Source organism: Myripristis murdjan, chromosome 5 (genome assembly GCF_902150065.1).
Source record: "Myripristis murdjan chromosome 5, fMyrMur1.1, whole genome shotgun sequence".
In the NCBI taxonomy this organism is placed as follows: Eukaryota; Metazoa; Chordata; class Actinopteri; order Holocentriformes; family Holocentridae; genus Myripristis; species Myripristis murdjan.
This window is the reverse complement of record NC_043984.1, coordinates 11807173-11943280: the sequence shown is the minus strand read 5'-3', so window position 1 is coordinate 11943280 and position 136108 is coordinate 11807173. Positions and strand designations below refer to the sequence as shown.

Genomic DNA, 136108 nt, shown 5'->3' with positions numbered 1-136108 from the left:
TCACTCAGATAAAATATCCAAGTACAACGCCTCAGGCTGAAAATAATGACCTGCTGTCATCTCTGTCCTCCCTTAATCACTTTATACAAGTTAGTGAGCTGCCTACCAGCGTTATTATTAACTATAATCACAACATCTAAAACTCAGACGGCTATGGAGGGATGTGTAACATTACTGTCATTTGAAAATCACGCAAAATAGGGCTCTTTGTGTCATTTATTTTTGGTCCAGCTAGTAGCTTTGGTGTGAATTCATCTTCAGTTTGATCATTTTCAGGTGTTGATTTTCTGCAAAATTCAAAAAGTGTTCAGCTTTAAGTGATTCAGTGTCATTTGGACATGAAGAGCAATAGAACAATCTTTCTCAGTTCCTGGAAACATGAAAACCTTCTGGAGATGAGAGCTTTTCACCCAGCAACAATGATTACATTCAGAGAGGAAGAACTTAATGGTATTTCAGAGTCAAGTCATTATCATGGCTGCTGTGGCATAACTGGTATCCAGAATCAACAAAGTGGGGGGTCTCTTAACCATGTCAGCCCAACGATGAGACTCCTGGCTCTGCATCCCACTCGGAGCTAAATAACCTCCATATTTCCCCCCTTGGCTGACAGTAATGGGAACCACGCTGTGTCGCACAACTCACCGGCCTGCCTGTGTGCACTCACTGATGCTCAGCCCGCTGATTGGGTTGGTGACTGGGGTCATCTTTTACTGCGCTGACCACAAGTTATGGAGCAAAACTTCAATAACCCGCTGGGCTAATGCAATTAGCAGCCAACAACCTTATCACTTACACAAGCAGCGAGAGCCGTCTAGAGGGAATGAATGCTGCTGCACAATAAACAATGAGGTGTTCAGCAAAAGGGGAGTAGGGGAGGGAGTGTGTGTGTGTGTGTGTGTGTGTAAGGTGGGTGGGGGGTAAAGTCATGATACAGCCTTGTTGTAATGTGTTATCAAGTCATCAGTGTAGTGCAGGGTGTGAAGAAATGGAGGGATAGAGGCAGAGAGCGAGAGCAACGGGAAGGTGTGAGCAGTGTGTTATCAACATGGGATAGGGTGCTATCTCTCGGGATTGTCATCAGTGTCGCCTTCACTATCAGCGCTCTCTATCTGTTGAACACTTCATAGCTACTGAGTGTTTACATTGCCAGAGATATGGTGCCAGTAAAAGTGGTTTCTCTTCACGCAAAGCATGACAGGACCATACTGGAGAGAGCAGAGAGACCACGTGGCGTCCGTGCTTCAACAGGAGTTTCGACCTTTCATGTACAGCACACTTCACTAAAAGTTGGATTATATACTAAGTGATACAAATGGCAGAATGAAAGAAAGAAATATCCAAAATAAATCCCAAAATAAAAAAGCAATAATGATTACATGGTTCTCATCCTCACACCAAGTCACTGACAGATGACATGCTTATTCCTCAGTCAGTGTAAAACTGCATATTGCAGCTTGTGGGGTATGACATAAACACATTGTACAAACGCTGAATTCCCCCTCAGTCTCAAACCACTGGCACATATAACCCTGTTTTGAGCTGTAACTGTAGTTATCAGTGTAATTCTATAATGCAGTGATGAAATGTCCTCAAGTTTAGTTAACAGGAAATTTGTGGTGTCTACATGTCTGCATGTGATACCTGTCTGAATGAACAAATGACACACTTCCGCGCCCTTGTGTTGGTCAGTGTAAGAGATGCATTATCTCGCCAGTTTTCTGCAAAATCAAACATTTAAACAAACATTGTTATGTCCCTTTACGGCCCATCATTGCAGTTTAAACAATGTGAGAATGGAGTAATGAGCTTTTCTCTGAAGTCTCATCAAAATCTGACCAGCAGTATCCAAAAAATGTGGGGAACAGTGCACACATTGTGCCTTTCAGTGTTCTTATGGATTGTAAACATCCTTTTTGACAATGCATTATGCATGCATGGAGCAATCTCAGAGCAATCTGAAGTAGTTTTCCACCTCCTAGTGTATTTCCTGGTGTTTTCATTTGTGTAGCACCACGGAAGTGATTGATTGATTGATTGATTGACTGATTGATTGACTGATTGATTGATTGATTGATTGATTGATTGAAGTCTTTAATGTCCCCGAGGGGCAATTTGATTGAATGAAACCACATGCTCTAAATGAACCCATTGAATGTGCAATTATATAGACTGAAAATAAATTAGTACGGAGGTGAAGGAATCACCTCCATACTAAATTCATTTTTAGGCCTACATGGGGACCACATCAGCTTCAGTCTGCTTTACTCAGCAAACTGTCTATTTAGGTAACTTTCCCCAAGTCCTATCATATGATCACAAGTCTTACTGTACAGATTCAGATGCAGTTCTGACTCTAAAGTGATCAGTCCAACCTCACTCTCCTTTCCTGTTATCTCCTCACCTACAGTTTAAGCAGACAGGCCAAAAAAAAAAAAAAAAAAAAAAAAAAAAAAAACTGAGACGCTTGTGGTTTGAGGAGTATCAATCTGGGGACCTTGACACAAAACGTGCGGGAGCCCACACTGTAGCAGAGCCATTTAGAGCGTATATTGTCTTGTCTCTCACTCAGGTTTGACCTTCAACCTGATCACAATCAGCACTTGATGTAATTAATGAGGTGATTAATTGCTAGATTGATCCAAAGATCGATTGAATGTTTGCACCATCAAAAGGCCCCTGGACGGAAATTGGAATCCTAAGCTCAGTGTAATTACCTGGGATATCAGGAGCATAATTGGATCCTGATGCTCACTTATGGTGAAAAATATTTGAATGTGTTGCCTGTATACATGAACATTTTTGGTATAACCAAGAAATAGTTCCAAAGAAAATAACTATAAAGTGTGGGAAATAGTAAAACTTTTGAAAAACAGTCGAAACCCATCCTCACACAGCTGACCCAGCAAAAAATACCTTAGCACAACCAGGATACAATTAATTATGGTCAATTTCCACAAGCATTATTTAGTATCTTTCACCTGTTATGATCATTACCTAAAATTAGGTAATATGTCCAGTTGATTCATGATGTTATTGTTGAAAATTATGGTTTTGCTTGCTCACATCCAAACCAAGTCCTTACTAAGCAAAATTTTTGCAGTTCATCGTCACCTCAGATAAATGGCAAATGACTGTTTGCCATAGTTTCTGTGCACACCTCATGCACAGGTGATGGAGTGCTTGCGGTGGTGAGAGATGAATACCACGGCCTTTTCTCAGGCATTAATCTGTGGCTTGTCTGGCTTTTCTTTTGCTTGAGGTTGGGAGGTGTGTCTCAGTTGTATTAATTTAATCCTCTTCTCCCCATCTTGACATCTTTACGCAGTAATCAAACCAGGGTCACATCCACCAGTAACTTGGTATAAATCCTCTCGGTAAAGATCGCTTAATTCCAAACATAAGTGTGCAATCACACCCAGGTGCTTGGTTGGTTGGTCCATAGTGGAAAACTTTACTTTGTTGCATTTTTGTATTTGGTTAATTTAGGTTCACACTGACTAATTAAACACTGCAAACCAGGGCTTGTAAATGAGTCCCACAGCTTGTTTATTTGATAAAGCATCAAGTTAGTTTTTTGAGATCTGATTCGGGCCCCTGTAACTTAAACTAAAGTTGATGGACTTGAAAATGTATAAAGAAATATCTGAATACATACATACAAATGTTGTAGTGGCATCCCTGCAAGACCTTTATATGGTTGAACCAATACAGACTAATTATGGTAACATGCACCGCGGTCAGAAAGGAAAACCATTTCTGTGTGAAGAGTGAAAGGATGAACATGAGGGAGAGAGAGTGTAACAGTCGATAGAGGAGGACACAGAGAAGGGAAGGTGGCGGTAGTGAGAGGCCCGGGGCTGGGGAAGGTGACCCTGAGATATGTGCAGGGGTTTTCATTTAGGCAGGCAGGGAGCAGGGCAGTGACAGCCCGCCCCAGACCTCTGCTGGACCCCCTGGAGAGAGGCGCTGCAGCAGATGGAATAAGAGAATTTAGATTAAACAATCCCACACAGGGCAATGTGGCCATGTTGATGCTGTGCTCTGATTAGGGGTGCTTCTGGACTCGGGCATCTGAAGGTTTGGGAGAGAGGAATGCAGTTGAATTCACTGCTGATGTATCAAGTAAGTGTGATATCTAATGTAGTCACTAGAAATGTGCAATATTATGTTTTAGAAAAAATGTAATATCACTGTAGTGGAGTGGATTGGCTACTCTTGAAGGCTACAGCCAGTATGATTTTTTGTGTGCCTTTTGACGTTTTTTCTGATTCTTAATGTTGAATATTTTTTTTATATGGATGCCTCACCAGATCTCACTACAGTCAAGTCCACCAGCCACTGAGGTCCCAGCTCCTGAGAGACAAAAAGGAGATGATGACAATTCTTCTGTCAACCTGCAGCTTATATGGCTCCACTGCCGCCGGCCCACTGCCTCCACTTCATGTAGTCTTCAGAGAAGATGTAAACATAAACTCTGAAACTGTATATTTCCCTTCATTGGATGATGACACTTCCGATGTAAATCCACAGCCTCTCAGCACACTACCTCAGGACTCAGGACAAATGGACAGATTCATGAAAAAATGAACCCAGACTCCTACAGAATCTGCATTATGTCTCTGGATGATGAGACATAATAAAAACTGAGTATAAATTGAATGTACTTCTATATTTGCTACATCAGTAACAAAAATAACATCAACAGGCTGTTGATCTGGCTACAGCACTGCAAGTGATCCAAGTGGCACATACCAGTTGGCAGGTGAAATCCCTCAACTTTGCACAGACTCGTGACCTGTCCAGTCAAAATCAGGTAAGCTGTATTTAGATTAGTGGATTATTTTGTTGCTTATCCATGTGTACCGGGACAGATACAAAAGGCAGATTTACCAGTTTCAGTGATTATCTCAGCGCAAACTACTGGGTCTATCAGTCTAAAGTTTTTTGGGCATAATTATGACTCTGTGATTAAAAACGGCCCATTGCAGTGATTCAAAACTTTGAATTTTTTTTTTTTTCGCTACTTCTGCTGCCTCTCTTCATTCAGTCTCTAGCTTGCTCGACCACTGCTGCTATCACTCTCTCTCTTTTGAACTACTGGGACTATCAGCCTAGTATTTTTTTTTTTTTTTATCCTATTGTAGCCGTGTTCGCTCCAACTGCAAGTGAAAAAATTCAGGACATAAATGTAACCTTGTGATGGAGGACAAGCAAATTCTCGGGTTCAGACACAAAAAAAAGAATGCCTATTGGGTTCGGGTCGGGCTCACTCACTATGCTCCCGTCTCCAGTGTGGTCCGGGCAAAAATATGCAGCCCAATCCACAATCCAGCAGACACATGTAAAAACACTGTAAAAAAGGTCAGATGCTGATGTAATCTGTCAACATGCGGATCTTAAAAAAATGACAAAAAATAAATAAATAAATAAATACATGTAAAGCTGCTACTGTTTCATATGTTAGCAGACAAATTTGCCTAATCTTCACAGGTCTTTAGAGTGCAGTGAAAATGCAGGCAACAATAGGCTGAAGGAACTTTTTAGTTCCTTCAGAAGTCCCTGAGAGTGAACGCATTGGCCAATTTGGCTAGAAAACTGCCAAAACCATGTGGAACTGGGGAAAAAAAGCACCCCATATTGGCAGTGTGGGGGGCAGTAACTGAAAGTTTACTTAGGGATACCTGAGCTTTGGGCCATCTCTGATGTTTGGCAGGAGAGTTACACCAGCCGTACAGTCGATAATGACCACATGTGGAACCCAATCTGATCCTGAGAGACAGAAAGCCAGAGACAGAGAAAGCAAGCGAGGGTGATCAGATTGAGCGTTGACAGGGTTCACTAAACTCATCACTATTTCGTGCTGGACTTCTAATTTTTCCACCTCACTCTCATTCCCCATTTCAAGGGCACATCGGCTTCTGCGAGTGTGATGGCACTGGAGCTGGAGCGACCGGTGCTCATTGTGGTCGGCCGGCTAGCTGCTTGATGCATTTATATCTTCTGATTACCGCCCACCACACACACCAATAAGATCCCAGCTGGAATAGGACAGGGGCTGGTGTGTCAGCGCTCAGAGTGTGTATGTCTGTGTAAGCCAGTATCAGCATGCCAGAGCATATGTGCATGTTTGTGCATGTGTGTGCTTAAACATCAGCACGCCTCAATGTGTCGGTGAGTACCACCAGACGTCAGCACTTTACATTTGGGCAGTGTGAAAACACAAAGATATGAGGGAAAACACAAAGATATGAGGCTGGAGTGATGTCTTTGTGTGTTCCCTTTACGCACGCACACACACACACACACACACACACACACACACACACACACACACACACAGGTACACACATGAATACACACACAGGGATAGACAAAACAGATGTACTGTACCTGTTTTTCATCTAACGGATCGCAAGAAATTACAAAATACTGGTGTATACTGCAAGATGTATTTCATTAAAATATATGTAATTTACCTTTAAAAATACAAAAACTGTCAATCATTCATCAATAACAGCTTTTAACTTTGTGGGGGGTCCTTGATATAAAGAAGTCTGAGAAGCCCTAACACAGAATGTCACTGCAGTATGTTGCATGTGTAATTGACACTTTTTTGTTTTTTGTAATAAATCATTTTTCTAAATTGTTTTTGTAGCATTTAATAGCAATCTTCCTCCCAGTCAACCCCAAAAGAACAAAGGTCCTGTGTGCCCAGAGGTATGATTCGGCAAGCTGAATTTCAATTGGCAAAACCTCATTTGGAATTATAATCCCCTCTTGTAGAATATTTAGTATTATTCTATATGTTGCTTGCCGTGTGTGTAGTCAGTGTGTCCCCAGGTTAGGTTGGACATATGCGGCTGTGACTGACAGCATGAGGGAGAAGCCTCCAACAAAACAGGAGGAGGACTGCCTCTACTTTCTTGCAGCATGGACATATTACATTATCAGCCATCAAATGAATTGACAAGTACAGATGTTGTCCAGCCCTGCAGTGTCTTGTTAGGTGTGCAACATCAGCTGCTGGCTGCTGTTGTACCACAGGCCTGGAATAATCAACATAACCACATCATTGATGTAAAGTCAAGAAAAATAGATCCAGCCTACGTTCTGGTATCCAACAGAAACATAATGACAATAATCAATATTATCTTTACATGGATGTCACACAGCGTGCTTAGTCATGGTGCACATGTGTGGCTCTTGTCAAATTTTGTAGACAGTAATCTCAAACAAAGACTTTCAGCAAAATACGAGTTTATTCTTGTAAGACTGGGTTCTCTACTTAAAAACACTGTTTCCAAACTGCAAAATAAACATTTATTTATCTTACTCTAAATTGGTGAAACTCAATTCTCAGGGGAGTCAAGCATCACAAGACTCAGCCGCTCAGATCTGAAAAAGCAGGGGTCTCAGGGGATGTGTGTGAGATGGGAAAAGACAGTTTATCTTTTGAGTGCAACACCGGTTGGTGATGGTTGGATGTTTTGATGGTTAACTCCACCGAGGGCTGGAGATCTCTGTGGAAAATGACACAGAGTTCTACAAAACAGCTGAGTATTAGCAAAAGCAAGGAGAGAAGCTGCGGCAGTATCCAGCAGGCTGTGACAGGAGGAAAGTTATAATGTGAAGATGATTTTAAATACTACGTAGGGATGGGAAGTGTTGGGAAGGTTACTTTTGAAATGTAATACATTACAGATTACTAGTTACCCTGTTAAAAATGTAATAAGTGATATAACTATTTTAATTACTTCATGAAAGTAAACCAACTTATTACATTTGATTACTTTATGCTATCACTTTAAAAAAAAAAAATGTGTTAAACTGCACAATTAAGCAAAAAGACCTAAAAATGTAAGTTAAACTAGCACTCAACACTGACTGTCAAAAGTTTATTAAAAGTTCTTCAATATAACTTGAATTAAGATCAGAATGTTTTGATTTTTAAGCACAAACATGAAAAAAAAAAAAAAAATCACAAGTCTGTAGATCCCAAGCACACCACCTTGGCATAGTCAGTTGGTTGTGAGCCAATCAAAACCATCAGTTTGAAGTTGAGCGTACGCTGCCAGGTGAGTGGAGCCTGTCTGTTCTTTATTCCTCATGAGTCTAGAGGCAGCAGCTTGTAGGCCATCCTACCTTTGATGCTGTTGCACTCAAATTTGTCTCAGCAGCTTCGTTGTCTGGAAATCTGCCAAAAGAAGACATTCCCACACAGTGAAAAGATGCAAAGCAACAGAATGAATGTGATATTCTACATATGAGCTTCATACCAGAAAGAATATATTCAGATGTCACCCCTTTGTAATCACCAACATTTTGATTGGTAACTGTAATTTAATTTAAACATATTTTTTTCTCATTAACTGTAAATGATTACAATTACATTTATTTTTTAATTGATGTACATGTAACTGCCTGCAAGTGTGTAAAAATGCCTTTATTTAATTGGTGTGCACTAAAAGTAAAGCTACAGCACATGCAGCTTCCACGGTGTTTGTTTTATAGATACATGTGTGCTAAATAAACTAAGAATGCACTTGTCACCCTCTCACAGATTACCATGAGTTTCTATGATGCTTGCCATGTTCAAGCATCCCGACTGGCAGCCTCACTGGCCAGTTCACGGCTTACAGGTAGCTGGATGGTATGTCTGCATGTACAATGTTTTGTGTTGTTGTTGTTCCTGCGTCTACCCAAGCTGCTGTGAAGATCATTTCACTTTATTATCACCATCCTTGTGCCTTTTCTTTATGACAGAGCCATTTCTCACCAAGGCACCCTCCTCTAACTAATTCATTTTCCCCAAACAGGATTTATCTTCCATTAGTCCCCACATACATAAAGATACACACTCACTTTCCTTCTCCATTGGAAAAAGAAAGAAAGAAAGAACCAGAGAATGTCTCATCCTTCTTCGATCGTGGCCGTGTTTCCTGATGATCACCTCCGCATGTAAACTGTCTGAATCTGGATTGTGGCGCTGACTGGCTATTAATTTTCTGGACACTCGTCAGATTTAATGTAATGTATTTATCTGAGAGCGCTGCCTCCTCTTCTCACAACTAGTGCTGCAAATCTCATTTACCGTTGACAGGGAAGGGGGATTCTCCTCAGAAAACTAATTACCCTCCAAAACCCACCTCAGGAAATTTCAAATGATAACTGAAAATAGCAATAAACAGATGTTAGCATATGGTTTGGCGTCTCTCCTTTCAGTCTAATGTTGATGTGACACTTGTCTGTCTTGCACTCCAACGTGTTCCTCTCTCCCGCGGGAGCAGGTGTGTGTCTGTGTGTGTGTGAGATCGCTGCTCTGCCGCTGACTAGTGCTGACTTGAGGAAGACCCACACTCACACACACAGCCATGCACATGCACACAGACGAAGACCAAAACACACTTAGGGAATGACAAAATGCAAAAAAATAGCACACACACGAATGATATTGCATACACATACAGACACTATGTAACCCCTCCATACACACACACACACACACACACCTTTCCCTTTTATTTCCCTCCGCATCGTCTCCCTCCATTGTTGCCTTGTCCTTCTTTCCGTCTCTCCCCTCGTCTCCTAACCCTCCAGAGGTTTCCTCCTGATTCATTATTTCCTGTCAGTGTGTGTCTCCCGAGGCCTCCCGTGCGTTCTGACTCCACTTGAGCTGTTAAACGGGCACGCATCCACTCTTCCTCAACTTTCAGAGCCGAAAACTACATATCCAAGGCCCCAGTTCAGTTTTTAGACAGGTAATAGGCAAGTTTTAAAGAGTCGCTCTTTCTTAGGCGTACACACGATCTAATCCCTCTGCTTTGTTCAGGACCATCTCCCTCAACATGAGCAGCTACACAGAGACGTCACCTTCTGCTTAATCCAAGTACATAGAGGCAAGTCATTTATCAGGTATAAAATCTGATAACAAAGATGAGAGGGAAGAGAAAGGCAACAGAAAAAAGTTTTGCTAAAACGTCAGAGGGGTTGCACATCAAAAAAATAAAAAAATAAAATAAAATCTGGCTTTGAAAAATCACATTTGGATTTGGTTGGCTAAATAGATACATCACCCTCTGCCTTGTCTGTAAGTGAATCCATTTTACGCTCGAGCCCATTTACTCCAAATGTTAATCAGATCCAAATGTCCCAGCAAAGGGCAGCTAGCTTGCTCGATGGATTTCCACTGCCTGTGACAGAAGACAAGAGGATTAAGTTAAAAATCAAGCAGCAGTTTCTGAGCTGGAATCTTCCAGCTCAGAAACTGAGCTGTGTAAAAGCTCAGTTTCTGTGTAAAAGCGTAGCTTTTACACAGCGGCCACGTTGACGTAAAACAGCAGGTAAATACAGCTGTTACTGATGACATTCATTCAGGTTCTGTCTTCATGCCAAAATGGCTGCTGTAAAAAAGCTCTGCTGCCAAAGACGTATTGTCCATATTGTATATGGTAATGCACTGAATATGAATGGATCTGCGAGACGTGTTTGTGTAGAGAGGGCCACATTAATAAAGCTGCCTTAATTAAGCATTCCTTTGTGTGTTATGTGCACAAAATACCAAATAAAACTAGAAAAGTGCAGTTTCTGGCAAACTGCGTGGGCAAGCTGGAAGAGTGACCGTGGTGCTTGGGAGAGAATCTCCTGAAAGTAGTGGTCAAACAAATGCTTTTTCCTCAATGACAGTGAGTCTGAGCAGAAAATGAAATGTATCATGAGAAAGGTAAGGCTTTGGGCTTTCAAACTGTGTCAAACTTATTTTTCAACTCCCAAAAATGCCTGCCCTAGAGCGAGTTAAAAAAGTGTGTGTTTCTCCTGCTCTCCCCAGATTTTGGGTTCCAGATATAATGGGAGTCTATGGGGAGAAGAGCTGGCACTCCTGCCTCGTTAAGTGTCACCGTTTAAAAAGTTTAAGCTACTTTGCTTTTGAATTTACATCTTTCAAAGCAAAACTAGTTTTCCTACTACTTTACCCGAATTTATGCATGAGGAGTGAAAATTTTGGCCAGGAGAGCAAGTTAAAGAGAAAATTGTCAGACGATTTTTCAGTGCTGCTGTGATGTCACTCACTCTGGCACTCCGAACATTCCACCATTAGTGTGTGTTGCATCCAACTTCCGCTTCAAACTGGAATTGCGGAAAAATGGAAAGTCGGAGCGCCTTGAAAATGGACGCACCACTTCTTCTCCACAAGACGCACATTTTTCGTATTTGGTGCGTGGACGCAGGTCAAAAGCTCTGCACCCCAGGGCCTTGGGAATTTTGGCTATTCATTTTGGATGGCCCAAATTTTCCATAAAATTGGAATTGTGAACATTCTGTAAGTTGGATCAAATCATTGTGTGGGCCTAAAACGAAAGCTGTGGAAATAGTTACGTGCCAATGTGCAAGCTTCCAGCTTGCACATTCATGCTCATTTTCCCCATGGCTTTTTATCTATCTAGTTATTTACATACACATACACACACACACACACACACACACACACTTTTTGCTGTGTGATTCACAAAGGTAAAGTCATATCAGTGGTGCTGAGCCGAGGGCCCTCGTGTCAATGCACAGATCATGTCAGTGGATGGCTTTCATTGGGGCAGCAGGTTCTGCAGTAGCTATCCAATCAATCATCATGTGCTACTTAATGATGACACAATGGTGCCTCCGACGAGAAAATATTCCCCTGAGCGGTAAAAGAAAATTTCACAGGGTCAGGCTTGAATGCAGAGATCATGATTTAGGTATAGTCGTGGAATTATCAGCTGTAAATAAAGCAATGGTGATGAGACAAATATTCCTCAGCCATTTTTTAGCCATTCTTTACATTATCTCGAGGCGGTCGCTGTGGTCAGAGTTGAAGCGAGTTGTTTGAATGAGCAGGAAGCGAAACAGATAGGAGTCGGTAGAGTTAGCTAAAGGCTGACATTTTAAGCCACATAACATAAACAAACAAACAAAAAAAATCACTAAAATTGTTTACACAATCCACGGCAAAAAGCAACAAGAATAATGTACTCCAATGACGTTACATTGTGGAACTATTTTGCAAGAGGAACATTACGCCTGTTAACCGACTGTATCACTCCGCTCATTAGTATTTCTAGCAGAAGAAGTTCCAACAGGGAAAACTGGCTTAGTAATACACATGTTACTCAATAAAGAAAATAGTCACAGGATATATGCTCAGCCAAATGGGAACTGTAAGTGTCGTTGCACTAAACTTGAATGAATAATATTTTAAGCAACATTTTTTTTTTTTCTGGGTAGGCAACAGAAATGTGTCCGTAATTATATTTCATCCAAGCAGTCTCCTCTCAGGATAGTGACATCAGCTTACATTAGGTTAACAAAATGAAAACTGAGCTTCTGTTACATTTTTTTGCAAAGCACTTTGATGTTGGCTATATCCAATTCAAAGCCACTTTTCAGACTTTTTATGCAGCAAGCTCACGCAATTAATAACTGATGACCAGTACATTTATATTCATCTGACAAAAACAAAGTCAATATTGTGCTTAGAAAAAATATTAGATTTCAACAATCTTCGGAAAAATTAACATTGTCTGATTTGCACTTCATATCACTATTATTTTATTATTTCCCTTCCCTGCACTATCCTTAACTGTTCTCTAGAGGTTTAACAAACCTCAAAATGTAGAAATGATGTTGAGTTTTGACAGTGTAAACAGCCGAGTCATGAAAGCAACAGAAATTTGTTCTGACACACAACTGGAAGCATCTGTCTCCACCACCAACATCGGTGTGGCATCTCCGTTTGCTGCGTCGCCTGTCGCAGGTAGAGGACCACGTGCAGCACAGATGGCGAGCTGTCGTTGTTTAGCCAGCGTCACAAACGTTACGTTCCTGACAGTTTGAGGGGAAAGTAAAGATGCTGCCACACCGCTGGCTTTAAGGAAACTGGGGGATCCACAGCTGCACTTCTTCACTCTCTGCAGCAGCCGCTTCATTAGCTTAGCTGTTTGCTTTAGCCACAGCCCCTCTCCTTGCTCTCTCAGCCTCGATCACACACACACACACCTGCTGACACACATGGTGCGAGAGAGAAAGAAGGATGGAGAGAAAGAGAGAATGGTCCAGCTTTTAATTTTGGCATGCGTTTTGTTCTGACATTTTTTTGATTTTGTTGTAAAATTGTTACACCACTTTTATTCCTCTTTTTCTACTTTGCACGTTTGTCCAGCTCAGCCCTTTCCTCCAGTGTGTCCTTGTGTTTAATGTTATTGTCATATTCATGTTCCATCACACTACATGTACACGACACCCTCAATCTTTCTGCACTATTTTGTTCCTGTATGCTTTTTTTCATGCCATAGACCACCATGTTGAATATTAATGTTACTGTTTGAAATTTTACAATTTTTTTTTTTTTTTTTCATTTGGAGCCTTTATAACAACACAGTGGGGCCCTCAATGCAAAATTTGCCTGGGGGCCCTTTATATCACTGAGCCAGCCCTGCCTCTGAGGGGATTACAGAGCCTATTTTAGTTAAGCTCTCTTGGTCTGGAATATGTGGCCCCTGCTCTCATGCATGCCCTCTGTCACACACACACACACACACACACACACACACAGAGGAAGGACACTGTAAAAAAAAAAAAAAAAAAAAAAACATTGTAGAAATTAAAGTAAAAAAACTGTCAAATAGCAACAGTAAGACCATAGAAGACCATAAATTCAAAATGGTGTATCACTATAATACATATATTAAACTTCTCTAACCAATAAACAGTACATCACTTTAATTTTTATTGTCATAATATGTAGAAAATACACAATTTTACTGGGAAAATAAACATCCCAGGTAAAATTATTGGGAAAATACCATAATTTCAAAAGCATGTCATTACATTAAAATTAATGGTGTCATTCTGTTTAGATTGCAGATTTTGCTCAAGTGTACATTTGAATTTAGTATAAAACCTTTAATCATTCAACAAAAACATACCTTAAAGCATAAATATATATCATAATATACAGTAAACAAGTTTATATTGCAGCTGCTATTTTTAAAGAAAGTTACTGTAAACAGGTTTACAGCATATCTGTTTTTGTCATAGTAATTTATCATAAAGGAACAAGAAATTTTCTCAAAACGGCATACCGTAATGTCATGCACATTGTCACAGTGAAATTCTGGCAACCACAGCTGCCATTAGGTATATTTTACCGTAAATTTTGCAGGATGTTTTTTTTTTTTTTTTTTTTACAGTGTGCACATACGGACGCACACACACACCAGCGCTTTGCTCTGCGTCTTGTCCCCCGGCCTCCTTGCAGGAGCCATTGATCCTGGCTTGACGTGGTATTCCCCTGTCCCTCTGAAGACACGACAAGAGACAAGAGAGGGAGAACATATCAGGTTTGATTTATCTGATGTCGGACCGCCAGCCAGTAAACTATATAAGCTGAAGAGGATCAGAGGGGTTACAGAGGGGAAGGTCACAACTGCATAAACACCACAAGGCAGCTACTGGGCCATGATTGGTGTGTGAAGAACTATAGAGGCGCTGGTGTGTGTGGGAGGCGCTGCAGATTCTTCTCTACATGAGGGGAAATTAGAGTCTGAAGTATTTTAACCTCGCAGAAAATTTTCAGACTATGCATTTGATCTGCTTTGAATGGATGAATTATGTTTTCATGAATAAATGCCTCGGTGTGAGGGTTTATAAGAGACTTTCAATCAAACAAAATCAAAATGTTTGAATGTGTGGGAAAAAAAGAAAAAAAAGACTGGAAATGATCCATGCACATTTTCCCACAAAATAACATGGGTGAAAAGTTCAAATGTTTTAAGGAATGTAAAGTATCAAAATAGTTTTTGCACACTATTCTATGGCTTTAAAACGACTGTAATTCACCCTCGTAACTCTACATATTTGTATGTGTGCCTGTGAAAATGGGTGAAGACTGTGTGAGATGATGAGCAACAAACACATTTCACGTCTTACAGTGCATATCTTATTCATACAGTACATCCCCATTGCCAACTGTACTTCTGGCATATGATCGCAGGTTTCTGCTGCTCTATCATTATCACAAGGACTTGATATGAGGATGCACACCTGTCAGTTTGCGCCAAGGTTGTCATAATGGGCTCGGTGAGTTACAGGGCGCTGCAAAGCATTCTGACACCGGGTCAGCCAGGTTAGACTTGCTGCCCTGATCTGAGACCTTGGAGTGTCATGTTTGGACTGTAGTAAAAACATAATGGTGTTGCCGGTGCAAACACAGCCAGTGCTGCTCAGCAGATCACACAGGAGGCCCAAGTGCATGTGCATTTGGGCAATAATACTTTGAGGTTGTGGGTCATTATTGCAATTACTGGGATGTAAAATCTCTATCAGGTTGAAAGTAGACTGTCTGTTTCCCTCTGCAGGTATTCAAGCAGCTGAAAAGTTAAAGCTACTGTGTGTAACTTTTACATGTAAATATGTACAGACCAGTCTCATGGCAGTTCCAGATACAGTCACAAAATTTAATCTATAGGCTTGTGTTAACAGATAAGAATTGTGACAGTCAGCATGACTTTTAATGTATTTCTGAGGGAAGTATATGTTGTGCCTGTATCACGTATTGCAAGGTGGTATAATGAGTCCCAAAGTCCACCTCATGAGGCAGGTGGGGCGCTGGACTCAGGTTTGAATCGGATGTGCAACTAGTGTTTGCTTTCATACGCCAAGACCATGATCTGTGTCCTAGCCAGCTAGCTAGCTAGCTAGATAGATAGAACTGGTGGTGTGTGGGCCCCTGGTGGTCTGTGAAGGTATTGCAGGTGGTCCCTGATCATGCATTCAATAATGGAGTTTGAATGCTGGTCGCAGTGTTTTTAGACACATTTCCATTGATTACCTCTTATTAATCAAATAATCAATTTCATTTAAATATGTAAAATTTTGAAAAGTCAAGGTGGCTTCTCAGGGTGATGATTACAAATATCCAGCCCCATCAAGGCCTTAGTAATCCCCGTGGAGCTAACTGCAAAACCACAAAATCCAGAAAAAAAAAAAGTGTCAGTAACATATTAGGAGTCTGCTTGTCTTTATGGGTTTGGGCTCAGACGTCTAGTCATTTCACATTTGTACAAAACGATCAAACTTCTTAAATGACTGTAACACTGATAACATTTTTGCATGTATGGGCAGTAAATATGGTGACATTAGCACGTGACTGGCTGCTTGCCAGTTACATTGCTGCCAACCTTTCCTTGCCAACTGCAAATGGGAAACTGCTGTCACAACATGCCAACCTGCCTCAGTTGTTCAGTTTGTAGAAAACAAACATGGTTGTAAGATTCTCGAGTCAAAAAAAAAAAAAAAAATCTTGCTGCACACCAAAGAAGCTCTAGACCCACTTGATCAATATACTATTTATTTCTACATCTTTTGCAGGTAAAAAACATGGCAAGCACCGTGTTTCGCTGTTGTGTTGCTTCACCAGGCTTGCTTGGCTGTAAGCTACTCCATCTTTAAATCTAATGTTCAAGACTCCCTTTTACATCTGGCATCCCAGCTCTATTGTGTCCCTCTCTCCTGGCTCCTGCTGTGTCCTAGCAGCCCTGTGGTGGTGAAGGTCAGCCTGCCTCTCCCCACATGAAGCCCCGATTGATTGTGCTGCCTCTGGGGTAAGAGCCCATCAGGAGCACAAGTTCGTGTGTGTGCGTATGCGGGGGGGGGCTCACATGCATGCGCCCAGACATTCACATACCTCTCGGACAGAGGTAGGCGCTGAATGCAGCGGTCAAGCAGAATAACAACATGCACATCCCAAACTCATCCCGGTGCCAAACACAACACAAACCATGAAGCAAAAGCAAAATCTGCTGGAGATTGTTGGAGACCTTGTTACTGCACCTGCTTCTCAGTGTTTATTTTTAAAATCGGAACAAGTCACCTACCGCACTTAAGTCTGTCTTTCCAACTTTGTGTTTCTGCAAACAGCCCTAGGGATTTGAATAAAGCAAATCATTAAGTATGCAAATCTCTGTGGAAAAGTCAAAATAGGTGTATGAAAGAGCAAATGCAAATGACATTATCAGTATGTTTCCTGTACAGCAGTCACACTTATGTTGTCTTGCACGCTCCTTATTACTTGCATACTTTCATACTTAATATTATTCCACATGTTTCTTTACTTGTCTGTAACTTTAAAAGATACAGATAGAAAAATAGATTACATGCATTTTCTTCCAATAATGCTCCTTTTATAGGTGAATTTCATTGAGAAATGTACACATTCAAGTGGCCAATTTAAATCCAAGTGTAGGGTTACATTGCCATTTTACATATTCCAATTCCTTTTCTATTGTGCATGTGATGTGCATCCATTGGAAGGATGAATGGAAGTGAATGAACATGTGTTTAGCCATACCTTCTAATTTTTTTTTTTTTTTTTTTTAATTTATCTAAAGTATTTCCTTTAGGAGTAATTATCAAGGGACTGCTTGATCACTAAATCTGGCATTGTGAAGGCAACTTGAAAGCTTATCAATTCAGTCATGTATGCTGGGGAGGTTTCTGAGAGTTTATTAGTTTCTGGCCAAGCTGCAAAAACAAACTGCCACCGACTGCAGACTATATCAAAGTCAAAGTGATTTTTACTGACACACAGCAATGTTGGTGGAATTTTTCTTGACAGGTACATAAAAGACAACACAGCATGACTCTAACATCACAGAGAGCATAGATCATCATATGCCTAACTTTAAGCCACCATTCAAAATAAACCTAAATATATTGTTTGCAAAATATAAACCTATCTATCTGTCTATCTATGTATCTATGCACCTGGCCCATTAATTATTATCATACTTGGTAGTAATTATACACAGTTCCGTTTCCTCAATGCTGCGGGCAATGAAATGGCAAATGAAGACTTCTGCAGGGCATTTCTGAATCATCCAGACGCTTGCAGGCCTATCTCGTGTTTCACTGGTTTGAACGACTCCATGTTTCTCAAAGTAGCGAGGTTTTCCAGCGCTGTGGGTTTCCTGAACTTTTCTCAGGTGGGAAAAAACTGCTTACTTTCTATTGATTTCTCTTTTTTTTATTATTTTCCCTCCCCATTCTGCAGACTCTTCACTTTTTCTGCCCATCTGTACATCCTGCATTCCCCCCCCCAGTAGATAGCGGCTATCACCGCAATTATTTGTAGTGAAGTGACGATCAATAGAGCTAATATAAAATGGTTAAAGAACAAGCAGCTTGATATCCAGGCGTGCATTAGCATAACTGGGTTTGAATGCAGGAGCCGCCAGGATGACTATTAAGTGAGATGGGGAGGAGGGGGAGGGGGAGATGAGAGACAGGGGAAATGTATTCCGTGTGTGTGGCTGGTAGCACTGCCACCTCCGTCACCACCTGTCAACACACACTTGTACATCCACACACAAAGACACACACATACACACACACATATATTACACAGAGAGAAAGAAAGACAGCAAAAGGAGGGAAAAAGAAAAAAAAATGCCATGTGGCCTTACCTAAAATGCACACACACACACACACACACACACCAATCCAACCCTGCTGCCTCGCTACCATTTACTTTTCACTCTGAGCCATCAATGTGTGTCCGGCCCATCTGTTGAAAGAGGACAGCAAAATAACTGCATGCAAAACAACTGAGAGGAGAGAAGAAGAGTGTGGAGGAGAGGAGAGGAGAGGTGGATGGGTGAGAGGAGAGAATGGCAGTCAGATGCCAGGCCGGTAGCACTGACTACTGAGAGAGAATCGCGCAGGCTAAAAGAATGACAGACAGACAGATGCAGAACATGAACATATAATCACCCGTGCACGCAGGCGCATGGTTATGCACACAGATATGCATCATGACAACCGACACACTACAGAAGCATGCATATGTACACATCCATGGTACATGTATGTTGTGCACAATTGGCACAAATACATGCTATAGACGAAAACACCCAAATTATGATTAATATTTGAATGGAAACAACAGGTAGCGTCAGCAATATGCATGAGACTGTACAGAGGCGTCCGTCGTCCTTGAAAGAAGGCATGCACTAACAAACGAGTGAGAGGACAAAAATCACGGAAAATGTCTTGCCTAGAAAAAAAAAAAAGCACATTTTTCCCTCCAGAAAATTAAGAGAAAAATATGATAGTTCCTGTCCATGCAAGGCTTATACAGTGTTACCTTCACATAGTGCCAGTGATTAATTCAACTTATGCTGGGAAATGAAAATGGAAACAGGGGTGGGTGAGAGTGGGTGAGTGATGGGTATTTTATTGGCCATTACTTTCACAGATTATTTTCCCTTTTTTGTGTGTCTGTTTGTCTCTACTTTGGAGCACGTGTGCTCCCTCAGAAAAAAAAAATGTCAGAATAGAGTGCTGGATACATGGGAAATGCTCGCGCAGAGAGTCTGGCAGAGGGGGTCGGGGTGGGGTGCAGAGTGAGAGGGAGAGGTGGAAGAGAGACAGAAATAGAGAGAGTTGTTTGTGAGTTTATTTTGAGCTCCATTACCCCTATTATAGATGAGTATCTGCTCTCCACCCTCTTCTAAACCCGGAGGATGCAGGTGGCCCAGCGAGAAAAAAAACACCTATCAATCTCTCTCTCACTCTGGCCATCCACTTATCTAGCTGCCCATTTATTCATCAGCTCATCTGATGACAATCCACCCATTCCATTCGACTATTCTTCTGCCTCTCCTCCATCTTTCAGATAATCAGGCCATCTACACATCCATCTGTGCACCCATCCAGCAATTCATCTACCCATCTACTTATCTCCCCATCATTCATTCATTTGTCTACCATCTATCCATCCGTCCATACACCCTTGCTTCCATCAATCTCTGGTGGCTCCATCAAGTCTGCACCTCAGTTGTTTAAAGTGTGTCATAAGACAAACAGGCTGTTCGCCGGGCTTCCAACAGGCATCACAATCGATAGGCGGAGCGAGATGTGACTCCTGTAACTCAGCAGTGCGGGGATACTGCAAAATAACACAACGGGGGAAACAATCGAGTGCATTGATAGAAAACAATGTACAGTCGCTGTTAGGAGGCGCAAGTGATACCACTGATTACCCGCAGAGTCTCTAGTCTCTGGAACTAATTACAAACTCAAAGAGAGGCCTATAAGCTGTAATTGAAATGGATTAGTGTTCAAGGATTATTCCCCTATCCCGTGTACAGTAAGCCAGCGTTTGTCTAAAACTGGGTTTGGACCCAAAACCAGTGCTAATTAAATTGAATCCACAAAATAGTCCCCAAATAATTAGTGGATGCAACAGATGAGGGCTTTTTTACTGGACGTTTCTTTAATTCTGTGTAACTCTCTCTTAATAACATGTTGGCTGGTGAATGAACAGGCCTACCTTCGAGGTTAGCAGAGCCAGCCCGCTCTCGTGGCAGTTTGTGATATAGTGATGAAATTTAATCTATAGATTCATGTACATGGATACAATTGTCCATTTTTTTTTCATGACAGCATGACTTTCAAAGTAATATAATTCAGCTGAAAGTGTGTTTTGTGCTTGTACCGTGTGCCGTGAGGTAGTAAAAAGGGCAAAAACATCCGTGTGAGGAGGAGAGTGGCGTGTTGGATGGATCAGTCAATACAGTGGGAAATTAAAGTTCGATTCCTGAGTCAGTTGTTCGCTTCCTGTTACGTAATCTTAACATAAACCATGACTATTTCATAACCATAACCATGACAATTGACTTTTTCCAACCTTAACCAGTTTGTTTTGTTGGCTAAAGCTGCTGAAATTCAGCCACTTCCGTAAACAGAAATTTGTGTTCATCAGCATGCATAAAAAAAAAAAATGACAATTTGTTTACTATCAAAAGAAATCTATAGATTAAATTGCATGACCATGGCACAAAGTGCCGAGAGACTGAGTGTAGTTGTGATTCAGAGTTTGCCAGGTCAAACTCTGAATCACAAGTCTGCTCTTGGGGCAAAGTGAATGAATAACACCTGAGTCTCCTTTACCAGTGCAGTCAAAGGGCTGTGGTTGTGTTGGGCAGCTCCCATGTGTGAATGTGTGAAGCGCATTGAATGTGTGGCAGGACGCTGCTGAAAAAAGCAAGCGCGCTCCGTCTATTTGCACTAAAACAATTATCAGTCTTCTAAAGGTGGCTTTGGTCTTTAGATTCCTGTTTTCATTCTAAATGGGGGTCCCTAGAGACACAGGAAACGAAAATTGATATTGAAAATACCTGCTTTGAATCAGCTAAGTAAGCTGTAGCACTGTGCATTATGAAATTATCCTCACAGCAATAAACACAGGAATATTTGACTTGCATACGTGATGTTTGCTATTTTAGACAATTAGTCAATTATTGGCAGTAGGTCACTGATTTGTCCTTCTTCCTCAGTGGAACTGCTGCAACTGCCTGGCATGTCAAACCTCACTGGTAATATTCATATTAAGGAGAGGAATGCAGGGGGAAGAGCTTAGCTGTGGATGTCATTCACAGAGACTCCTCCAGGCCAACCATTAGCAAGCAAGAGGCAATCACCATTTCATCAGCGTTCTCTGCACGGCCTTTCTGCCTCTCTCTTTTATTCATTTCTCCTCTCTTTTTGTTTTGCTCTTCCTGCTTGATTTCTCATTTTTATTCTCGTTCCGTCACTCTCCTCTGTCTCTGTGGTCTTTTCCCCCTCCCCTGGTTTACTCTGGTACTGGATACATCCATTGCTCCACCTCCGTCTGCACTGATGAATGTTGATTCGAGTGAGGAATGTCATCCTGCCTGAGTGTGTGTGTGTGTGTGTGAGTGTGTGTTGATGTTTGTGTGCATGTATGCAGTGCCACCTCAGGGCGACCTAGTGCAGCCTGATGGCAATGGAGAGGAGTAGAGGCACCCAGCAGGGCAGCTGATATGGGATAATGGAGGATGTATCACTCAGTCTTACTCTCTTTCCCCGCTCTCTCTCTCATTATAGGTCTCAATCTCTGTCTCTTTCTCTCTCTCTCTCTCTCACACGCACACACACATGCATACACACCTCACTCCCTTCTCACATGTGAGCAGACCTCTTCTTGTATCTCTCTGTCTGAGAAGCTTCACTCACTACCTTATCGGCCTAAACCAGCTCTGACAGTGCTGGCCCCGCTCTCACACACCTTGTCCCGAGGGCACACCACATTATGAAACAATTACTCCCTTAATTGACAGTTAATTAATCTAAAGTCAATTTGACCTTGCCAGCCTAACCTTGAGATTGAGAGCTGCGGTAGCCGTGACACAGAGCCGGAGGAAGGGGCTGATGGTGGGATGGAGGGAGCAGTAGGAGGAGGGGAGGGGGGGGAAGTGGTAGACTAATATCTACTTATCTCTACACTTGTGGAGAAATCACCTGTGGTATCCTCTTGTCTGAGGAAAAATGGACTGCGGTTGCATGAGATACGTTTCTCTGCCTTCTCAGTGGGTTTGTGGCTTGGCGTGTGTGTGTGTGTGTGTGTGTGTGTGTGTGTGTGTGTGTGTGTGAGTGCGTCTGCTACATTAGCCCTTATCACACAACGTGGTGATTGCCAGCTCATTTTGCTGAGCTGGTCATTTAGGTGTTAATTACACCTCTCACCTGAAAATGCTGCAAACTTTGTGTTCTCTCAGCTAAACATTTTGGCTGCATGCTTGTGTGTGTGTGTGTGTGTGCGTGTGAAGTTCCAAAAGTGTGTACAGCTCTCTCAGCACAGTTACCAGGACATTTCTTCCCTGTCTAGGCGAGGGTGGAAGCTTGGAAGCGTTAGAAGGATGGAGTTAAAATTATGATATAAATGGGTGATGAAGTTATGAAGTTACAGCTATAAAGATTATGGTCGGAGAAAAAGAGAATGAATGTAGATAAATAAAACGTCTTTGCAAGTGGAGTTGCACCAACTTGTGGGTGGGTGTTTGTGTGTGCTCAGCATACCAATAGCATTAGCACAGTAATGCATTTGCAAGGCAACAGCGATAAAATGTGCTCAATGTCAGACACACTAATGTCGGATGATTTCATAATCACAGTGACGACAGAGATTGTTTTGACTGTTTCCAGCGCGACACTTTGCATTGTCACAGCTGTCAAATTAAAAGTTCAACTTCTTGCCTCCCAACAAACAACTCACTCAACACTTGTCAAAATAATATTGGAGCCGACCTCGACACAAAGACCTCTATTTACATTTAGCCCCTTTTCTTCCTGAGTGCCTCTGCGTTTTTCTGCAACAAAATCTATGGCGCAGTGGATAAATTTGTCTCCAGTTTGTGTTGCTTTGACAAGACAGAGCTCCGGCGTCATGGCCGACTGAATTTGTGTGATTAAAGAGACGACAAGCAAAACCATCTGCTTGTCACATCCATCTGTCATCGCCCAGCATTCGCCATCAGCCGCACATCACTCAAAAACAACAGCAAGTCATGGAGAGAGGGCCCATACGCTGCGGCGCCTCGGAGGGAGGTGAAGAGGGAGAGAGTGGGGACGCGAGAGAGAGAGGCGGGGGGGGAGCCGGGGAGAGCGGGAAGTGTAAGAATGAGAGACAGAGGGTGTGAGTGAAAGTAAATGAGAGACAGAGAGGGTGAAATGAAAGAGCACCGGGGTGAGAGATGGGGAGAGGCAAAGGCGGCAAGAGAGGGATGAGACACACGCAGAAGAAAGAAGAAAGATCACTCCCTGTTTTGTGTTGAGGAGCCAACCTGTTGATATCATCCTGATGTGCCCAGAGATTATCAAGCAGCTACGTTCCCTGTGTTTGGGGGCGATGCCAGCCACCGCCTCATCGTCCCACCTAGGGTTTCTTTCCCTCTGCCTCCCCTAGTCGGGAGTCCCTACACTGCTATTTTTGTGAAAAAAAAAAAAAAATGCTGAAGGTGAGTGGACTGCCCACTCTCTTTAATGTGTGCGGGTCAAAATCTCACAGGAGCAGGTATGAAATTACTTGCTTTCCTGAGTAAGCTCTGTCAAGACAATACAAAATGAAGTCTGGCAAAAACTCCAAAGGTGCTTCATTTTTGTGTGGAGGACGTCTTGTTTTTTCAGCATATCTCTACTCGCTCTGTCCCTCTCCCTTTCCCCGTGATTTTTCTGTTTCGGTTGCTCTCCTTTCTCTCCCTCTCTCTCTCCTCTTTCACCTCAACAATGTCCTCTCACCCACAGATAAAAACACAGTCAGCAAAGGGGCCTTTGGGATATTGTGGGAAAACCAGACCTCATCTTTCATCTTCCCATCCTGAGCCCTCTCCTCCCTTTGCCTTCCCCCTCCTCCTCCTCCTCCTCCTCCTCCTCCAGACTCTCAGTCTCTCTTCCTCCTCCCCTCAGCCGGTCTCTATCTGTCTCTCTCTCCCTCCCACCACCTATCTCCAGGATTATCGATTTAGCGTAGGCTGTGATTGAGTCTCCCTGAGTGTAATGTGGGCCCTAAGGTGTCTTCTGAATGAAGAGCATCATGAGTTATGGACTAACTATAGTCACTCCTCCACAACACCTGAGTCGCACACACAGACAGACACAACATCCACACACACACACACGCACGCACATGCACAAACAACTGCATACCACCATGCAAACCGGTGTGTGAGCGTGCAATGAAACACAAGAACTGCAACGGACACACTCACACTCGGTGGCACACACACACACACACAGATGCTACAGGGACGATCTGATCATCACTGTAGGCATTGTAACTGAAGCTCAATGAAACCACAGACCACAGAGTGAATCAGAGCTTGCAGTTGCATTGCAATAGCAGAAAAATGGGAAAACAAATGCACCACGGTGCAAAACTACTGCACACTAACTACTACTTTTAAATTTAGTGTGGGTGTCTTTATTTTGATACACACTATGGCCTGTCTAATGTCATGGTTTAACATATTTAAAGGATGAAATAATTGATGAAAGGTACTACAGTGGAAACCCTGTTCATTTTCACCGGTGATAATAAATAAAGGAAACAATTCAACAAACAACTGCTTTGGTGGTTTTTAGCTTGAGGGCCTCTCGCGCTGATGCAAAGGCCATGATTTGCATTCTGGGAGATTTCATCCTCTGATGACCTTTGACACTTTTTTTTCCCACTTTCATTCCATTGTGGTTAAGCGAGGAAAGGTTTATAAAGTATAAATTGCTGGACTTCCTTTAAGTATGAATGTGTATGAATTAAACAACGCGCATTATAAAAACAAAAGGAGTTCTTTGACACCTATGTGAAAACAGCAGATGAGGCAGCAAGGAAAAAGCTGCACAAATCAGTAAGCATATTCTATTTTATATTATTTTATTTTTCTCCCTCATCTTATTGCTATTATTATTCTACTTAGGCACTTCTGGTGTTGGCATTTACTCTGCTACTTTGTTTGACTTGCTGTAATTATCTGGGCAATCTCTGGCACAAGAATTTCCTTTGGGATTAATAAAGTCCTATCTTATTTTATCTTATCCAAGTGAAGGCTTGGGGTGTAACTTTTCAATAAAGTAGAGAACATGAATCCTCCAAAGGAGTAAGGCTAATATATTATGATGAATGGGATTCAAGCTAACATGGACTTCCTCTCAGTGTTGAGACCCTGCTGCCCTGTAGCTGACGGTGTAACAGACAGCTTTCTCAAGCAAATTCAGCAGCACAAGGCATCATTTCAGTGTAAGCCAAAACAGGACTGAGACGGCTTCCAAGTGTCTTGTTGAAAGTGTACTGCTACAATATGAATGTCTGCTTTGGTAACTGAAACTGTAAAGCAGGGCCAAAATGATTAGTGTGGTCAAATATGGCTGGTGAAATGGTGGAGAGGAACCAACGCTTGTATAAGTCCCACACTTTGAGAGAGGCAGATAAAATGGTACAAAATAAATCTCAACCCCCTGTCCAAACAGTCTGAACAGCTCCCATCAGGTAGGTGCTTCCGGATGCCAAGAGCCACAAAATATCTCCACAGAAAGTCCTTTAATGCAGTTTGATTCATTAAGCAGTGAAATGTAGCGCCTGACTGACATGATTGGTCTCTGATTTTATTTTATTTGATATGTGAGTTCCTTATGTATGTATTTAGTGCATTTAATAATATTTATTGCACTTGTGGATAAGAAACTTTTTATATCCTTTTCTATTCTAGCCGCCTGTTGTCTCGATGTGGCTTTGCAGCTGATGTTCTAAAATGTGTGACTGCTTTAATCCATGTTTTAGTCTGCCCCCCCCCCTTCCCCCCCCCCCCCCCCCCCCCTTCCCCAAGCCGTCCCACCTCCCCCAAAAGCAAGATGCTCATTGTAATTCGTGAATCCTATTACGAGTGGCCCCAGAGTCGGCCTCTGCTTAGCAAATAAATAATGGTAATGATGATGATCCCTCATCTTGTCACCGGGCCTCTCCCCCGGGGGCCTCACAGTGCAGGTGGAGGGAGCTTCTCCCGGCCTAATTGGTTCTAACCCTGCAGTCTTCTCTCCAGCCTCCTCTGCCTCTCTCTCTTTCTCTTTCTCTCTCTCTCTCTCTCTCTCTCTCTCTCAGGCTCAATCTCTCTCTCTCTCCGTAGGCCTCAGGACTCACACTGTAAACTTGTCTTTCTCTTCGCGTGTGTCATCAGCATCTTTAATTTCTTCTTGCACAAAACACGCATGTGCACCGGCATTGGGTCTTGTCCCTGTTGTCTGTCTCTTATCTTTTTGCAGGTCTGTGCACAAACACCTTGAGTTGTGCCGTGATACCAGAGAGGCAACTGTTCCCATCTGTCTATCCTGCCATCAATCCATCTTTCTGTCTGTGTGTCTCGTCCATGACTCCTCACCCTGCCCCGTGCCAAGCCTCCAGTCTCCAGCCGTCTTCCAGAGCCAATTACATTTCCACTTAAAGAAGACATTTTTTTTTTTAACTCATGAGTTTTGCAAAATCGTTTTGAATGTATGAGTAATGGAGATTAATAATCATACAAATCAGATTAGATAATTGAATTTTGGTGCCTCAATGAAAAATGGAAGGAAATAAAAGGGGTGCTATTCTGCAACAGTTATTAAAAGAATCATGTCAGGGCTTTAATCTAACGCTTCAGAGGTTCTGTCAGGAAAATATGGGATTTGATGCACACACATGGTATCACTCACACACGTGCGCAGATACACACACATTTGTACGACACATCACAAAAAAAAGTAGCCTAAAAAAACTGTCTAAAAATAAAGCCAGTCCCCAAGCCTTGTGAGAAGCCTAAATGTTGTTTTGTTGCTTTGAGGGCTGGGAGAAGAAGCAGCATTAGCATTGGCCCGTGGAAGATACTTTCTGAAACATTGCTCTAAAAATCAATACCTTCTCTGCCAGACAAAGAGGAACTCTAATATAGTTTTATGTTATTATTTTTCCTCACACATTGCTACATTTCTCAGAGGCTGGTGGAGGGAAGATGGATTTTCTCTTCGACTGGATGCTAAATGCAATTCTGAATGTGGTGGGTCAATGAGATGATGCAGAGCCTGCGCTCTTAAAAGGGATTTGTCATTTTCTGTACATCTATGGGGGGAGTTTGACACCTCATGTCATTCGCATCATGTGTTGGCACAGCATCTCGCATGGATGTATCGAGGCATGTGGCAGGAAACGAGCGGTGTGTTTGGTCTCAGACTATACTCTGGGGAGTGTTTTTTTTTTTTTAATACACCTGAGAATAACTGCACAGAGCAGGGAGTGGTACGAAAACAGCTATTTTCAATTTTCAGCAACTGAGCAATCCACCTATGTTACATTTAGATAACTGCACCAGATTAAGCTAATGTTGCTGGAGGAGCACAACCCATTGAATGCAAATATATTTGTATGAAATATGGGGTTTGCCACTAGAAAGTTTAAGACTCACTGCAGCAGGTGTGCACAATTATTACAGACAATATGGTCATTATCATCAGCGAAGACATTTCTTTCCGCCTGTCAGACTGGTATTCATAGGTTTAAGTCTGGATGGAGTCAGTGCTTTTTGCTTTATCTAAATCAGGCACTGGCCTCGCTACTCAAAACGCAGAATACACACTTGTTCTGGCTGTGATGTGTGTGAAGATTACTTTGATGAGGATGATACTTTGGCTTATATCAGGTGCAACGGGGACCTCTACTGGTCAAAGTCATCATCACAGCCATCGGCATCACAGTGTCTCAAAACACCACACAGAATGCAAATGACCACTTTATGCTGCTTTGAGCAGCTAAATATCAAACAATTGGATGATCTTCAAAGATTTTAGAGGATGTTTGGAAACGCTGGGTGCATGCTGCTCTGGGGATTGGATTTAGTTCAAAGTAGCTGAAAACGTCAACGCATTTTCTGTCCAAATTAACAAAGGTATCACCTTTGTTTGATGTGCGACTGCCAATTCACTCCAGTTTTGCTCAGTGGAAACTTGTGACAGTATTAAGCAACAACTGAAGTGTCCTGCACAAACAGAGAAGATTGTTGAAAATCCTTTTCTGAAAGCTTCTATATTGAAAGTTTGTCTTGGACTCCAAGTTTGTCTCTCGGCAAAAATGCAATTCCCTTGAATTGCACATATTTTGTGGCACAGCATCGTTCTGACCCTCCTCTTTGCCCTTGTCCTCTCACCACTGCACTCACATCCATATAGGAACACACAGAGAAAATCCCCCACCCACACATTTCACCAGCCCTCCACCACCCTGCCTGTCTAGAGTGGCAGGGTCAGGGTGTCGGGGATGACAACATGGCAGCTGTGATATCCTTCTCCACCCGGTGCCTTGGTCCGCAGCGGCGTGCGGCAGAGGCTGTTTCCTGGGAGGAAGTGACCCGTGTCTGAAGGGGTGGTCTGTCGTCCAATCAGGGGACTGCTGAAGCCTAGCGGCGCTACCTGCTCAGGCCACCCTGTTTCTTTACTGTGACAGACAACAGAGGAAAGGAGGCGTGACCATTCAACTCATCATCTGCATCTGGACGTGGCTGTGTGTGTGAGAGAGAAGAACGAAGAGAATCAATATGGAAAAACAAACAATGAAATGGAAAGAGCAAAAGTACAAGAAAGAGAGAAAGAAAGAAAGAAAGAAAGAAAAAAGAAAGAAAGAAAGAAAGAAAGAAAGAAAGAAAGAAAGAAAGAAAGAAAGAATGAAAGAAAGAAAGAAAGAAAGAAAGAGGAAAGAAAGCATCTATTAGTAGGAACAAACAGAAGGAGAATGCTGTCACAAGTAAACAGTAGAGCTTAAGAATTTAATTAAGAAGGGTAGGAGAATGCCTGGGGATGAAAAGACGGAAGAGTCAGAAAAAAAAAAAAAAAAAAAAACATACCAGCCCAAAGTGAACCTGTGCCTGTCTGTCTAGGTGTGGTGTTTTCAGGCCAGCAGTTACCACCGGAATGTCTCTCGGGGACACACAGATGCCATTCCAAGCATTCCCAATCTCTGAGCCGTCCCTTTACATAGCGTCTCCGACTATCCTCACACACTTTCCTTTCCTAATTACACTGCACTTGGAGCAGCAACCGAGAAGCCAAAAATGGCTCTATCCTCCTGTCATGTGTGAAGAAATTAATGTGTTTCTCCCTTCACCGTGAATGACCTCTTGCCTCCACCAGCCAACTGATGACAACAACAAACATCAACAAATCCTGCAGGTTTCAAAAAGTTCATCTTTTTCTTCCTGTTTCCGCGAGTCTCCTGCACACATTCACACGCAGGCATTACATCTTAACTAGATCAGTGTGTGCACTGCAAATACACCACTCATCAAACACAGGCAGACGTGTCCAAATACTGTATCGAGATGCCAACTTACGGAAAGAGGCACATGCGTCCCAGTAGGCATAATCAAGCTAATTATATTTCTAACTTTGGAAAGATGTGAGCGGCTTATGAGTCGCTGGGTGTGGTACAGCACATTTGCAACTCCAAGAGCATCATTGCAAAGGTGATTTGTTCACATTTGACAAGAAGGACAGTGGGAAGGTGTTCCTCCAGTTCCCTGAAGTCCATACCTAAAAATGGACCTAGATGTCAGACTTTGTGCTAACAAGAGGGCATGCCAGCCTCCCTCAAACAGCTCCCAAACTCCAGCTAATGTAGCTTTGCTGCAAACTAAGACAAAAGTTAACTTTATAGGGCAAATGAAAATGTTTTTTCTGTTTATGGCAATGTATCAAATGCTTTCCTTGGCAGTCAATTTCAGGAAAATGATGTTTTGGAAGAGTCATAGGACTTAAATCTTATTTTGCCTTTTGAATGACACAAATGGTGTTTTAAGGACAAGAGCAGCCCAGAAATATCATATTTGATGAAAAGACCACTGAAGGGCTGCTGTGCTTAAACTCAACATGCACAGAGAAGGAAGAAGACACAATTTGCAGCACAACAGAGCAATTTTTCAGCATAGAGTGACGTAAAAATGCACTGAAATGCCTTTATAGAGTTCATAGTGTTGTTCATATTGTAAATCAACATAAAGTAGCTACAAGTGCAGTTATTTATAGAAAACCGAGTGAAGGCTAACTTTAAAACCAAGGCTAAAATGACACAGCAGAGAAGCTTTATCATCTATAGCAGGTCTATATTAGAGATAATAGTGTATAATGTGCTCAGTGCTAGACCATGATCAGTGGAGCTACCCTGTCTACAGTTTTGGCGCTGATATCAAATAAACACTTGCAAGAACACACAAAAAAGACGAGGAAAAAAGTCAACATTGCAGACAAAGAACAGTAATAATGAATAACAACTGTCCTGTGCCCTGACATACTGTTTCACCCTGGATCAGATCAACCTCAAACTGTGTCTGCATCTGTCCACTCTACAAAAACAATGGCACACGCAGACCTTGATACACTTACATTTACAACAAGCCTTTGCTTATAGATATTATTTTAACTTTTCTGTTATTTATCTTACATTCCAAACCTACTTCTGCATAATGAGCGAACCTCCACACTGTATGTAGCACGCATGCAAAGGTGTGTGTGAGGCGGACAGGATATCATGATCTGTAGATTAAAATTCAAGTATGAGATGTTACTGGAGTTCTGAACTTGGAGGCACCAAGAGGGATGATGGGGCGGTGACGGGCAGATCAGAGGCGTGCCAGGTGGGTGGCGAGGCGGCAGCTGGCCAGCGTCGGTGCTCCTCCTCAGATCTCCTGGAGCAGGTTGGCGGGGAAGAAGCCGAGCTTCCGTCCTGTGCTGACCTTCAGGTAGCCGTTCACCTCCTCACCCTTCTTCACCACGATCTGAGGAGACGCAGGACACACTCAGGCCGGGGCGGGGGGAAGTTAGGGGTGAATGTGTGCGTGCAAATGCATGTGTGTCTGGGTTGCAAATATTTGTACATGAGTGTATGTATGGTAAGTTATCCTCTATTGAGCCCCATGGGGATATTTGTCCTCTGCATTCAACCCATCCTTGCTACTATGTTAGTGTGTGAGTGTGAAAATATGCACACCTGTGTTTGCATGTGTGAGTACTTGTCTGTGCATTTCTTGATGTGTGTGTGCATATTTGTGTTTGTAATTTTACTTCCTCCACATCTGTAATTTAAATTGACTCCTTTCAACTATTGTTGTACCGTGGGCTTTTATTGTGTTCAGATGCAATGTCTTATTATTTCCTGTTTTTACCATGTATTTTTTGTTTTTTATCTAATGATTTTGCTGTTTTGTAATTTTATTATTAAGTAGTTTGTACGCATGATTTCCCTTTGGACAAAAAAAAGTATATCTAATCGTTTCTTATCTCTGTGCATGTCTGTTTGCTACAAGTGTATACTGTGTATCTGTTGCGTGTCTGTGTTTGTGTGTGTGTGTGTGGTCAGTGTATCAGGTTTAACTTGGCTTGCAAAGTCCAGAGGTTCTTGCAAGATTACTGAGGTTAGCGGAAAATAATTTGTGAAGATATTTTTGCTGGTCTTCAAACGGAAAGCAGTTTGGTTCATGTCGAGAGGTTGATGTTCATGTTGGGGTTAATTTGAGGCGAGGGCTCTATTTAGGTTTAGGTAGAGGCATGAAGCTGTGAGGGTTACCACTGGGGTTGGAGGTCAGCGAGAGACCATAAATCTGTGGAATGCCCTCAAGTATGATAACTGCCACATTTGTGTGTGCTTGTCAACATGATGCTTGTGTACTGCCTGTATAAGCACACTTGCTTGTGACTGTGTAATGTTTAATTTGGTGAAAATGAATGACTCTACTGGATCAGTGTCTCCTAAAGCCACAAGAAAACAAAAAGCAACTTGGTCAACATGTTGGCACATGCATTCTTCAGAGTTGCCATGCCATGAGGAACTAGCTAAAGCAGTGGTGCCCAACCCAGTCCTCAAGGGCCCCCTGTCCCGCAGGTTTATATTTCAGCTCTGCTCTTTCACACCTGATCAAATTAAGGTTTTCATGCTGATTGGTTGAAACAGATCTACCTGAACAGGTTGTGCATGAAGGTGCATGGGCCTTGAGGACTGTGTTGGGCACCACTGAGCTAAAGCCTAAACAAAAATTTCAACCCAAAAAAAACCCAAATTTTTGAATAATCACACATCCTCAACAGATCGCAGGTGGCTGTGCATATCAATTTTTTGTATCTGTACTTACAGTTGGAGGACCAAAGTTCCCCACAGTGGTAAAAAATTTTTAATTAATTAATTAATTTAAAATTAAAAAATAATGCTCCAAAGTGGGAATTTTCCAGTCTTCGCTTCTTTAGGGGCCTATAGAGGGGTCTGTACAGTCAGAATTATCTTTAAATTAGATCAGGGTTAAGCCTGGAGGGGTCAGGGAATAAATTTAATGATCATTGGTTTTCCAAAGTGTGTGTGTGTTTGTTTTTCTGTGTGTAAGAGAGAGAGTGTGCATTGTATGCAGGCTAACCTGGTCTTTCTTGAGAGTGATTTGGCCCATCTCTCTGTTGCCAACAAAGGAGCGCGTCACTTTGTAGACTCTCTCTCCTGCTCGCACTCGGATGATGTAGTTGGCAGGGAGGAAGCCTGTCCTCTCTCCAATCTTGCCCTGGTGGAGCACGGTGACGTGTCAGCTCAGGTTGCCCTTGACTCATAAACGTCTTAGTTGATTGATAGCCCTTGGTGTTTACTGAGTAGTTGAATATTGAAATCTGCAAAGTTATCCCTTGAAAATACATGCAGTCGTGCTCAGTGACATTTAAACTGGGTAGCAGACTGAGCCATCGCCAAAAAAAAAAAAAAAATCAGTATATATTTCGGAATATTATACTGTTATCCTAGATTTGTCTGCAGTTTTTAGAGGAACCCAGCTGTAACCCGTCCAGGACCAAATGACTGATCTCTTCTCTTGATCTGGGACTCCATCCTGCTAAAAAGATTCACTGTGGACCAGATGGCGCGGTCTAGAGCACAAACCTCCAACAACCCTCCACCTTACAAAGCTGCTGCCTCTGTAATGGCTTGTTTCATCTTACAGACTGAATTTCATGACAAATGAGGATGTAATGCTGTTTAGTGGCCAACATGGAAGTCTTGGATGTCAGACCCTCCCACCAGCATGTGAATGCAGCTTGATAGCCACAGTGAAAAAAGCAATAATCAGTGGCAGGAAAAACAGATCTGGATTTTCACCAAAGCCGAATTTTAATTAACAGATTCATGGGGCAAGGACTATCTGTCCACAAAATTTCAGCCAAAACTGTTCATAACAGACAACTAGGGGTGAAAACATAACCTCCGTCCAATAGTGTTGGCGGAGGTTATGAGTACAGAGGCATATGCTGCCTGAAAAGAAATCAGAAGTAGGACTCACCCTCCACCACTCCTCATTGGAATCATCAATCACTGTGATGCGGTCTCCAGCACTTAGGAGCAAGCAGAAGAAGGTCAAGGAGACAGAGAATATTGAGATGCAGAGAGAAAGAAAGACAGAAAGAAAGAAAGAAAGAAACAAACAAACAAACAGAGACAGCGCTTACTGTAAGTCCAAGTCATCTTTCTCTATGGCCTTGAAGCGGTAGAGAGCCAGGTAGTAGTGAGACTGACTGAACACACCGATCTTCCCTGGCTGAGGCTTCTTACTCTGAAGAAACACACACATACACACACACACACACACACACAGTGAGACTGTGACTGAGACATTTCTTTCATCATCATCATCATCGTCTTCAATAAAGCTATCATCATCACGACCTCTACCTCACACTTTCTTGATTTCCATCATCGTCCTTCACATTCAACACTAGTGTTCCGATCACCATCATGACATCATCATCATCATCATCATCACTGGCATTGACATCATTGTTGTCAAAACTCAGATTGTAATCCAACTAATTTTTAAAATTTGCATTTTCATTATCATCATTTTGTCATCATTATTGTTACCAGCACTGTCAGTGTCATCATCATCATCATCATCATCATCATCATCATCACCATGGCGATCTTCATTTCCATTTTCTGACCTTGTCATCTGCAGGAGCTTTGTCTCCCTTCTTGTCTCCCTCTGTGTTTGCTGGCACACAACACGACACCAAGTGTGACAAAGAGAAAAAAAAAAAAAAGGCATGAATTTGCACTTCTCATATCTCCGCTCAGTAGCTCTCTCCTGTGTCATCTGTCTGCTCAGAAGAGCTGACAAACTGTTAGTCATGAAGCCAGCTCTGCAAACACACCGACACAAAGTCCCTAACATCTGAGCTCACCTCCTTCACTTCCTTCCTCCTCCTGTTTGGGCTGGGACTCATCTTCCTCCATCATCATCATCATCATCTGGACCATTCAAGAATGTGCATTTAATGAACAATTCAAAGCCATTTAATACAACAATAAAGAAAAAGAAAAAAAAAAACACCATGTAGCACCCAAGAGTGTAACAATTTCCTGACTATAATAACATTTGCACTTAACTTGATCAAACATGTATTAAATTCCCACACTTTATTATATTAAAGTGTTATACTGTGAGCAAAAATGTTATTACAATATCAGTCAGGACATTTTATTACATTATCGGTCTAGTTACACATTATTTAGTTTTGTTAGATTTCCGATCAAATTAAGTGCAAATTTTATTCCATTGTCAGGCATTATCACATTATTGGATGCTACACACTGTAAAATAATTTTAAACAAGAATACGGTGTCATAAGACAAAAAGAAGAAAAGGCAATAAGAACAATATAATGAAGTTAAAGACCAGGACATCAGACAAGACATGAATGTAACTCTATAGAGAAATAATCCAGCGGCCTACAGGTGCCTCAGGTTGCTCCAGAGCCGCGATGCTCTGATGGGGAAAAAGGCCACATCAGCTGCAGCATCACACCTGGAACCAGAAAGGACAGCAGGCACCTGCCATTTCGCTCACACTCACATTTTTCTTGTCTTCTGATCCTTTCTTGCGCTCCTTGTTGGCCATGATCACACCGATGCGGAGCGTCTCGAACACAGGATCGGTGCGGTTTGACTGTGCTGCCAGTGAAAGGTCATCGATAAACAACCAGAGGTGAGACTGAGGCAGTGGCAATTTTCAATCAATACATTCGACTGATGCTAACTGCAGAAATACAGTATTCATGACTGAACAGGCAGCTTTACATGAACGTGAACATGGATGGCTGTATTGACTGTCAGATACATCAGTTTTACTTGGAAGTTGAGTTTTTCCTCATGTATGACTTACATCAAATTCAGGTCCAGCCCAAGAAGAAAGCGTATTAAAGTGTGCATCCCATACACTGCCAATAGAGTAGACCATGTTGCTTGTTTTGAAAACTTGTTGGAGACAGAGCCATCCATGCCCAAGAATAATTCCCTGTCTAAGATCATATGAATAAATGACTGTTTTGGTTTTAGAATCAAATTTCTTTTATGTGGCATGAGCAGCAGAAAGATGCGTGGGAGTTGGACTCACAAAACGGCAGCAGCTGTGAGACTGTGGCATTCTGCTGACTGCTGTACAGAGGAGAGCTGTAGGCCCTTCTGAAACCTGGAGGCTGGTGGAGAGAGAGGAGGAGGGGGGCACATTTCAGAGGGAAAAAAATATGCTTTGTAGTGTAGTGTTTAATTAAATCTCAAGCGCAATAGAATATGAGAGGAAGCTCACAATTTTGCCAAAACACCTTTGGAACTCCACATAGGACTGACACTGGTGGTGGATGTTGGTTTTGCAGTTCTTACATCGCAGGGCAAACTTGTTGTTCACTGAGGAGAAAATGAGCAAAATATAGAATGAAATCATCTCATTAGAAACTGAGGGAGACTCAATACAAGATTGTTCTTCAAGCTGCAAATCACCCCCATTACCTTGCACAAAATAAATTGATCACTTTCCCCTCGATGCATTAAGTGCCATTCTGAAAGGGAGACATACTTCCATTGCTTCTGGGAGGGCAAATTGACTTGATTCATGGGCATGTATTTCCTAGGTATTTAGTGGGGTATTTAAAATAAAAATCCAAAAAGACCCTGGTGTTTTCCTCTTGGGACTTCCATGTCCCTGCATCATACTACCAACTTCTTGAGAAGGTCCTTTTAATTGAGACATTTTTTTTAACACCTTCCCCATGAAAGACTACAGGCTGTCTTAAAAGGCAAAGATGAGCTGTTTCTGAATGTTTGGTCACCTTTTCTAGATTATTGACCCTAAACTCACATATACATATAGTGGACAAAACAAGTATTTGATTTAAATTCCTAAGATTAGTTAACATACTTGTTTTTATTTTTTTATTTTAGTCAAATACTTCTCTGTGGTTTTGTTGCATGTGCTGTACAGCTGTCTGGGGTGGGGGATTTTGTGCACTGTTCTCTATGTAGTGCTGCTCCCTGTTTAAACTCAATAAAAAAGTATTTTAAAAAAGGGGGAAAAAATAATGATGGACTGAAGTGCACCTTTCTGTCATGCAGGAAAGAACGAGGGGGGAAAAAAAACAACCTACGGACTATCATGCGAGCGCAGACGTCACAAAACTTGGGTTTCTTGCAGTAGTGGTCCTTGAACTTGTGAGGCTTGTCGTTGATCGGTTTCACTGGTTCTGGAGGAGGGGGCTCCTCTTTCTCCTCCTCCTCTACCTCCTCCTCATACACAAAATAGACCTAGACAGTGATATACAGCGGGGAAGAAAATTAATGTTTATAATCAACGTCCAGTATAAGAATGGCCCGTGTGTTCCCTATCAGTGGACATGTTTTATTGTAGGTCCAACACAAATCACAAAACATGCTTTTAAGATAATCGGAGTACATCTAGACTGTACTGAGGTCATCACTAAATGTAACACAATAAAACATGTCATTTAACAGTGCATGGTTTACTGTACAACAGGGTTCACTTCAGCTTCAAACAGTTGGTCTTAGAGGTTTATAGGGATCCTGTCTATTAAAAGCTTCTTTGTAGCTGGGTGGTAGTGGAAGAACGCCAACAACACTGTAAGATATCACTGATCCTTTTGACAGTCTATCTTTTTCTTTACTTTCATGGTTTTAATATTAGGAATCAAACAACCAACCCACTAAAGTTAATGAAAAAACTGACTGACAGCAGCTCTTCATTTAACCGAAACCATCCCAGTATCCCAGTACTGTACCTCCCACAGCATGCCAGATTTTCTAAGAGAAAGTTTCTATTAATACTGAATCACCCCGGGGTCTGAGTCATATGGAGTCTGGCTGTCTGGTCTGTGCGGAGGGCTTCAGTGAACATGGTATCAACTGAATCCATACCAGCCAGATCCACACACACACTCCATCATAACAAATGACCTGCATGACTTTGCCTTTATGGAAATTTCCTTTTTTTTCTTGTGAACATTTCCATGCCTTTACCAGTCATGGAAAAGTGGCTATACATGCTACACACACACACACATACACACACACACACCACAGGTAGAGTGGATCGAATGGGCTTAGATCTTAAAATAGCGTTCGACAGGGACTGAGAGAATCCCCGAGTGCACATAATAAAGACTTTGACATTGCTTCTCCTAAATATACTGCAGTCCAGTCAAAGTCATAGCGTACATGCACACATACACACACATACACATAGGTTTGACAGGCTGAATTGGTTCCAGGCTCTCCATCAGTGGCAGGATTAGAAGCGTCCCGTGGCAAGCAGGCTGTGGATTTACACTAGAATAGCTGACTAATACCAGAGACAGTTCACACATTACACGACCATCACTCTGCAACTTTGTTTAGCTGCCAGTCTTCCAAAGCAAACCCGCTACGACGCCAAGATACGGCTGTCAGCTTAGACTTAACCCATTCATGCTCACTGACGTGCAGCAATCCCTCACAAATCAAGATACCACAATAACAAATGATGCTTAACTATTTCCAAGTAGGAATACTAATCTAGAGAGAGGGATTTAGTGAGAAATAAGCATTCCTTACATTTTTACAGAGCTACATGACATTGGTACATCAGCTGTCTGGGGTTTTCTGGCCAATAAATCCCCCCTTGATGTATGCGCCACATTGTCACTGGTGGATGCAAGATCCCTTACCGTGTTGTCCTCCTCTTTCACCACATTATCAGGCAGGGGTGGGTTGTCATGAATATCCACGGAGTCCTTGTCATCCAACCTGTCATCCGCGCCAAAGGACAATTGTTTAGGCAAAAAATAAACTATGACTAAGGTTTCTTGTGCTCGGCTGGGCCTACCACTGCTTTCCTTGCTGTTTATACTCATAGGTGACTCTTAGGTGTAAAAACTCAACAAAACATAAATCTAAACTTTTTATTTGTTTGTTTTTTGTTCATATATATATATATATATATATATATATATATATATATATGTGTGTGTGTGTGTGTGTGTGTGTGTGTGTGTGTGTGTGTGTGTGTGTGTGTTAATTAATTTCCACCAGTGCCTATTCTTTATTCTTCTCTTATTACATGGTCTTAAGAGATTCTTCAGCCTCCTAACCCAATGAAATTCCTCCTCCCACGAGGGCAATTTTACCACCTAGGCCCATCAAAAAGTCAGAAAAGCCATTGTTGGTAATTTGAACATCAGTGTTTCACTCATACATTTAGGTGGACATTCCAAGTTAGTAAAATAACTTGGAAAGAGAACTAAAAAAGCATAAATGAATAAAACGAATGAACAAATTAAAAAAAAAAAAAGTCCCATTCTCATCTTCATTTAAGAGACTGAACTCACGAGTCATAATGAGCCATAATGCTGTGATGTCAGAGTTTAGGTCCTCCAGGTAGCGGGGCTTCAGACCAGTAGACGTCACTGTAAACAAAACAAAACAAAACAAATGACACCAGTCTCAGTGCTGTCACTGCATGCCGCACTGGGATTCCCACAAAGTGAGCTCCTGTCACTTTCAATAAATCAAGCAGCTCCATTCGATCTGTCAGATACGTCTACAAGCTGGCAGGAAAACATGATTACTTATCTACTCACGGTGACAAAAACTTATATTACAGCAGGTACATGTTTTGTGAGTCAAAAATATAGTTAATCTCAAACTACAGTGAACAGTGAAGACTGTTATGAAGAAGCAACTTTCAACCTGGCAGAGGTTATGACTGGCAATTAGAACACCCCCTCCTCTACTCTCATGCTGCTCTATATGAAAAGAAAAAAAAAAAATGCATGCTCGGTACACACACAAGAAAACAATAATCTACAGGTACCACCAAACTAGTGCACAGAGTATTAGTAATTCATAAAGAATGATAAAAGTGATGAGCTCCCATGAAAGCCAAACATCAACTAACCGTGCAGCTCTTCGCTGACAGTTGGGGTTCTCACACACACACACACACACACACACACACACACACATTCAGTGTTGTCCTCTGGAGCTTATTACCACAAGAAACTGCACGGGGTTCTTTCCAGCCGCTTCTGCCGCCCCTTTGTTTGGTCCTTTAGGTGGTCAACTTTCCAAATGAGGCTCCAACAGGTGGGAGATTGGGATGAGTAATGCCAGCTGCCCGGCCCAGCCCTGACTCTGTATGTGTGTGTGTGTGTGTGTGTGTAGGGTCGATGTGACTGTTCGGGACAGCTGAGCACTTTAAAAGCCGACAAACCCCCCTGCTGAGTGAGAAAAACTAGAGCACCCTGCTTCAGGTTCCTCAGGCAGTAATGAGCGTTTTAAGTTACTTATCATGTTAACACACTTCACGTTCGACAATTGCCCGTTTCATAGCTTTACAAAATGAACCACCACAGGACACCAGATAAATCTCCTCTCAGATGCAATGGACGTATAGGAAACAGGAAAATTCATTTAAACCAAATTACAGCTTGATGAGTTAGCCTTATCTAAATACCAAAATTGAGCTTAGAATTGGTTAGGGCTGCACATGTATCAGTAAATGCTGTGCGATAGTTCTGTTCTGCGACTAAGTTAGAGTGATGACTGTCAAATCATACAGCCAAGCACATTTTGACTTAACCCCCTCAAAATAATAGGGATGAGTCTTGACTCAGACGGGATGTGGGCTGAAAATTTTAAATTAAAACCTGTACAAGTTTGCTGATTATTGTGTGCCACAAACATGCAGCCGGCTGGATTAAGGCAACACTGGTGTGAAGTTGGATTTGACCATCAACATTTTCCTATCCCCTGTGTGTGTGTGTGTGTGTGTGTGTGTATGTGTGTGTGTGTGTTTCAGATTTAATCAAATAACAAGCCACACAACGCCAAGGATGTTTTGATAGATTTTTTTTCTTGACTTTTATATTTTTAAAAACAAACAAAAAAATAACATTAAATAAAATTTACAGTAGACATATGCAATCATTGTGCATTTTAACTACGTCTTCTGATACGTTCTGCACAGCTGTCAAAAAAAAAGGAAAAAAATGCAAACACAATGGGGCGGGGGCAATGGTGGGAGAGAAGAGAGGACAGAAGAAGAGAGGTAGAGGGCAGTAAGGAGGGGGAAGAGGAAGGAAGGATAAAGGAAGGCCTAAACTTATTCACTGGGGGAAAAGAAAAAAAATCATCACTGAATATATAGATTTCTTTTATTCCTTACATCACTTATATAAATATATCGAACCCCAAAAAGAAAGAACAATACTCTTCTGCGAAAAAACAGCGCAATACAGAAACCCACAACAGCAGTAAGGCAAACAGAAAGCAAGAGATGAGAGAGCAGTGAGAGAGTACATGAGAGGAACGGAGAGGGAAGAAGGAGCAGGGGAGGCCGAATGAGACGTCGCGAGGAAGAGAAGGAGGTATGGGGGGGAAAAGGCAGAGAGCGCGCAACTGTGCGTATGAAAGTTTATAAATATGTGGGATTAGGAGAGGACGGGGCAATGGAAGAGTGTAAGGGAGGGGAAGGGAGGAAAGAAAGCATAGACAGAAAAAATAAGGAAAAGGAGGAAGGCTGGAGAACGGAGGGACGAGGAAGAGGAGGGGAAGGCTTGACTGAGGTTGACTGTCCAGTGTGTTCTTGTTATGTGCTACGTGACCCTGTTGCCTGCGTTTGTGTGACTGTGTGTTTGTGTATATCCTGATGTGTTTTATTATCTGTGTGTGTGTGTGTGTGTAAGTGAGTGTGTGTGAGTGAGAGAGAGAGAGAGAGAGAGAGAGAGAGAGAGAGAGAGAGGGAGAGAGAGAGAGAGAGAACTGCATGTGTATTTTTGTATAATGGCAGCACACATTCCACGGCAACAGTGAAACACATGCTCACGTGTCTTGTGTGCTCTTCTGGTATATAAATTCAAAACAAAAACAAAGAATAAAAACAAACAAAAGAATCATATTTGCAAACAAATACTAGCCACCTCAGGATTTCACACCTTCTTCCCTTTTGTACATTTGACACATCTTGATCATCGTCCAAGTTTCCTTTTTTTTTTTTTTTTTTTAAAAATGTTATACTGAGAGCAGTCCCCCTCAGTCCTCCATCCTTTTCCACCCGACCAAGAGTCTCTTTCTTTCCGTCTTTGTTCCCCTCTCTCTTTCCTCCCCCTTTCTTTTCTTTTCACTGAGAACTGGCCCTCTCTAGCACACGCAGGTCATAGTTCTTTTTGGCGGCCCTCAGTTTGAAGAGGCTGGCCGCGCTGTTGTTGAGTTTGAAGGAAGCACTCTGTGCAGCCATGGTGCTGGGGAACACTGCCACCACTGTGTAGAGGTGAGCCGGATCGTGGCCGTCGCCCTTCCCCACCCCGGGCCCCACGCCAGCCCCAGGCCCAGCACCGGCTCCCATTCCAGCGGGCCCTGCACCAGGGCAGGGGCCACAGCCTCCTGCTCCTCCTCGGCCTCCCTGGGGGTCCTTCAGCCACTGGATCTTGGCACCACACAGCGACAGCTGGTTGAAGAGCTTCTCAGCCTCGGGCCGTGAAATCCCCTCCGGAAGGTCTGTTACCTCGAGTACTCGACTTACCACTGGGCAAAGAAGAAACAGGGCAATCAGAGCCACGGGTAAAATGTGAGCAGACATCATAGCTTAAGCTGAACTGTGAGATGAAAAGAAGCACATTTACAAAAGTAACAAATTGAAATTAATTATTACATAAAGCTTAACTGTGTTTAGATATGTATTTATGGTATATTCAACAGGTCTTTACCTCTTTAGGTTAATCAGAAAGATTAAGTACAGGATGTCTTGTTTTATGCCATTTAGAAGAAGAAGGTCTAATGAGGAAAATTAACCTAGAGACCTAAAATATAGTCTTCAATTTAAAACTTAAAATTTTGCTGGTTGTCAAAGGCCTTCACTAGTCACATCTCTGAGTGAACCTTAGCTAATTTGTGACTATAGGGAAGTTAAACTGAAGGGCTGAAATAACACAGTACTAGACTGGTGGAGGCAGAGAGATCACTTCTGTCAATTTCAGCCCATCTCTCTCTTCTACAGGTATAAACTGCTGGATCTCATTGCCACTGACCACAGGACATCTATTACTCATGTTGAGTTTAAGAAACATTAACACAAGGTTACTTTGCTCTCAGGTGTGTCACTCTCCATTACACTTGCCTGATTGACTGACTTGAGACTTGAGTGAAGCAATCTTGAAGAGTAATGAGAAAAACCATGTGTGTGTGGCACAGCACTGCTGGCCGCCTGACTCTCAGTTCTGACTGCACAGTTACAGCACAAATGTTTTGATAATACTTTTGGCATGGCGGGTCTTGGTCTTACTGAAGCACTGCCACCACAGGATTATTTATAAGACTTTTGCAAACTTTTTCACGACTCATGGGTAACCTTTTTATTCTCTGAAAAGCCCTCTATACAACATACAGTGTGCCCCCATACACCTGATGGAACAGTGGAAGTCAAACAAGCATGAGCCAGGTCTATGTTCACATGCCACATTAAAGCAGTTTGGTGGTTTGAGTCAATAAATTAAATCATGAACTTCACTAAGTCATGAATTAAATGAATTAAATATGGTCAGCCAATCTCCTAAAATCAACAACACTGTGCTATCCCAGTACTTTGGTGTTACCAGTTAAAAGTTTCCTCACAATCATTTACTCCACTCCTCTACCTGAGCACCAAGAAAGGGCCAGTGCAGTTGTTAATTAAGAGCAAGGAATTGTGGCTTTGATGGAGAGCTTTTTAAAAAACAGAAAAACTCATGGGAGTGTTTATAGTTTATAATTAAAGGAAAACCCCAATCATATAACATATGGTAGACGATGGTCTACTGATCTGTAAAGTTAAATCTATATCTTACCCATGTCAGTGGTGCCGAGATCTGTTGATGCAGATTTGAGGGTTTGTTTTTTCCCCCGTGCTCCATGTTTCATTACTCCTTGGCCCTTTAATAAAACACCACAGAGATTACACAGCTAATTATTAACATGCAGTAATACATCAGGACAGCAGATGGGGGTGTACGCAGTAAGTAGGAAGCTTAGACTGAACTGTGAGGTAACTCAAGGCACAAACAAGCGTAACATACAGTAGAGGGCAGAAGAGACATGAGGGAGGCTGCAGCAGAAAAGGAGCGAATAGTAATCCGGTACCAGTCAGAATAGTATGACCTTAAGCTGGATTGCCTAACTTAAAAAGCAACTTTTACCTTTTCATATGTTTTCCATTCATATCAAGTTGCATAGTTGCATTGTTCTCACAAAATATGTGAGAATGATGAAAAGGCTAATGTTTATAAATGCTAAGAACTGAGGCATGCTTAATTTTTAGTTACTGCTCTATATGTAAACAAAAATCTGGGTAATGTGGAGGAAATGTATTTATTTTAGGAGAACATAATGCTAACTGGTCTACCTCTACATCTGGTGGAAAAAAAGAAACACTGTTCACATCTGTGATGGATTTTTGACCCTAATTCATTGAAAGTTGGTCTCTTAAAATGCTTATGTACAATAAAAAAAAAAAAAAAAATCAGAAAAAGGAAGGAAAACTGATATTTCAGTGTTTACACAGTATAAACACACCAGTTACCATAAGCTATATAGCCACATCTGATGAGCTTAACCTGTTTTGTACCAACATTTGTACTCGGTTTCAAAGCATTGCTATAGATCAATATGAGAGGGAAAATGATAAAAATGGATGGATAAAAAAATGGATAAGAACACACTGAGACATACTTCATGAATATCAAAGTGAGACCAGTGGTAACATGGTATTATATTGCATTTTTGGGTATTGAGTCCTACATAAATGCTGTCTCCTTCTCCTAGCACACCAATGAAGTGGCTCAGGTGGCTGGAATATATTCATTTTCAAGAAACTGTAATTTGTATTGATTCAAAATTACACCAAATACATTTTGAACAGTTGTTCTCTGGGTTTATTAAGCACAACATCAATTGAGATTTTGGATACTAAAAACATTTTAGAACCTGCTAGTGCTCAATGTTTCCTGAGATTCTTTATCAAGTCAGTTGATGCTGCCAGTCACCTAATTCTGAATAACTGGAGATTTAAGTAAATAAGTAAAACAAAAATTAAAAAGTTCAAATCCTTCAATGTCACAACCTATATGTGTAGAGTGGCTGAGTATGGAGACAATCCAGTACAAATGCCAGCTAATACTGACCTGATGGGAGCTGTAGGAGGACTGGCCGTGCATGAGGGGAGGAGGACATAAGCTATACTGGAGAGGCTGGCCCAGCAGAGAGTAGCGCCCATCACCTAAACAACATAAATCACATGTTAAAGTTGTAATCATGAATGTTGTAATACTTAATTTGGTATTATACTGTCCTAGCAGAGAACAAATGAATCTAAACTAACCCATCTAACCCTAAAGGAACATGAAGGATAAAAACAAGTGATGACAGGTTTCACAATAAGGCCCTTCTATTTTCATGTCCAATAGTGTATAACTTGTAGAACAATGTAGAAAAAAAACTGCAAAGTAATCAAAGCTATTCAAATTTGTGCCAAAGGGCTTGAATCTAGATCACTATTTGAGAATTTTTGTCTTGTGAAGACAGTGTTATGAGGACTTGCGTCACTATAGTGCTAAGTGCTGGTGGACTGACGCAAGTTTGTGTTTGTATGTGTTCTCATGCATTCACAAGTGTGTGTTTTTGGTTGTTAAGGTAATGTGGCTCTGAGTGTGAATACAGGCCAGAGGGCAGGGTAAAGCATGTATCATGTGAATCTGTTGAGGTGAGGTGTACTAAGGTCCTTTGGTTTGGGGCCAACAGCAACATGACAAGATCTAGAGATTTAGAGGTTCACTGTGGAAGTGGGTGAAAGAGCAAGAGTTGGAGCAGGGGTTAAAACACACAGCTGTAACTGCTGTGGACTAAATGGTAACGGTCAATGCAGACGTGCAGCTCAGAACGTCCATATTATGTGTACTACGAATGTGTGTGGGTGTGTGCATGTGCAACATGTATGTGTACACCTGTGACCACACACCCAAATACAAGAAGTGCAATCTAGTGTATGCAGTCCAACACAGTGAGGAATGCACAAACTTATATATTGGTCAAACTTAAGAGCCATTAAACAAACACATAGGAACTCTGTGTACTACCACACACAAGGTTTTTTAAACAATACTGCTCATTAAAAATAAAGATAGACAGACAGCCAGAGACAGATAGACAGATAGATAGATAGATAGATAAAAGTTATGCAGTGCCTTTAGTAATTGGGCGTTTTGAAAAAAGAAAATTTCTGTTCAGTTGAAATTAAAATAAATTACATGTATTCTAAATAAAATACAGAGAATGTCCTACATAAATAATAATGTAAATAATAAGATACATTAAAAAATAATAATAAAAGGCTGACAACTGACGTTTGTCTATACAATTTGCAGACAAAATTTCAGACAAAATGCATTATTGACTTTTCCCCCATGCTAACAGTACACATACATACATATGCATGCTGCATACATCATATTTGTGTTATAAAGCTGTAATTTTGAACATCTGTCCCAGTGTACCTTGCGTTGGTCCTCCAGGCCGGGGAAACTGGGAGATGAGGGGTAAGGGTCCAAGGCCTGGACAGACGCTGTTGACGCTGCCGGAGGGAGACGGGGTGGGAGACTGGGTGGGGGAAGCCAGAGGACTGGTCAGCTGTGTGCTGGCCTGGACACAAAAGGAGACATGCAGAGGAAAACAAATTATCACACAGCTGATTGTGTGCCACTGATTACATTATACTCACCCTCGTGGCACTACACCACCCAACTTAAACTCAAAGACATAAACACATAGGCACTCCACTCAGTAAACAAAACATGAGCGATGCCACAGATATTACACTACCTGTACATTAATTCAGAATTATCTCACTCTACGTTACATTGCTGAGTTTGTGCCTTTTAGATAAAAAAAAAGAACTAAGCCTTCAGATAAGACAGACTTAAAATCCTATGTTATACATGTGATTTGCAGTACTGCTTGGAATGTAGGAAGTGTCTTATAGTAGAATAATTAATGTTTCAGCAATGTAAGTACTGGATAAGGACTGCTGCCAGTATTAACCCAATCGTTTTGTTTTGTTTTGTTTTTTTTAAATAGGAAACCATTATGTACTCATGTAGGGGACATTTGTGTGTGTGTACCTGTGGAGTGTTGTCAGGTTTGTAGAGCTCTCCTGGCTTGCTGGGTCTCTGCTCTATGCTGTAGTATTTGCATGGGTTCCACTGGACCAGAGGAGGATTCTGGGAAGGCTGTGGTCCATTAGGAACACTGAGCTGCATGACCATCACTCCAGTTCCTGGGGGCGGTACTCCTGAAACACACATGGACACAAACACACACAGTTAAAGGGCCATTATATCATGCATGACTTTATAATCAACTTCTGATAGCAACCAGGAAAAATACACTGAAGGGTCTCCATAGATCAACACATATATCAAAGCACTGTATATGAATAATTGTACATAAGAAGTCAGATGATGTTATTTTTTGATTCCTGCTCTGTCTCAGTACTGTCCAAGGAACACTGCCCATCAAAACATGTGTGTGTTTGTGTGCCATCTAGGCTGTATACTTTGTGTCACTCCTTCACATTGAAATTTCAAAAATGGAAATTTGGGTATAAATTTAGGCTAATAAAACTAATAAGCTTAACTTAAAAAACTTAATAAATGTTAATAAATTTTAACTTGGAAAAAAACAAATACTACATTTCAGGAAATACTGACAACCATTTTTAAATAAACAATAAAAAGAATAATAAAAAGAATAACTTATTAACTTAAAATTACATTCAGATTAAGATTATAATTATTATCATCATCATCATGAATATACCGTATTGATCTGAATATAAGACGATATTTTTTCCATTGAAAATGCCCGGAAAAAACGCCCTCGTCTTATATTGGGGGTCTAAGCAAATACACATGTATTGTACTTGCATATGTTCCGTGCTTGAATACAGTACACTTCCCCCGCTCTGGCACGGTTGGAAGGGGTGTGCTCCAGCACGGTACGGGCGTTCATGCATGAGCACATGCATGGTCACGCACGCGGCGCGCGAACGTGGATACAACGTAAATCATGCAACTTTCCTCCTGCCTCCGCAAAATCGATTAATGCGCAGCGCGATTACCGGCGAATGGCCGCATCGCGCAATCAATAATCAACCATGTTGTCTGTGTCGCTGTCCATGGTGCTGCTGCAACCGCGTATAAACAAAAGTTGATTTATGATGAAAGGTATATATGGCAGTCTGTGTGCACCGCACACCTGTCAGATCCGGCAGACCTGACCGGGTGGGCGCGGTGCCGACTGAGGCACCAGCCGGTATCAGGTGGGCCGGCCGGTGTGCGCCGCCACCCGCTTGAATGTAGCAGCCAGTTGGACGCTTTCTGAAGTTACCTCCGAAACTGTCAAGGTAAATAAACATCCCTTAACCCTGGCCATGAGTGCAATGTGAGACGGTGGCGGTCTCAGAAAGAAGAGCTAAAAAAAAAAAAAAAAATGCCCACAGCCAGAGAAGGGCTTTTCGTGGTCCAAAAACTGGTTGATTCAACGAGACTGACAGGAGGGTGTGCGATTTTGTGAATGAGAAACGTAGTGAAGGACTGCCCGTTACGAGGGCTGTGATGCAGCAGAAAGCACTTGAAGCTGCCACAGAGCTCAACATAGCCCGCACTGAGTTTAAAGCTAGCATGGGCTGGTGTTGCAGAATGCAGTGGCGGATTTAAGAAATTTGGGGCCCAAGGCAAAGGCAGGCATGGGGCCCTCTGAGATGAGAGGACAACACACAAAACAGGGCCCCCGAGACACACATTATACGATAAGCATTCTGCTGACATTTTAGCGAAAGTATTTTAATCAAAAACATAATTAATGTGCGCAAATAAGTAATAACTGTATTAACCATAAGTGTATGAGGAGTTTTATGGGGCCCTCAGGAACTTGGGGCCCTAGGCAACCGCCTAGTTTTGCCTAATGGTAAGTCCGCTCCTGGCAGAATGTCCATATAAAAAGTATTTTTCCAAAAAAGGGTCTTGAAAAAGAGGGGTCGTCTTAAAATCAGGGTTGTCTTTTATTCGGGTCAATACAGTATAAAGTTAGCAATAAAAAGGCAGTCACAGTCTTAGACATCTTGTTTTACAAAATATCCCTCAGCACAAAAGTCAGCCAATGAATCCCAAAGGTCAGATGGAAAACTTGGCAAGTTGCCTTTGGCAACACGCTAGTGTGTACTAATGATTCACACCTGAGCACACAGCACAAAACAAAACCAATGATGAAAGGTTAGAGGGTAAAGAACTATTTTGTTCAACATCAAGGCCTCTGCAAAGTTTAGGTTCTTTAAACATTACCTTTTCTAAGGGCATCAATTTTAAGGTTCAACATATGAACTCGGTGTACCTCTGTCTAACCTTTACCCTGGAAACCTTATACCTGGTTTTTGCAAGAGTGGGAAGCCCACTAGTCAGTGTACAGTTTGCGGGTGCATAACAGGCTGGGATTTTATAGTTTGGTGCTAGTTTATGTACATCCCTCCAGTCTCATCATAAGTTTTGATAAGTTTTCATTCAGCTGCTGCCCTTGAGAAACAAACTGAGCTAGCAGAGGGAGAGGAATTCCCAATGAAGAGGGCAAGAAAGAGTTTAATTTCAGACAAGCAGGAATACCTTGTTTTTTAGACATGTTTTGAGAATGTCACTTCTGGGGTGGATTTTGCTTTATTTTTTACAAATCAAGCATAAGGCTAATGCCACCCATTTTGGAAATCAAATAAATGAAAAACACTGGCATTGAGTTTCATGTGTTATGCCTACAGATATCTATATCTATCTATCTATCTATCTATCTATCTATCTATATCTATATCTATATAGATATAGATATAGATATCTAGATAGATAGATAGATAGATATCTACCTCTTGAAGCTCATCGAGAGAATGCCAAGAGTGTGCAAAGCAGTAATCAGAGCAAAGGGTGGCTATTTTGAAGAAACTAGAATATAAAACATGTTTTCAGTTATTTCACCTTTTTTTGTTAAGTACATAACTCCACATGTGTTCATTCATAGTTTTGATGCCTTCAGTGAGAATCTACAATGTAAATAGTCATGAAAATAAAGAAAACGCATTGAATGAGGTGTGTCCAAACTTTTGGCCTGTACTGTGTATATATATATATATATATATATATATATATATATATACACACACATACACACATACTCAAAATAGTTGGCGACTAATTATTTAGTAATCGACGTAATCGTTTTTTTTTTTTTTTTTTTTTTTTAAAGCTTTGTTTTTGTTTGCCTTTGTTTGCAGTAGCGTTCATCGGAGTCTGCGGCGACTATGGCGAGCTGGCAGCAGAGCTCCACAGTTGGGGAGCATTTTACCCAAAATATTAATGGGAAGACTGTGAAATGCAAAATCTGCAAGGCAGTTCTATCTATCTATAGATAGATAGAACTGATCGATCGATAGATAGATAGATGTAAGTACTGGATAGATGTAAGAACTGGATAAGGATAAGGACAGCTAGATAGATAGATAGATAGATAGATTTTATTTATTTATTTTAAAAAGAGAAATTCTACATCTAAGTTCCCAGAGAGAGCCAGCACTGCCACTATGCCACTCAATTCACTGGCTGCCCAGCCCTACTGGCATCAAAATTAGGACAGTGGTATTCGCCTACAGGGCAGTGAATCAAATTGCCCTTCCATATCTACAACCTCTGGTCAGCTTCCAAACTTCAGCTCATTTACTCTGGTCTTCCAACCTTGCAGGTCATTTCACCCCTCTGTCGCCACATGGTCTCAGAGGTCACTGATACCAGCTGCGACTCTTGCATTCTTCGCATCTCAAAAGTGGAATGAGCTTCCCCCATATGTCAGTGCGGCTGAATCACTACTCATCCTTTGCCGGAGACTGAAGACCCAACTCTTCAGCTTACACTTGGACCACACTTGCATTACCCTATCACATCAGAACCTATTCCCCACAAACATAAATTCTCATATGTGTGTGTGTGTGTATATCTATATCTCTATCTCTATCTAACCCATCTATACCTATATCTATCTATATGTGTATATAGATAGAAATAGATATATCTATCTCTATCTCTATCTATCTCTCTATCTATAATTTCTATCTATAGATAGATAGAGAGATAGATAGAGAGATAGATAGAGAGATAGATAGATAGATAGATAGATAGATAAACAAAACAAAAAACAAGTGTGACTGATATACGGTTGGTTTGATGTTGACAAACTGTACTTACTACAAGTTGCTGTGGACAAAAGCATTAAATGCTACAAGATGTAATATAATGTAAAGTTATATGCCACCTCTGAGCACAAAGTCTCACCTGAATATTGCTGCTGCAACTGCTGAGGGTTGCAGGGGGACGGGGACTGAGTGATCTGATACTGCTCAGTGTTGGGGGGCTGCAGGTAACCTACTGATGGACTGGAAGACAGACACAGACAGGAAACAGAGAAGCACACGCACACACATGCACACGCACACGCAAGCACAAACATGCACAGAAAATGGAGAAAGTGATGTTGCTGGTAGAATGAGAAATTAGATTCATACAGAGATATATCAAGGAATCACACAGATTAACACATCAACATGAAAAAAGAGAAAAACACTCCCAAAAAATAGAGTTTCATCATTTGGCAGTAATCTATAAGCATTTCATATCAATACACACCTATGCTCTGCTGAAGTTAAATTACATTGTTAACAGTTTTCTCTACATTGACTGCTCTGATTTCATTGCAAAGACAATGAAATCTGAGCATTTAACACAGCGAAAGTAACTTCCTCACTACGTGGTGAAACTCCAATAACTAATTAGCTGTGACTGCTGTTTAAGCTGTTGCAACATCTTCATATGTCAAATGTCACATTAATGATAGTATAGTTTGAGTACCATTTAAATATGCTATAGCTATGCTCTAGGGTCATTCAGTCATTATGAGTGGAGGGCAAATGTTTGTCTGACCCTCTAATTTCTGTTATACCAATGTACAGCTCTACAAGTAATGAGGCTGAAATGGTAAAATACAAAACGTACATCAAAGTAAAGTTCTAACAAACATTTCTAACAAGTTTTTTTTTTTTTACATTAACTTTAGTCTTTTATTGATTAAGCAATTCAGGGATATGGGTATGGAATGAAAGACTAGGCGATGGTTCCCTTGTTTCTAGCTTTATAAGAGTTTGCTTCACTTTAACAAATAACTGATATGAACTGTGCTACACCTCATCCCAAGTGATGCACTTAGTTCCAATATGGACTACCACAACTGTGCTTTGTGACATACCTTGTGCTGTTCTGCTGTGTGGGGGTGATGACACTGTAATAGACAGGCATGGGCCCCTGGACAGACTGGCTGACTGGCACCATCACCTGCTGCTGGTACTGCTGCTGCACCACCTGCTGAGACTCATTTCCCACTGGCACCTGGACAAGGGGAAAGGGGAAAGAAAAATGACACCCTATTTATAATAAATTAAAATTAATAGGTGATAATAACTGCCTATTGCTGAGGCTTACAAGTCAAAGACTAACAGGGGAGGTTAAAGCAGAGAAATGTTTGTTGAGCTACAAAACCCAATGGTAAATCAATCACTGATTATGATGCCAGCATGAGAAATGGATGAGCTGAAGTGAGTGTGAAACTGCTTTCAGTGGGAATATCTCCTTTAAGCTCATTTATCAATCTGAGAAAATGTACTTGCGTGTGGTCAAAGAGTCAAAGAAAACTGCTATTGTATTTACCATTTGCTACATATATAACTGACTGAACACCTGTACCTGATATGAAGGCATCTGTGGGTACTGGACCATCATGCTCTGCATCTGTCCTCCCATGCCTGCCCTCTGGGAACTGAGCAGACCAGGGTTTTGTGGCTGCTGCACCCCCATCATGCCCTGGTAGCTAGGCTGCTGGCTGGGCATCATGGTCTGGAGACCTGCTAGAATGAGCGAAAAAACAATTCAGGTCAGATGGGACAGAGAAGTCACAGTTTAACTGCATAGTTGTTATATCCTAATTAAATGCTAGTAGTGTAAATACTGACTGGGTATCATCTGGAAAACTAAAAAGGATAAGGATAGGACACAAGTTAAGTTCACTGAATTTTTCCAAGTTTTCAAAGTCAAGAAGCTTTCAAAATGGCAATGTTGTACAACAGTATTTATTTAAAAATGAATGAAACTTCATAAACTATTTTTTTTATGAAACACGCCAAGAAAATATGTAAATGTTACATAACATGCAATGTGTAGTCCTTGTTCATCACCTAAAATTAAAAATACTGAGGTGACAGATGAATGGACTCGCTCATACTGCTTGCTTTTCTCCTGCCAAGAAAAACACTAATGTAATAACTGGCAAGTATGAGCAATTCTTTAAGTTTATATAAAATAAATCTTATCACAGCTTTTTTTTTTTTTTTTTTACATTTTTACAACAAACAGCATTTTTAATTATTTTGTAGGTGCACAAAATCAATGCTTCCATAATATAAAAATATTGCGATTCAGTGGACTTCACACCAGTGCTATATATAACCAAAAAAATTCATTTCAGTCACTTTGGTCCAACCCAAAAGGGCCTTAGTTCACATACTGCCGTTTTCCTGCCTGTATAAAACATGACCATCACAAAGCTTAGGTTTCGGTACAAGTGACACCCATGGACTGATACGAGATCTCAGTAACCACCAGGTGGTTCATAATCTATGCTGATTTGGCAGGCCTTCACAATGAGCCAGAGTCCATTCAGTTAGTAAACAATGTCTGTCAGCTACTGTATAAACACACGCACAGTCAACCTTCACAAGTCCCTAATGAAAAGAGGCTGAAGGATAACGCTGCCAGGGGTTTCCAGGTAATTTTTGTCTATTTTGGTCCAGGTATATTTGACTTGGCAGAACAATGCTGGGCCAAGGTTATTTAAAATCCACCTTTCACCTGGTATACTTAAAAACATAGTATGTTTTAGCCTTTTCTTTTCCTTGGTACACAAAAACATAATTCTAAAACACACTGTGTTGTAAATTATAAAAACTGTAAGAGCACATGTAATAAAAAAATGCTACTAGTGGTGTAATTCTGCACACGTTAGCTGTATGTGAATGTCTGTTTTTGTCCTCTTTTGCTTATAGTTGTGGATGTGACTTTCAAGCACAAGAATAAGCTGTACAGACTATACGTATTCACCTATCTAAAATTGTGATACTGTCTTCTTCAGTACACTTCATCATGAAAAATGTTGTCAGCTGGAGGTTATAAATAGACGCCTAAAACAAGTGAGTGACACATATGCCCTGAAGAGGGCTTGCAGTCGAAACGTCAATTTTTCAGCGCAGCTATGCTGTTTTGGAGAAATAAATTTCAACTCATGGTTTGAAAGAAAATATATCTGAGCGATCCTTTCCTTATGTTTTGGTATTTGTCATTTTTGCTCACAGAATCAGCATCAGTCATTGACTAACCCTAACCCTAACCCACACTGACTTGAGTACTGTTTTGTTTTTCTTTCTACTATAGCGGGGCACAGTGTGCCTCAATACTAACCTGACTGCTGTGTGGGCTGAGGCATGGGTTGCGTGCGCTGGGCAGTGTAAGACACCTGGTGGGACATGGGCTGGGGCACACGATACTGCTGGCCCGAACTGGGGTACTGACCAGGAGGATAGTACGACACCTGTATCTGGAGAGAAAAAATAAGATTAAGAGGGAGAGACCGTGCAGAGTTACTGCAGGAAACAAGACATTTTGATCAAATAGAAATAAACTGGACAATTAAGAGGAGAAAAGAATGGCTGTTGGTAAATGACAAAGGATTTCAGGATAAGTAAAGTATCGAGCCATCTGGACATCATGGAAAATCACAGTGATATGGATTTACTTCTGTTAAGCAAAATAGTTGTTGAACACTGCAGTTACAGGTTTGCATAAAATGTTCAAAGTTCTGAATGCGAGTCAGCCAGTCATAACTGAGGACCAGATCTACCCATACTACCCATTTTATAAAAGAGTGGTCAGTTTTACTAACCAGCTGGCATAAAGAGAGCTTTTTCAGTAAATTGTTACAGATCAGTTGAACACATTGGTGGTTTAACACTCCACCAAAATAATTTCAGCTTCTGCTTCCTCATTAGGGTGCAACAGCAACAATGAGGTATGCAGTGATGTTGTGGAGGGGAAAAAGTATTGACTGAACACAGTGCACAGTGGTTAGGAGGTACAAATGCTGAAGCATGTTACCTTTACTGTTATCAGTCTGGATTTCAGCGCAGTAAGGGTTATACAACTGGGCTAGATGTAGCTACCACCCCACGCCCACTTTCCCATAAGAGATAATGAAGGACGCACAGAGGACATGAAAATTGATCGATACCTGCTGCATCCAGCTTAATCTGCATACATGACAGCATTCAGCCCGTCTAGAGGCTTGCACTCATGTTACACCGTCAACCACCCACACACCAAGCAACACCATGCATCTTTCTTTCCCGGGCAGCTCTCTTTATACAATATGAATTTCACTGGACAGGAAAGATAAACAGAGTTGCGTAGGGTGATAAAAGCCATATAGAGACAGTATCTATATGGGTCTGACCTTGGAACTACAGTATAAAAATTGTGAGCAACAGAGTGCAGGATGGAAATGTGTAAAAATAAACTGTAGCAAACTGGGAGAGAGATAGAACAGCAGCAGAATATTCTGGGGATTTGGTAACAGTCACATGCTAAACCAAAACTATTTGCAAGTTCTAAAGCTGCAAATACTGGCCACAAACAGGTACCTGTATAATATTTGACGATTCAAAGTCACATAGGTTACTAAAAAGGATACAGTCTTTCTGCTGCAGTGTAGTAATAGGCCAATCCTCTATTCTCTGTTAGGTTTACTGTGGAAGAGGTAGACTGTGGCTCTGGCCAAATAACTAGTAAATTAGGCTAGAATGCCTAATTTGCTAGTTATTTGAAGGGCATGTTTTAGTGAACCAGCCACTTTAAAGGGATGTCACTGACATCACATTTTCCTTCTCAGCAATGCAGCAGTATTACTAAGTCTAGATGAAAATGCATGTCTAAATATACTACTAAAACCACCAAACTCCAGACCTTGCCTCAACAACTTGACGCCAAAAGCTACATTACAGGGCCTTATTTCCCCTACAGGATGCAAAACAGTTAATTCAGTTTAGTCTTCTCTCTGTGAATGAATTTTAATAAATACTTTATGGTTTCAAGCCAAAGGGATGGAGGGATGGAAGAGAGTGTGAGCGAGAGAATGAGTGAGAGAACTCATTAATGTCACCGCCTCTGCATTCAGAAGAGTGTGACAAGCTAGCTGGCTGGCTGGCTGTCTGAAACCATGCTTGTGAAGGTGACGCACAGCGTCCTGAGTGAGAAGACAAGACTCCCCACTGGCTGAACCCTGTTACTTCACAGGAATCATACCATTGACGGGTCACACTTCCCAGCAGTCTGAGAGCTGGTTCTCTGGTTATAAGTTTAAGGAATAAAGTTACTGTCAAGTTTGACTGTCTCCACCTTTTTGAGGCATTTGTGCATTATTAGTTCATTTTCCAGTAGAGTAAGGAATGATGTGGGGAAGGGAAGGATCTTTTTTTGTTTGTTTGTTTTTGTTTTGTTTTGTTTTTTTGGAACTCTAAACAGTTGGGCCATGTTTACTTCAACTGTTATGAACTTCAAAGGGGTGGGTACATAATGATAGAAATTTCATTTTACAGGTAAATGTTTAATTAATTTAATGACAAATAAAAACTAACCACAAGGTTAGAAATGTATTATGATTCTACTCATTTACATGTATAGTGAAAAAAGTTTTGCAAGTTGAGCACTGTCTGAAAAAGCAAATCCAACCCCGTTCCTAACAAAGACAGAACATGGTGGACTCATATTAGTCATATTACCAAGCTTTACCTACATCCAAGTGATGTGGTAAAACAGTGATTAAATTTAATCTCTGTGGATCTGGCCCTGTGTGTTAACAAGGTGATAATCATACTGTGTTGCCTTTTCCCTTTCTTCACAAATCTCAACATTAACATTAATTGAAATTAGCTGTAAGGAACAAGATCCTTAACAACAGTGCCCATCTGAAGTGAGCAGGAACACTCTGGTATGAACCAAGATGGTGTGTCTGAAATTAATGAATAAACAATGAAAAATGAATGAATGAAAAATACACTGTATAACACTTGAAGACTATTTAAAAACTATTATCAATGTATGTTGCATTTCTGGTCCATTTTGTTGTATTTTCATAATTCCTCTGGAAAACTGAACAAAACATAGATGACATGATGTCCCTTTGAGATATTTCCAAAGCAAAAACAACAGACCTCAATAAGAAAAAACCTCAAAATCAAAAAGCAACCATTCCTCTTTAGACTCAACATTCTGCAGGACACCTTAACACAACATAACTATAAAACATGTTGGCTTTTGTGTGAGGGGTCTGACTCACTTTTTTAAAACCTGAAACTACTGAAACTTGCACTTTACATGGCAGGTGCTCACCGCCTACACCAAAAACACAGCTGAATACAGTAAGTCAAGAAAGTTCTCAAGGGATGTTTGAAAGTCATTTTAGGAAACGTAGTTTAAAAAAAAAAAAAAAACACTAACTAATGTGGAAGTAAAAAAGGCAGGATGACACAAAGCCAAAATAACACAAAGGTTAACTGCAACAGTTTATCACACAAAATAACTCCTTAGAACACACTGAACACCACAGCTTGATTTTATGTAACAGTGTAGAATTATCTCAAAGTGAAACTTTCATTTAGGCTACAGCAGTCATGTAATCTAATCTAAGGAGCTGAACACACTGCAAATCTGTAGTATTCTATATTGAAAATACATTTCAATATGGTGAGAAAAGTTGTTTTTTTTTTTGTTTTTTTTGCTTCTTAGGATTCACAGCAGATTCATTTTGAAAAACACATACATTATTTGCATTGTCTTGAAAACTAAAAAATAATGAATTAGACCTAGTTTACTGGTTTAGTCTTTTACTTCTTTTCTATATTTGGAAACAATTTAAACCATAGATATATTAATGAGCAAACAGAACAATTAATCACACTAAATGACTTCTGACAACTCAGACAGACAGCCCTGTCATGACTGTAAGACACACTGATGAGTAAAGCAATGAGGGAACACTGTAACTTTTTTTGGACACAATTACATAAGCTTTTTAAATTGCACAGTAATTGATGGATTCTGCAGTACTTGTGCTCTACTGGCACTGTTCTAAGTTACTTTGAAGCCTACTTCTTAACTCACCAAAACTTCAATGACTGTAAGAGGCAATTTTTAATTTAACCCCGTGTTAGCTTTAGATTTGAGGAGACCTGCTACCAAGCCATTTGCTACCAGACATTTCAACTCTTATTAGCATGTCTCTTTTATTACACTGACTTACACAAGGATGAATGCTGATCTTGAAAAGGCTGGGGCATACTGGATGTCCTTGAGCCACAGGCAGACACTTTTTGTAGGAACTTTTTGCTAATCAGATATCCATCTTCTTCACCAACACCCTGGTCATTTTTGAGGTCAAAAAGCTCCCAACATTGCTGATATCAGGTTCTTTTTGGTGGCTATTATAATGATGTCTCCTCTCAAGCAAACAAAGTATTTAACCATCTAATACAAGCTACATTTTTAGTAAAACCTTGTTGGGTACTACACCAAACATGTTAAACAAAACAGATTTTGAATCACAATTTGACCAATATCTGATCTATTTTAATGTTGTGACATGCGAAGAATGCCATACCTGCTGGGGTGGAGGGGGCTGCATGTAGCCCTGTGGTGGCGGTGGGGCCTGCATGACGGGCTGGGATGGAGGAGGTGGTGGGGGTGGAGGATGGGGGTGTCCAGTGGTAGGCTGGTAGCTGGATGGTGGGGCCATAGGCTGACCCGTGGTGGCCATGATATAGCTTGTCTGGGGTGGAGGGTGCTGGGAAAGCACAGTGGGAGGGGGCTGATACATAGTGGGAGGCTCGGGGTTCTCACTGGAGCCCTGCCGACTCAGCGTCATCTGGCTGAACTGAGGCGCCAGGTCTTCTCCCTGGAAGGAATGGAAATAATGTTATTAGGTGGGTTTTGACCACCACTACACTGTAAAAACATTATGATGAAATCTGGATTACACACTACTTTATATAAAATGTGCTGTCCATATAACATTTAACATAAATTGTTGTGCAGAGATTAATATTGTTTATACTGAGCGATAGTACGACAGTATAGTTATGGTAGCAACTGACACTTTGATTGCAGATGTCTAAAACATCAGCAGGCACTGTCAGCTATTAAGCACAAAATGTAAAGCATCATTCTTAGCTAAGAAACAGAAAAGATTAGTAGGAATCGGTGTACAAGATGGGCATGCTGAGTTGTTGACACTATTCACATCATCATGTACGACAATATTAATCTACAGATCATGACCCCAAATGGACTGCAGGTCTATTTGTGGCTGATCCCTACATATCAGCAGCTCTTGTATGTTTTCATATTGTAGAGTGAAGTCTGAGGGGTGAGTGTACAGTGAGCGATGGTCACTGTACACTGAGCATATAATTGACAATGAATCATTAACCATTAACTAGTAGTTATTCATTTAGAATTGACAGAATAGAAAGCGGCTTGCCCTTAAATGTGGTGAACACCACACTCAACTGTTAATTTAAGTCAAGTGCAAGTCCATCAGAATTGTTAGTGCCCAAATGCATTACCTCAATAAACTACACACTTAATCAATAGCAGACTACAGGTGTTTAATACAGAACAATTCAATGGCGCCTTATACACTGGTGAGGTTGTAAATGGCACCTAGGCCATAATGTACATCCTACCAAAAGGGGTTTTAGCTTCATTATAAAATCTTAAACTAAATAAATTAGTGAGGTGAGAAGCTAGAAGAGGTACAAGTACCATTGTGTACTGCTGGGGAGGAGAGACAGGCAGGAGGACCTGGGGGCAGGAAGGGCTGGAGTAGGAGACAGGCTGAGAGGGCTGCAGAGATGCCACCGGCTACACACGCCAGCAGAAAGAGGAAGGAAATAAAGAGATGCAGAAAAGAAAGAAGAAGGGGAGCAGGCCAGTGAGAAACATAGTTGGAAAGCCAGATGGATAGACAGGAATCAAGAGACAGGAAAACATAGGAAAGATGTGGGTTAGAACACAGAGGAGAAGTTGTTAATGAAATAATGGGTAGTTAAAAATGGGAAAATGTGTTTAGTTCAACAATATTTTAAAATGAAACCATATCTACAAAAATAAATTGACAGAGCTACTACGAAAGAGAGATGAAGAGGAAATATCTGCCATCAGATGTCTTTTATTAATTATTCCTATCAGCGAAACATTGATGTGGACCCACATAATGCACTGGCCACACTTTGAGAGAAAAAGACATGCCATTTCAGCTCATACAGGAATGAGGACTGGCAACGCAGACTAAATTGCTGTGGCTATCACTGCAGCCTACAATCCTGAAAATAAATAATTAGTCTGTAAATTTACCTGTCTACTTTGTCACAAAATTTTGCCAAAACTTCAACAAACTACAGATATCGGAGGTGCTTACCTGAGCCATCATATGGTTGCCCATGGGGTGCTGCTGTGGGGTGGGCAACAGGGCGGTCTGGGGCGGGGGCTGGGGCTGAGGCTGCTGTGGCTGGGGCTGCTGAGATGGACAGGGAAGAAGGCTACGGCTGGACTGGGGTGCAGGGGCCGAGGGACACACATCAGGACTGACCAGGGGCAGGCCTGGATATAAAGTAAAAAGACACTTTAGATACAGGAAAACTGGTTTCTCTTTTTTTCATTTTTGATCTGAGCAAAATGAGAAACCCATGACCCAAGTTTCCTATTAAAACAATTTTATGACAACTGTATCACACCCTGTGCTACAACAGCCACTAGAGGGCAAACTCAAGTTAACATTTATGCAACAGGATGGAGTCTTTCAAGTTCAATTCTCTTAGATCTGGGACAAATAGTACTTGTAAACAACCCCTATTTGTTTAAACCAACATGGAGACATTTTCAATCTATACTAAGTATAGATTGTATTTGTAATTTATTTGTATACAAAGTATACAAATACATTTATGAATACTTTCCTGTTGTCTTAACTTTTTATTGATAAAGTGTTTTCACCTCTGTGGCAAACTCTACTTTTATGACACCTGTGTGGATATGCTGGCACCAAAGCTCACTTTGATTTGAATAAAAGCTATTTTAAAATACTGTTGATTCCTTGCAAGGACGAAGCCAGCATTCATACAATGTACTTGAAATGTCACCTTTGCATGATTATGAGATAACCTGTTTGCAATTAAATGCATGATGCACTTGCTTCACTAAAGTAGCGCTTATCAGAGAGAGGTAATTAAGGCAGTTTATGTTGCAATATTAAGTTAGTTAACAGCAGCCTAAATAACCCCACCCCCCCACTCAATTCAATCCCAGCTCCTACCAGAACGAGAGCCTCTGCAGCTGCCCTGTGAGCCTTTGCTGCTGCCCAAGCTATCCCCTCTCGTGAGGATGGAGATGCCAGAGAAGCTGCTGGCCTTCGTGACCGGTGGCCTCAGTGTGCGGTTGGAGCTGTCTGAGTCAGTGCTGCTCCAGGGCCGTGGCTCCAGACACTTCATGTCGCTGTCTGTGCTGCTTTGACGGCTGCTGGATGCCCGGCTGGAGCTCTCACGGTTCCCCCTGAGAGAAGAGAGAGCGGGGAGGAGAGGAAGGAAATGAGGAGGTGAAGTGAAGAGGATTAAAGGGGGGAGAGAAACCGGAAAAAGAAAAAGGCGAAGTAAAGCAACAATAAAGTAGTGGTAAAAGAGAGTTAAGAGGTAGGAAGGGAGGGAAATGTGCAAATAAGAGAGGAGTTTAAGGGCGTTCAGTAATAGAGGTCAGAGGAGGAGAGAGGACACATTGTGCATACAGGGTAGGAAAGAAACAGTGAGGGGGAAAGGAAAGATGTGTACAGAAAAGAGAAGTGGAAATAAATAAGGATGTAGGTAGAAGCAGAAATAGCAGGAAGGACAGGATAGAGGGGGGAGAGTGGAGGCAGAGGAGCACAGTAAGGTCATCAACAGGTAGGGAGGATGCACACTGTGACAGGCTTCAGAATGGGGCATATAACATAGATGCATGTTGGCTGGTTGAGTGAAACCACGATACCAATCAGGCAACAAACCACTACACGCAATTATCCCCCACCATACAAAAACAGCCACACGCCCACACAAACTCGTCCACAGAGGAAAACACACATGCAGGTAGAATAGATGCCCCAGACAATCAACATCGGGGTGAAATAAGACATCAGTGTGACAACGAGTGAGACAGAAGTCCATGAGGCCGATACACAAACCATTCAAGACTGAAGACACATTCAAACAGGGGACTTGACAGAATGTGGTCTTAAATACATATTTATACACTCAATACAGAGATACAAAAAAACACATGCACACAGAATATATTGACCAAAGTGTAGTATAGACATAATAAACCGGCACAGAAACACATAGAAACATATACACCTTTACACTGAGATCACACATACTGTACATAAACACTCAAGACATTAAGACCAATATGTACATTAATACTCAGAGTCACAAACACTATCTACAAAATAACCACTTGTTAGCACTGGTTCACCACTATGGTTTTGTCAGCTATACTGCTGTATACACACTCATTGGCTTTGTGGCGTGTTGTTGTGATGCTGTCACCCTGGATAAGGGCAGCTGCCAAGAAAACCAATGATCAGACTGTGAGCATAACCACCACTGCAGGAAACCCCTCCATCACAGGTCACAGTTGGGTTTCCCAATGACATGTTAGCATTAAGATTAATATTATCCCAATAAAGATGACAGGATCGTGATGGTGTTGGTGCCTTCCTGCTCAAAGAGCCAGAACCCCTCTATTAATGAAAATTACAATAACCATTAAAGTCAACAAAAAAAAAATATGCATGTATATTTATAATACATACTGTGCTGTGGAATTTTATATAGATAACATTGTAGACCAACAGAGAGCTACAACTCTGTGTTCAAGGCAGCAGAGACAAAACAGCCAGGTCAGCTATAAACACTGTTTTGCATCCTTTGAGAAACTGGGTGGAGGAGGGAGATGAACACAGTAGGTTCAGGTAGAGAGTAAGAGTGAAAATGAGTTAAAAACATGTATCGATGACTCTAGGTAATCTGAATGAGAACATCAGTGAGATGGTAAGGGCGGTATAAGTCTAGTGGTAGTGAGCAGTGTTTGAAGGTGGCAGCAGTTGATAAATATTTCAAAGAGACTGTAATTAATGGAGGACCTATTTTAAGCAGTCTCTGCACAGCCTATTTTAAGGAAGGGAGGGTGCTTTGCTGCTTTCTCACACAGCGCGCACTGGTTCGCTCTGCAGACAAAGATGAGAGCACGGCGAGGGGGAGGAGGAGGGATTCTGCTGTTCATCACATGATATTCCATCTCCCCTGTATTCTCACGACAGCATCTCTCCATCACTCTCACGCACGCACGCACGCACGCACACACACACACACACACACACACACACACACACACACACACACACACACACACACACACACACACACACACACACAACAGGGAAGCCAGGCTGTTGTTCTTCTGCACTTAAATCACTCTCAAGCTTTATTAGACAGAGCAATTAGGCCTTTCTCACTAACGTCTTATTGTTCCCATGTGTTTAAAAAGCTCTGTGTTTTCACTCTGTGGTTTCTTACAGTCCACTCTCTAAACTATGGTTAGCATCTGTATCATCTGTACTTTGTATCATGTATATTTTTATATGACTGAAATGTTACAAGGCAAACAAAAGAGCCAAAACTTAAAACATGCATCATTATAAAAAATAAAATATATTCAAAAACTGCTACAGAATTGAGTGATAAAGAAGAAGGCAACCATACTGATCAGTTGTGCATTCAATTAAATTTGTTTTCAATGAGAGCTGTCCATTGTCTGGGCAGGGTTGATGCATCTGACTCCATGAAATTTCCATCCATTCAGACAAAGCTGAAACCAGCTGAAGTGCTTATGGGAGGATGGATTTGTCACCATCTGTTTAGCCAATTAGAAGCATTTGTTTTGAGAAAAACAGCAGCAAACAGTGAAGACAATTAAGTATACACCATCCTGTTGTTGTGGAATCAAAGGATTGCAAAAACAATGAAAAATGAAAAAAGTTTAGGGAGTGGCCACCCTTATCATGTACAACAGACTCTAATTTGTTAAGTTGCAGGTGACACTATGCACACGTCTCTAATTACATACATATCCTTATCCATCCATATCCTACAAATCCTTACATGTTTGTATGTCTTAATAAATGGGGGGGGGGCACTGTTAAGTACATTAGCTGTTCAGAACAGCATTATAAAGCCTATGCTGTTAACATGCTATACCTTGCAAAGAGAACAATATTTAAGTAATCAGCTTTAAGAGCTGAGGAACACAGGTTTGGACTGGATTAAATCCTAGATCTCAAGAGCAGTCCCTCTGATGAAACGGAAAGCAATGCAAAAAGCACAAAAAAAGGGAATTACAAGGAATGGTAGAGCAGTTATCAGTTCAGTAGTTAATTTTATTTGTCTCAGATTAAGAAAAAATAGTCAACCGGACTGCATAAAGAAGACAAATATATCCAAAAAGCATAACCAAGTACATACAATGGCCTGCAACAAAAAGTATATAACAAGAGGTTCAAAAGTCCACTACCAAGAACCAACTGTTGCTATCAAACACTATTTGATACTTTAAGGACACATTATTTAGAAATGATACACAACTAATTCTGCAACTTTGATATATGCTTGTATAAACCTGACAAAACTGAAACTGAAAACTGTTATCATGCCACATACTGTACTGCACATACTGTCCCAAAAATATTAAATGTATGCTCTTGTTACATAGTTTAAGGATTTTAACAACTAATTCCACATATAGACTATACAGCCCTGTGCGTTATTATCACCAATGCTTGTGCTTTAACTTTGGCAGGGAAAAAAAAAACTTTCCATTATCTCCAGTTGTTCATCATGATATCACAAGAGCTTAGTGAAGCAACAGCCAAATTATACTCCTGGGCACTGGGGAAAAATCCAGCACCAAATTAGAGCTAAATTGAATGTTTCATGGGGGGCAGTACAACGCATACTGCAGAGATTTTCACAAACATTTTCTTCCAAAACAAGACTACACATTCCTAAAGTGATCACACAAACTTAAGACCAGTATTAAGTGTCTTTACACCACAGAACATCTACATCCAAGATATAAGGCCAGCTGAACAAAGAACCCCCTAATCCAGTTAATTAAATTTACAGTCAAAAGACAACTTGTAAACTGCAACTTTAATGACAGCACCCACTTCTTTGGTGATAGAACAAGTATAAATGTTTAGCATCGGCCAAACAGCGAGAAATCTTTACTACTGAACATTGGAATAATGGCTTGTTCAATCATGTGTGAATTTAACTGTTGCAACCAAAGAGCTTATGCAGGGAGACGGCCACATGACAGGTTAATGCCAACAATCCATGAAACCTATACTCAAACATACTGATGGAAATATGCAGGAATGAAGATCTTTAACAGTATGTCATCCAGAGCTGAGCTGATGACAGGATGATGGCCAAAAGTACCATTTTATTCTGAAGAGACATGCTGTCCCTTCTGGTATTAAGTTGTGTGAAGAGGACTTATTTTCAGCAGGACAATGATCATCAATTTGACATCAAAGACTAAGGTGCCAGGCACCCCGGTAGCTCACCGGGTAAGAACACGTACAAACTTGTTAAAGCTGAGTCCTACCGCATCTTGGGTTCAAATCCGACCTCAGGCCATTTGCTGCATGTCGTCCCCCCTCTCTCCCCTGCCTTTCCTGTCTCTCTCTACTGTGACTGTTAAATAAAGCAGAAATGCCAAAAAATAATCTTAAAAAAAGACTAAGATGACAGGAGTATTTGGAGTTTCAGGAAGTTAAGGAGTTCTGACCTGCATGACATTCCATCCATTGTGCAATAGTCTCACTGCAAGCTGTGATTACGGTAAAATGTGGACATATCAAATATTGACAAATTCTGACTTTCAGTAAATACTTGTACTCATTTTGAACACAAATGTGTAATACTGACGAGAAACATAATTTGACAAAAAAGTATTGGTATTTTGGATAAGTGATGAAACCATTTTTGTGATAGTTTTTGGTAGCGGACTCAGACTTTTGGACCCAACTGTGCCTTTATACAAAAGACAGAGAGGAGGAAGGGAAACATAAAGGAAAAAAAACAAAAACAAAACAAATTATGCACTATGAATGACAAGGGTTAACATGAATATCATAAGGCTACAAAGAAGAAAAGAATCCTGCACATAATGTAGTACTTGACTGATCCATTATATTTGCTGGGATTTGGTACTTTTTTAGCTTAATTTTAAAAGCACTAAAGGTAATTCTTACTATTTTATGTGCTACTATGCAACAGGTGACATATTTACATAAACTATAAGACCAAATAAACCACAAAACAAACACCTTACTGTGGAAGTAATGCAGTTACTGCATATAAAATGTATGTGATGTGGACAGGGTGGAAGGGTAAGTAGGTCAATCAGTCCCCAGTGAAACCACAAAGCAGCCATGCATGGGCCATGGGAAGCCCCACGGTGCAATGCTGGAATAGCCATCAATCAGCCGACTACGCCAAGCAAAGATATAACACCACCACAAGTCAAGTCACCACTACCACCACCAAACCACTTTCAGAGATGGGCATGGCAACACACAAGTCAAAGTCAGCAGCACCCCAGTACCTAAAGATCTGCCTCCTCTTTTGAGAGCTAGAGGAGTAGCCCTCAGTGGAAAGTCTGTTGGGGTTAACATTGGGAGAAAAATGCTAGGGTTACAGGACTGGATTTGAGAAGAGGGGAGGGTGTTTGGGGAGGGTGGGGTAGGTGGATCAGAAAAAAGGAGGGGTTGGGGATTGATGTAGGCATAGTGTAGAACTTATAACCTTGGTAGAAAACGCACACAAAGCATAAACTTTGACTACTGAAAAGCCCACGCTCTATTTTTCTCTCCCTCTCAGCATATTATCTCGTAATCGTTCATCCTGGGTGCCTGGGTGGGAGGCTAACTGTGACTGCCCTTGTTAGCTCACTTTTATTCCACTACCTACACATCTTTGTAACAGTTATGACCCCCAATGTCAATGTCTGGAGAAGAAAATGATCCATAAATATTGACCATTTGCCTGAAACTTAAAGTGATCATTGAAATTTTGTGTGAGGAGCTAGTCTAATGTAACAGGAATGATATATTCTATTAACACTGCTAACTCTATGAGTGGATAGCCCCGTACCTGTTATAATTGGAAATGAATAAGCAGACTGTAACCTTAGGGGAGCAGGAGGGCAGGGACATCTCAGTCTTATTAAGTGCACACACTATAGTCTCCAATAGGATGCATCATCTTACCTGTTGTCGTTGATGTATCCATTTTGAGAGGACTGTAAAGAAAAAGACACCTGCACATTACGAATAGCTTCATTCATCCATCTATCCAGATGCACTTAGGCCCAAAACTCAACCATCACAGATCAACATTTTAAAGCTTCACAAATCGCAGGGATTTACTGCGGAATGATATATGTGACTCAACAAATATATGACTCAAGATTATAATAATAATACTACTGACAATAATGATGATAAATTCCACTCATTTCAGGGGCAAATCTGGAAGTGCTAAATGAGGAAAGTCATCATCTGTCTAAGAATTCTCATTTTGCACTCCTAGCTTTCCTTAGACCCATACAGAGTTATGTGTCGTTAGTCAAGGTGGCAGGGGGAAATAATAAATGGATCAGAGCATGGATTGTGAATTGAGTGTTAATCTGGCTTTCCCCGTGCTTCACCTGTCCAGGTCCCTCACTTACTTCTCGGGCAAAGATCCGGTCTCGTACCCGCTGATATTCTTCCTCTCGCTCCTCAATGGACTTGCTACGCCGCCCGTCCTGCAGCGGCACACGGATCTGCCAATCAGAACATCAAAGAAAATGACAATACACAAGAGACTATAACTTCAGTGATTATCCAAAAGCGTTAACCCTAATGGTGGCAAACAGCAGTATATCAACAATTAATACAATGACAAAAGTACTCAAATGTAATTCCAATGCAGAATAGCCGGGGAAATATGTCTGCTACTAATGGTCATTTATCTGGCAGAATTCTCTAAATTAATTTCATTTAATTTTACTTACTGAATCATGGCATTGATTCATATTGTTGATTTTGTTGTGCTAATTTTACTCCTCACAGCTTGGTTTTAAAGGATGTTAGTTAACTAGAGATCGACCGATAAATCGTCCGGCCGATATATCGGCTGATATTTGCGTTTTATACTGGGTATCGGTATCAGCATTGGCCGATGCGCGGGTGCGTTTGCTGATATATTTTCCCCGGCATGATTTACTGACGGGCAGCCCTGTGATGCTGGAGACGCTGCAGCCCACATGTAGTCCATGCTTTGCCCCTCCCCCACAAGCACAGTGTGTGCAGCAGCTGTTTTGGAAGCCTGCCAACAGCATCAACTCCTTTGAAAGAACAGTAAGTATTAAACTTTCAAAGAATTTTTTTAACTGTTTAACTTTGCTGAATTATTGCCTTACACTTTGAAAGTGGAAACACGAATACCAAATACACGCTCTATAAAAGTGCTTGCAACTGTATTTAGCGAGTTTGTGGGTCAGAAATGGAAAACGGGAATGTCGAATGCCTCGTCTATAAAACTGCTTGTCATTGTTTTTAGGGAGCTACAGACGAAGTTTCAAGCCAGTAGTTGTATGCATAGCTATTACGAACACCGGTCACAGGATTAAGTAATGCCAATGTTATCAAATCAGTTCAGTGGTGTTTGTTTGTGTTTAAGTCAGCAACCAAGCAGAGGTTTTGGCACGTACGTGTGCGCGTGTGCGTGTGTGTGTGCGTGTGCGTGTGTGTGTGTGTCTCTCCCCCTCTCTCACTCACTCTAACTGAGAGCGGAGTGAAGCAGCCATCACAGCGATGTATGTGAGAGCACTGCTCCACCTTAAGAGGACCTTTTAAAAGTATGATGAGAGAAATGTTTTATACGTGGTAGGAATATTTATTCGTGTTAACATTGATAAGGCACCAGACATAGGTGCAACGTGTTGCTTGTACAATTTGTTGCTTAATGTGCTGCTGACATCACTGTTATTTTATAATCTGATTTATGTTCTGGGGTTGGCTACATCTGACCGCTTCTTTTACAGTTTCGTTTAGGCCTAGCCTACTAGTGTGTGGTCTTTGCATAATAGGCAGCATAGTAAAACATTTTATTTTATGTAGAAAAAATTAAAACCATGGCAGGCCTATTGTACAAATTAAGCATTTTATTTCAATGGCTACTTTTCAGGGTTTGTTGTTTTCTTAAATTATTAAAATGTGTTGACAAGGAGGATTTTGTGATGACGAGATTATGTCTATTTGTCTTATATGTCACCAAGCAATGCATCATCAGGGCTGTGTTGCAGATGATTGATGAAAGCCTTTTACCCTTCCACACTACTGTTATTCCTGTGCACCCCACCCATCAGATGAGCACATAATACCAGGGTGATATGAATATAAGATGATGGCACAAGATTGAAACTGATACTTAATGTGTTTTTGTTTATTCTTTTGAAAGAAATGGCTGAACAGAAATCAAACCCAGTGTGGCAGCAATTAAGGGAGAATTAAGTGCACTGAACCCTTTTTATCTGAATGTGTATTGTGTTTCTATTACATTGTTGTTTATTTAAATGTTCTACATTTTCTGCAAACCGAAAACAAAGAGGATGCAGCTTGTTACTACTGTTTAGACCACCACTTTAATTATTTATTTCATATATGCCTCCAATATTTAGCACTGAAGCATTTAGCATTAGCACTAAACCCTTTTTTCATCTAGCCTAATTGTTTGACAGTTTCCATTACTTGTGTTCTACATCTTTTTACCTGTTGATTATTTTGTATGCATAAGAGTGTTAAACATTCTTTGAGTTCAATAAATGTTTCTTTTTTTAAAATTAAGACTCATAACATTTGTTATCATTGTGTCATATTTATCATGTAAACTGAGGGAGTAAAAGCAGTATCGGCTCCAAATACCAGCTTAAAAAAAAAAATCGGCAGCACATGTCGGCCATCAGCTAAGGCTGATGTTAAAAAAAAAAAAAAAAAAAAAAAAAAAAAAAAAATGGTATCAGCATCAGTCCTAAAAAAAATCCCTATCAGTCGATCTCTAATGTTAACTGCCCCTGATCATATCATCAAGTTATTCTTCCCACTTCCACATGTTCATTTTATACACGAACACAAGGTGTCAACAGAAGAAATGCAAACAAGCCAAATGAAAATGGGCAGCCAACAACTGATGACTATTACCCGAATTCTGAGATCCTTTTTAACATAAGATTGGTTCAGGTTGCTTTCAAAGTCACAATGCAACACAAATAGACACTGAGAGCCCTCTGTAATCTGGTTATTATTAAAACCATTATTTTCATTAAACCTCAGAAAACATGTCAGAAACTTGCATTCCGAGCATATGATGACAGGTATGACATAGTACGCTTATTTATGAATCAAAAATGTGGATAGTGAAGGTGATATACTTAATAAGTCTCACTGAACACAGTGCAGTGTACCTGATTATCATCTTTGTCCATGCTGGCATCATCTCTCTTGAGGATGAACTTCTTCTGGAAGTCCATGTTGCGCTCATCCTTGATGTGTTCAGAGAACCTTTGTTCTGGGCTGCAAAAAGTAACACAGGAGAAAAGGTGTGACTATCAACATACTTACTAACACACTGTGTCATATCCACACGCCAAACAGCCTGCACAAACAAGCAAACATAGGTCCTTCTTGGCACAGACTTCTCCAACATGGATTCAGTTGTAAAAAAGTATAAATAATTGCTTCACTTTCTTACAGATTTTGTCAAGAGATTTTAAACTGTGTCATTTTTAACTGTTGCTTAAAAATGATTTGGCAGCGACGCCTCAATTCTTAAAAAAATTAAGCAGTAAAATAAGTACTACTGTGCCTGTTGTTTGCTGATGTTGCACCTACCACGTCCACATCTTCAGACTGTGAACTATGCTTAACTCATATTACACCTTGCCCAGTGAGCCACTCACATGCGCGTGTTGCCTGTCTTGTTGATGATGACGGCCTTGCCTGTCTGGTCCACATTGTGGTCCATGCCAAAGTAGGCAGCCACACGGTGCAGCAGCATGCGGTGATATGAGGTCATCTGAGGAAACTTCTTATACTGGTTACTGCAGGTGGGATATGAGATAAAGCTTGGAGTGTATATAGTAGTAAGAAACATGTCATACAGGCTACTGAAGGAATGCTACAATGAAATGGCATAAAACAATGTTGCGTTGTGATTGACAAATTCAGAGCCACTTAGAATGGTTCAGACTGAACCATCTTACCTCAAAAGACTGCATGGCACAGAAATACTACCACTAATTACTGGTATTAATAATAATATATTAAGTAAAAAAAGATAATAATAAACTATTGCTACTTCTTGATTTCTTGCAAAATGTTACAATGTCAACTGTTGATTGAATGCCCAACTGATAATGTGAGAGAAAAGACACAAGAGTCCTATTTGGGAATTGTTTCAGCCAGTGGACTAAAAATTGATTTCTAGTCCTGGGATTCTGCACAAGATTAAAATAGATGTTTTAGCAGGCTGTCTGATATACCTTTCCTTCTCATACAAAACTGCATTATATTGGGATTTACAAAGTACAATGCAGTGGGGTAAGCACTCCAATAATAATAATAATGTTTTTCTCTAATACCGTTTAACTCTTATTTTCATGATCTGAGCTTGGGACTGGGACTTGGATAATTTGGCCCCACTGTGCACAAGGGAATTTCAAATAGTCTTTCTATACAGTAACACTAGCAATATTCAGCCACAAGGGGAAACAAAGTCTCAGCCAAAACTACACTATAGTTGAAATAAAAGAGGAAACTGTCAACAACTTGCCATAATTATTTCATTACCACGGCATTCTATAAATAAAATGGGATGGACACAGAAGAGCTAAATTTAAATACAAGTGAGTGAGTGGTTGTAAAGAATGTGGCTCACTTGTCGTCATTAATGAACTCCAGGATATCTTGTTCTAGTTTCAGCAGCATCATTCGATCCCTGTAGAGGCAAGGGGGGTGGGGGGGTTGAGCCAGTGACAGAGGGAGTCATTGGGTGCAGACAGAGTGGTAAGCAAAGATCAAAACAAGAGTTACTACAATAAATATTTTTTTAATCTGTGTAAAGTGAGGATAGTCAGCTATACAACAGCCATACATAGCTTATAGCAGGGGCTGCATTCAATGAGAACACAGCAAAAACATCAAAATAGAAAAGATGCCTTAGCCGTAACAATATATATGTAGTTAGCGGATCAAAGACGATGTAAGGTCAACTATTGAAATATCAAACTTGGTGCCCGATGTTTCAACACACTTCAGTTGTTGGTGCCAAAAAAGCACCAACTGTTGGTGTCCTGTCCTGTCCCTAACAATTCCTTTATATGTGAACACTGGGCGGTACTGTGTTCTCCTTGATGAAGCAGAGAAGCCGCTACTACAAAGGCTGGATCCATCTTGGGAGGTGGATTCATACCTGGGATTGTTTTTCAGTGTGTTGACCAGAAACTCATGAACATCGATGCCCGTGGAGTCAGTGTACTCTTGACTGGAGTCTGATGGAGAGAGGATATATATATTTATTTTTTATAGAAAACAGCCAGGGAAGAGAAAGAAAAAGTTCCAATTTGTGAAACTGCATGGGATGAGAAAGCTAGTGATTAATACATTATCAGAGTGCAAGAGAGATAAAAAGAGTCAAGTCAGAATGCTAAATATAGCTGCTACAATGATACCTCACGACCCCAGCAATGACACGCCACGTTGCTCAGGAAAAAATAAACACCTGAAGCAGATACACTGAGACACCAACTAGCTTCATGTTGCTTTTACATGCACGTACATGTGCATGCATGCGCAACACACACGCACGCGCAACACACACACACACACCAGAGGGATCATTTTCTACTATTTTCCGCCACACTAGACAGTCAGGCTAGCCGTTTCATCTCTGCTGTTCTCAGATTCTAATGAGGCCTGAAGGCCTGAGTGGAGGAAGGAAGGGTGGGAGGGAGAGGGAGGGAGAATGAAGAAAGAGGGATCCTCTTGCCTTTCTAAGAAATTACCTTGACATCATTGCATCTTGGTTTTTAATATTAAGTGCATGCTGAATTAAATGTGTTTCTCACGGTAACAGCAATTTAGAAATAACTAAGGATGTTTTCACTTTCATTTAAGTAGTGATACAGCAGTCATCATGTTTGTATGAGCAAAACCGATAAACTTACTCTTGTCTACCATTAGATATGTAGATTATGTCAAAACTGATGTTATTAGAGGTTGGATTCAACAGGAATATACAACTACCACTGCACAACGACAGTCTTACCACGTGACAACATCTTGCGTGGAGTCTTGTCCTTCTTCTCCTTCTCTTCATTTTCATACTCATCTTTGGAGGACTTCTCCTCCTCCTTGTCTGACGGACAGCTGATGTGAAGTTGGATGATATCCTGGAAAAGCACAATCATTTGCCATAATTCATGACTGTACAATTTTGTATTTGAATTCTACTTCAATTGCTGTCTATCAAGCATTATTGGTCATTAATCCCTCAGACACCACAGCTGCATCCAAAACAATGCAAGCAAGACTAACTGTAGTGATTACAGTATCAAAATCCATATGAGATATAGGAATGTTACCGATTCTGGAGGTCCATCATTGGAAAATGGACCAGAGGACTCCTCACACACTGCCAGACTCCGCACTAGCTTCAGCTTGGCATTAGACTGAAACACAATCACATACACTTTCTTTGTAGAATCCACTGTTCATTTTTCAATGTTAGAGTTTACAACTTGAAATAATAATAAATGCAGATACTGTAAAGTCCTATGGTACCAGGCTGCATAGGCAGCATCAACTGTGGCTGTAGCTGAAATTACTACAGTCCTGGGATCATTAAGAAAAGCACATCATTCACCAATGATGAAGAGAACGTCTGTACTATACAGCTTTGCAGCTCCAGTAGGTTCTCTGTCTTTCTGTGTCCTAATATGGTGGCCTTTTCCTCTAGATGTTTCATTTGCATTTGCAAATCTTGAAAAAGGAAAAAATAGGTTTTGTTATACATATATTAGCCATTGCAGCTATTACAGAGTTTACGCATGAATGAGACTGTAACACCGGATGAGCAAACATTACTCAGTAGGTGAAGGAAGTGAGAGAACATTATTTGATGTTAGGAGCGAAGGCCAGACAAACTGACTGACCTGATGCCCACCTATTGCACTGTGTCAGAAATCTAATAGCAAATAGCCCATTTACCTTTAAACTCAGCTTTGTTGAAGACTGCCTTATTATACAACGTGGACATGATAAGTGCTGAAATAATTAGCTGATTAACTGATTAGTCATTCAACAGAAAATTAAGTGATAGCAATTTTGATAATCTATCAACTACTGTAGTTATTTATCAAATAAATATACCACATGCTAGTTATATCTCCACAAATATAAGTATTGCTTCATATCATAATGTTAATACCTTGGGGCTTTTTTGGCTGCTGGTCAGATTGTGTGAGTAATTAAAGATAACATTTTGCCTTCTGCTAACCTGCTATGTGTATTTGTCTTTTTTTACATGTATATACAAATGTGAAAAGTTAGTTGTAACCGTAGATGCAATACTGTGGCTTTATGTCTTTGATTCCATGAGCACGTGCTTGGAAACTGTGTAACTCCCTCGACTATAACGCTTACATAAACCCCGAATATGAGTGATAATAGAATTCCCTGAGGGAAGGAGGAGGAGCTAAAGGGAGACGGGGAGAACACTGGGAACAGTAATACAACAGTTGATTAGGGTACTGCCTCTTGGCAGATTATGGACTAAAACCTTGAGGGAAACACCTGAGGGGGGTGGTGATCCAACTAAACAAATTTTAGTATTGTGGTAATAGTGTTTTTGTCTTAAGAGGATGCCACTGACACACTTGGCTTCTTATCCATCCAGTAGTATGCAAAGATGAGAGGGGATCCACACAGTAGAAATGAGGTCAGGACAAGAGAGGTTTTGCTGCAAAAACACAGATGCACAGAGGCTGTTTGACTCTGTGTGTGTGTGTGTGTGTGTGTGTGTGTGTATATACGTGTGTCCACGCTCATGCATGGTGTAATGGTGAGTGCAAACACAGCAATGCAAATGAGCAAAGAGAAGAGAGCGTTTGATCTAATCTCATTTACAGGAGGGCATTATAAGCAGCTCAAGGAAAGAATGTGGCATGAGAAAGCCACTCCCATAAATACACACAGAAATAGGCCTTAACTCGCATGTCCATGCATTGCTAATGACTGCCCTGTCACTTTAAAAACTATGTACATGTATTTTTTACATTTAATTTTCAGGACGGATTTTACTCCTATAGCATGAAAGAACACCTTGGTGGAAAGAGCACCAAAAGGTGCCAAAAGGGTTAGGAACTGAACAGTGAACTAGCTGCATCATAGTGAAAGCCCTTCATTTGATCCACTGATTAAACATGAATTGACTGCCTAATAGCAAAGATTACTGGTGCAATTCCACTAAGCTGAAAACATTATTAATGTAATTGGAAATCATTTATTTATCAAAACATCACTCCAGCTTCCAAACTGACCTGATTACAGTCTATTATCAGCAGGCTAAGGTATATTCTCCTCTTTGAGGCATGTGTGGCCTCAGTGAGATCACTCTACCAAGCCTACTTTTAACCCTCTCAAACGAATTATGATTATAAGCCACTAATAATAAGAGGGGTGTCTAACCTATTAGACTGTAGTTGAGAGGATTAGAATGTTAATAATGGAAGGCCGGCTTGCACCACAAACTAGAGGGAGTTATTTCAGGCAGAAGGACTTCAAGTTAGTTAGATGACTTCAAGAAATATCAGTATCTGCTCAGGTACTTACTTTGGCCCTTTTCCTGCCATGGCCATGGTTAGGAGCCCGTCTCTGCAAAAGAAAATTTAAAATTTACACTGTTACTATATGCTACAGTATCTCTTGTATATGACAATGCACATTAAATACATAAGTACTAACTATCAAATGATTTGACAAAGTAACACAGGCAAGAAAACAACATAAACAATTTGACCACAAAAAGGGATGCTTAATTTTGACTTATCATGCTCATAATGACCCATTAAAACCACTGAATAGATTAAAAAAAAAATTGCGAGGACAAATCTGAAACCAAATGCAGCAGCTAGAAACTGTTCAAGTGGGGAGAATAAGACTTGATCACTGGCATAAAACATGTATAAAACAGCCTAGAGCACATATGATACCTATCATGCCCACTAGTAAACACCATTAGGGAGTTGCATCCACCATGTGCCAAACGTTATTTTTGATTTTGCACGACAAAACACCATGAATAAAGAGCAACTGTTTTTAATCAGTAAAATTCAATTTCATAACTTACAGGCTAAGCCTCAAAAGAAGGCTATGTTGCAAATGTGTATTTAATTTACGTAAATTTCTATTGCATTGATAATCTATAGTACCATGGACAGCACTTGTTTGCAGCAGGCATAAAGTAGCTTAACAAAAGTCAAAAGCAATGACATTGTTTTTGCTTTTTTGGAATACCTAACTACGTTCTCTTACCTAACCACATTGTTTTAAACAGTATCCAGTACACTCTTTACACATACTAGACAGCCAAAAGTCAGGCTTGGCAAGCGATCATAGACAGAAATGCCAATCTGCAGTAAAAGAATAAGTAGGACACAATGCACTTTGGAGCTACAGTATTTAATTCAATAACTGCAACCAAGTAATAACAACAACAAATAGTGAGGAACTTTATTTTGGTGAGTGACAAAGAAATATAAGATAATGAGGTAGAGTGTTCCAAAGTTGTTTCCTGCATATGCTGTGCAGTTGCCCTAAGCTTCCAAGGTCTGTCAAGTTTAGGCACACCTAGCTGCACACAGTGTTACGAGTTTGACACTGAAAACAATGCAGGCATCTGTGTTGACATGGAGCCATGGCTGCTTATGTGGTTTGGCCTTTTGTGAAAAGTGTGAGCTAAATGTCCGTTGCGAGTTCAGTTCAATAAAAATCAAAATCAATTTCCAGCCATTGCATTAAATTTCAAATGGTGCCCTATATATGAATTTTTTGAAATCATGTATTCAACAAATCCATTTTTGTTTTAAATCCAACAGTTCAGTATGTGCATGCCAAATTCAAATTTCTACAATTCAGATACAGTCTGATCTGGCATTAACCTCCTACTACACAGACAGACTACAAACATTGAAAGTCTACATCAGTAACCACTGATTACAGCTAAATTCTTGGACAAGTCAATACATTATAATGTGCTGCATCTTGGTTCAAAATTGCTTATAGCACCCTTATTGCCTCCCTCCCAACCTGTGCATCCTGCGGAGAGCTGTCCTCGGGCTCTGGGCCCTCTCCTGTCCCCTCCTTGGTGCCCTGTGGTTGAGGGGAGGTCTTGCCTCGGCTGCAGGGCTCGATGAGTGGCCCACTCTCTCCCTCCTGCTGGATGTCTGCTGACAGGCTCACTGACATCTTCTTAGGGGAGGGGAGAGGGTGGGAATTGGGGAAGGGGGAGGGGGCTAGAGGACCCAGTAGAGGCTGGGAGAAAAGAGATGAGAAGAAAAGAGGGGAAACTGTGGGCTCTGATAGATTTAAATGCCAAAAGACTACACAAAGAACAAGGACTGAGAGATAGGAAAGAATGAGAGAACATGTACAAGTGTATCTATGAGTGTGTATATGCATCAATATAGTCCCTACCTGTGGCTGGTCTCAGATATGTGCTGACTCGCTGTACAGTGTGTCTGGATGGGAGCCACACACAGGAATAGAAGGGGCACCCACTAAAGAGGTATATGTGGCTGGGCTGCAGCAGCTGGGTTAGGGCAGTCCATAGCAAGCCTTAGCTAGGCCTCGGGGGAGAGCTGGGAGGAGACAGAACAATAAAATGTAACAGTTGTACAAATAATGACTTGTTTACTTGGTGAAATGATTGCTCTTCAAAATTTTCAGCAGAATTATTGACCTCCTGACAGTTTTTTTTTAAATGTTTGATTCTGTCATGAGAGTCTGGTCAGGCTTGTCTTCTATGAAGCTCACCAGAACTGAAATCTGAGTGACAATGACAACAGGATTTTAGGATTTTAGCAAGAAGAAACAGAAAATGAAGCAGAGGAGAAGTCACGTTGAGGCTAGAGACACACCAAGCCAATCTCAAGACCAAAAGTCAGATCGCTATGCATCGCCTCTTAGTCAACAATATGTCTGCTGAGAAGTTGCAGCTGCCCCTGGCGCTGTCAGTGTGAAGGTCTTTTGTTTGTGGAAGAGGGTTTGTTAAGTGGATCTGCCTGGTTAGCTAGCTTGCTAGCTAGTTAGCATAATAGAACCCAATTTCCATTTCTCTTCTCTTGATTCCACTGAGTTGAAAAGCCAGTCAGAATGCTCTCTCACCAACAGCCTCCACCACCAATTCAACAGGCTAAACAGACAAGTCGACGCAGGGCCAAGGAGTGTCAATGGTGCAGGACACATCATTTAGTTTGAACTGCCCACATCAGGCAAAGCTTGAACGGTCTTCCAGTCTGTCCCATCCCTTCAGGGAAACCCATACACTTTTAGTTCCAGCCCTGCTAATTATTTTGAACATCATTTGCTCTAAGGATCAATTATTTTCTCAAACTCACTCCAAAACATGCATGTCATGAAAGCAATATGCCTAGCAAATCAACACAATCAAAAAAACAAAAATAGGCATAAATATTTACAGTGATCAGGTGAAGTAGAGGGGCAGCAGCGAGCCAGCCAGAAAGAAGGGAAGGGGGAGGGGGTCACCAACAGGCCAGCCACCACTGTTCCTCTGGGAACTCTCTCTCTCCTCTCCTCCTCCGGCTCAGTGCAGCAACATGGTCTCCTTCCACATAGGAGCCCTGGAGACCAAGAGGAAAAGAGGAAGACACGGATGACGTCATGTTTCTCACACAGAGTGACTCATCACTGCTGCTGCTGCTTCTAGAAGGCAGGGAGACAGAGCAAATGAACACTGAAAACCCACAGACACACAGGGCTCACAGATGAACACCACACAAAAGAAAAATTAGGCAATTTGGATTATTCTAACAAAAAACATTCACAATCATAGCAAAAACAATTTCTGATTTCCCTGCCACTGTTTAAAAAGTGGTTCTCTATAATGCTACTTTTGAAAGGGAGATGCCTTTGTTTTAATATTAGATGTCTTATGTCTAACACAATGGAGGATCAAAACACTGAAAATGAAAACAGAACAGCGTCCTTTATTTATTTTTTTTTCACATCTGCTAATTGAAATAAAAGACAACTTGAGTTTCGCCTCATCATCAACAACAAAATTATCAATTACCGTAATCATTATTCTAATAATCCTTATCATGAGGGATATTCTTTTTTTTTTTGCTTCTACTCTCAGCATCACTGACATCGTTCAAACAGTTTTCCCAGCATGGAAAAACATGACAGGGAACTGCAAACAGCTTTGGGGTGAATACTGGCTCTGGCAAAGTAACCCAGACGACATTAGCACATCCATGCATGCGCGCACACACATACACATACACACACGCATGCGCACACACACACAAACATACACATTCACAGTCACACACAAACACAGTTGAGTAACATTCCATCTGCCCTACAAGCCTATTTCCTCTGGCATCACAGGGTCAACAGCATGTTGTGAGCTTCTGTTTATATAGAACGAAAGACAGAGTAGGAGGAGAAAAGAAGTCAGCAGATGGAAAGAGTGCATGCGAACATGAATCCAGTCCTATGTGCATGCATGTAATTACGATCAAAAACGTATAAGAGAAGATCAAATTCATGCAATCAGTATTATCAGCATATGGGCATGCAGTGAATCAATGCCATTTGTGCGTGTCCCTGCCTGTACCGCTGTGCTGTGCTGCAGGATAGATGAGATGAGCGAAGAGACCAGGCAGGGATTCCCAGTGTGGGGAAGACCCAGGCAATGCAACAGCAAAAGCGTCATCAGCAGCAGCATCAGCATCACCACACTGCATCAATGACCAGGACACCCACACAACCCAACCCACTCTGGAGACGCTACCATGCAGCAGCACAGAGCAGAGCCGCACTAGCAAGGCAGATGCAGACACTTGACACAGACTCGGTCTTGTTCACACAATATCCCTCTTCTGTTGGCTTGCAAACAGTGTTCTGTTGAACAAAAGAGTGCGCAGTGTGGGTCACGGCCCAAAACAAATGTTTCTCAGTGGCATTGTCACTGCTAAAATGGCAAAGAAAGCCGGTAGGACACAAAAAGTGAATGAGACACACAAATAGGGGCACTTATGAATGAACCAGTCTAGCCTTTTCTCTTCTCCTCTACCCATTCCTCTCTTGCCCTCCCTTGGCATACCCTCCTTCCACACAGACACACACACGCACACGCACGCACGCGCACACACACACACACACACACACACACACACACACACACACACACACACACACACACGCGCGCGCGCGCACGCACGCAAAGGGTTGTCAAGGAGACGGCAACGTCATTCTCAACTGCTGTTTGCGTTGAGCGAGTACCAGTGAGAAGGGCAAGGAGAAAGATGATATTAAAAATAAATATGTGGAATGCAGTGTGCGGAGAGTGAAATTATGGAGACAGAAGGAGTGAGAACCAGGGAGGAGGCAGAGCAAGAGTGAGAGTGAGAAAGGGAACAAGATACACATATTATCAGTATTCCAATTCCTACTGACCTAAAACAGTCTTAGACATTATCACAAACATCAAAAGCACCTTTAGCGCAATGGCAATAAGACATAACTACATTCTACACACCTGTTAACATGAAGATGGCTGCACACATAAATATAAAAGGCTGATATACCCTGAGATAAACACAACAGTAACACAGCTAACTACGGGCCCTATCTTGCGCCAGACTCCCTAAACCCGTTATTTGCAGATTTAGGATTTAGGAAGAGGCGTTCCCCCGTAAAAGTTGCTATCTTGTGCACCTCCCGCTATCCGCAAAACACCTGCGCTACCCGCTATATTATGCATAGGCGTGTTTTGGGCGTTACGCCAGTTAAACCAATCAGTGTGCCAGGTGCCATTGCCTTAAGGGCAGGATGCGCTATCCTAAATCCTAAATCCTAAACCCGCGATGGAGAGAGGGAGGTAGATTTTCTCAGGGCTTCTACTGAGGCTAAAGCAAGTTGGCTTTATATACATATTATATATTATATTATAGGCGAGTTAATTCGGGAGGTGGAGCCACATGTGTCCAAGTGGACGTGTCACAAGGTTGTACTGATTGAGTAAAATCCCCGGGCCACACCACACACACACAAGAGGCAGAGGTGGAACTATGTGTAAACTAATTTATTGACAAGGTAGATTGGGCAAATAAAATATTAAAAATAAAAATATAGCACAGCTGCTGGCTTATGATAAAACAATAAAACGTGCTGTCGTAAGTGTCCAATTAAAACAGTCTTTCCTCTAAACAGTCTATATGAGTAATATAGGCCTACTCAGTCCATTCCGGCGGCGTCCCGGTATCAGTCCGACCGTGTGCGTGGCGAGGCTCCGTCGGGGCGCGCATTGAAGCCGCCTGGGCGCACTCTCGTAACAGCACAAACAGGGATAGCGGATAGCGGGTGGTCAGGACCACCCGCTATCCGCTATCCCTAAAGTGTGTGCGCAAGATAGCAACTTTAGGGATAGCGCATGAAACATGCCCACGGACACACCTCCAGGCGCAAATGACGGAGTCGGCATAACGGATAGCGGGTGGCACAAGATACCGTTTAGGGATAGCGGAAGTTCCTAAATCCGCAATTTGCGGGTAGCGGGTAGTGGCAGCGGGTAGCGGGTGGCACAAGATAGGGCCCTACATGTTTTACTGCATGTTCTCAAGTCAAACAACCAGTTGATGGAAGCCCACTCATTTTGTGACTTCATATAAGTCGGTTGTTGTCACCATCATGTCTTCTTCATCAAAGGAGCGGTCACAGCCCTCTTACACAGCTAGCCATGGTTCAGCATTACTATATGCCAAGCACTAAGATAGCTTAAACTGTCTACTAAACAACAGCACAGCAATATGATTGTGTGGTGTCTCACACCACACCTAATCTCCAGTGCATTTGTGTTGCTAAAAATGGTTTGCAGATGTATATTCCACAGTGTTTCCTATAAAATTACCTCCAGCAGCAGATGCGAGAGGGTTGTGGTGCATACGTGCCACTTGTGTAAACTGGCTGGTGTACGTGTATCACCAACATATTAGTGCAAATGATGTCATCAGGATAGATGCTGACCAATGCTACCAGCTTAATTTATTTTTGATAGAAACCCTGATTCAAGAATCCTCTTAACTCAAATGTATTGTTTCTGATTCAACTAATTAAATGCAATTATCAAAGCATTAATACATAGTTCAATTAACCCACCATATAGACGTACTTGATCTCAAATTGGGAAATTCTTGTGTTACAGCTACAGGTTAACCTGGTTATGTAGCGCGAATATACCAATCAACAATAAAAGAGAAATATACAAAAACAGACAACAAATGACAAATAAAAAATAGCTCAATACGTATAAGAATAATATAATAGAATACACAATAAATACTGTATACATTGGCACAAAGAGCTAGAGCAGGAGTATAAAAAGTGCAAATTCACCATGAACAAAGTTACTGAAGGAGCAAAACAGTGGAGTGTAGTTTAGACAGAAACTACAAAGCTGAGAGCTCTGAGTTCTCAATCAGACATAGGTGAGGAGTTGTAGAGAGTTATTGCTTTGGGCAAGAACAATGTCCTGGATCGGTCCTTGTGACCGCAAAGCTCAACCAAAGTGCTCCATTGTCTGACCAGTAGGTGGTTGAAAGGATGGTCAAGATTATCCATAACTGTAGTATTATAATATAAACTTTAATTAAACTCCTATTCACTGACATTTTTAATCATAATAAACATTTCAAGAAGCAGCAAAATACAGGACACAACAGCACTGATTTTACTTTATATATGGATTATCCTCAGAAATAAAAACACCCCTGTCACAACACAATGCATCTGCAGCAGAATGATGCACTGGTAATGGATACCCTCTTTTGAAATGCATAACTTTCCATTAATGAGTACTCTATTCAACACATTAAGTGTGATCTGGGTGTGAGACCAGACAGCGTGTCACAATTAGGTTGCACTTTGCCGACTCAACAACAACAGAAGCAGCACTGAACTCTGCCTGTTGTGTCCCAGTTAAGTCTGTGTGTTGGTGGGACTGATGAGGTTGAGTCTCTGCCAGCCGTCTGGACTCATCGCATCTGACTGCAGCCATGCAGCAGGGCAGCACATTTAAGCAGGACTACAGCCAGTCGCATCACAGTGGCAAAAATTATAACAATGTGTTGGCTTAACTGAACAGTATTAACCAAACTAGATATTTCAGCATGTCAAGTTTTACCTTTAGGCATTTCAATCAATTGTAAAATTTTATTTTTGTGTCAATGTTAAGACATCGACAAAGTTTTCTTTCAGGAACAAAATGTCTGTAGTGTACTGTTAAGCTTATAGACTGTGCCAACAAAGCAATGGATCGTGACCAGCAATACTACACACCATCTTTAATTACGTTTCCAATCTTTAATGTTGGTGTAACTATCATAAACCACAAGCCAAAAAAGCAAAGAATTCTACAAAAGCTGACAAGAATACACACAGGCACATGCCCAACACCCATAAAATCACCATCAACTTTCATAATGTAGTGCAGGGCACTACAGATACAGATACAGGCAGGCAGATACAGGTCATACACCACTCCGCACAATGTATCAAGTTACCACACAACCAATACCAAGGAGCTGTCTCTCTTTCTCGCTCTGTGTGTGTGTGTGTGTGTGTGTGTGTGTGTGAGTGAGTGAGTGAGTGAGTGAGTGAGTGAGTGAGTGAGTGAGTGAGTGAGTGAGTGAGAGAGACAGACTAGTGGACAAGCAAGTGAGAGAGACAGAGAACTGTCTCTGTCTAAGAGAGCAGGCCTACACCACATGTGTGCATCCATGCATGTGTGTCTACTAGTGTGTATTCCCAGGCTCATAAGCATGTATATAACCATCCTGCAGACAGTAGGCTAGTTGGGCTAGATATCTAGTGAAGGTATGAGTCTCACTGTCAAATTTAGCCCTTTCAGGTCAAGCAGGGTCAGGGTCTTAGCAATAGTTAGCAACAGGGCAAACCACAGAAATGAGAGGAATGCTACTGCATGGAAGCTACTAGGAGAAAAGCTATATCAAGTTTTTAACTGTTAAACTATTCAACTTACAAGTGGCTGGCCTGAGGGGCCTTTTTCCTTGACCACAAAAAACTATTCACCCTATGCCCTGCCAAATTATTTATCTATTCCATGAATAAATTAATTTGTTTAAATATGTTCCAACAGCTTTAGTTTGTTCCAAAAGGTTATTCTATGCTCAGGAGAGAATCCTCAATGTCTTAGGCTATACGTGCATAAAACCCACTCCAGGCAACATTAATCCCTGCACCTTTCAAAAACCACAAAAACCTCTGCTCTATAATTGCTGTTACTAATTTGTGTCCCCAAGTTGAGGTTAAGATGGTCCATCTAGGCTAAATATTTTTCCTTCATCACCAAAAATAATTATTCTATAGTCTTAACTTAAAATATCTAGGAAATATGTTTGTCTCCACCAGCTGGAACACCACAGGCGGAGGTATTGATATTGTGTGTGTGGACACTGCTGGGCCTATCAGCCTGAAAGTTTTTGTGTTATGTCTGTCAACCATGAAGACCCTCATGTGGTTATATGATGACTCGCACACACGCATATATACAGGCCCCGGGGCAGACCCAGGACACGCTGGGGGGACTATGTCTCCCGGCTGGCCTAGGAATGCCTTAGGATCCCCCAGGAGGAGCGGGTGAATGTGGTCAGGGAAAAGACCATCTGGGAGGACCTCCTGAGCCTGCTGCCACTGCGACCCGGTTCCAGAAAAGCAGCTGAAAATTGAGGGATGGATGGATGGGTATATTCACCTGGAAGTTAGACTGAGGCTCACTATTATACAGTGCATACTGTAACATAAAACAAAAAATCAAGTTGCAAGATAATTACTTGTGTAAAAAAAAGCTGATTTAAAAAATTAAAGAATAAACACATCTTTGAAGACAAATTGTAATTCCTGAATGTATCCACTGCATAAATGAAAACGAGCACGATGGCCTTATCTGTACTGTCCTGTCCTTTTCATTGCGCATTTCTGACATTAAATGTACAAATGAACAGAGTGAATATTGTGTAATCCTGCAATACTGTGGGTGATCACTGAGAACTGCATCGAATGGAGACCTGCAGAGCACAGAGATGTCCCTCCCTTTCCTCCGCAGAAGCTGAATGAAAGATAGAGGTGAATGGGAACGGAACACAGTGCAGATAAGAGTGAGCGAGGCATGAACAAACCCACAGACGCAGCAGTGGGAGAGAAGTACAGAGGCAGCTCGACCCAATTCAGCTCCTCTGTATTCAGTGGTGCACCTAGTCACTTTGACGTCAGAGAGGACCCATTTCACAAAAGGCAGCAAGGTTATATCTGCACAGTGGAGGCTGGAGTGTGTCTGATAGAGTCTCAAGCTTAGTGTGTGTGTGTGTATGTGTGCATATTATATGTCAGCAGTGCTTGTGCTGTGTGCAAACCAGTGTGTGTTTGTCTGTCAGAGGATTCCCCTTTGCGTCGGCTGTACTGTACAGTTTCACACAGGGAGGGGAGGTGGGCTGGGAGAGCAGAACGGTTGTAGAGTGGGTGGGGGAACGGTCTAGGAAGGGTAAGCTACTGTAAAAAGCCACATCTACACAAATACAGCGACTGTGTGGTACATGATTAACACACACAAAAATACACATCACTGGTGCACAAATACGCTTCCTTGCTCTCCATCATTCACATACACAGTAAACACACTTTCTGCCATATCCTGTGTGAAAGCATTTAACAGACAGCTCTAAGGTTTAACACAATCTAGGGTCATTGGGGGGGGTTCCAGGGGTACTCAGCATGATGAGAGATAGTTTAATTTCAATGAAATTTAATTCACTACAAAACATCTGTATGGGTTGTCATTTTAGCATTTTCTTCTATCTGGTTTAATCTCACCACCATCTGTCACTGTTCAAGTGTGACATCTAAACAATTTAACCCTTGAGACTTGATTTCTTTCAAAAACAAGGGGGAAAACATGATCAGCATATCAGCAAAAAATAACCAGAACACTGGTTAAAAAAAAAAACAAAAAAAAAACAGAAAATTAGAAGAAAAAAAAACAGAATATTAACAACATTTTTTTTGTGTGTAACAATTTAATTATTAAAATTATATATGTAAATATCAGCTAGGTGTTGCTGCATCAACATGAAATTTCTAGTGTCTTGGCTGCATTCAGATGCCTTTCAGAAGCATTTAATACCTGACACAAACCCAAATATCTCTTGATATAAGGGTCCCTATAGGGCAAAATTGCTTCAAATGGGGGTCCGCAGCTTTTTGAAAGTCAACTTGGGGGTCCAGAAGATGAAAAAGTCTGAAAAACCCCTGAAGTAAGATGTCTCAAAAAAGCAGAGCATAGGAGCAAAGACACGGATGAGGAAAAGACATCAATGGTGAACTGCGGCGGAAGAAGGGGTTTCTCTCAAACTACGTCTCTCTGTCCTCATCTCTTCCACCCCATCGCTTCTCTCGCAGTGCAACGAGGATACCCCTGCCTGCTTCCGCCCCCACCGCCTCAACCCCTCCCATCAATATCTCTCTCTCCATCCACCCACTGCTAACAGTTAGCTTTCTCTCTCCTTTTTCTTCCTCGTTTAATGTGTCCTCTTAAATTGTCAGGCCTGCTGCTGACGCCATCCTCCTCCACTCAGCCAGCCCACGCAGTCCTGTGGGACGAGCTATGACTCATTCTCTCCCTCCTTCCCTCCCTCCCTAGCTAGCTACCTACCTTTCTGTTGCTCTTTCTCCAAGTCTACCTCACTGCTTCTCTCACTGCTTACACCCTATGCTATGCTCTGAGCTATGTTAGGGGGGCACAGAAGGTAACCAAGACTGAAATATTGGAACAGAGGGGAAATATGGAGATAAAGAGAAAGAGGTGTTGACCAAGTGAACAACAGCATCCCTTCTTCATAATAAATGAGAGCCAGCAGAGAAAGAGGGGATCCTGATCTTGCATGCATTAATGATGAAGGCGGGAGTGCTGGAATGTGGGTGAGGGAGAGAAAGAGATAAACAGGAACACAGACAAGACTGAAAGAAAACGAGATACATGAGGACAAAAACAACAGAACTGAAAAACAGAAAAAACAAGACATGAAAACTACATGAAAAATAAGTTTTTTTTTTTTCTTTACATGCAGCTTTTACACTTCTTTCCTATTTTGATTTTTCCTTGCACAACATATCAAAATGGACTGTGATTTCCTCTTTCAGAACCATAAAGACTATTGTCTGATCATTGTGAATCTTAAACCCTCAGGGCTACTGTGTAAAATCCACATGAATGGCAACTTTTAATGTGAGCTTCAACAGAGACCATGAAAACCCAGCTACTTAATGCTCTTCAGTTCTATTTTGTTCCCATCAATGGCTACTGCCATGTCTAATAACAGGAGAATACAGAGCCATTGGACCTAGGAGGACCTAGGATTTCCTCTCAGTCTGTCTATCGAGATGGAGCCCTAAGGTAATAAATTAATAGCACCAGAGCCAATGACTAAGTTTTACCTTGGAAGATAAAGGATAACAGAACAGCATAGTAGCTCTAATAGCAGAACATGCTTACATCAAGCTTGGAAGATTGAGTGCCAGAGATGGAGAAATATTCACATACAAGAGTGCAGGTGCAACAGAGATGAGGTAAGTTGTTTAATGGCCCAGGAGCAAGTATTTCACATGTTGTTTGAAGAAAGGCAAACAAAACTTTAGGTTCAGGATTGAAACAGCTGCAAAGCTTTGTGCTAAATGGATTGACTGATAAGCTGAGGAGAGAATCAACTACATTTCCCAACTATTCAGGTGTTACAGACTAGCTTTTAACTTTAAAAGCATATTGCACCATTAGCTGCTCCTGAACAAGAACTGCAAGCCCCACAGGTGGGCTACATGAGGCTGTCACTGCCACAGGGCATCTGTGAGCCTCAAATCCTCCTGAGAAGACAGTAGCATGATTCAAGATAATGTAATATTTTAGCCGGCAGATAAAGACCTCAATGACTGGGTGTGGGGTTAGAAGTTATCATGTGTTCTCAAGTAAGGTTGGAAGATGTGATAACATGGTGCCTGCTTAACTTAGTCTGCTGATGTAAAATAAATAAATTAAAATAACTGTGTCAAATCAAAACTGGGTAGCAGCTCCTGCTCTCATTACAAACCTTATGTAATTTCTGTCCTTCTTTTAGTGCAACAGAGACAGAAGAGAAAAAAAAATAGAGAGAAAGACAGAAGTGCAAGGAATGGCTTCTGAGACAGGAAGAGGGGAAAAAATTCTCAATGATGAAACAGTCTATGCTGTTAAGCGATTGGGCCAGGCCTCCACCAATGAGAGGACCAGCTCCATGGCAACAAGCTCTGTCACCAAGAGAAAAGCAGCCATATCCCTCAACACCCCCATATTTTTCTCTCCCTTTCTCTCACCCCCCTCCCCGACCCACCACCCCGTTCCCCAGTTGCAGAGCTTGGTGTATTTACCAGTGTACAAACACACTGAGTATTCACATAAAACTCAAATAAACACTAAGACTCTGACACATTCACAAAGGCACACTCACAGCAGGATGGGTTACTTATAGCAACACAGTTAAGCTTCAACACACCTCATTCTCACAGACATGTACGTGTATAAACACCTACACATGCGACCTAACAAGACATGCAGATGCACACACACACAGACATAATGGGGCTTGCAAAATGATCAGAATATGTATTAGTCATTCAAACAGTTATTTAAGTGTGCAGATTGGCGATGACTCCCCTCACACACTGTCTGCGTGCAGACAGTTCTGTTCCACTCCATCCTGATGGGAGCTGTGACTAACTATCAGGTCTGGTGGAGCTGAACCCTGAACTAAACAGATTGAGCTCACAGACAGAGGAACAGGCCTCCTGAATAGGGAAGTAGGCCTAAGCGGATACAAAAGAACTGCCCTTCCCTCACTGACATATGGGCAAGGTGAACCCAGCATGTATTGTTAGGCATCATTCCCAAATACTGACACAGCTCCACTACCTCATTTAGTTATCTAAAATTACCTCATATGGGGAGGCAGACCACTGGACACAAGTTTAAGTTTTATGTGTCTAACACATTTACCTCTTTCCCACTTGGGGACTGATGAGGCAAAACAAAGTTTATAAAGGAAAAATAAAACAGTATTTGCTCACTTACGAGTGCTCACTTATCTGTGGACTTTGTAAAAGTGGCAGAATTCGATCGAACAACAAGCCTGGCCAAATTCAAGTGCTACTTAACAACAATAGAAATATTATAGGAAAACTATATGTGGCAGGTTATCTGTCTCCCCCTCTACTCTGTCTAAGGCAACACATGCATTTGTCACTGATCATGAAAGCCTGTCTCAGTAGAAACTCCCTATATTTTATTTCATAAAACTGAAAACCAAACAAACAAAAAAAATAAAAACAATTGAAAATAGTTCTAGAATGGCAAGGCATGATCGACTTCCCACAGTAGAGTATAAATATATATGGGGGAAACACAGCAGTCAAGAGTCAAGAGACCACTGCACGTGAAGTGGTTAGAGCAACTGTTCTAGGCCACTGGAACAGTTAAATCACTGTAAACGACTGACTGAAAAAATTATCATAAGATTAATTTAAAAAAATATATTGAGGTGTTGCTGTTTGTAACGATAAATTCCTATAAAGCTGTTCTTAGCTCAATTTATGTAACAACAGACATTTTCCCAGCAGCCATTTTGACATGAATTGCAAGGCAAAGACATGCGTTACTAATGACATTCATTAAGGTTTGATCAATTTAGGTCTAGCAGAGCCAGGGCCCTGGTGTTGTCCATGCAGCCTCACTACAGCCTGCTACAATTAAATGGAGCAGAATCTTAATTAATATCATTAGTAACAACTGTGTTCACCTGCTATTCATTCCAAAATGTCTGCCTATTCAATCATTAGATTTCCATATTGTCATGAGATCAATTCTTCTGTCAAGTGTCACTGATCCATCAGGGGACCATTAGTTCATATCCAAAGGTAAAAAGCCCCCGAGTACAGAAACCTTGGCAGGGTTGTGTCACCTATGATGCATGCATAGGCAATAGCAAATCTGTTGCCAGAGTTCTGTATTTTTGACCTGACGTCTAACGCTTGCACATGTGATGCAATGGGAATGTGTGCCTGCCAGTGTCACACTGGGACGTGCCTTTGCACATGGTCATTTTCCATGGTTGATGTATTAAATGAGGAAAGCCCAAGCCCAGCAAAGCAGAGCTCCATTACCAGGGCTTTCCTGGAATGCCTCACCCAGCCTGGCAAACAGGACCCCCCGCCCCCAGGGAGAGACCACCGATGACTAGCCCTTACTGTCACTGCCTCTAGCTGTCTCTACAGAAGGTGTACGACTCTCTTACCATGTCACTTTCTCAAAATTTCTAACTACGTCTCTATTTAGCTGGAAGTCTCTAGTTGACAGTTTATGCCTCTCTTTGAGTCTGGCCTTCTTTACCCCAGCTTGAGTTCCATTGTGCAACAGACCAACTGGCCAGCTGCCTCCACACCACACATTGACAAGGCTACTGACTTGGCCCAAGATGGGGCACAGCAAATACAGTAACTAGGCTACCGTACAGCTTGCTCAGATCTCTCTCAGTCCAGTCCCTCCAGCTCCCTCTCTGTCTCTAGCTGCCTCCAGCTGTCACTGCCTGTCTCTCCCCCTCCCAATCTCCATTCCTTTTCCTTTCTACCCCCCTTACTATTTTTCGCTAGTGAAGCACTTTTCTTTCTTATTAGTCTACTAATAATTACAATGGTTCATGATTTTTAATTTATTCAGGTGGTTACAATCATGCAGAGCTGCTCTGGGCAAAAGCACTAGATACATGCCTAAAATGCAAATTAAAATATGTAAATTAAAATTAAGTCAAAGTGGTTACTAAATACAAGTGCTGCCTTTTGGTACAATGAAGCAAGCCATATTTTCCATGGATATACAGTGCACCTAAGCTAGGTTTAGACACTAGCCTTCATTCATTAAACCATGATGAAAAAGAGCACAGAGTCTACTGTGGAAATGATTCTATGTCTTTTGCCATATCTGATTCATGAAACTTTCTCACAACATCAAATGAGCAAATTACATCATGAAGTGACAAATGAAAAAACACCTAGGGTATGACTACCACGTGGAATCAACTAATCCTTTCCATGCACGTTTTCAGATATGAGGTTGATCTTAGGGTGACAACAAAGATGAAACTGATGAAGTACACAACTTTTGCAGTAAAATGACCACATGCTCATTTTAAAGACTGAATCCCAAAATATCTAGATGAATGAGGGCTACAGAGCCTACAGAGTGCAAACCCTAAATCAACAACTACAAGAAAATCAGCATCCATTCTCCATCTTCTTTATGACCCCTCTTGACAGCTCATTTAATCAACTTGAATACATGGGCCTGAATAGCTCAATGTATGACAAACCCTGGCAAAGTTAGTGAGCAGGGAATACAGAATAGAAAGAAATCTGCTCAGCATTTAAATACTGGATGCCCATTGTAATCCCAGGCCAAGTCAAATTCCAGCAATTCACAAACAGTGAAAAATCAATTTTACGTGACATTTACATCACATGATGCAAATACTGTAGCTCAACATAGTAGCTCAATATAGTAGCTCAACACCTGGGATCCTGCATCTTGCTACAGTTTTTGGTTTGGTCACAGATTTAAAAAAACAGCGAAGGGGGACGAGTATCTTAGACTGTAAGTCAGAGAATGCCTGGCACTCAAAGAAAGCTCACCTCACAGCAAAAGCCACTAAGTCAGGAGAAGTTAAGTCACCTCAAAACAGTCAAGCTAACATGGCAGACAACACGTCACCACTTATGAGTCATGTGGAGGCTGACAGCATTTTGGAAAGAATAACTACTGAAGTGCTTAAAGGCATGGAAGCCTCCTTCGACAAAACGACTGACCTGGTTCTTAAAAAACTAGAGGCCTGCTCATCCAAAATTGCCACACTTGATACACGGAGCAGAGAACCATATCTCAGACTCAGACAACGCCATAGCAAACCAAATTAATAAACTTGGTGACATCGAGATCAAGCTGAAGGTAGCCTTAGATAAAAGTGATGACCTGGAGAACAGGGAATGGCGGTGCACTATACACATCATCAGACTACCTGGAAGCAACAATTGTATTAACGCATTATCTTCTCTTAAAACCTTGCTGCCAAATCTTCTGCAAGTTAGCTTCAAAGGAGGGGCTGTTGAGTTAGAACGCTGCCATCACACTCTTACCCACCATCTCCATCCTGGTCAGCAGCCCCGCGCTGTTATTATAAAGTTCCACAACTTCCAGAAATAAGTTGAGATCATGCAAGCCACAAGGACAGCACAAGCTCTGTTGTACAACGGTTCAGTAATCATGATATTTGAGGATTTCTGTGCAGCTTGTCATGAAGAAGAAACAAGAATTCTACCCGGTTAAACAGCAGCCTAAGGAGAGGGGAATTGTCTTTGCCGTGCTGTACCTGGCCATCCTCAAGGTCAAACATAACAGACAGGCAAGATTCTTCAAACAACCCAAGGATGTTGCAGCCTTTCTGGATAACATCTCACAGCCTGGATGACAACTTTCGCAGGTCAACATTGAGGATAGTTCACCATATCTGACTTTGTCAACCAATGTGGTCATCTATTGAGCTTGCAAGACACTACAAGGTTTGGTTAACACATGGAGCCAGTTGGCACAAGGCTTTGGGAATACCGCCTCCTTGTCCTCTGTACTTTGTACGTATTGTTCACCGGAAACAGGTAGATCAAGGTCCCCCGCTCACCCCAATGCTGTCCTGTCTTTTACTTTTATACCTTCTTGGCCTAGATATTTACATACTCCCTATATTCTTTACTAAATTACGTCTCTTATATGAATTGAACTGCAGGCTTGCAGTTGAGATGTGCTACCAAATAATTTAACAGCGTTCAAGGTTAGAAAGAAGTTAAAAAGCTGGTCTAGCATCTTCCCTTACAGAAGTAGGGAAGTTCGCTTATACACCCCGTTGGTGGAATAGGCCAAAGTCTGACCCCTATGTTTACCTGTTGTTGCTGCTGAGTGGTTTTTGTATATACTTCTATCTCAAAAGTCAGCAAAAAGATATTTTATGTTTCCTGTTTATAATGTATGTCTGTTTAGTTTTTGTCCTGCTCAACTACAAGTTGAATTCCACTTAAAACTTGAAGGCGGAAATGAGTCCCTGTTAAACAAGGGAATGTTAGCTGTTGGGTGTCCATAACCTGCTATGGTTGGCATGATACCTCACTCTCTAGGTTACAATACTATGCCAGGGAATGAACCAAAATAGTGTTCACAATTGAGGCTATGTTCTCTTATGACCCACATGCCACGATTAATTACATAGTATCCACAAACTTACTGTAAGTTAAGGTTTTTAATATCTTAGGTTCAAGAATTCAAGAAAGAGTTAAAGAAAATGAAAATCCATTTCTTTTAAAAAAAGAAAAAAAAAATCAACTGATGTGTTTCATATGCATAGCATCTCAAACCTAATCCTGAATTCCTATTTAGTAGTTAACAATGTAAAAAGCAAATTTATGTTCAATCTAATAATAGAGCAAAAGGCAAAAAACTTGAGATGTATGATAAATAACACATCACCTGCATATATTCTGTCAACAGTATGTAGAAGAAAGGTAATATCTGACATGAATGTGCAAATCTAAAAAATGTTTTCATGAAGAACCACTTATATCCCTCCTCTCTGTACAGAGCATAGTTCTGTGCACATGAAAGAATTCTCATACCTGCTCACACCGATGTAATATCAGCTAATAGGCTATGTGCTGTCGAGTTGCAAACCAGTTCCCTAAACCCACTTTTTCAAACTGTGATTATCAGTACTTGGTCCATACAAATGAACTCTACAACAGTTTAATTTAGCATCATGACCTCCTCAACCCAGGGCTCAGAATGGAAGGCTGCAAATGTCTGGATATAACTGGTCTTTTACTATAGAGGCTGGGGGCTGCAATTTGGGGACAGAGGTAAACATCAGATATGTAGCCTATGTATGTTGCTGAACATAAAAAATAAGACTAATGTCTTTCTTTTCTGCCCATTTTACCACCACTATTAGTCTACATTCATTCTCCCATATTCCATAAACAAATCTCATTCACCCCCTACTCCACTTATTCTTTAACACTCACATGCCCTATCTCATACAAATGTTCAGTTGCCTTCTGTCATAAACACAGACACTCACCCTTCTCTCATGAACACACTGTCTAATGGTGTGTAAGCACTTCAAGCCAATTACATAGGAGATGCTAGTCCCACACAGCATGTTGCACTGAACAAAGTTGACTAAAAGGAAATTGTATGGAAATAATCATACGTGCTCCTTAAAATGTTGTGAAAACACTTCTGTAAAGCTGCAAATTATAGAAAAGAAAACTTCTATTTTAATGATCACCTGTGGACGGACTGACAAACGTGCCTTTGTATAATGAAAAAGCTAGTCTTAGCTTAGGCCTACTTGAAAATCCTTTTACATGTTCAAAATAAATAAATAAAAATTATAAAATAAAAAAAATAAAAAATGTATCTTATTAAATAATTAACAAGACAATCAAAACACTGGCCCCACAGGTAGACTTACAGCAGGTGTGTCCAGATGGTAGCCAATGTCCTCAATAGCCTGCACACACACATACCTCCATTTGCCACAGCCACACTTTTAGCAGCAGCTGGCTGGCTTGCTGGCTGGCTGGGCTCCCATGCCAAAACAGTGGTAGTGGCTGTGTAAAGGATTCGTAAAAGCCATGAGTGCCGCCAGCCAGCTGACCAGCCAAGAGGTTAGGCATCCAGTCAGTCAACAAGCTAGGCCGTTTCTGTTGGTCCAGCAGCGGGGTCTCTTAGGCTGTATGCACACCAAATCCAATGCGGCACCTTCCCGCAGGGTTGTGCAGAGGAGTGGGCGTGTTTATTTGGGCAGAGGAGTGGGCATGTTTACTTGTGCTCTAGAATGTAACTGCTGTCAAAGAATCAGAAAAAAGAATATTTCTATGATTCCCTGCTTTGCTCTCGCTACTGCCGCTCCCTCTCTTCATTCACTCTCTAGCCGACTCAATCACAGCTTCTCTCTCTCTCTCTCTCTCTCTCTCTCTCTCTCTCTCTCTCTCTCTCTCTCTCTCTCTCTCTCTCTCTCTCTCTCTCTCTCTCTCTCTCTCTCTCTCTCTCTCTCTCTCTCTCTCTCTCTCTCTCTCTCTCTCTCTCTCTCTCTCTCTCTCTCTCTCTCTCTCTCTCTCTCTCTCTCTCTCTCTGTAAGTCTGGAAGCTGACAAAGTCTAACTTTACTTTGAACATTATCAATCAAAGAGAAATGTCCTCCCACAGCGCATCATTGGGTTGCATTCTGGTTGAATTTTTTTTTTTTTTTTTGCTGTGGTGCACACTCCCATAGCCTAATTGCACTGTACATAGCAGGAGTGGCCATTTTCCTGCATTACCCGATTTTATCCGAATGCAGCTTTACAATATGGCTTGTCTACTCCAAAACAGCTAGAAGCAGGGTTCGGCATTAACCATGGCCCAGTGGTCTGTAGACACAACAAGTTACCCTGTGGCAGCGAGCCTTTGCCAACGCAACGTTACAGTTCTACAAACATCCAGATTCCTACACTAACATTAACATATCATTCTACACACCTTTTTTAGTTCAATATTCTACATACAAAGCAATAACAGTACTGTAGGACTCATAAGTATGTGTTTACTAAGCTTAATGTTACTCAAACTGCTAACGCGATACATTACAGAAGAACCATAAACACAACAGGCTGACTATGAAAAAACAAAGATTAAGTGGCTAGAATATGACACATCTAAGGACATAATATAATGAGGTGTGTGCCACAAGTATTTTCAACTAGCCAAGAACTAGTTTGTTTTTCACTGGAAACAATACCTTCAGGAAATACCACATTAGTTCATGGCAGAAGTGGACAATACTTATGGTGCATAGCTGCAAACCTTGCAGTTACATCACCTGAAAATACACCCACGGAGTAGACAGTAGGAGAAAATGATTAAGATCTTCAATATCACATACTGTTTTCTGTGCGTAACAAAACTATGTTCAGTACTTTTTCTGTACCATTTATACATAAGTTTACATTTGGGACACCAAAAAAGTACTTTGCTCACCACCAAATTTAGGGGTACTGTAGCCCGTGGAGCTGGTGCTTAAAAATATTAGCATGTATCCCTGAGCAGGCAGGCAACGAGCCAGCCAGCCAGCCAGCCAGCCAGCCATTCAGACATCCAGCCAGCTGACAGACAGACAGACAGACAGAGAGAGACCTGGTCTCATCTCAGTCTACCAGCCAGCATCCCCCTTCCACTCTTCGTCACCTTACCTCCCTCTCTCCTTCTCCCCTTACCCAGGCACACAGCCAGCTAAATATAGCCCCCTCAAATCCCCTAGGCCACAGACCCGCAGGTCAGGGTCTGCAAACCAAAAAACACACCACGAAGAACATCTCTTTATCACACACTAGATGAGATCTACTAGACAAATCAACAGGGGCAGCGTGAACAGTGGGGCAACAATGGTAACACTAAATCAGCTTAGTTACATAGCTGCAGACAGATATAAACATGATCTCGGTGACACCTATTACCAGGGCACCAGACTATTACAATGTTCTGACGGTGACAACACACTGCTAAAATAGAAAAATAGAGGACTGATTATAACCCTGCTGTTATCTCGAATATGTATGGACTGTGGTCACAAAATGACATACATACTGTAGAGAACATCTGATAGTCTTGTGGGCTAGATTAAGTAGGGATGAAGTTATAGCTGAAAAACAGCTGAGGTGAACCTAATCTAGCTCCACCTTGGATTTAGCCAACCAAACTACCAAATGAAAGAAAAAAAATAATTCAATATAGGCACAATTAATTAGTTTATATATTTTATATATTTAAGAAGTTTACATTTCAACAGATTGAAAGCTGATTCCAGAGGGTTTGAATAAAAGTCCTACTGCGTGCAAGGTCCCTTTGCTCCATTGTGATTATTTCACGTCAAGTAAAAATGCCTCTCTACACATACCATGTTTAATCAAGAACCATTTTGCATTTGAATGTCATGCTGCTTTTCAACTCATAAGATCAGTTTCACTCTGCTCGCCATTTTGTATGCAACAGAAGTGTGAGCAAGTGTTTATGGCTCTGGTAACAGTGCAGCCCCAGAGCAGATAAGAAGGTACTGTTAATTAGAGTAGCTGCACACGGCACGCGAGGAGCCAGATCACGCAGCTGACCTGACAGTGGTGGCAGGGTAGCATCTCGCTGCGCACTGCCATCTGCTCACCTGCAATAACAACCAACCATTCCCAGAACCTCCACCTGCCAAGCACTATTGCAACTTACCTATGCTCGCCATCTTACACTTTTCCTCTTCTGTCTGAGTCTGAGTATGTCATGTACTGTCTTTCTCTCTTACTTACTTACTACTGACTCCAGTCATTGTTCCCTCAATGTACTTGTATCATTTCCACATGCATTCTCTATAAAAAGACAATTGATCCACCCAGTTAAGTCCAGTGCCAATTTTAGTATGTATGCATCCAATTTCTGCTGCTTGTCTGGGACCAGTTCACGGCAGTAGCACACTAAGGAGGTCAGCCCAAATGTTCCTTTCCCCAGCCACATCCACCAGCTCTTTTTGAATGAAACCCAAGGTGTTCCCAGGCCGGCTGGGATATATACAATTATAGTTTTCTCTCTTAAATTATTCACTCCTTCATTTACCCTTTCTAAAAACCATAGCTAATGGGTATGTGTCTTTGCCAAACATTAAAATTTTGTCATCATGTAGCTGCAAGAACAGTCCGGGCTAAGTATTGCCAAATTGCCATCAAAGCCCTTTACAAGTGAACAAACAGCCAATTTTTTGCAAGCCTCATGGACCAAATCTCAATTGGAATCAGCAAACTGGTATGGTTAGTGATGGCATAAAAATATATCCAACTTCAAATACTTTTTGACAAAGCTAAAACCGTCATTTGACTTGCAACTCCTATTCAAGCATGAGACTGCTGTCCTCTTCTTGCACATCTCCAACTGAAAAACGAATGGACTTGCCTCTGAAAAACGGAACATCTTAGAGATCTACGCAAAGACAATTTTACAGTGGAAGCCAAGGCAGAGAGAGATCAAATTAAAAGGGAGATATGGAGGAGGGAGGACAAGGATGGGGAGGAGACAAGGGGTTGGTGGGTGTAGGAACTGAACTACAACGTGCAGCTTCACTAACATTCTAAAATCATTTTCCTCCCCATGTTTATGTTTATCTAAAAGAGAAGAGTGAGGAGAAAAGAACTCCGGCATACCAGTTAGGAGGATAGAACAGCGTGAACCTGCTAACTTTAAAGGCAATTACAGCAGCAGCCACTCCAGGGGTTGCTATTGATTTTTTCCTTCCTTTCTCTCCCTCTCCAGCTCCCTCTCTTTCTTGCTCAGTCTTTTTCCCACGGATTGCTAATTAGCATGCAGGAGGGATGCTTAAGGAGCACCAACTACCTGGGGAGCAGAACTCTCAAGGAACAAACAAACAACAAACAGACACATGGTCATATGCAAAGACAAGCATTCAGAAATGTAACAAGACAAATTTCATCATGTCGACTGGAGATAAGCTGTTGGCTTTAGCTACTACGTGCCTTTCCTCGCTTTTCTCCCTGAAGAATGGGGGCAAATGTGCAGGCTGGGGGACATTAGGGAGAAAACAGCATTAGCTCTGGCAGCCTGACACCAAATGAGCTGCTTCTGTCTAATTTGGAGGCTGCTGTGGTGGTCTGTTTTTAGGATTTTTAATTGAAAAGATGGTAGAATCACAGTATCACTGGTATTTCATGCGCCAACAAGAAGCCAGCTTAGTAATGGCACACCAATGGTGGAGGAACTGATGCATCACGGTTTATTATAATGCTGAAATACATGCACGCACACAAACTCGTGATCTAAACAGCCATATCTTGCACAAGACAGATCTGCAAGACAGGGCTGTGAGAATAATGAATAAAATAAAGAGCAAGTGATAAGCAGAATTGCGAGTCTGATTCACTAGACCTAAGTGCTATAACCATCAGAACAGAGAAAGAGAGGGAAAAGCCAGGTTTTCTAAACCTGAAACAGCGCTGAGGCCATGAGGACGGCTTGCTATTTATAGCGACAGATTTTTTATTCAAGAGGGCTCTGCTGCTGTGTTTTCTCTCACGCTTGCGCTGCCTCTCTATCTCACCTCCTCAGTATTCTTGCTGTGTTTCCACACATGGTGTTCCGCAACAAATAATCAGGAAACATACATACACAGGTGGGAGTACAATAAACGCATGTTATCTTTAGAGATAAAACCAGATTTCATATCCCATGCATTTATTAATTTTACTGATCACAAATCACTGCACCATCAAGCCTGCAGTATCTTCCCTGGATTGGACTCTAGGGTCCCTATACACAAAAGGACTCCCCACATGTAGCTGTATGTAAACCCACGGGATGTTCTTTCTACCCTGCACACCACCCTCCTCAGTATGACAGGGTTGCAGAGTGACGCCCACTTCTCAGTGACTCTCCACCCCCACCAGGCCTCCTCCACACCTCTCCCTCCCCCTACACAGGGACACACTAGAAGGGAATTCCTCATTACCTCAGCACTGGCCTCACTAAATATGTTGTGTGTGTGACCGGTATGTGTGTGTGTTGCCGACACATACATAAACTGACAGTGAGGCACACACCGACACCATGACACGCGTCACTTCAAATGCTACAGTGCCATCAGCCTGTAGTGATCAAAATCCATCTGCTTAAAAACTGTTTGTGGCTCTGCTTCATGCTATGGTGTCCTAATAAATGTATGCTGAGCCTACACAAGTGACAGAGCGGGTATATCACACTGTGTTAGACAATGAACTGCATTCTTTGATTTTTGTAGTAGGGCTTAATTAAACTGTTATAGTGCTTTGCAGCTATAATTGGGCTTTCGATAAAGGGAACTGACAGCAAAAAGAGCTGAACTCTTTTAGAGCCAAATCATACCTCAGGAACACTACAAAAGAGCAACAATGAAAACTGCCAAGATAAGAAGCAATTATAACAGTGGCTAAGACTGAAAGTTGAACCAAATCTCCACACTTGTGAAATGCATAAGAATAGGCTACAGCTTAATCAACTCAGCTTCACGCTATTAACGCTCACTGACAAAGACATGAACCACACACACACACTCACACATAGTAGAGGCTTACTGTATTTAGAGTTCAGCTCTGTGGATTTCCAGCCAAGCAGGATCAGGTGTCTCACAGATAAAAGCACATTATCGAAGCAGAAGCAGTAGCAGCAGCAGCAGCAGCAGCAGCTCTGGACGAAGACAACACTGACATTAGTTTTGTCTCAGTAAATACTGGAACTGAATAAATTCCATCCCCTGCGGCAATTAAATCAGCTGAGTTTAAGGGACGAACAGCTCTGTCACTCTCTTCAGCTCTTTCTTCTTTCTTTCATTTCTCCTTACTCTCGTTCTGGTACCCTCCTGTCTATCAGTGCCAATACCTCTGTTTCACATTTTTTTCCCTGAACGAGGACAGAAACCACTTTTGACTGCCCCCTTCCTTTTTCTGAATGAAGCACAAGCACTACAGGAAAACCGAAAGCCTTGTTCGCTGGCTGGCTCCCTCTCCCTCCCTCCCCCTCCCTCCCTCTCTCTCTCTTTCTCTCTCTCACTCTCTAGTGCTTGTATCCTAATCATGCGCACAATTCTCACTGCTCCCCTCTCTTCCAACCCTCCCTTTCGTGTGGATTCTCTCCCTTACATATCTCGTTTTCTCTCTCTATCTGTTCCTCTTTCTACAGCAATATAATCGCTACGACAGCCAGCCCAGGGCTCATCAAGGAGCCAAGCTGTTAAAAGGGTCACTTGAATCAACCAGCATGTCACTGACCCTTAAAATAAAACAAAAAGTAAGCTAATAGATTTATTCTTTCAAAGCTCCTTTGTTTCTGATCATTTTTGCATAAAATACATATGTACACATAAATCTGCAGAAACAGATGCAATCCAGGAACCTGCTAGACTCATGCTTCTCACTATAACCACAGCTAATATTTATTATTCTCAATAACTTAGAAATCCAAAAACTCTTAATCCACAGCTCTTTTCTGTAAAGAATGAACAAGCTTAGACTGCTGGCTTACTGCTGGTGAAACAGAGCACTGCTGCTGTGGTCAAAAATAAATAATGCAACAGAAGGTATTGAAGGGGTTGGGGTTTGGGGTTGTGGGGGGCGATGGGCGGGGGCAAAAAAAACACCTCATTAGCTTGGAAAAAGATTAATCCCACAAGATCACACATTTGCCTCATCGTGTCCTTGCAGCCCCTCGCTGCAACCTTTGCCAGAGAGAGGCAGTCAAAGAGAGGCAGTCAAAAGTTCAGCAAAAAGTTCCCTAACCCTAACCTCAGCAGGGAGGCAAGGTGGCATGGCTTGAGGATAACTCAAGTTATTTTCAACCTGGACTTAATTTTCCATGTTTGTGCTATCACAAAGATAGATTCTCCTCAAAATTTTGTCTTTTAGCTCACTGCAGAGCTATATGTACTAGCGGTGGGAATGTGTGCAAAAAATTCTAAACGTGTACACGCAGTGTATAATTGCATGTACACGTAAAATCCGTCGTCCTCAACAATCCACACAGGCTGCATGTCGAGGGCGACCACTTCTGCAACTAAGTTGTTAATTACTTCTCTTCGTGGCTTGTCACATTTTCTGGATATGAAATCCTTCATGCTAGCTTGCAGTTGTTGTCCTCCACTTGCACCTGCACTGATGCCGGGCTCTGTCCCCAGGCTGTTCAGGTGTTTCCACCGCAGGTGGTTTACCATTGAGCATGTGCTGCTACCCTTAAAGGCTAATTCAGCATGACACAGTGTACACTTGACAGTGTTTCCACTTACATTTCTTTCAAACAAACAGCCAAAACAGTGCTGCTATTTTTGGTGGATGCCATCGCACTTGTAAGTGAACTTAAAGTCATGTGATGAAAAAACATGTATGCCAGGGGTGTCAAACTAGTGCCATGGAGGGCCAAGAGGCTGCAGGTTTTCATTCCAACCAAAAACTCCACCAGGTGATTTCACTGATCACCCTACCTCCAAACAGAGAGTAATCACTAACTAATCAGTGAAATCACCTGGTGGAGTTGTTGGTTGGAATGAAAACCTGCAGCCTGTTGGCCCTCCATGGCACGAGTTTGACACCTGTGATGTACGCGGTTAGTGTTTTTTCTAAACGTTTATGACTGGCTAACCGTGTACACGTGTACAAGTCCCACCCCTAATACATAGGCTACTTCCAATTCACTGAATGCACTGCTCTCCAAAACAATAATATATTAGCCAGTAGACTGGTCAAACCCTCAGCTGCTGCGTCCATGTTTCATTGGATATTTTTGATACAAACTATGGACAAAGAAAACAGTTCACATCAACCTCCTAGTGGTAATTACTAGGGTTGGGAATCTCTGGCATGAGGCCGATTCGATACATATCTAGATACACGGGTTACGATTCGGTTCAAAAACGATATATTTTTAATACAGAACGATTCGATACAATTCGATACAGTTTAAGAACGATACGATTCGATACAGTTTAAGAACGATACGATTCGATACGGTTTAAGAACGATACGATTCGATACAGTGTAAACAATACGATAGTTAACATTTGTTGATGTAGACCGGGCATCACTAAATGGTGGACTGCGGTCCGGGCACGGAACCAGTGGCGGTTCTGTCCGGACCCGTGACAACAAGAGAGCACTGTTTACTTCAGATCTTTTGTAGCACAGAGGAAATATGCTTCTCAAACACTCAGTATTTAGTGATAGTGTATGTTTATGAGTTGTAGAACATAATAAATTATCTTGAAGGAGTAGATATTTACCAGTAAGTTTGACTCCAATAATTTAACAATATGTTAAATAATTTAACAATATGTTAAATTATTATTTGTTTTAAAAATTTAAATTACTTATCAAACAGACCTAACAATTCAACTACCAATGAATGAGCAGGAGTATGCCTGTGATAACATAGATTGAATATGAAAAATAAGCCAAAGTGATACCTCTTCTCTGAATAGACAAGCTAAGACAGTGTGCTCCTGTTAGCCAGGGAAAATATATCGGAGTGGCAACTCTTCGCTTTGTTACACAATCTATGTCAGTGCGCTGCTGTAGCTGAAAAGTTTCTCTGCCTTTTGGACTTGTGCGGTGCCGGTGCAGTTGTTGTAATTTTTTCTTGGTGGTGCAGGTGCAGGTGAAATGACTAGAGGGGCTGTGCCACCCAGATTTGACCTCACAGGGCGCCAACCAGCTCCGCGCTGCGCCCCTTAACGTTACGGACCATGCGGGAGAGTCCCTTTCGTGAGCTCTCGCGTTGTTTAGAGATGAAAACTGTAAAGCCTCAGGCAACCGATTCATAGTCTTGCGATATCCGATCCACAACTCTACAATCGATTCATCTAAGGATTCATGGCTGATTCGTATCGATTTCGGAGTCTGCTACCGATACAGCCGTATCTCTCGCCTGTAAAATCGGTTATCCGGTCGTATCGGTTTTTCGTTCCCAACCCTAGTAATTACAAGCAGGATTTGGAAGTGAGTGCAAACATAAAAGGCACATTCAACAGCTTTTTGTTGCTCCAGGAACAAACCCTGTTGTTCTGAAATTATATAACATGAGCACAACAAAATATCAACAAACAGCAAAGGAAACAAGGAAGTGTGAGTAATGCTAAGGCACATCAAGTGAACTATTAGAATCAAAATGTGATAACTGTTCAATATCATAAGAGATAAGACATGTACCTGTGCATTGTGGGTGTTAAAGTGTTGAAATGGTGTGTTTTAATTGTTTTTTCAGTTCAGCTGTTAAACGCTCTATTGATCCATGGGGTGTGTATTAAAGAGCGGGGATACCTCTGAACTGGAGGTACAGAGAGCTTTCCGGTGATGTAAATGACAAAATTTTGAACACAATTGTCATGGTGACCAAAAACAGATAAATAAGGCGATGGTCAAAGGGATGTCTATAATTAATAAATAAATAAATAGATTTCATCAGAACAGCATACAGCCAAGTTGAGTAGTATTCAAACTTTTGCAGCCAAGAGGTACTAAACTAGCAGGTCTCAGTCTGTTCATTCACATTTATTAGGATGAACAAATCCCTGAAATATCAACCAGGGTGTGTCACTTTTCCCACAATGTCAGTTTCCTAATGACAGTATACAGAGAAAACCTAAAATTTGTGTCTTGATGACAAGTGACTTTTTGTTCCCTTGTCTAGCTTTAGGAAAGGTTCATGCTGACAAATCAGCCCATGATCATAGAAATAAACTAATGAGTTCTGTTTTAGGGAAAACAGCAGGCAATGTTCTTCTTTAAAATGTACATATTTTGCATAGAACTGGCCTCCTGTACCCATCTAGTTGAGTGGAGCCAAATCGAAACAATTTTTCTGCAGTCCTACCATGTCCCAAGGAAAGGTCTGTCTCAGATTGACCACATGACTGGGATAAAGGAGACAGCAAGCACTAATGCCACCTAATGCCTCGAACCAAGTCCAGCAGCTTCTTCTGCATTTAAATGGCCTCTCGGTCTCTCTCTCTCACTGTCTCTCTCTCTCTCTCTCTCGGTCTCTCTCTCTCTCTCTCTCGGTCTCTCTCTCTCTCTCTCTCGGTCTCTCTCTCTCTCTGAAGGGAGGAGGGGGATGATAAGGGGGAGGAGCTGACAGAGGATCAGTAGCCAAAGATACCAATGATAAAACTGGCTGAACAGTTAACGCGATCACCCAACAAGGTGCTGAAGAACACTGACACATCGCACAGACGTGAGGTAAAGTGTTTATAAATCACTTTAAAAATAGCTACTCACACAGAAAGCTGAACAGGAAAAGGCCAAAAAGGTCCATACAAAATAAGCTTCACTTGGGCATAAATTTCTTATAGACTTTTGGGAGAATACATGAGTTGAAGGAAAACTGTTTATCAAAAAATACATGTTATAATCCTAGTGATTCATTACATACACTTTATAAAAGTGTGCAAAATTTTATTTCAACTAGTGTTTGTCAACAAAACAGATAGGCCTACTTGTTCCACCAGTGCCTGTCCCTTTGGCGCAGGGGTCATTAACTACATTTGTCCAAGGGCCAGATGTTTTCTATAAAGACACTGTGCATGCCTGATTTTCAACAAAATCGTAATTTATTTAGCCCTAGCCTATTATTAGCCTATTATTTTTTTATATATATATTTTCACTTTCTTACAAAATTAAGATTATTTTTATTAGCCTATATCAGTGCCAACAGACTCCTAAAAAACATGGGAAATCCATAATAATAACTAGATACTTAACTAGAAAATGTTCTCAGTAGAGCAAAGACCTTTGCAAAGGCAGACTGATGGCTCATATCTGTGATTCTGGAGATGTATGAATGCAGCCTTGATTAGCAGGAAATGGTAATCAACTTTAACCAATTTTGATGCTATTAAGCAGTGTACTGACTGATGGAAAACATTGCTGCCATGCTTGCATGAAGATATGGCACAAGCTGCATTCCATTCATAAAAGACAGGAATTCATTTCAGCTTCACCTGTCCTAGGCTGCTGCTATTTAGTACACAACCAGTGAAGCAAATGCAGCTTTGTGGGTAAATAATAATGAGCCGACAGGGGGATTTATAACATCTTTAAACCCGCGGGTCCAATGCACATATTAGGGCCAGTAAATCATTCCGAATAAAATTATTTCCATCTCAACTGTTTTCGGTGTTGCTTCAATGTAGGAAGAAAAAAATGCTAGATATCCTAAACACATTTATTTCATCCTCACATTTTCTGAATTCATGAATAGTCTGCTGACCAGATGAGAGGCTTTGGCGAGCCAGATGTGGCCCATGGGTCACCAATAGACAATCATTGCTTTAAAGTACCATGCTAAAACCCTCCTGCTTTGCAGCAGTGACAGTAAAGTCAGTTCAAGCAGACATGCCCAATCAGAGGCTGGACTTGCAGCCACACAAACAGTCACCTCCCTTCCACTATGATCAATAATGTATATCAAATAAGCAATGTAGGATCACAGAAACAGAGGACAGGGAAACAGCAAGAGAAGAAAATGGCAAAAGATAAAGAAAAAGCAAAGGAGAGGAAACAAATGGAGACAGAGAGAGAAAGGGAGAAACCAAAGCAGGAGTGGTGAAGAGAAGGGAGAGAGAGCAGCAGCAGCAACAGCACCACGCTTGGTGCTCTGGCAGAGATCTATAAATAGCTCTTCAAATCTCTCTAGAAAAAGCCACTCTTCTGCTGCTGCTGCTGCTGCTGCACGCAGAGATTCAGAGACAGAAGCAGAAATGGATACACGGTCAACAAACTAACAGAGATCAATGTCTCATTGTATAATAGCTGCCAATATGAATGACTGCAGCCTTTGACAAACACTATTAAAAAACATTTAAGCAGTTATATCCATAATCCAAACATGTATAAATAAGTAGGGAGGTAGCACATAGCAAGTGAGATATATACAATACATAAAGTCACAAGCTTTATATGCATACAAATATAGTAACTTTTATAGTCAAAAGCATGCACTTTTCAAACTCACTGAAATTCATAAACCTGACCACAATCAGTTGAGCAATTGTCACACTGTCAAAAAATATGAGCTTCATTAAACAAACCCACCAAATACCTTATCTACCAATGCTAGGATGGTTTGACAGGCAGTGCAAGTCCAAGCTAGCCAAGGTGCACGACATAAGGAAGAAACATGCTAGCAGGTAGGCAGGCAGGATACTCCATCTTTCTCATCAGTGGCCTTAGCAACAGAAGATTGTTGATTCTATGATTCACACCAGATTCTGTTGTGGATAGGCCTTTTCTAAGTAGCACTGCCCTTTCATCCACAATCAAGACTCAAGACTGCTCATAAAAGGTAGGTGACCAACATACAGAGGCATACGGGGCAGGAAATGTCCTGGGGGTCACTAGTTTCAGATATCAAAAGAACCATTCAGTTTATGACCAAAAAAAAATACTAATTGCTTCTCTGTAAAAGCATCTCCTTAGCTCATCCTTCATCTCATTCAGAACAGTTCGCAAAAAAACATGGAAACACTGACACATTCAAGACAACAAACATCCAACGTGACCGTGGTGACAGTCCCTGCCTGCCACTTACCAATCCTAGAAATCACCAGCCTAGCCTATCCCAAATTATATGCATATTTATGCTTCCAGTCACACATGTTGATTAACCAGAGCAGATGTCTGAATCACAGCTCCAATAGTCTGTGCTGCAATCCCACCTTTTTTGACACACTCTCCCTATCTATTTTAAGCTGAAGTGTCAAAACGTGGAGCTTAAAGGAATAGCTCACCACAAAAATAAAATTTGGTAATCATCTCTTCACCGTCATGTCAACTGAAACAGTGTTGACATTTGTCCACATCACATACAGTGAGTTTGCCAACACTGACATGTATCAGCTCTCTCCAAAAGAACTAAAGGGTACAGGACCTGCCTCTCTGGGATTTCTAAAAAAAAAAAAAAAAAAAAAAAAATCCCAATAAAATTACTCCAATTCAGCATGACCCAAGAGTTCTGTAGCCACACTATGGCACTGTAGGTCCAAATGTCCAACATATACCTCATCATCTCCTAGATTTTCTGCACTTGTTCTTCACGTCAACCATCAAAACAATAGCAAACAAATGCTGCCTTTAATTGCTGTTAGGTATATTGCAATTATTGGTAGTGCATGCTTGAACAACCCAAAAAGTGGTGAACACAAATGGCAAAGTCAAATTTTACATGACTCTTCAAGAAAATGTCACATTTAAAACTTTAAGAGTCATGAAAATACAACAACTGTTAAACAACAAACTGGAAAACTAATGTCAACCTTCACTTCATTCTGCCGCTGAAACACAAAGTAGCTCTTGTTTAAAATGGTCACCAAACGTTATGTCTGTGTCCATTATGTTATTTTTGATTTTAATAACAGTAAAACACATAAAGTCCAGCTTATATTATGGACATGGAGAGAACTCTATTGTGAAGTTCGCGGATGACACCACCATCATCGGCCGGATTTCCAACAATGATGAGTTCTCATATCGGGAGGAAATCAACCATCTTGCAGAATGGTGCACAGAAAACAACCTACTGCTCAACGTCAGCAAAACCAAAGAGCTGATAGTTGATTTTAGAAAAAAAGAGGCAAAGACACACAACCCTGTCTACATTAATGGAGCTGAGGTGGAGCAAGTGAGCAGTTTTAAGTTCCTGGGAATCAACATAACAGAGAACCTAACATGGACTTCACATATCTCTGCCCTGGTTAAAAAAGCCCAGAAACGGCTGTATTTCTTAAGGAAACTTAAGAAAGCAAAATTCCCACGCCAAGTTCTTGTCAGCTTCTACAAAGGAGCGATTGAAAGCATCCTGACTGGAAACATCACAAACTGGCATGGGATGTGCACGGCCCAGGACAGGAAGACTCTGCAACGAGTGATTAAAACTGCCCAAACATCATTGGCACCCATCTACCAAGCATCAGTGATATCGGGGAGGTGAGGTGCCTGCGCAGAGCCAAAAGGATCCTAAAAGACAACAGCCACCCCAGCCACAGCCTGTTCACCCTGCTGCCATCAGGCAAAAGATACAGAAGTATTCGCTGCCGTACAACCAGACTACAGAGCAGCTTCTTCCCTCAGGCTGTGAGACTACTAAATGCACCATCTGCACTCCTCCATGTTTAATAATTTTATTTTCTATACAATCAATTAATCAATCAAGAGGGAACCACACTTTAATTTCATTATTCAACCTGTTGTATAATGACAAATAAACTTCCTTGTATCCTTGTATCCTTGTATATTAAGCACATGTAAGCAACAAGATGCTTCCACTAGATTGATAAACACAGTCCTTTGAATGAGCAAATTCTAAAAAAAATAAATAAATAAAATAAGGTAGAAATTTGAATTTCGAGCCTACAGTGCTATCATTAAGCTTCACAGCACTTTGAATAAGTTTGGATTAACTTCATATTTTTGTCTTTTTTGACACTCTAAAAAACAGTAATCTCCAGGGAAATTTAGCTCTTTTTTTGTAGAAGTGTCACAGAGCAGCATTAGAAAAACCCATGTTTCAACTGAGATGGGCTGAGTAAAAAATGACTGAAATTTCTTTTCTTTTTCTGAACTTTTTTACCAAGAGAAATGCCTATTTGTGAAGGTTTTCTTATTCCAGTGATCTTGATATCCTGATAAAAGATTACCTAAATACACTGGTGCTTTATGAACTAGGCCTACGGCTCAGAGAACATAATGAGTTACTTGAAGTTTGTGCTGGATCCCAACAAACTACTTAACTATGCCTAACTGTGGGCCATACCACATTGACTCAATCTGGTTCGATGCAGGTAAAGTTTAGGAACCCATTAACACACCAAAACAGACCGCCACAAAGCAGAGTGATAAACACAGTCACATCAAGGTGTAGCCTGGTTGCTTTTACACTAATTTCTAAAATCACAAACTTAGGCTGGGCCTCTTTTGTCCTTAGTCCTATATCAGTAACTTAGCCAAATACCAGGCACAGGTTTTGTTATATTTTCACCTGCCCTTTTCATAATATCCACTCCTCACTGAGTGTTATTTCTTAATAACACCGAACACACACACCTCCTGTAGGTCACAAGGTACGCATTACAGCCTGTCTCTGAATAATGAACTGAGATTGGAGTAAATTGAAACAGCCTATAACCAATCAATTCGTCCAGCAAGCAAGACAACGCATCCACCTGTTTTCCATGCTTACTTTAGGACTGTCACCTAAAACTAGATAGACAAAAGCGTAAACTTGGCCATTTCATACTAAGAGAGGTGGACATCACTGACTTGAAAGATGAAGCTAACGCTACATTTGCAACTAAAGATTGTGGAACCAGCCCCAAGTAACGTTACGTTAACGTGAAAACTTATCAGTGGGGTTTAGCTCACCGTTTTGCTGGCTGCATTTAGTCCGTGTGGAGAATTCTGGTTGTGTCTGTCGAGCACAGGTGGTAGTGTGCTCAATGCCGTGGGTATGCAGTTGGCTGAAACATTAGCTAACCTACACGCTAACAATAGCTAGCTCACGGCATTAGCTTGCTTCCTCCGGCGAGTATAATTAGCCACCTACCTAGCTAATGTTAGCCTGCTAGCTAGCCCTTTCTTTCCAGTGCACAGCTCTCTTGTGTTGACGGCTCCTAACGTAAATTTTAGGGGGGTAACACTAAACCAACAGTTAGCCAACAAAGGAGCACATATCTGGACACACTAAGGACGCCGTGCTAGCACTGACAGGTCTCAAAATAGGAGGTGCTAGCTGGTGAGGTTGGCTAGCTCTCCGGATGACTTACCAATGCTAATGTAGTGATGTTGCTAGCTTGTGTTGGCTCACTGCGACCCCGACTGTCAAAACAGCGCCGCGTGAGAGACACAGAGGGACGTGAACGGTTAACGTTAATCTGGCTGGCACGGGCCGAGGCAGGCAAAGCTAGCGGCTGCACGAAACCGTTACAGTAATACAGCTTAAAAACAAAATACCAAAGAATAAAGGACACAACTGAAAGGAAAAAAAGAAACAAAACGCTATTCCCCCTCTCTCGGCTCCGGCTCCTGTATGTCAGCGTCACTTTTTTTTTCTTCGCTGATAGTTTACGTCAGCGGCGCACTTGACAGTCGCAGGGAGGCGTTCACGGCACAGGAAACATTTATGTGCAACACGGCTACAACATGCACAAGCTGCAAAGGTTTTAACATCTTTGAACAAAGTATGAGAAAGCATTTGTTTCCTCTTCACACTCATTATTTAAATACACCTGATTAAAAAAAAAAAAAAAAAAGACGCATTAACCCTCATATTAACTTTGGAATCAGTTTGAACCCATTCAAAGTTTAAAATAAATAAATAAATAAATAATGTTTTTGTGTAGCAGGCTATTTATGTAGTCAACAAGACACATGAATTACCTGACACATACACTTGGGTAACAAGTTTTAGCATACAATTTTTCTGCAGGTTTAAGTTTAGCAAGGTAAGTTACGTGTGATATTTTTTTTTATGTGTATCAAGGTTTAACAAATATTTTAGTTATTTATTTACTCTGTCATTGTTCTGGGTGGGTTACAAACATCCTCACTTGATAGCAAACCTTCTTGAACAGAGGCGTGTTGAGTGCAATTTTTTGAAAAAAATCACCCTTATGATACTCGTTTTACTTATAATTTCCTTTGGTGGTCTACTTGCTTTATCTTATTGTACTTCCTGAAACAGTCCACATGTCGGCAGTCAAGCACTACTGGTTTAGGTTCAAATTACAGGTCACAACCACGCATTCAAAAAAAAAAAAAAAACCTAAGGACTACAAAAAACACAGAAAACAAATCCTTGCTGAAATATTCTAAGAATATAATACAAATTGTATTGTGATAAATTGGCCTAATAATATCATACAGACTCACAATTCAGGGCAGTTGAGCAGATCAGAAATCAGAAATTGTTAGTAGTATTTGTAGGCAGTCTGTCCTGACTTCATTGATTTTAAGAGTCATAGAAACAGTTAGGCAACATTACTTTTACCCTATTAAATCTAAGCCTTTCCATGTTATAAAAGGACAAAATTACAAAGTTCAAACCTGATGTGTTTATTTATTTTTTTTTTTTAATTTGGACATTACAAAATGTTCACTGATCAAGTAAAGCCAGACCACTTGTCTCTCCTTTGTTGACTGTCTCTCCACACTCTGACGGGTAATGATGGTCCAGCTGCTGATGCTTTTAGAGTCTGAAGGTGTGGATGGATATGGATGTGATATGGATATGATTTACAATGTGGCTATACTTCACCAAAATTGTACTTGGGCAAAGTAAAAGTGAAGTTACTGACTTAAAACAAGAAACACTCCAATACAAGACCACAAGTACACAAAGGCTACTCAGTCACAGCAACCTGAAATGAAATGAGTAACATCCACCCACGGGGGCAATTTGTCACATACCGCTACCCATTTTTATGTATCTTGATAACTCAATCTGTGTGATCTAAGAGATTAAATAGCGCTGATTTCTAATATGTAATGTCTAAGCTGCTTTAGTAAGAGGCCTGGGACGCATACAGGTGTGCAGGGGCTAGTCTCTGGACATTATTACTGACGTTATGTGATAGTACTGAAATAGTATTTCACTACACCAGGCCTAATCATCACAAGTTAGGAGGTCTTGGCTTCTGAGTAATGCCTCACCTCGTAGCTCAAGTACTCTAGAAAGGATGCAGGGGAACTCGGGATGTCCCATCAGCCAAACTCTGAAGGTGACAGCCAGGGGACCATCCAGTCAGTCTTAATTAACGCACGTTAATTGGGAAGGACTTACGTCACATTTAATGGGGTAGACCTACCCCATCAAAATATTCCCAGAAAGCAACTTTGTTCTGTATTTTTAAATAATATGATGTGAAAATCATTTTGGATAGACAGCAGTATGAAAAAATGACAAAAATGTGGCATGCTCATTCACTGATTGACTCATTCACTGGCGCGCACATAGCCCCCCCCTCCCCCCCCCCAAAAAAGCCACATCGCTTTGCAATGCTCTGATTATATTGTGCGCCGTTTTATAGGGAACATGACACAACGTGTTTCAAATAGCACGCTGGTCCCCGCCCTGTAAGCACTTTTAGCAACTCTCAGTGCAATGTAGCCCAAATGTTCGGGTCGAGGCATCGATATCAGTAACTGGGTTAAAGTGCACAGAACTTCAACTTTGATCAGTAAGACTGGTGGCAGTGTGCACCTTCCGTCATCAATTGCTGCGAGTGAATTAGGGCAACGTGGCACTGGGCGCTGGCCTGTGTGTATGCAGAGTGTCACGCATGGAGCCTTATCATTCTTCATATTGAAACGTTAAACAGAGCATGGCCTTACAGCCTGTGTTGTCATTGTTAGCAGGCCCTAAAAGGACGGGGTGGGGGGGTGATGCGTGCCAGTAATGTCCTTGACGTGTTGTGCCACTGCCATGTCCTTTATCCCACTACGTGTTTTGTGTTTTGTGTGTGTGTGTGTGTGTGTGTGTGTGTGTGTGTGTGTGTGTGTGTGTGTGTGTGTGTGTGTGTGGTGCGGTGTTGTGTGAAATAGAGGGCGAGACAGATGCATTGCCAGTAATTTCCTCGATGCCCCGATGCGCTCATTGGTGCGTCCCTCCAACGTGTCACCAGTTTTGGTGGATTACCCCAGATATCTCCACCATCAGGTTGGTGAAACTCCACTCCTTTCTCTCGCCTCCCGTCTTCACTGTGTCCACCTGCGACTCACAAGGACCTCTCACAACATTTGGGAAACTTTTGTTTTCCAAAGAGCAATCAGGGACACAGATCCAAACACGATTTCAAGACTTTTATTCGCTCTCTTACTTGTGCCGAGCACTAAAATGCATTTATTGACTTCAGCCAAGGAGTCCAGGATGATGCCGTTCCCTGTATTTTCAACGTTTTTGCTGCTGGCATCTTTGTGGCTGAAAGGTCTCTGGGCTGGTGACGCCACGGGCTGCCCGTCCTGTGGTTTGCCGTCGATGGAGAAGGACGCAGAGGAAAGGCTGATGATAGAAATTGCAAAGCAGCAAATCTTGGACAAGCTGCACCTGAAAGAGAGACCAAACATCACTCAGACCGTGCCTCGGGTAGCGCTCCTCACGGCGCTGCGCAAACTGCACTCAGGACGCGTCAGACAGGATGGCACTCTGGAGCTGGACAACAACATACCTGCCAAAGATCAGGGGTATGAAATAGTGAGCTTTGCAGACATAGGTAAGTTTGATATTCCCCTTTTACGCTGTATAACTGGATTTTCTATGGTACTGAATTACTGACCTACGGCGAGTGCGTTTTACCTTTGTGCGTAAAACCTTTCCAAATTAGGTCAAAGTTTGCATGTGCCTCGTTAACTTCTGCAGTTATTGCACCCGCCTATAAAATGTGACTAAGATGACTCATTCATCTGCATTGTGTCATATCTTTGTTTCGTAAAGTAAGACGTCTGAAGGAAATGATTAGCTGTTGTAAACTGACATCAAGGCTGATTTTGCATTCATTATATAGTCCGCCCCCACTAAATACATAAATAAATAAATAAATAAATTAGTCAAGCTACATTTGGAAATAAGCTCCCTGGACAATACTTCGTCTTACATGAAATTTCAACTTCATTTTTGAAAACACAGAGATTTGTTGAAAGTGACTTGTCCCTTTGTGTGAAATGATTAAAAAAAAAAAAAAAAAAAAAAAAAAAAAACAACTCCCAAACAACCCAAACATCCACAATTTTTTTTTTTTTTTAATTGTCTTTAATCTAGATGAAAGAGAAAACGGTGATGGACCCAGTCTCAGCCTCACCTTCCAGTTCCTGCAGGAGCATGGACAGAGTATCCAGGTACTCCAGTCCTCCCTGTGGATCTACGCCCGCTCCTCTGGGGACCCACACCGGGATTCCCGCCTCCCCGCCCGGGTCTTCCTCTCTGCAGACGATGGGGTGTCAGGCTCTGGCCGTACCCTGGTCATAGAAAAGATGCTGGAGGTGCAGGAGAGTAACTGGCACACCTTCCCCATCACTCGCACCCTGCAGGCATTCCTGGATGGGGGCAAACGGCGTCTGCGGCTGGAGGTTAGCTGCGATGAGGATGGGAAGAATCTCTGTTCCCTGGATGGCCCCTCCGACACCCCCAACCAGCCCTTCATGGTGGCCCAGGTGCGTCTCCGTGACGACCACTCCAAACATATGCTGAGGAAGCGCTCGCTGCGCTGCGGCGATGATGTAACCGTGTGCTGTAAGAGGGACTTCTACATCAAGTTCAAGGATATCCAGTGGCAGGACTGGATCATCGCTCCCGAGGGCTACCACATGAACTATTGCATGGGTCAGTGCCCCCAGCACCTGTCTGGCTCCCCGGGCATAGCCTCCTCATTCCACGCAAGTGTCTTCAGCCTGCTGAAAGTCAATGGCATTAACACGGCCGTTTCGTCGTGCTGCGTGCCCACTGAGCGCCGGCCCCTCTCCATGGTGTACTTCAACTCCCAGCACAGCATCGTCAAAACAGACGTCCCCGACATGATAGTAGAGTCCTGCGGATGTACATAAAGGAGAGACAGGGTGAGAGCAGAGTAGTTAAGTTAATGTCTGTTTGCATTTATTTTATGCCGAGAACTAAAAAGAAGCATTAGCACAGTACAGAACAAACAGACGTGTACAAATGATGTGGGATTTCCAGTATTTCTGTGTCTAACTTGGGACAACCCACACTTGTTTTACTCGTTAACACAACAATGCTAACACATACTGACACAACATCTAATGATTCTGGCTTGAAAATGAGAAATGTGCACCATTTGAAACAAAAACATGGTACGTGATATTCTCTCTTACAAACGATTAATTATGAGAAATTATACTTTTCAAAACAGCTCTACATTCTTGCATGACAAAATGACACCACCTTCACAGACTGGATCATCCACTGATTATAGAAATTGAATGATGACTTTTGCAAAATGACACAAATAGATGGATAGTATCTGAGGAATGAACTCAAACATATATTTTTGCTAACATATATTGCATTGTGAAGTGTTTTGTCCCAAATTAGTCATGTAACTGATGCATCAAATTAGACACATTCTTTTAGCAATGAATACACACACACACACACACACACACACACACACACACACACTCAGCGTATATGGAGCAACTATAGTGTCACAAACTGTGTTTCAAAGTACAGTTATATCAACCTGTTAACAGGGTATGGACGTTTTATATGAGAGCTATTACCAGGGCCTGATGACATGATGTCCTGTCTGGAGAGATTTTATTAGGAATCAACGACAGTTCTTTTGTTAGGAAAACATAGTAGTTTTGCATTTATATTATCTTGACTTTTATTATCAGTTTTAAAGACTGAAACACAATTTCAGTGCCTAGAACCAGCTGAGTTTTGTAGTCAGAAACAAAGTTTGTCAATATTATATTGCAATTTATTTTCTATTTTGAAGTAAGTAGTAGATGTAATTAAAGTGTATACTATATAGTATGACAAAAATGCATTAACAAAGAGGAAAGAGATTAATACAAAGCCTTCAATCCAATGTTAACTTAAGAGCATTTCATTTTCTTTTTCATATATTTTGTCTTTCATGATTGCTGCTAGGACTGTGTTCGGTGATGCAGTAAAGATTTTAAGAGATCTCAGGAATTTGGGAGTAGAAGTGAGAACACTTGAAACAAAGCACCATAGCTTTGTTTCTTTCTGCATTTTGTCGCCGTTGCTGTGTTCACATATAAAATCAGCAAACATTTGTCATTTTACAGGGATTTCTGTGGCTTCTCTGCCCCATTTCTTAGCTTTAAATAAAGCCCACGGATCCATAAGAAGATATTTTTAAATTTTAATTGTGCCTTCCAAAATGGTTTGTGACGTACAAGTGCAACTTGGAATCATTTGGAATCATGTCACATTGGCTAAAAGGAAGACAAACGTCCAAAGGGAATCTAGTCTATATTCATATTCACAGTATTCTTCACTGTGTTTGAGTGTATTAATTTCATTTTAATCATCAGTGACTAAGGAAGTCTTTTGTTCAAACTTGCAACATACTCTTTATGTCAGCTTTTACTTATGTTATTATCATAAGTTGAATACTTCTGTGTTTCATTCAACAAGTATTGTCATTACATTGTGAAGTTTTAAGCAGTTCTTATGATTAATGCAACACAAGACAACAGTGACAACTTTCACCGTCTGAGCAGGCAGAGTCAGCCCTGACAGCTGCCCATACATTAGCCGATGATGCATACAGGTTGAAATGTGTTTAATCAGCATCTTCACTGTATTATTTACTCAGGTAATCAGTTGGGCAAGAGGTGTTCTGACGGAATGAACTGAAGGTTATTCCTCAGCTGCATAAGCAAACATTTAGCTATTGCTTCAGTGTCAGGTAATGTGAAGGTCTGTGAGGCAGGTGGGTCAACGGGCATGTGCTGCGGGCACGTTGGCATCCATATCTCTCAAAGTCTAAAGTTTTTTTGGATGATGTAAAATCATAAGCTTTCCAGGCAATCATTATTTGATGTTTTTGCAGATTTTTAAAAACATTTTGTCTTTCAGCTCGTCTTTTCAACCTAGTTTACACTAAGCTTAGCAGCGCAGAAGTCTAAGATCTTGCCTGCTTTCTGGATGGTGTTTTGTTTCCTTACTATAGTGATAAATGTATGGCTTAAAGCCCTTATTTACTGTATTGTACGGCCATGATACACAGGCAACATTTTCAGGCAATGAAGATGGAGGAAATGTGAGAACAAGTATCACCAACATTTCTAATCACGTTTTTCTTAATTACCTTTATATGTGTTCAGATTTATTTTTATCCTCTCCATTTCCCATCCACAATTAATATCGCCGCAAAAAGCTGCCTGTGTATCATCACCTTATTGTTCAAACCTGCAGACAACAAATTACTGCTACAGTTTATTGTTTATTTGTTTTATTTTGCAAGCACTTCCTGTCGCAGGACTCTATGTGACATTGAGGCACCATCCTGACACAGCTTACTAAGCACTTTATTACCCTACTGTATTTTTGGAGCAAATTCTGCTTGATGCATCTACTACTTATAGTTGTGATGGTTGGCACGACAAAAAAATGCAAAGGCAAAAAGAAAATGTCAATTAGGTTGTTTTCTTAAGCTCTAGTTGTGTTTAAATATGTGATATTGTATATACTTGCAGAGCATAGGAGTGATGCAGGGATTTCTGTATACTGTAACTGGTGAAAATGGAGCCAGCATTTGAATTCTGTAGCAATTTGTTGTAATTCTGATCTTTATTTTTATATATATATGATACTATATTTTATGCATAAATAAATACTTTGTAATACCAAATATATGTGAGAAGTTTGTCATAATGTGCTGAAATTATGTGATTACAATGAAACTATTTTTAATAAATAAATAATTTGAATTCAGACTGCGTATATTTGGAATTTTGGTTATTTCCATGGGACTAAAGACGGCCACGAGGAACTGTATCCCCAACTGTATCCTTGTATCGCTTTTGCTTTTGCTTATCAATGGGAGTTCATGGACTTGTAGAGTGTTTGCTTTCACCTTGCATTGAACTTTATGATACAGCAGCTATAACTGAGAAGATGTGGACATACCCTTAGAAAAGGTCCACAAATGCCTTTCACAGTTGCAATCTTTTCATTCTCAGTGGAGCTGTAATTCAGTGTGACGTAACAAATTGGGGGACACGACAAACCCCTCTGTCTTCTCCAACATCAGAGAATTTTTCGAAATATAAATTGAATGGTCCGAGTGCCCAGAAAAAGTTATATCTTAGGACTAAATTTTACTGATATTCTTTTTTATGCATCAGTATTCATGGCGATGGTACAGATGATTCAAATGCATCCATATAAGTCAAAAGAGTTCTTTGCATCTGAAAACACAGTGATAAAGTTTCCAATTTTAGCCCATGTGGTAGCTGTGGTAACTGTGTACCGTCTGTAAGGCAAAGGGCGTGTTTGCTCACACAAATAGTGAAGTGGTTTTATGGACTGTCTGTGTTTGGTGTGTAAATAGTTGTCCGATTCCCGAGGCATGTATTCATTGTCAAACCATGCGTTTGCATTAGGGCTTGATCACAGTATAAAGCCGAGGCAGCAGGTCAGAGGTAAACAATGCATTTTTCGAGGAAACAATAAAGCTAGAATCTGTTCATTTTAGCAATGATATTTAGTAAGAGCTGATAAACAAGAAAAATCGTAAGCTGCAAACAAAGTGATGTTGCATATGGGGATAAAATATTTTTTTTAATTAAACACAAATCTCTAAATGACCATGGTTTTATAAGCTTGGTTCAAGTCTTAGCATTTGGAACACATATACTGTGTTAATATGAATTGTCACTGATTAAGGGGTGTATCTATTTATTTTCACATTATAAAACATACGTTACATATTGTATTCATACAGTAACACTTTATCACAAATCATTACACAGTGCACAATGTACACTGCTACTGTATAAATACTGTTATGCTGCAATTTTTATACAATACCAATAACATTAAGATTTAAACTTGGACACAATAGTCAGAAATATTCTGCAACAGTTTTAGTGTGAAGATTTACTGCAGTATGAAATTGTAGGTATTCAAATACAAACCATTCTTCAACATTAGAAAAAACATCGAAGTGAATTTCCTAATCAATTGCCAAAACCCTTGACTTGATTTGCCAACTCCACTAGTTCAGCCAACACTGATCCTGAAGAGCCAATGACCGTGTTACGACATCCACAATGCAACTCATTAACATCAGTATCTGCTGAACTGGCAATGCTTGTAGGTTATGCAAAAATATTTATGCATATTCCTGATATAGATTTGAATCATTTTAGCTTTGGAATATGGACAGATTCTCTACACTCTGACATATTATTTTTCATAATGAGTCACTGGGGTACCAGGTATGGTGGTCCAAGTTGCCAACATCATCATTATGTTAATTATAACCATACCTAAATGCAAAAATATCCTGTGGCATGATGTGGATATTATTATCAGATATAAAACAGTATAACTGTTTGTAACTCTTGGCACTTGCCATGTGCTTTTAAGGTGGTCTGAGTAGGCAGGTGATGCAAAAGCACAATAACTGTAATTCATGACACTGATCAATCATCAATCATCAATCAATCAATCATTCATTGCTCATGACACACCCCCTACTCTGCATCTCTTTCCAGGCACAAGCAAGCTCACAGTGAGTCACCAAAATACAAGAGGTATTGGAAATGCCACTATGCTGGCATTTTCACTGCTCACCATATGCAACATCACAGAAACAAGGCCTTGTTTATCTATGTTAGGTGAAGATTATGGAGCAAAGACTCCAAGTGTGTGGCTGCACGTGTGACAGTTCAAGAGCAAGGCAGGATTGGGCTGTATGAGCAGGTGAGTACTCTGTAACCACAGGAAGTGAATGCATTGGCTATGCTAATGGAAAGGAGATTGCTGGCCTACTCTGGAAAAAATAATAACCTAGTGACTCACTGATATACTGACACACTGACCCACAGACCCACTGATTGCTGTGCACCACTAAAACCCTAATCCGTCACTCCACTCACAATCCCACAAATCCTCTGGAGAGGGTTAACGTATCACTCAGATGTGTCCCTTACGGTGTCATGACAGGACAACCCTGGGAAAATATCACTCTCACACTCTCCCTCTCCCTCAGTGGTCCTCAGGTACAACAACAACAAACAACCATATTAAATGGGCTCCTTGAATCAGTGCACAAGCAGCTACATGCAATAATAACATAAGCTGTTACTGATTCCTGCCGTGCCATCTCTTAAATAGTTTGTGGCGTTGTATTGGGAAAATGCCTTAACAGGGAGCTTGTCAAGTTTAAAAGGGAGCCTGTAGAAGCACTGTGACACTTGCTGTTGATTAAGTCAAGTTAAGTCCCTAAGCAGAGAGCTCAATTATTCAATTTACCACTCTGCACTAAACACAAAGCTTGCTCAGAGATCTGGTACAATCCTGTATGCACAAACACAGTCTGAACTATAGTTGACTTTAGAGTGAGTCCTCCCACTGAGGTCGTCCTACGGTCCATAAGTGTCTCACACAGGACAAAGTTATTACTATAAAGATGTCAAGTCATAATTAACATATTTCATAGGGTAATGTTAAGATTGTTCTTTGGTCAGTCCATGATATATCCTATAACTATCCAGCTTTTGAAAGGGTAGGAAAAGAATATATTATTAACTTGTAATTCAACTAAGCCTCCATTATGCCACTATGCATTCAGCAGGCCTCACTACTCAATTAACTATATGATCTGTTTTTGTCATGTGAAAATCAAAAAAATATGGACAAAAAAGCCAAGCCCAGTCATACATACAAAGGCGTACTTGAAAATGCGTCTGTAATGTTGGCTGGATAGTACTCTTACACGAATGTACAGGGCACTGCAAATAACTTTTAAATCCACAGGATGATCCCATTACGACAGACCCAGTTACCTGATATATCTCTATGTGTTACATCAGAGCTGCCTTGCTGCAGAACAATATCCTGCATCCCTGATGTGAACTCTGCAATTCAAGGAATTAAGGTCAGAGAATGTTGAAAATTTAATGGGCCTGAATTCATACTAATAATTCACTCCACCCTTGCGAAAATGGGAATATTAAGATGTTTATTAGCATACACTACATTTTGCTGTACCACAACTTAGAGCTAACAGATCAGATAAAAAGAGATCATTTGATTCACTAGTCTTGTCTGGACAGATGAAGCTGTATATTAAACACAAAGAAATGCAAGATAATATTAAATGTAATTGTAGTTTCATGTCTCTGGTTACACAAATCCCTAACAGAAATTGCAGCATGCACTGACAAGCTAATACCCCAGAGCCTTTAACTGAGCTTGATCTTTGGAAAGAGATTGTGTTTTTATTTAATCCTGTATTCTCCATGTTATTGCAAACACAAACGTCTGAGGTATAGAGTGAGTTGGCCACTGTTTTTAGCATTATTCCACATGCCATATTGAATTTGCATCTCGCAATGTCTGGTCTACCACTTTAATAAAAGGACTAAGTAATGTCTGCTGTAATCACAACTATTACGAGAGCCACCTGTAAACCTAAAGCATTGTGTGGAAAGAGGTTGTTTATATCAGTCAAAAGCAAAACAGTAGGCAGTAAATAAATATTATGCAAATAACTAAACAGAAACAGTAAGAGGCAAACCAATAATCAGACTCAATAATGTTACCATATCCCAAATGCAGTCATACTGTTGATGTTGTGATTTATTTTGTCAGTCACTATCACAATGTATCACTGTGGTGATTCATAACATAATCATGATTCACATCTCCATCAGAGCGTGAGACTACTGTATCTCATGACAACCAATAAGCCATGCACCATAATTTGAGCTCAGTATAGCCAACTGTCAACTAACTGTTTACTACTTGTCAAAAATATTTATTGCTGTTCAATTATGCAAAAAAAAATACTTTGATATAAATGTCATCTGAATACAGCCATTCAAAAATCAGAAAAAAATAATCTCTGTCAGACTTATAGAGCTACTTCACTTGGGTCGGTGAGCATTGGCGCTTGGTAGTGGCTGACAGAAACCAGATCCACTCAAATTGGGAAGATCCCAGCCTATAAATTTAGCAAATGTGTAACAAGGTGCTGCTGAAAAAAATCTGTAGTGTGGATAATCACACAGTTTTAAGAATTTTTTTTTTTTTTTTTTTTTTTTTTTAAAAAGCCCTGGGTTCCCAAAAAATATTTTCTTAAAATAAATGTTCTGTCATTTTGGTTAGCAAAATCAAGATAATTATTATTATTATTATTATTATTATTAGTAGTAGTAGTAGTAGTAGAAGTAGTAGTAGTAGAAGTAGTATTGGTAGTAGTAGTAGTAGCAGTAGTAGTAGTAGTAGTTGTTGTAGTAGTAGTCGTAGTTCATAAAACCTCTGCAAAGGAATTAGTGCCATATTTGCCAATATATACTGTCATTATTTTCAGACAAATCAGCAGTCCACTGACTTTCCATTACTCGCCACATGGTGGCACTGTTTAAGTAACGTGAGTGGGCTGTCACTAATTCAGATTTACTACAGGGAATAAATCCAATTAAACTGACTCCTGTTTTACTGTGATTGTGTTACTCATACCTTGACGTGTTAATCCCCAAGAATTATCAAACCACTAAAAAGTGTTGATTAATCATGAATAATTGCTTGACGGGCTTTGTATTCAAGGTATCTTGTAACAGAATACATCTTAACATTGAATGTTAAGGAGATCCTCAGCCCTTGGTATCCTCTTTTGATTCTAGGCATTCTAAAATGGTAACATATTTATCACATCTTGACAGCCACTCATATGAATTGAATTGTTAGCAAAATCAAATCAAATCAGTATCCTGATCAAGGTTCTAAGTCAGGGGTGTCAAACTGGTGCCATGGAGGGCCGAGAGGCTGCAGGTTTTCATTCCAACCGAAAACTCCACCAGGTGATTTCACTGATTACTCCACCTCCAAGCAGAGAGAAGGAACTAATCAGTGAAATCACCTGGTGGAGTTTTCAGTTGGAATGAAAACCTGCAGCCTCTCAGCCCTCCATGGCACCAGTTTGACACCCCTGTTCTAAGTTAACCAGCACAGAGAGAAATGGAAATGATAGTGACTGAAGCCGTGGCTATTCACAGTTTAGTCAGCAGAGGGCACTAGACTTATTGTTTAGCTTCATACAGTATCTCTTTTATGTCAAAAAGTTTGACCTGACATTGTAGTTGATGACAACAACAGCAGTACATCAATGGACATAAATTTCCACACGGTATCAAATGATGCCATGTTCTCTTATGAAGACTCTACTATATAGTGAGGACAATGAAAGCTTAGACCACCTATGTATCAACCTGAAGAACCTTTAAACTGTGTCCTGAGTCAGTGTCCATATCTTACAGCCACTGTTTACTGCAGTGCAAAAATACCACTGATGTCAGGTATTGACTGTGGTACTGACTGCACAAGTACTGACGGGTACTGTGGAGATCAGCTCTGGCCATAGGATACATATTAAAATGAAAGAAAGCCTAAATTGGCATGCCAACACATTACCACCACTGTAGCGCAGTGAGAAAAAGGCTAGTGAAAGAACCTCAGACAAACAACAACAACTTTTCTACCAGCCAGTCATTTTCCATACTCACTTATCCCTGTTCAGGGACATGAGGGCTTGGAGTCTATTCCAGCATGCACAGGGTGGTAGATAAGGTAAGGAAACATTCTGGATTTGCCACCAGTCCATCACAGAACCTACTTAGGCACAACCACAGTCACACCTATGGGCAATTTAGAGTCCTCAGTTCGCCTGACCTGCATGTCTTTGGTGTGCGGGATGAAACCAGAGTATCCGAAGGAAACCCACAGAAACATGGGGAGAACATGGGCTGAGATTCAAACCTAGGAACTTCTTTCTGTGAGGTAACAGTGCAAAAAACACTGGGCCCCTTTGCTAATACCATAGAACTACAGCGTGAAGATCTGCCTTCTAAGGTGTCACTGGAGCATTTTGAAATGTTTGAGTTTGACTTTGTAGTGAGTGATGTTCAAAAAGACTTTATTTGATGAGAGAAATGAGATCAATGTGACTTGGGTTTTGGTATGCCTCACTGTCTTATCTCCTTAGATTTCAAGAGCATATTCATTTGGGCATACCAACCTGGTAATTTGGATAAACATGTTGATCTTAATAGAACAATATTATCTCCATTTTACTAATCATGTAGCACCTACATTTGATTTTCCTAGTCTTATGATGTCGCTAACTCTTGACTTGTTCCTCGTTGACAGAGGGTTATCTGCCAACAGCAAGAATCACAATGCATAGTCTGCAGTACAATGATGGTATGGTTTTGACTAGTCACATTACCAACGCAAGGCACAGAAAATTTATACCTCTGATAAAACACACCAACACAGAACAGAAAGGGATTCTTACAGTCTTTAATAAATGATTGCCCTGCAAAGAACATTTAATATCTGTGTACTCAACTACATGGGATCTTCTGGGAGTGAAGATTTTCACAAAGAGTTGCCAGCTGTGGTGCCAGGTTTTGGTATGTTTGAAGCAGTTTGGGTGTTCAGTCTAAGTTACCATGGCAATATACTCTGCTTGAACCACTGACCTGAGACTGAAAACCTGGGATGACACCCAAAGTCAGTTCACTAACAGATGCATCTTGCTTCATGAGACTGTCCCCAGACACCTCAGTTCCAGTTTGTGCTGTGGGGTCAAAAAAGTGGACTTTTACAAGTGGGCACATTGTGGAATACACACTTACACCCATATTATCTAAAACCCAACAAGAGTAGGTGTTTTGGGTGCCAGAAATCTTTGGAAAGGGATCTAGAAACACCCTCAGACAATAGTTTGCATTATTCTGAGGAAACCCAATTGGCTACCAAGTCTCTCTGAAGCCAATATAAGCACAGAATAAAACATGACATTGACAACATTATGATACAGCAACATTCCCCTAATATCTGAAGACAAAAGTAGGCTACTCTCAGTGAATAGTCCTTACCGGATAGATTAGGCTTTTGGGACTAAAAGGACACCCAGTTTCAAAGGACAGTTCCACACAGGTTCTCTCTTCATTGTATGGCCCCAGTATTCTGGCTCTGGCAAATGAAAGAATAATACATCCATAACCAATAGCAACGTTGCAAATTCTGAGTAAAAAGTGACAAATTTAGACATTAATGGTTAAGGTGCACAATCAATACATGACTGCATCTTGGAGACAACAGTTATGGAAGATATGGCTCAAATGAGCTATGCTACAAATGGGATCTGTCTGAGGAATTTAACTGGTGTACCACTGGTTAATGTTTTGCGTTACAACAAAACTGGAAGCTACCTTTCAAGATCTCTGAACTCTCGTGGCTTTAGTGTTGCTGGTTCCTTCAAAGATGGAACATTTCAGTTTGCACTTTTACTGTTTCCAATTTGTAGACAACGTTACAAAAGAAACAGTAAAGCAAAGGTCACACCAGAAGGATGCAATGCTATCAAGGACTGCCCAAAAGAAAACAGTCTTTCTTTGCATAGGGGCATACCTGCTACTTGTGTTTCTCTCTGTGTTGTCAGTCTTGGACATTTTGACAATCTTGGACATGCTGTTTGGTTGTCAGAAATTGGATTTCTTCATTTTATTTTTGACACAGTCACCACCTCTGAGTTTTTGAAGGGGGGTAAAAACCTTATACTTTATACAAAGACCATCAGAACAGAGGGACAGGTACCTGAAACCTTTGACAAGGACTCAAGAAACAGCCAACGTCTTTTCTAATCAACTTTCGGCACTGGAACAATTAAAACAAAACAAGACTTGATATGTACTTTCAAAACCACAAGAGACATGTCCAACAACACATGCTGTTAGCATTGAGAAAGCTCTTTCGTGCACATATCTTGGAGTAATGATAAGTGCTATCTCTGTGCTGTATTGGCATGGGGCAGGAGGCAAGTAAATTGATGCCATCACCATGTTTGAAGACCCATGTTATTGGTAATGGTAAGTTTGTAATGGTAGGAAGTCGTTGACACCGGAGCAAATTCTTGCCAGAACAACTAATATGCTTGCTCTAGTGGCTCAAAACATTTGTTGCATGGCGCACCCATCTTTCCCATCATCTTCCAAGGAAATACTAAAAGCATCCGCTGGATGAGCATATCCATTGTGGCCACCAAATATGGATCCTTTCCCAAATTGAGCCATGTCTGGACAGTGGTTAGGTTGAGTGGTTAAGGTTAGAGTAAAGGTTGGTTAGGTTGGTCCAAGTCAGACAGGGATCCAAATTGGGTAGCAGCACCCATGTGCATACCCAGCAGGTGCATCTAGTCCATTCTACAAGATGCCAGTGCACTAACAACAAGTAAACATGTCACCCTCCCCCAACAAATGATACAGGAACCCACTGGGCCAATAAGTAACAAGTGAACACGCCAATCAGTTTTTATAAAATCCCAGAACAAAGCAGTGTGACATATAATTCCTTTAAAAGAATAGTTACTCCAAAAAATAAAAATTTGGAATAACCTAATCAGTTGGAACATTGGTAATTGGTAGGTCAGTACACAGCGAGTTAGCTAGCAGTATGGCGCCTTCTGTGAAACAAATGGAGTGAATGTAGATGGCTTCTTTAGAGTTCTAAAAAGGGCAAAAATTACCAAAATATTATGTGTGACTCTCAGTCAATTAAACAAACACTGCAGCGCCCCCTTAGGCCTGTCAGTGCAATTTTGAAAATGGTGGAAAAAAGCAATGGCACTCACCATTTGCCAAAGTGTTCTCAATATCAAATCAATTCTTTTATGCAATAAAAATTGAAAAAATAAATAAATAAATAAAACAATCAATGATGGCATAGCCTGATGTCTTCTACAGTGCTCATTTAGTGAAACTCTGAAAAAGGCCTATAGAGGAAGGCTAGCCCTGGATTATGGCACAAGGGACAGAAACACCACATGCTGTGTATTGATAAATGGGAGACAAATAGGTGAGATGAGCAGGTCTGAGACATGTTTTCATCAAACCATATCTGAGTGCTCACAGAGGTGAATAGAGCCACATTTCATGTCTGGATGAAGATTGTTTTATATTTTCAGTATATTCTACATTGTTTTGTCCTGCTTTGTCATCCTCTCTACATTCATATAAAGTAGTATTCAGATAAATTGCTCAATGTATGAAAAAATTGCAATAAAATATGAACAAACTATGACAATTTAGACCATGTCTGGCTCAGGGTCACTATGATATTGACCTATAATGTTTTCTATTGGTTTTGGAAGCCCAGTGCCTTGAAAACAGGTGGGGTGTGAGGATGTGCTCCATTCAGGAAGTGTTCCAACAGGGGCTACTGGATTTAAATAGTTCATGATCCAACAGGAGCTTGCATCAGCACAGCTCAGGGAATTAATGTCACAGTCCTTGCTGTTCCACCTCACTTACACTCAGGTCTTACCACACAGAATTTCCTGTGGAGACCTAATGCTCTCAGGGAAGGGTAAATGGAAAATACCTTGTCAGGTTATTGTATGCTAGTCCCTAAGTTGACAGCTGAAAAAAAAATGTGACGGGTGGGGAGTGCTGTGGAGTTTTCATATTCTTTTGCAGTGGTGAAGAGTAAAATATAGGTCATGCATTCAATTAATTTGTATTCCTTTAAGCTATTAATTAATTAGGTCATTAAGGGAATTTGTTGCCACCTGTTGCTACCATGACCATGACCCAGATAGGCAGGAAGAAAGTGGGTGGATGGCTCAATGGAGTTAATTACCAATTGTAATAGATTATTATAATACAATTTTTAAATACAAAACATATAACTGTCTAACCATAAAAAACAAACAAACAAAACAAAACAAAAAAGTAGGTCGGCACAGTGTGAGTAATCTCTGGAACAACTCAATACTTTAATGAAAATATATTGATTCATACATTACACTAAACACTGTAATCTAAAAGACATACCAGTAAGAATATCAGCATGAGGGGAAGTTGAAGGCATGAGGGGTTTTTTTATTATTATTGGCAGGAAAATGAATAAATGAATACAGAATACACACCGTAATTTGTGTAATGGTTTTTCACTTTACCTTTAAATTTCATACATACCCATAGTATGTGTGTGACAACCATATTTGATTATCACATATTCTTCTCTGGTATTATCAAACACTGACAGCTGAGACAATGCCGACTCTGCCAGGGACACTGTGACACTGGATCTGTTCATCTCATGGAGGAGGAAAGTTTGAAAACATAAATTACTACATGTGAACCACTATAGGGACAAAATTATAATAGATTTTTTAAACATGACTCAACAATTGTGTAACCCCAGGCTCTGTGTACAGTATACAAAATAAGTTTTATTCACAACTTTTATGCATTTAATTTAGAAAACAGTAGTTTTGCACTTACAGCTCTCATAAACTCAGCATAGCTTTATTTGTGGGTTTCCTCTCCACTTCAGAGTCCATTTTGCAGTTGAAAAAAATAGATAAAAGTAAGAAATGAAAAATAGGCCACATAAGATATTCCTGTATACAATCATTAGATATTTCTATATAAAATATCCTGAATATATTGAGTGTATATATAGACACTGTGTGTTCACTTAAGCAAGAATGACATGTTATTTGGTTGCTGTGTGTGATCTAAGAACTGAGCTCTGTACTGGGGAATACAAGAAACCTGTGTTTTGTTGTGCCCTGTTCCCAGGCTTGTATCATACTGCCCTCTGCTGATTGTGACTCAGATAGACACAGGTTTACATTTGTTGAAAGATACTACATGTGGGATGATAAAGGAAATTATGCATTTACAAGAGCAATTGCATTGACAAGTGTAGTGCGGCGAAAGTACTGTCTAAATACCATATTCATTACAAACTAAACACATATGGTGTTTAACTGAGTTGTCAGCAACAATAAAGGACCTTAACCATAAGAATTCAGCAAATATTCAATCTACATGCATATTCTGGAATATTTTTGACATGTAAAATCTTCATTACTATGGTAAAAGTGATATATGCATTTTGATTTACAATGTACCTTATAGTTTGATTCTGATATAGTGAGATTTATTTTTAAAGCCAAAAAATATGACAGACACTTCACAATAATTATGAACAGCAATATACCATATTGGGCAATTACATTCATATCAAAACAGCCACCTTCACTCATTATTTTACACCTAATAAACTGTGTGATTTTTCTTTTTTCAGATATCATATTGGCAGTACTGCATTGCAATTTTGCTCAAAATTGTCATGGAAAATCTTAGTGAAGTTATTATTGCAAAGTTACAGACTTAGAATGAAACTGAAAACAGCTTTTTTAAATTATTAATACAATTTCCTCTTTTGTTCATCATTAAAATATTTTCAAAATAAAATGTATATGGTACATTGTCTTTCCACAAGCCATCTCTTGTTTAAACTGTCTTACAGTCTGCTGTGTGTAATCCATTCAGAACGATACAGTGGATTACGATAACTCTCGTGACTGGCCAAGTCGTAGTACTACTGTCAGATACTGCAGAAAAACATTTAACATGCTAACTTGAAAAGTAAATGAGTGACAAATACAGCTGTTGTTTTTTTGATCTGGAGAGGGCTCAAAGAAAATGATTAATATGTTAACAGGATACTTTTCCTGGCCTCATGTAAAATCCTTACAGTTCCCACAAACAGAAACCCTGTCCATTAACACAGTGCACAAGCTTGCTATTTTTAATTTGAATAAATGTTAGGGTTCTGTGTAAAAGTAAAGTGGCAATAATAAAGTTAATAGATGAACTATCTTGGAAAGTATCAAAGGATCCACAAATAGCTATCTGCAAACTTGGACGAGTTCAACAATGTTAAGTTTCAGTTATTTAATATCAAAGACAAAAGTATGAAGTGCATAAGTCAACACAGCACATAATGACAACAACAGCCTTTGTGCTGAAACCAGGACTGTTCATTTGAAATCATTCAAAACTAATTTAACTTTAATCTTCACACTTTTCTTAGAGAAAAAAAAAGGTCATAAACATGTTTGTCACCCCTAACACACAAATTCATATATGCTTATAGTATGTGATAGATACACTATATATTTCTAAGCATATACTATATAACTCTGCACTGTATGAAGAGTTCATTTGCAAAACAGATAAATGCCATGCCAAACAAACAAACAAACAAACAAATAAATAAATAAACAAATAAATAAATAAATAAAAAGATGGAACCCTTCTTGGTAACATTTCACATAAGGTACTTTCTGAATCCAAAATCCCCAAAATTTAACACAAAAGCCAACATCACCTGTGCATGAGCCTACCAGTATGATTTTTTTATTTCAAAGAACCAACAACAACAACCAAAAAAAACATGGTGTACAGAAATGAATACATTTGGAGATATCTGCTTTTGCAAATGAACTCTTCATGTGCAATGTATATAGTAGTAGGTTGTAATGCGGTTTTAATGATCTGGTTTAAAGTTTATAACAAATTTAAAAGAAGCGTCTGTCTACCTATTCATTATCTCTGTCTCTTACAAGTCTAGAAATTAGTATGCATTTACCTGCATAGCTTCTTAAAGTAGAAATATCTATCTACTTTTAAATTGCCATAGAGATAAATGCATACTTATTCACATCAGAGTTAATTTGAATACCTTTATAAACCTGACTACTGGTGATATTGCAAACATGTGCAAAACAAATGCATAATTACTCTTTGCAAATAAATCCAATGCACAGTGCAAACCCTCATTTAAATGCATCACAAACATAATTTGCTTGCTACTTATTTTGAAATCAGAAGCTAATATACAACATCGAGCATGCCAGTTAAAGTCCTGAATGCATGCACTGCAGACAAATGCAATGAGTGCAAACTATATTAAAATATAAAATGTATTTAACATATTAGTCATTATCATATGCAGCTACCTGGATAAATACAAAAGGCTATCTCTGCAGAACTCCTACCTGTCCACCCAACAGTGACATGGAGTACACAGTCCTCCTGCACACCTGCTTCTCCCCTCAACTTCATCCTCCTCAGTCTGTCTTCTGCAGTTTCCTGCCTCCACTGTCTGTTGACCACAGGTGAAACCCATAGCAGGCACAGAGCACCTTTATAAGTGTCGCCCACAGAGCTGTACCACTCTCAGCCTGGGACCCCGGACCAATGGGAAGAAAACATGTGCAAAGGGCCATCTGCAATGGAAAAACAAATCCTGTAAAAGATTTTGTGGATTTTGTAGCACGGGGGAATGGTGTCCAGCTGCCCAGAGTCTTAGTGACAGATGCATTATCTCCCTCTCACCCTCTCACCTTAAATAAACCTAAAGACAACTCTACTATCCACTAATGAAACACTTTCTTTAACTTCAAGCAGTTCTGCATTTAGACAACAAATGACATGTCAGTTCAATGTCAGATACCAAAGACGGGTCTATCTGTTTCTAGTCATTTGGCGAAGACAAGCCCGGTTAATGTTGTGATTAAGTTATGTGGAATTTCCAGCTAGACAATTGTGGGAATACCTTTGTTTCTTTCCTCTACAAATATATAAATCACAGGAGATTTAAGTGAGCATACAACAGAAATACATATAACAAGCAGTGAGCCTCTAATGGCTGCTAATGGCTAAGGGACTGCAGTGAAAGGTTTGTGAGTACATGTTCAGGCAAGGTTTCAAGTAAGAAAGTGATGCGCGGTGAAACTGCATTTCCTAATTTGCACTTGAACTGAATGGCTGGGCCAAAAGCTTTTGCTCTGACTTACTTACAACATGACTTACCCTCTCTGTAATCCGTCTGGCACTGTAAGCCCTCTAGGAGCTTTGAACTACTTGTGGAAGTGGACACCTGTAACTTTTATTTGTGTCCCATTCACTTGGACTCTCTAAGCTTCATTGAGACATGCTGAAGTAAATTCTACAGACAGTTCAGTTCATACATCCATATTGTATGAGTTCAGTATGTCTGCTTATATATTTATGAGATAAGCTTATCTCAATTGCCACATGTTGAAGAAATAACGTGTCGAGACCTTGCAAAAGGGCAATGTTTGATTTAGTTTTTGCACAGGATCACTAAAAGCCTGTTCTTTTCGTAGTGCTTCAACATCGGCTATCGTTCACAGCAAAAGTCAAATAATAAAAGTCATTTGGGGAGGATATGCACTAAAACACGGTATTTGGGTTTTATGCAAGCGGAAAATGCTATAAAATTGCTTTAAAATAAACGTGCAGATTGTTTTGTGTCAGGTGTGTACCATGCAAATTTTAAGTTTTACATTTTTGTGGCACAGTGTAGAGTTTACAGCAAATGTTTTTGTTAACATTGTGATTAAACAAAGATTCAATAATCATCATGTGTATTATCTTTCCTACATTTTAACTTGGAGGGGGAAATCCAAGCACCAAAAGGCTATGCTCTGAGCACTGTGATTCCAAAGAGGATCATTCACATGAATGCACAAAAATACAACATCCCAACCATAGTATCACAAATACATAACCCACATAAACCCAGTGCTATCTCACACCTGCTGTCTCTTCATTTGCAGCTTCACCTTTGTAATCCCATCCCATTGATAATCTGGAGTGAAGCTACTTCTCCTCCTCTCCACGTGACCAGAATGGGATGTTCAGCCTGTGTGGGATTTTCTCTGCCACATTGCAGTCAGATGAAGCATATGGCTCCAACATCTGTGAGCCTGTTTATATCCAAGCATTCCCTGCTTGGCTACTACAGCAGCAGCTAGGTAGGGACTAAAGCCCACAACTCTCATTGACAAAATCTGAGTTAATCACTGGCCGTATGTTCTCAATGGACTCTTCCCTCGGTTCAGGTCACCAACTGCTTGAGCTTTGACTCAGCTTTCATTGCTGCCTTGAAGAAAAGCTGTTAATGCCTTGTGGATATGTATTTGTGACATGTCATTATACCTTTAAAATGCTGTCAGCTGCTGAAAGAAGAAAAAATAAAGCATAATCCTTTATTTCAAAAGTTGATGTTGATTTTAAAAATTAGCAGAGTGTGTTTGCAATGCAGTAAGGTGATCTCCATAATCTGTGAATTGGATTAAGACGGGCTATTCATGCACACTGATACTACATAGCAACCTGCACATGCAGTACAATATACTACAATATATTATTGTCTAACAAACAGTATATAGGGCTGGTGTGAAACAGGCACCTGGGTGATTAAAGGTGCACGATGCAAAATTGCTGATGGTCAGCTGAAGTGAGGATTATCGATATTCAACTGCCAAAAATGTGGAATAAGCAGGAAATTTGATGGTTGGTACCTTACATTATTGCTTATTCCACCCTTCTCATGACCAGCTCATACATTTACTAATATGGTATGGTTCTCCATTAACATAACTAATGTCAACTGAAATGTTAGTGCTGTGCTTGTTTTAAAAGACCGTAATGCTTCAAATACTGAAAAATTGCCATAAATAAAGAAAATAATTATTAAAATATAACAAATGGTATAAATATTGTTGTAATTGAACCCCTATAACATTATACAGTAGATTTGAAGAAAACATGTCAGAACTGAAAAGATAGATAGATAGATAGATAGATAGATAGATAGATAGATAGATAGATAGATAGACAGATAGATAACCAATATACATATATAGACTATTAAAAGTGAATTTAAATTTCTGCACTAACTGAAAATGACATACATACAGGTATACATATGATATAGGCATGTAGGCTGGCAAAGGAAAAATGCAAAGTGGCAACACTTTACGAGTATTGATAATAAAAAATAAAATAACTCTTAAACATCATTCATCATATTGCTTACAAGTGTGTTCTAATTTAATCTCTTTAAGTCTGCCACTCCCATCAGTGGGTTTGTCATCGCTGCGTGGCCGAGCTTTGCTCAAACCCACAGAACTGTTTTTTTTTGTTTGTTTTTTTTTAATTCTAGTGCAGTTCCCAAGGTTTTTAACATACCAAATATGTTCTACTGAATTACAGGGAAATGTGTATAAAATGATGCACGAGACATCTAGATATTTTCTATTTGATGTTATCAGTGCAGCCACAAAAGAATGGCATCCTGGGTTTGAATGTTTGACTCAATATAAGCATGCAGCTTCCATGCAGCGGTGCAACCAGCAGATACGGGAATATGTATGTGCTATTGCTGTACAATATGGAGAATCATATTGTTTCTGACCAATGGGAAAGGGAAAATCAGAGATCAAGGGTTTTAAAAGTATTAAGTGGGCCAAGGCTCTGATATACAGTGATCTTTTTTTTTTTTTTTTTTTTTTTTTTTTTTTTTTAACAGCAAAGAGCATGCCTTTTAAAAATCACTCTAAACTACTTCTTGTGTCAATTACTTAGTGTAATACTCAATGTGTTTGAGCATTGGCTATATATGAAAAGCACTCCATTACACAGCCACTAAGTCTAGCCTATAAATTAATCTCAAATCAAAGAATGCCTGTAACCTATCCAATTAATAAAGCCACATTTTCACAACAGAAACAAGAGAGCTAAGCTGATGAGAGCAGGGACCTAAACAGAAGCATCTTGTGAAGAGGCGTTATATCAAAAACTACAAAAATACTGTCATAACAAAAGTGTCGTTTGCTGTTTGGGCTTGAGAACCAAACATGTTGTGGGGCATGTTTGTGTAGCACCATCCTCCATCTTTCAACACTTTAAGTGAGTAGGTGGTGGGAGGAGACAAATCTAATGAGAGTAGACTTTTGTTCCAAAACAGAGTAAACAGAGTGAGTCCTGGATGCCAAAAATCTGAACACAGGTATGGGATAATCACTGAATCTCTGAGTCACTGGTCAATAACTCCCCTATCTGAGGAAGTGAAACCTCACAACTGCACCTTTCATTTTAAAATCCAGCTGTGCCAGTGGTGAAAATGAGCGAGGCTTTTCCCTTGTGTTGCACAGTACTACTCCTCAGTGCAAAGATAGCGCACCTCAGGCCTGTGGCACAGCTTACCAAAGTCCCGGGATGGGCTGGCTGAACTCCACTCCGGGTTTTGCGGTGGACCCATAACTTCAGACTGGTGAGGCGCAGCAATCTGCAGCATCCCCACACGTAGCCAGCCACACACGCTATCCGAAGACTTGCCTATGAAGTTACACCATTTGAGTAAACAGAAACATTTATAGAAAGATTATCCCAATTACAAGACAGAGCCACACTTTTTATAGCCATGGCCTCGTCCATGCTGGCTTTATATGCACATTATCCATGTTGCAGCATTGC

At 40.8% G+C, this 136108-nt stretch overlaps 3 protein-coding genes and 2 long non-coding RNA genes across 19 annotated transcripts; 2 read left to right on the top strand and 3 right to left on the bottom strand.

Annotated features, from left to right (window-relative positions):
• Positions 1-31054: 31054 nt before the first annotated feature.
• LOC115359214 (SH3 and cysteine-rich domain-containing protein 3) lies at positions 31055-39092 on the bottom strand. The gene is made up of 12 exons (XM_030051566.1): positions 39076-39092; positions 38416-38494; positions 36844-37000; positions 36009-36106; positions 35817-35898; positions 35277-35374; positions 34606-34672; positions 34366-34415; positions 33874-33977; positions 33708-33759; positions 32805-32942; positions 31055-31178 (listed from the first exon to the last, which is right to left on the bottom strand). Exons 1-12 carry the CDS (start codon positions 39090-39092, stop codon positions 31080-31082), a joined length of 1041 nt encoding a protein of 346 aa, XP_029907426.1. The 3' UTR covers positions 31055-31079.
• Positions 39093-41683: 2591 nt separating this feature from the next.
• Positions 41684-111328, bottom strand: r3hdm2 (R3H domain containing 2). 15 transcript variants are annotated; one of them, XM_030051255.1, is made up of 28 exons: positions 111007-111327; positions 110606-110651; positions 78907-79068; positions 77903-78066; positions 77516-77740; positions 76040-76081; positions 73792-73878; positions 73476-73599; positions 72621-72699; positions 72087-72146; positions 71110-71250; positions 70615-70723; positions 67837-67932; positions 67376-67425; positions 66712-66765; positions 61325-61560; positions 60431-60612; positions 59776-59874; positions 58613-58906; positions 54364-54499; positions 52597-52757; positions 52103-52242; positions 51136-51236; positions 46894-47063; positions 46270-46414; positions 44902-44996; positions 43570-43654; positions 41868-42271 (listed from the first exon to the last, which is right to left on the bottom strand). In XM_030051255.1, the coding sequence occupies exons 5-28, from the start codon at positions 77672-77674 to the stop codon at positions 41868-41870; spliced, it is 3249 nt and encodes a 1082-aa protein (XP_029907115.1). In that variant the 5' UTR covers positions 77675-77740; positions 77903-78066; positions 78907-79068; positions 110606-110651; positions 111007-111327. The 15 variants fall into 15 exon arrangements, with proteins under 15 accessions (XP_029907118.1, XP_029907115.1, XP_029907116.1 ...); XM_030051256.1 differs by lacking the exon at positions 110606-110651 and adding an exon at positions 100780-100891; XM_030051258.1 differs by lacking the exon at positions 110606-110651 and having other exon boundaries at positions 41684-42271.
• LOC115359042 (uncharacterized) lies at positions 76933-95847 on the top strand. The gene is made up of 3 exons (XR_003928228.1): positions 76933-76947; positions 80380-80384; positions 95785-95847. It is a non-coding gene; the product is annotated as an uncharacterized LOC115359042 (long non-coding RNA).
• A 2585-nt stretch (positions 111329-113913) lies between the features above and the next one.
• On the top strand, positions 113914-118663 carry LOC115358651 (inhibin beta B chain). The gene is made up of 2 exons (XM_030050590.1): positions 113914-114450; positions 114996-118663. The coding sequence occupies exons 1-2, from the start codon at positions 114075-114077 to the stop codon at positions 115775-115777; spliced, it is 1158 nt and encodes a 385-aa protein (XP_029906450.1). The 5' UTR covers positions 113914-114074; the 3' UTR covers positions 115778-118663.
• A 6640-nt stretch (positions 118664-125303) lies between these two features.
• LOC115359808 (uncharacterized) lies at positions 125304-131927 on the bottom strand. The gene is made up of 5 exons (XR_003928283.1): positions 131818-131927; positions 129248-129293; positions 128939-129059; positions 125840-125936; positions 125304-125538 (listed from the first exon to the last, which is right to left on the bottom strand). It is a non-coding gene; the product is annotated as an uncharacterized LOC115359808 (long non-coding RNA).
• Between the last annotated feature and the right edge of the window lie 4181 nt (positions 131928-136108).

Excerpts from the sequence above, each read along its gene's own strand:
- LOC115359214 (XM_030051566.1), bottom strand. Across the intron at positions 33,978-34,365 it reads AAGCTCCTGCAGATGACAAG|AGTAAGAAGCCTCAGCCAGG; the intron begins GTCAGAAAATGG and ends GTGTTTCTTCAG. Across the intron at positions 32,943-33,707 it reads CCAATGAGGAGTGGTGGAGG|GGCAAGATTGGAGAGAGGAC; the intron begins GTGAGTCCTACT and ends GTGCTCCACCAG.
- r3hdm2 (XM_030051258.1), bottom strand. The coding sequence starts at position 77,674 with ATGTCAGTGAGCCTGTCAGCAGACATCCAGCAGGAGGGAGAGAGTGGG. Across the intron at positions 70,724-71,109 it reads AAGACAGGCAACACGCGCAT|CCCAGAACAAAGGTTCTCTG; the intron begins GTGAGTGGCTCA and ends TACTTTTTGCAG. Across the intron at positions 66,766-67,375 it reads GGATACATCAACGACAACAG|ACTTTCCACTGAGGGCTACT; the intron begins GTAAGATGATGC and ends TAACCCCAACAG.
- LOC115358651 (XM_030050590.1), top strand. The coding sequence starts at position 114,075 with ATGCATTTATTGACTTCAGCCAAGGAGTCCAGGATGATGCCGTTCCCT. Across the intron at positions 114,451-114,995 it reads AGTGAGCTTTGCAGACATAG|ATGAAAGAGAAAACGGTGAT; the intron begins GTAAGTTTGATA and ends TCTTTAATCTAG.